Source organism: Gobio gobio (assembly GCF_949357685.1).
Source record: "Gobio gobio genome assembly, chromosome: 21".
Lineage (NCBI taxonomy): Eukaryota > Metazoa > Chordata > Actinopteri > Cypriniformes > Gobionidae > Gobio > Gobio gobio.
The window spans coordinates 45,552,216-45,696,394 of NC_137117.1; the positions used below are offsets into that span (position 1 = coordinate 45,552,216).

Consider the following 144,179-nt stretch of genomic DNA (forward strand, 5'->3'; position numbering starts at 1 on the left):
CTCAGGCCACAGACTGATCTCCTCAGGCCACAGACTGATCTCCTCAGACCACAGACTGATCTCCTCAGGCCACAGACTGATCTCCTCATGCCACAGACTGATCTCCTCAGGCCACAGACTGATCTCCTCATGCCTCAGACTGTTCTCCTCAGGCCACAGACTGATCTCCTCAGGCCACAGACTGATCTCCTCATGCCACAGTCTGATCTCCTCAGGCCACAGACTGATCTCCTCATGCCACAGACTGATCTCCTCAGGCCACAGACTGATCTCCTCATGCCTCAGACTGATCTCCTCAGGCCACAGACTGATCTCCTCAGACCTCAGACTGATCTCCTCAGGCCACAGACTGATCTCCTCAGGCCACAGACTGATCTCCTCAGGCCACAGACTGATCTCCTCAGGCCACAGACTGATCTCCTCATGCCACAGACTGATCTCCTCATGCCACAGTCTGATCTCCTCAGGCCACAGACTGATCTCCTCAGGCCACAGACTGATCTCCTCAGACCACAGACTGATCTCCTCAGGCCACAGACTGATCTCCTCATGCCACAGACTGATCTCCTCAGGCCACAGACTGATCTCCTCATGCCTCAGACTGTTCTCCTCAGGCCACAGACTGATCTCCTCAGGCCACAGACTGATCTCCTCATGCCACAGTCTGATCTCCTCAGGCCACAGACTGATCTCCTCATGCCTCAGACTGATCTCCTCAGGCCACAGACTGATCTCCTCAGACCACAGACTGATCTCCTCATGCCACTGATATTTATCGCCCGATAAGAGTCTCACGTTAACGCAGCACGTCAATGCCGTTAACGGCCCACCACTAATATATATATATATATATATATATATATATATATATATATATATATATATATATATATATATATATATATATAAACTGTCACTGAGCAAGACGAATTCTGTTGGCGCGGTCTCAACTGGGCAAGCTCATGAATAATAATAAATAGCTTTTGTAATCAGCCTAATTTCTCTGCTTATTTCTTTTCAGTGGCTAGAGCTGACAGAGAAGGTAACAGTTCATTTTCACATTCACAACATAACACAAACACATATGGACCTAACCTATTTAAAAAAAAACAAAATACAAGTAAAAACGGTTTTGTGTGGCAGAGCACCGTTAAACATGAGATATAATTTGCCTGGTGTATATCTAATTTGCGATCTTTGGTCTCATTTTATTTATTTATTTATTTTTAAAGAGGGACAGTGCACATTAATTAACATGAGTATACAAGTCCATCATGTAAATGTGCCAGATTTAGCCATATAGGCTATATGAATCTATTATTTGTTCCCTGGCAAATCGTTTTGGCTGAGGGCAAAGTGAAGTTTCATAACTTTATATTTTTAGGCTATTTAACTTTATTTTAATTGCATTTTGTGTCTGTTAAGAGGCACAAAGACGCTCTTTATGTATATGCTCCCATAACTACTTGAGTGGGAGCTCTGGGCATTAACTGTAACAGCTCCGTGTTGCAAGCACCAATCCGTTTTTTTTTCATATTTTTTTTGTATATATATATATAGACAGTACTCACAAAGGTATAACGATCAAGATTAACTTAAAAATTCCCCGGAGTTCTCCTTTAAGGGTACCACCCCAGTGACAGCCACTTGTACCTTAAAAAGGTACAACTTTGTACTCTTTTTTTTTTTTTTTTTGAGAGCAAGTGTACAACAATTGCTCAAAGCATTGGTGTCCCCTACTGGCACTCATCAGTACACACTTCAAAATGAATTACTGGGTTCACAAATGGCATATTAACAAGGATAAGTAAAGTGTTTTAATATGACTTTTAATATTATTAAAATAAAACAAATTTGTTTGCTATTATCCAATGACAAAAAAAAAAAATTCTGGTGGAATAATTCTCTCAAATGTGGATATTCAGATGAAACCTCAGGATTAATTCCATTAATAAGGTCAAATGAATCCAGAATCTAGTCAGTGTTAGCTGACATTTGAATTCAATAAATATCCCAGCCGTATGGGTTAAACTACATAACCCAACATGCAGTGCTCTTCCCAGTTTACCAAGTGCTAGGCTGTCAGCTGAGATACATTTTACCCAGTCATTTTTAGAAAGCATGTTTGAGTGACTGTGATGAACAGAAAAGGAAACAGAGCTGAGAATAGAACCGTGCAGGTCAACATGTGCTTTACACCAGTGCTTTTCAATCCAGAGAGAAAGTGCTGTGGGTCCAAAGTGTTAGTATTTCATCATCTTCATGTCTTTGTTTAGTTTAAAAATCATCTTAATCCGAAGAGCTGCTCAAACCTGTTCTACACGTTTGTCTCATCGTTCTTTTCACTTTTTATTCCAAAGGCTTGTGCTTTTCTAAAGCCTAATAGTGAAACTGAATTGAGCATCTGGAAAGACGAGTCTAGAGGCGGTTCAATCTAATAACACATCTCGTCTTTTCATTTGGCCATCGTGTCCAGATGAGTGAAACGCTGTGTGTATACAAACCAGCTGCAATGATGGGAATCATTCCATAAATCCTGCATTAAATTTGCTTGTGAAAAAAGGGCTTTGGAGGAAATCATTCCATTCTGCCCATAGACATCAACCACTATTATTTAATGGTTGTTTTGGTAATAACTTGTTTATAATAACTTTCCTTAATAAAGCATTAACAAACATTATAGAATGTTTAACATATTAGTTTATATATATATATAATAATATATATAATATATATATATATATATATATATATATATATATATATATATATATATATATATATATATATATATATATATATATATATTCAAATAGCTAGAAATATGAGATTATGTGCTTGTTAATGTTTACTAATGAACTTACTAAACATTGCTTAATGATACAGATCATTATTTAATGTAAATTTTAATATATCCGTTAAAGTTAAACTACAACACGTTTTGACCTAAAGATATCAAACCAAATGTAAATTACTCCAAATATTATTCCCTATTAGTTGGGTACCTTTAGGTCAAACCGTGTTGTAGTTTAATGGATGGATAATTGATTTTATAGGGATAATTAATATTTTATTTCTTGAAATTAAGCCTTGTGCTATGCAAAGGGCATTTATTTATGTAAATCTGAGTTGGAATGTCAAACAAATGTCAAACTATATAAAAAATATAATATAATATAAAAAATTGCAGATGTATTATTTTGCACTCCTGATATAAATATAATATATAAATATTATATATATATAAATATAAAATATTTAAGAAATTAATGTCACTGCAACCTAGTTTTATTATAAACAGCGGTCAAATATCGAAGCTGGAGTCTTTAATTTTTCTAATGATACTCAGTTTGTCCAGATCAAGCATGCAGTGAATGTTGAATAACAATAATCTGGGGCCGTCTTTGTACATAAAGGGGTTAAACAAACTTTACCGCTGTGCTCCAAGCCTGTACTGCTGAATCCACAGCAGACACCCTGATTGTTGTAACTAAAGAGGCTGTAGTGTTAAAATGATACAATACAAGATGTAATAATATTAATAACATTGAACATTGCCAGACACTGGCCTCCATGGTTTTCATGGTCAGACCATGAGACTTCTAACAGGCAATCCATGGAAGCTTCCCCCAGGAAGGACCTCCTCTCTTAGCTGGAGGCCAGTGTCTGGCACCCAGATCCAGCTCATCTGCAGCTTTGGGTCTGGCCATTGGGTTAAATTCTTCTCTGGAGCATTGTGACCCTGTGGTTATTCACACCTTCTCTAATAAGGACTTCTGCGTGGTGTGAGGAGCAGGGGCTTGACCCTGCAACATGTGACATTCTGAGAGTCTTAAGGTTTCTTCAACATTTACTGGAGGAGGGCAAGGTGGCTTCGATGTTGAAAGTGTACAACGCTGCAATTTCTGCATATCATCAGGGCCGGATTAACAATTTCCTGTGCCCTGGGCAACAAGACTCAAGGGCCCCCCTGCCCCTGCCCCAAAGCAACAATCGCAAAGTCGCTATCACCAAGAGCATAGAGCCTATACTTCTATACTAACAAATCAGGCTTCTGCAATGCTCAGTGAAGATGTAATAGCCTCAGCATAAAGTGCATTCAAGAGACAGAACACTAATGATGCACTAATGTTTAACATAACTTTTTACAATGAATCTTTCACAGAACTTAGTGGCTGCTACAGAGTAATTATTAAATGTTTCAATATAGCCAATCAACCTATATTTTGACTGCAACAGTGAAATAAAGCAGACAGCTAGGGAAGCCTTAACCTAAATCCAGAGATTTTTTATTCCTAAAATGCTACAATGTGAAATTGTGGCTATTTTTGGAATATGTTTCATAATGTCGACTAATTTCAATTCCTTTTCTCTTTTACATTTTCTTTTAGTGCTCCTGCTTAAATTTCAGACAGTGTTGACTGATTGGGTCGACGATTCCAAGCCCAAAAGCTCACTAAAACCCACCCAATTCAAGAAAAAAACACCCAAAATTTGAACTGCCAAAATAATTTGATATAATTTTATTGCCATGTCAAATCAAGGCTGATTAGCACCATTTTATCTCCTTAAAACAAAATAATGATGTAAAAATAAAAAAAAATTCCCAGGAAAATGGATCAAAACAGGGCATTCAAAAACAGTCATGCATGACATGGAAAAACACATGCATCATTTTCAAATGTCAACAGTAAGAATAAACTAATTTAAGTGCAAAAAGTGCCCAATATAATCAGAATAAACAATGTAATTAGCAGGCATTACGCACACATTACTGCACACACCACAGCCAAAATGTGTCATTCACTGATGCTGTACAATAGTTTAGTATTAACAACAAGAATGCGTTTACTTTTGTGCTGTGCTTTAACTTCAGATAGAACTAGTAACGTTATGTCTTTCGTGAAGTACATATTTATAGAACATAACGCAGAACTTAACACAGTCAAAATTGATTAATCGTTGATTCAACCCTCTTTCAGCAGCTGTTGGGACGAGTAGAGCGCAGTCTAGACGCTTTAAAAGGTGCAGATGTCCTGATCAGGCCAGTGTGCACACGATGATGCTCAGGAGTCATATAAGTTACTAGCCTATTCGATTTCAATTCAAGTCATTCAACCTCTTGGAGTTAGTTATATGTATAAAGAGTCTTTGCAATTTCACAGGTGTAATCCACGTTTTGAGAGTTGGATCCCTCTCCCACTCATTACTGTAGATAACTTACTGTATATTTATGCCACTTTGGCATAGCGATCATTTGATATCCAGCTACAATTTCGCGTTGAAAACCTTTCATGAATGAGCGCGAGTCGCGACTCCCTGCTGATCGCTGATTGGCTGAAAGTGCGTGCTCGTCAGCGACGTCAACACCAACGCCAGCTGACTCTACGCTGAACGCTGGGCCGGTGTGTGTCATGATGCACACTTGAGTTTGTTATTAACCAATTAGACTATACAATTTAGATGTTTGAAAACCACCAAACTGACCCCAAACCAACCCAAATTTTGTCCACCTGCCCAAACCCGTTTTTAACCGCACAATCAAATTCAAAACCGCCCAATCTGGCAACACTGATTTCAGAGCGTCAAGTCACGTGATTCGACTTGACAGCTCGTCCTCGCTCGCTGCACAGCAGCGCAAGAAGCTACAGACACTGTTTTTTACGTGATTTAACATATGTTGATCGAACGGGTTGCAAAAATATAATTAGGAAAGTAAGGATTGCGTTTATAACGTGATCTAACATAATATTTGACAGTGCCCAGGGCCCCTTAGATGTCCTGTGCCCCGGGGCAAGTGACCAGTTGCCCTAATGGTTAATCCGGCCCTGCATATCATGTTCCAGTTGGTGGATCTTCTCTTGGATCTCACAGCCTTGTCTGCAGTTTTCTGAAGGGTGCACGCCAGGTAAACCTGTACTCTGTGTATCCTTAAATTCTTTTTTTACAACACCGGCAAAGATCGTTTACACTCATCTTTTTCTTCTAACGTTACTTATACCAGCGTGCGTGCAGACAGAGTTGCCAAGTTTTTACAACAAAACCCGCCCAATTGCTAACGTTCCTCAAAACTAGCCAAAAACAAGCCCAATAGCTTTCCAGGGGGGGTTCTCCGGGAAAAAAGGCATTTGGGGGGTAAAATATGTGTTATTTTGGCATGGCTGGCAGCTAAAATTCATATTCCTGGGTCTGTATATCACGTAATTGGGGTCGCTTCAACCCGCAGACATGGCAACACAGTGCAGTTGAGTTCGGTTGACATTTGACAACTAACGCTATGCGTCGCTCCGTTGCTCTGATTGGTTGTAGGTCTATCCAATTGAGGTCTTTCCTGGTCCGGTTGAAACACGCCCCATAATCACAGCCCAACGGAGCAGTATCAGACTCATATTCTGACTAGAATTAAGTATGACGATATCAGACTATGAACTGCTAAGACTACTCTTAGAAGTTGGTCATTAATTTTTTTGTTAAGACTTTATAACTATTTCAAGTCAGTTACATGCACGCGTAGACTGGTCTAAAAAGTAAGACTGAATGCCCCTTTACTCCTTGCTAGATGTTCGTACTAGTACTTAAGACAAAGTCTTAACATAAGGGCTATGTTTATGCAACTGGACCCTGTACTATTCAAACAAGGCTGAAGATCTTGATTAGCTGGATCAGGTAGGCTACGTTTAATTAGAGTTGAAGCTAAACTGCAGGGGTGTAGATCTGCATCCCTGATTTCTGTATTCCATCATTCATTTAATATGTACATTTTAAAACAATACATTGCGGTAAAGATATTGGTAATACTTTACAATAAGGTTGTATTAGTTAACATTAGTTAATGCATTAGTTAACATGAACTAACCATTAACACAACAACTCTGTTCAGCATTAGTTAACGTTAGTTCATAAAAATCCAGCTGTTCATGGTTTGTGTGTTACCAAAATGTTACCAAGATATTTATAAAAATAAATAAAAACCTTCCTGGAGTATCCATCAATGGCACCGAATATCACAAGGCCATATTTGGAAAAATATTGTATATAGATATGTTAAGGATATTGCAAAGCAACAAAGTAGCAAAATTCGTCTCATCTGAGATGCCTCATTGGTCACCACTCTTCAATGTCAAAATATTTCAGATGACCAATCAAAGTAAGCAGGCTTTATATTCACAGAAACTGCTGAGTGCGAATTCCCCGGCAACTCGACGCTTCAGTTGTTAACAGTCATAAAGTGTGAGGTAAATTGTTGATAGCTTAACTAAACATTTCATATTTAACAGCTGTTCACAACTGAAAAAATAATCAGGCAAACTAATAAACATTTCTCTCATTTCGAGATTTTAAATTGAAAATAGAACTATAGCCTACAATTTTTGTGACATGTAATGTAACGTTAAAAGTTGCAACCGACTTTTCTCCAGTGCTGTGACGTATTTCCAAGTGAAATGTAATATTGAATAGAGGGCAGGGTTACTTCAGCGCTCCTCTCCATCTCTCACTCATAGCAGACTAACGGGTTAAGCATTTTCAACCCAAGCCGTGAACGCCATTCCAGACCGGAAATAACTTTTCCGATTTTGAAAGTTAGTTTTTCAGACAAGACTAATAATATCCGCTAACAAAGTAAATATGGTACGTTTTGATTTCATGACCACTTCAATAATTAACTGTCAATGTGAGGCGATAAGAAACATTAACAAAGCCGTTTTCATAATATTAGGATTAAGATTAATAATTTTGCTCCCGAACACACACACTCACATATACATATATACAGTGGGGTGAGTGACGGAATCTAAAATAAAACAAAAATCTAGAAAATCACATTTTATGATTTTTAAGTTATTAATTTGCATTTTATTGCATGACATAAGTATTTGATACATCAGAAAAGCAGAACTTAATATTTGGTACAGAAACCTTTGTTTGCAGTTACAGAGATCATACGTTTCCTGTAGTTTTTGAGCAGGTTTGCACACACTGCAGCAGGGATTTTGGCCCACTCCTTCTGACAGACCTTCTCCAGATCCTTCAGGTTTCGGGGCTGTTGCTGGGCAATACGGACTTTCAGTTCCCTCCAAAGATTTTCTATTGGGTTCAGGTCTGGAGACTGGCTAGGCCACTCCAGGACCTTGAGATGCTTCTTACGAAGCCACTCCTTTGTTGCCCTGGCTGTGTGTTTCGGGTCACTGTCATGCTGAAAGACCCAGCCACGACCCATCTTCAATGCTCTAACTGAGGGAAGGAGGTTGTAGTGTGTACTAATGGTTTTCTTTGAGACTGTGGTCCCAGCTCTCTTCAGGTCATTGACCAGGTCCTGCCATGTAGTTCTGGGCTGATCCCTCACCTTCCTCATGATCATTGATGCCCCACGAGGTGAGATCTTGCATTGTGCCCCAGACCGAGGAAGATTGACCGTCATCTTGAACTTCTTCCATTTTCTAATAATTGCGCCAACAGTTGCTGCCTTCTCTCCAAGCTGCTTGCCTATTGTCCTGTAGCCCATCCCAGCCTTGTGCAGGTCTACAATTTTATCCCTGATGTCCTTACACAGCTCTCTGGTCTTGGCCATTGTGGAGAGGTTGGAGTGTGTTTGATTGAGTGTGTGGACAGGTGTCTTTTATACAGGTAACGAGTTCAAACAGGTGCAGTTAATACAGGTAATGAGTGGAGAACAGGAGGGCTTCTTAAAGAAAAACTAACAGGTCTGTGAGAGCCGGAATTCTTTCCGGTTGGTAGGTGATAGAAATACTTATGTCATGCAATAAAATGCAAATTAATTATTTAAAAATCATACAATGTGATTTTCTGGATTTTGTTTTAGATTCCATCTCTCACAGTTGAAGTGTACCTATGATTAAAATAAAATACAGAATTCTACATGCTTTGTAAGTAGGAAAACCTGCAAAATCGGCAGTGTATCAAATACTTGTTCTCCCCACTGTATATGTAAGCAATTGTATTAATGGCTATATGGTGTCACGGCCTACAGTGTTTTTCCACCAGGTGGCGTTGTTCCATGTTCTAGAGTGAGCGTCAGGTACAGGTGTGCTGCATTACCGGTGATTGCGCTTGAGTCAAGAGACCGCGAGTACAAAAGGAATGGCGGAGTTGGACTGGGGCGTTCATCTTTTCCTCTTCAGTTCCAGATTGTTTTTCTTTTCTTTATTTTTACTGAGTTATTGTACTATTACTTTGACTTATTTTCTATTAAATGTTTATTTCTTAAATTGAGTTCCATGTGTGGCCTCCCCTTGTCTTATGTTGCTTCACTTTGAGCCAGGTGGACGTAACAATGGAATATAGAATCTGACCTTATGAGCTTGTGATTCGTGTCTGAACGGAATAAGTCCTTCGGCAATGTTGGGAAGGATACTTTCAAAATGTATTTCATTACAGAATATATGCCCAAAAATGTAATTTATAATGTATTCCGTTACGGTGCTCAATCTGAGTAAACTATTCTGAATACTTGGATTACTTCTACTAGGGTGGAACATCACGATGGAACATGGAACGACGACGTGGACACACACACTTGCGCAGACGCGGAGACACACACACTCGCGCATGGCCCATAATGTTACAAGTCCGATCACGAGTGAACCATTTCAATAACACTTCTCCACCCTGTGACAGCTGCTAAGGTATATAATCAATAGATTTCAAACGATCTGTAAGGTTATGCAAAACTAACACATAAAAAAAACATGTATTAGCCTACACACACAAGTGTGTGTTCAGAAGGAAGCTTATGCAGGGACGATCCTTAGCTGACGAGTCGGTGGGCGGGGCTACAGAAGCATATTTATCTGTAGAGGCGGCCTATTAAGTTCAGGCCTATCTAAGTCCTATTACGTAAGAGATCCGCAAATTCTGAGAGCTCTCGTTTTCTGGGGCTGGTATCATAAAAGCTTTTCTTTGACTAACAAGGAAGCTTTCAGCTCTGAAATTTACAGGATATTCTTATATTACCATGACCTTTTATATATCAAAAGCTCAAAGGAAAGTTGATTTCTTAGTTCATTACCCCTTTAAATATTGTAGTTTACATTAAAATACTGTGTCAGGCAGGCTACACAAATATTGATCTTGACATTGTTAGCCTCTTGTCTTACACTGAGTTTAACTTAAAATATGTCATATTTAATTTTGTTCAAGAACACAGTCCTTATTAATGAATTATTAGTAGGCCTATACAAGCCTGTTGTAGTGTCTCACACAACTCTTGCTCCTGCGCTAAAGCGGCAGTTTAAGATAAACCCAGACTTCAGCGAACATCAAATAACTCTTGTCTGGTTATTACTTTTAAAAGACATTTTGCCTTAGCCATAATGTCAAATCAAATGAAAGAATGAAGGTGATTCTGATAACACACATTTATTAAAACACAGAAGAACAAGAAAACGGGAACAACACTCAGACCGAAACTCAGGACTTACCAGCACAATTAACTTTTTGTTGTGCAAAGCATAGCATAGGCTACAAAATAAATTATGTTATTGAAATAGTGTACGGTGGTCATATGAACTACACAAAAGAACGTTTAAAGAAACAATATGCAAAATCAAAATTGATCAGCTCCGTAATGGATTGTGAAAAGTGCGTGTAACCTATTGGAAAGCCAGTAGTTGGGTGTGTAAAATAAGGAAATCATAGTTTTAAATAGAAAATAATATTTATGTAAAGAGATATAGTAAAATATAGAAACTCTTTTTAGTTCTTCAAGCCTTCTCGGGTATTTTCATAATAATAAAGTGTTGATTGACGTAGACTTTATCACTATAGAATACGTAAGGAATAATTGACGACGATTATTTTTCTAATAATTCAACGGCCCGGAGTCAATTATTCCGCTTATACTACGGTTACCACACCTCAAGACATCGATCCGATGATATATTTAAAGGGATTCGTCCGGTTTTTGTACTTAAATCGCTATTGTGAGTAGGACTATTTCTTCCGCGTCTCATCCAACGGCTCTTTTGCTAGTTCCGTAACGTAATTTTAAAGCTGTTAACGCAGGCTTGAGCCATTGATAGCAGACAGAATAATGTAGTTATTAATGAAGTTATTAGAAAGAGAGAGAGAGAGAGAGAGAGAGTGACAGAGATACAGAGAGAGAGAGAGAGAGAGAGAGAACTTGTGTGAATTAGGCTACCTCTGTGCTGTGTCTCTAAACAGCGCTGCTATTACCTCGCTAGTGAAAAAATGTCATGTGTAGCTGTGGCGGCTGGTGATAATTATTTCTGGGGGGGGGGGCGTTTTTTTCGCGGGGGGTTAGTATCAAGATGCATGTTGACTAAATTCAAGCATTAAAGAGAAAACAGTGTCTTCACTTTTATCTTTTAACACATTCATTTCCCACATATAATTGAATGAGGAAAGGAAAAAACAAAAGAATAAAAAAGCATGTTGACTACTTGAACACATTTTGCTCTCCTTTCTTTCTGGCCAGCAACTTTCTCAATGACTCTCTGATTAAAGTCAGTCATCTCAGCAGTGTCATGACGTTTGCATTTTTCAGTCAGATATTTGAGGTCTCTTACCCCACGTTGTTGTCCACAAAACTTCAGTACCGACACTTAGAAATAAAAGACAGGGAAAGCAATAAAAGGCATTGCTCGAATGCCTTGTGAAAGAATTTGGTTTAACTGCTGGCATCTCTACGAAAGTGATCATCCTAATAAGGTTTTGGCGGAGTCGGAGTGACTGTGTCGCCCGCGCACTTTCGCTTTAGTGGCCAAGAGCGGAGAGTTGAATGACAGGTGACGAGAACCAATCAGATTGGATAAAATAACACGCATCCAATTCTGATTCGCCAGGGACGCAACGACCTGCGTCCGGAGGAGGATCTTTAAGAACCAATTAGAGACCAGCTTCAGGTCACATGCTGCCCGTAGATTTTTAGACTCAGATAGACGTCCATTTGTCCGGCGTCCCTCACGCATGAAACCGCGTGAAACATATTGAAGAACATATAAAATAGTTAACCAATCAAAGCCGGTTTTAATGGGGGGGGGGGGTGGTTTTGGTCTTGGGTGACGGGATGGGGGGCTTATTAGACTGCGTAGCCTATAATAAAAGATAATGAATTTCAAACCTGAACCAAACATATTTTTATTCAAAGATCAACAGTCTGTCATTAGTCTTTAGCCCTTTTTCTGTCTTTTTTTAGTCTTTTTCTGCCACAAAAAAACACCATTAAAATCGTGAACTCAAATGTCATTGTGAAAAGAAAAAAAAACAATGACTGTTGTAAGTAACTCAGACCTTTCTGTATATCCTAACACTAATAAACATAAACGAAAATAAAGAAATAATTGTGTAGTCAAGTATTTTTTTGTACACAGTGCCGCGAACAATCAATCACTTCTTTACGCGTACATCACTGTCCTCTCGCGGCTGCAGCAACTTGTGCTCTCTTCATCAAGGCTTATTACAAAAATGGGGACAAAAAGGTTGTATTGTCTTTACTTTCATCGCTTAAGGCTGTGGCAATCCATGGATACTTCCCCACCCACTCCTCCCGGAACCTGCAGAGGCGTTTTTGCTTTTTAGCAGCGCGTTGGGGTTCCGGTAAGCTACACCAGCAAGAATTTTTTTTTTTACTTAGAATTTTTTTTTGCTTTAGTATAATTTTCGGGACAATTAGGGCCAGATTCGGGATTTGGGACAACAGTTTAGATTTCGGGACTGTCCCGAGTTTTTCGGGACGTCTGGTCACCTTATGTGTAGCCTTTAAAGGGTTAGTTCACCCAAAAATTCAAATTCTGTCATTAATTCCTCACCCTCATGTGGTTGGACACCCGTCAGACCTCCGTTCATCTTCAGACACAAATGAAGATATTTTAGTGTAAATCTGATGCTCTGAAAGGCCTCCATTGGCTCAATGCACGGTTCACTCTCAAGACCCTTAAAAGACACTAAAGACGCCGTTACAAAGTCCATCTCACTACAGTGACTGTACAATAACTTTATGAATCGGCGAGAATAGTTTTTTTGCGCAAAAAAAACCCTAAATAACGACTTATATAGTGATGACGATTTTAAAACACGGCCTCATGAAGCTTTACAAGCGGTAAACAGGCCTGAGTAAATAAAAGTTATTTATATAGAATGTTTGATCAGTTGCTACATTTTAATTTAATTCAAAGCGCAAACTCGGTCAACTGTTATCTCTTCATGATTTTTTCTCAAAAGCAGCATCGATGTGGTGTTGAAGTGTGAATAATTTTATAGAGTCATAGAGTTTGAAACATTATACTTTGTGTGCACATGCGTTCTGTACTCGACTATTGATTAAATGCTTAATAATTTAGTTTCACTTTATTTTTAAAATTACATCTGAGTATGTGATTACCTGACACAATTTATGTGTTAAAATGACTTACACATTTATTGTGTTAAATTTGACACGTGTTGTCCCTGAGCACACTCACTACATGTGTTAAAACTAACACAACGTGTCATTTTTAACACATCTCTTTTTAGAGAGTACACACATCACTATACAACACATGCCCTTATTAGGAGAAAATATATGACATAAGATCTCGTTATTACGACATAATTGAGTGAAAAAAATTATATGTAGCGTATGTGGCAGCAATGCGTCACCATAATAATAACAAAAGACGTTGTGAATTATACGTTTTAACGCAGTTTGTGGAATTGGCAGACGTTCCCTCAGACATCATCCGCTGTAGTAACAGCCTAATGTTTCTCATATATAAATATGCAGCTTTACACGTAGGTGATTTTGAATTCATGTTTCATGTTGATATAAAATGGTTACATACTGTTAAAACGTGTCGTGGTATTGATATTTTTGTAAGACTCTATAGAACTGTGGTAAAGTGCAACAAATGCCCGGCGAATATCGAACCTAAAACTAACTTTACGGCGCAGCATACGCGATGAGTTCTCCTTAAACTCTTCCCAGAGCTGAGGTTGTGGCTTTGCTTTCTATATGAATCTTCTGTTGCACTTCTCCGTGTGTGTGTGTGACAGTTTGTCTTGCCTCGTCTCACGTGAACGTGGTTTGTTATCAGGGCAATTTCACTGCACGGGAAACCGAAAGTGTTTCACTTCATGCTTTTACTTTCACTTTGAAAGCGCACTCACATGTCTGAATACATGCAATTATTCCACTGTGAGTTCATCGAAAATTTCATTTTTTTTAATGACCTTAGCACAAGTTTATAGAAATATTGGTGTGTTACAGCAGAACTGCTGTTTGGAAATGTGGCTGAAGTTGTACAGATGATTTGATGGTGTTATTGTTTTAGATTGATGGAAGACAGGTCGAGGCACATGCGACTGAGAGAATGGCTCATTGCGCAGATAGACAGCGGAAAATACCCGGGACTGAGCTGGGAAAACGAGGAGAAGAGCATGTTCAGGATCCCCTGGAAACACGCCGCCAAACAGGACTACCGACAGAACCAGGACGCGGCGCTCTTCAAGGTAAACACACCACAACGAGATTACGTCATTTCATTCATTATTTCATTTATATCAGCATGTAGCTTTTCATTTGTGTCATTCTTTCATTTAATACATTTTCCCTTGAAAAAAAGTACACAATTTGCAAAAATAAACAATACAGATTAAACACTGTACGTCTCAGGCATGGGCCATGTACAAGGGTAAATTTCAAGAGGGCAGGGACAAAGCTGACCCCTCTACGTGGAAGACACGCCTGCGCTGCGCCCTCAACAAGAGCACAGACTTCCAGGAGGACCAGGAGCGCAGTCAGCTGGATATCTCTGAGCCCTACAAGGTCTACCGGATCCTGGAAGACACGGGACGACTGACAGGTATTATAAAGATCTGCACTTGTGTTCCTCAAACCTCAGTCGCCCAACCCCCAAATCTCACTTCCTCTTCCTTCCATGTTTGATTTTGTGAAATGTGAGGACATTCCATAGGCGTAATGGTTTTTATACCGTACAAACCGTATTTTCTATCCCCTTACACTGCCCCTAAACCTACCCATCACACACACACACACACACACACGCACACAAACCCTACCCCTAAACCTACCCATCACTCACACACACACACACACACACACACACACACACACACACACACACACACACACACACACACACACACACACACACACACACACACACACACACACACACACACATGTTTGTTTTTGTGAAATGTGAGGACATTCCATAGGCGTAATGGTTTTTATACCGTACAAACCGTATTTTCTATCCCCTTACACTGCCCCTGTCCCTAAACCTAACCCTCACAGGAGACTGTGCAGTTCACTTTCTGTGAAAAAAAACTCATCCTGTATGATTTATAAGCATTTTGAAAAGTGAGGACATGGGGAACGTCCTCATATTTCACCCTCTTTTTGTAATACCCATGTCATTATACACATTTGTGTCCTGATATTTCACAAAAACATGCCCCCACACACACACACACACACACACACACACACACACACACACACACACACACACACACACACACACACACACACACACACACACACACACTCAATCATATTCAAAAGAAGTGTAAGCCACTCCTTCTGTCCTCCAGAATCTGCTGAGAATCCAGAGATGTCACATGACAGCGACTGCAGCGAAGCCTTGAGAGAGACACATGTGCCCATGCAGGTACTGCTCAATGAGAACGCCTGTGGAAATCCCCACACTGGCTGTAAACCTGGATTAAACGTCTCTGCCTCCTGCTGGACAGATTCCAGAGTTACATGAAAATAACAGTCTATTTTCACATCCAGGTGGACGGTCCAGTCGGCGACTCAAACAAATGTGCTGGATGGAGTGGTCAGTGTTTAAGTTTCAGGAAAAAATCACTTAACGATAAACTGTTTCATTTTCACTTACATTGTTTGTGTGTGTGTGCAGTGAATGGCAGGTCGTATGCGTGTCCCAGTACAGGCACTAATGCCTGTGTTAACCCCAATCTTCAACCTGTCCCCATATATCCATCTCACACCCCCATATCTGGTGAGAGAATTTATCCGCAAGCTCAAAGTTTCTTTAGTTTATTAATGCCGAGTTCAGACTACACAATATCAGCCTGATTTTGTTGCGGTCCGTTTGACGTAGGGTGTTGTGGTGATTCGTAAACATCAATGGCCGTCGGGAATCGATGGTTTCATCTCGTATAGCGTGTCATAGTGTACGATAACCGACGATGGTATTGCTCGTGGAATTATGTTTCTTTATTTAGAAGCCAAAACAGACAAAAAATATTGTGTAGTCTGAACGCAGCATAAGAACTAACTTGAAATCTGGTGTCACTAGCCAAGTTTCCATCCACTTTTTCCTCTGTTATGTTATTGACAAAGTAAATATGCGCTAAAAAAAGTTTTTTTTGCATCCAATTTACCGATAAAATAATGAGTGCATGATGAGTTTTGTTGTCGCAAAAAAAATCTGCCCTTGAGTCGTTTCCACACATAATTTCATGTATATCACAAATTATATCGTATCTTTCACATCCCAGATATTTGAAACGTGCCGAGAGTAACGAGACCATTGAAATTTGCCAGTTTACTGTTTTCATGAATAATAGACCTATTACTAAATGATGAAATATTAATCAGAAGATGACGGTGAAGTGGGCTTGTCTGACAGGACTGATGAACGGCCTTTATGCGACAAAGCCCATGGACACAGGGCAGGGAGCGTATTACAGAAACTTTCTATCTTAGGTCTTAACTCAAGATAATTTAGGATTTTTCACAATTTCGTATTACAGAAGCAAATCTTAACTTGATTTAGGATTCTTATCCTATCTTACAAAATCTCATCTTATCTGTAGTTTGGAAATCTTAAACCGCTCCATCGAGTTCGGTAATCAACTGTCAGGTCTGTTACCAAGCAACCAACAACCGCAAACTGCTTCTGAGGTAAAGCTAAAATCAAAATGGCGTGCTTTTAATTTCAGTTCGGCAGAGATTGAAATTTGAACATTTGCGGCAGAGATTGATGGCTCAGTTGAAAAGTTAAAGCCTGTATTATAAATCACCTTTTTCAACAAAAAAAAGAGAGAAAAACTGTAAGGCGTTAGTCACTTGAAGAACGACCGGTAATGCTCCGTGACGGCTCATTGGCCTCTGCAATGTTGGTCGCAATTCGTCAACTAACTGCAGAATCATGTGTCGTGGAAGTCTGTAATTATTTACAAGTATTTTATCATCAAAGCACGGCTCATCCTCTGGGTCCTCCAAAAGTCTCTCCAACATCAAACGTTGCTGCTCTCCGTATAATTAATAAATGTAACGCTCTCTCGAAAAAGGCTTTTGTATTGTGATTTTTACCATTGGATTTCAAAAAGGTTTGAAGTGAGGACACCAGTGGGGTTACTGTAATACGCCCCCAGGACCACAAAACCAGTCATAAGGGTAAATTTTTTTAAATTTACATTTATACATCATCTGATGTGTGGTTCGTTAGGATAGGGCAATATTTGAAAATCTGGAATCTGAGGGTGCAAAAAAATCTTAATATTGAGAAAATCTCCTTTAAAGTTGTCTTAATGAAGACTACTAATAATACATTTCTGATATATTTACGGTATGAAATTAAAAAAACATCTTCATGGAACATGATATTAATATCCTAATGATTTTTGGCATAAAAGAAAAATGGATCATTTTGACCCATTCAATGTATTGTTGGCCACAAATATACCCGTCAGACGCATGACTGGTTTTGTGCTCTATTACAGAATTTGTATTCTATTCTATTCTAAGCTCTATTCTATTACAGAAACTTTCCATCTTAGGTCTTAACTTAAGATATGATAAGTTCATTTAGGATTTTTCACAATTTCGTATTACAGAAGCAAATCTTAACTTGATTTAGGATTCTTAGCTATCTTACAAAATCTCATCTTATCTGTAGTTTGGAAATCTTAAACCGCTCCATCGAGTTCGGTAATCAACTGTCAGGTCTGTTACCAAGCAACCAACAACCGCAAACTGCTTCTGAGGTAAAGCTAAAATTAAAATGGAGAAACAGCGGCGTGCTTTTAATTCCAGTGCGGCAGAAATTGAAGCTCCGTTGAAAAGTTAAATCCTGTTTTATAAATCGCCTTTTGCAAAAAAAAGAGTATAAGGCGTTATTCACTTGAAGAATGAACAGGCATAAAGTTGGTTTTGATGTTATTAGACATTTGATATGCGCAAATTTAGGGAGCGTCTCTAAAGTTACATACGACATTGGTACACATTTCTAACTTCAATCGCATTTGAACAGAATGACTTACTTTATCAAAACCATGGGCGTCGGAAGCAAAAAAAATGTTGGTGGGTCCTCAGAATTTTTTACTGGAGTAGATGCCAATTACATTAAGTACAAATATACCGCTTTGCTTGCTAAACGTATAGTTCGGAAAGACAAAATTACAGAAATCGCCTTATCATTGAGAGCGACAGTAGTGTAGGGGTGAGATGCACGGCATCTAGTTTTGACACAAATCGACCCGCGGTTCGAGACCGCCTTTCGCCGAACTCAATCTTCTCCGTTTTCCCATCACATATCAAATCGGAAAGGCATTTATTTTCAATAAAAATTAAGAAAATATTAGAAAAGTGGAAATAAAGCGTCTAACGTTTTTAATAATAAGTGTTTATCGATTAGGGATAGGTAAACAGACATGTGCTGAATGTTAGAGATGATAAAAGTGAGTGGGTCCAATATCATTGATCGTAAAAAGTGGGTACTTTTTCACACACATACAATGGTTCCGACGCCCATGATCAAAACCAACTGTAAAGTCTTCATCTAGGTGTTTGATGCACACATTTTACATTCATTTACATTTTATTATTCCGTTCAAAGTTTATTGTAGTTAGAAATGTGTAGGTACCAATGTCGTATGTGCTTTAGAGACGGTCCTTACATTTGCAAATATTGAACGTCCAGCGTCAAACCAACTTTACGCCAGTGAATGACCGGTAATGCTCCGTGACGGCTCATTGGCCTCTGTAATGTTGCTCGCAATTCGTCAACTAACTGCAGAATCATGTGTCGTGGGAGTCTGTAATTATTTACAAGCATTTTATCATCAAAGCACAGCACATCCTCTGGGTCCTCCAAAAGTAATAAATGTAACGCTCTCTCGAAAAAGGCTTTTGTACTGTGATTTTTACCATTGGATTTCAAAAAGGTTTGAAGTGAGGACACCAGTGGGGTTTTCCTAAAGTTAAGACAGCTTTTAGGATTTTTTGTCGAGTTAGGATGCTTCTGTAATACCCGACCATTTCCTATCCATAGTTAAGATACGATTAAGCACTTAAGAAATGTCGTTCTGTAATAGCCTTTGTCCTGAATGCGGTCCTAACTGAAATTGCCATGGTTACCAAACAGATAAGATAGGAATCAAAAGTTAAGATGTTTCTGTAATACGCCCCCAGGGTCACATTTGTCAAAGATTAGTACAGTAAAATGTTCGGTCATATAGCAACAATCTTTACCGTAAGCCTTGAACATGCAGCCAGTCGCGGTTTGATATGCATGTCAGATCATTCAAACCAAAGACAGTTATTTGTTCTGGTTTCAGAGTTCAATAACACCCAATCGCTGCTCTTTCTTTTCCCTCCGAGTCAGATGCAGCTGTAACCAGGGGCGGACTTACCAATAGGCAAAGGTAGGCGACCGCCTGGGGCCCTCCTGAAGCCAAGGGCCCCCTAAAATGCTTTTAATATACGATACGCGTTCAGCGTAGATGCACAAGCGGTTGCTGTGGTGTTCATTATCATGACAACCGGCTTTGCGTCCGCGTTGAACGTGCATCTTGTGGAAAGTGTAGGGCCTTATGATTTCCGCGATTCCGAAAAGTACAGGAAAAAAAAGCGTTATGAATCAGTGAGTTGATTCAGCAGTTTGAATCGCCAAATTTCAGCAGTTTGACACGCGATCCGAATCTTGATTCGACTCACTGATTCATAACGCTTCGAAGCTTCATGAGGCCGTGTTTTGAAATCGTCATCACTATATAAGTCGTTATTTAGGGTTTTTTTGCGCACAAAAACTATTCTCGCCGATTCATAAAGTTATTGTAGAGCCACTGTAGTGAGATGGACTTTGTAACTTTAGTCTTTAGTGTCTTTTAAGGGTCTTGAGAGTGAACCGTGCATTGAGCCAATGGAGGCCTTTCAGAGCATCAGATTTACACTAAAATATCTTCATTTGTGTCTGAAGATGAACGGAGGTCTGACGGGTGTCCAACCACATGAGGGTGAGGAATTAATGACAGAATTTACATTTTTGGGTGAACTAACCCTTTAACAAGTGTCATGTTTTTTTTTAACTTCATTATAAAGACTATTTAGATCGATACTTGATTAAGCAATATTCAGAAACGGGTGCATTTAGCTATTATTTTTCTGATTAACTTTTATTAGATTGTAAAAAAAAAAACAGACAAAATCACATCATCAAGTTTGCTGATGATACCAGTTTTGGGCCTCATCAGCACAATGAGTCAGCGTATAGGGAGGAGGGGTACCAGCTCGCAGTATGAGACAACAATCTATCTCTTAATGTTGATAAGACTAAAGACATTATGGATGACTTCAGGAGAACTCAAGCGGACCACTCACCACTACACATCAATGGAACACATGTGCAAAGAGTCAAAAGCTCCAAGTTTCTTGGTGTGCATATGACAGAGGACCTCTGCTGGTCTCTTAAAGGGTTAGTTCACCCAAAAATGTAAATTCTGTCATTAATTCCTCACCCTCATGTGGTTGGACACCCGTCAGACCTCCGTTCATCTTCAGACACAAATGAAGATATTTTAGTGTAAATCTGATGCTCTGAAAGGCCTCCATTGGCTCAATGCACGGTTCACTCTCAAGACCCTTAAAAGACACTAAAGACGTCGTTACAAAGTCCATCTCACTACAGTGACTCTACAATAACTTTATGAATCATGTAAAATAATTAATAAAATAATTTAATATACAATGAATATGAAATGATTTAATGTGCCTTTGAACTTCAGAGAAACGGTGCTTTAAAGCTACACTGTGTAACTTTTTTAGTTTATTCTTAGCTAAAAACACTTAGTTCTTTCAAAAATATATGTGCTCATTAATGCATATTTACTTCTTTCAAGTAATAAAGTATTCTGGTAAGTTTATAATATGCCATTGTAAACACATACGGGTGAGGGTTTGAATGCGGGTCGCCATGTTGCTCCTCCATCTTGAAAGTACATTAGCCAAAGAGGGACATTCCCGTAAATTCAAGCTTCGCCTTTGGCGTTTTAACACTCGATGGCACCGTGTCCAATGTGGACGAGGTCGAGCTGGAATTCATGTTAATCTTGGACTAAATCGGCCACCGTAAGAGTTAAAACGAAATCGGAATTGAGAGGAGCAGAAACTAATATTCACTGGATGGTCATATACAAGTTCACCACTAGATGGGGGAAAATAACACAGTGTAGCTTTAACGGGAGCAACGCCACGGACGCCGTATAGGCTAATTCTGTCATGTGATGCCACATTTACTTGCATTAAAGTTCTTTTTCTCAACAAAAACTAGTTTTTCGTGACATTTGAAGTATCGACCAAAAATGTATACGCTAAAGGTAAACGGAAAAAGATTGTGTCGACATTTGCAAACAAATATCAATAATTGGCATTTCCATCAGATATATCGGTAGACATTTTGATGCGCTAAATGCGCTAAAGTCCTTGGATGGAAACCTGGCTATTGTGATTGTGAATATTTAATCACTCATTGAGAGACAAACCATAGACTATGCTGAAAGTTATATACCATTTCAGTCAATGTTGATGTACAGTGAAGTATTTGGACACATGTCAGATGTAATCATAAGTCGCGTGTGTGTGTGTGTGTGTTTGTAGACTGCCGTCTGGAGGTGCGTTTGTTCTATCATGGTAACCAGGTGCAGAAACTGGTAACTGCGTCTCCAGACGGCTGCTTCATTCTGCAAGGCTGTGCTCCGGTAGGAAACGAGCGCATCTATGGGCCTTGTGAAGCCGAGAAGGTCTTCTTCCCCCGTCCGGACATCATCCACCTGCCCCCGGGCATCACTGACGCCATGAGCCGTCTCCTGCCCCACCTGGAGAAAGGTGTGCTGGTGTGGGTGGCTCCAGACGGCGTGTTCATCAAACGCTTCTGCCAGGGCCGCGTGTACTGGGACGGCCCATTGGCAGAGCACAGACACAAACCAAACAAACTAGAGAGAGAGAGGACCCGCAAACTCCTGGATGTGACCATCTTCATACAAGGTGAAGAAGAGGGAGGACTTAAACCAGTCCTTTTGATAGGCTTTCTTCATCATGTCCTCACACTGATTCCTGTTTTCTTGGCAGAGCTACAAAACCACCAGCAGGGCACTGGTCCCGAGCCCCGATACACAGTAGACCTGTGCTTCGGAGAGGAGTTCCCTGACCCCAGCCAACCAAAGACTAAGAAGCTCATCACTGCACAAGTGAGTATTCAGCGGCATTATTCCTGAAGTGTCGACTTTTGTGTTTTTGCACTCAGCAGTTAGAGATAGAGACAGAGCGACACGCGTCATAATCTGAAGACCACGCCCACCGGGGGGGAAAACAATCAAACCGTCTCCATTGACTTTGCATTGCGTGAAGCGGCCTTTTTGTCATTTCGGACTTATAACAAAAAACTAAACAATGTATAAAAGCTGATATGTGACAAGGTGTACAGCAAACAAGCTAAACAAAACCTAGAAGCAAAAACCCAGACGTTTTTATAAGCTGTTGACCCAAATAACAAGCGTTTAAGGACAAAAAAGTGGATTCAGGGCATTGAGACAGAGCGTGACGGCTCATATTACACTGAGAACTACGGCGACTAGAGGATAACGTAATCAGCGACAGGAAATATCATATATAAAACGGACATTTGGATATTTGACTTAACAGTGACCGAATGTTTACTGCACACATAGACATATTGAGGCATACTGAGTGTCAGGATCCCAAAATTGACCCATTCTTCAGCTGAAGCTTCACTTCGTATTGCCTGTATCCACTTTTATCTTCTTAAACGCTCGGTTTTTTGGGGGTCGACAGCTTATAAAAACTTATTTCTGTGTTTTTTAGCTTGTTTATTTCTGTGTAAACCTTGTCACATATCAGATTTTAGACATTGTTCTGTTTTTTGTTATAAGTCCGAAATGACAATGAGGCAGCCTCACACAATGCAAAGTCAATGGAGAGCGTTGGATTGTTCCCCCCCCCCCCGGTGTGGGCGTGGCCTAAATACGAGCACAAACCAACACAAACACACTATTGGGTGAAATGGTCACTAAGGACTTTGTTGTAGCGCAACACAATTTAACCCTCATCCCTCACTTCCTTCCCAAATCCTTCCCTCGTGGGTCAAAATGACCCGAAGCCCCACAATTATACTTAATTTTTTTTGTCAAGAAAGATCATTTCATTTTGTTATGATAATATTTTTAATGCATTTTTTTTATATAGATTTTTTTATCACTCATTTTTATCCATGTTAATTATACTAAATGTTATCAATAAATAATAAATAAATAATTATTTAAGCACATTCTTCACATTCTTTCAACTTAAATTCAAAATAACTCCTGATTTCATGCATAACTCTTTTAATTCAGCTCAGAATATCTCACATTGGGTGTCTTTGCCGACCTCTTGTGGAGAAATAATAATATAAGATGATATTTCATGACTCTTGATACCTTATAGCTCTATATAGAGCGGATGAGCTGTTCCGCTGGGTCCTAAAGTCATTTATTTTCAGGATGCCTTCAGACACACATGTAGACATTACAAAATCTTTGCGTACTAATGAATTCCTCATATTTCATTCATTCCTAACAGAGTCAAATTGACCGACGAGGGAAGGATTTGTTACTTTTTAAAATTTCAACCAATTTCAATCCAGTCATTTATTTGCATGTGTGTGTGCATTCTAGGGATGAAACGGTATGGAAATTTCACATCACGATTATTGTGACCCAAATGATCACGGTTATCAATATTATCACGGTTTTCTTCAAATGAGATGAAAGTGTTCAAAAAGAACAGATGCACACACTTAAAACATTTCAACAAGTTTTATATTTGAAAATCAACAAACAACAAATAAATCAAGCAGCTCTATGCACTTTTTTAAGCTAGATTCTATTCTGTGGGATTTCCTTCCTTATAATGGCCGTCATCAATAGCAACGCATAAATAATAATAATTTGGTGTAAATATAATTCTTAATATTGTCTCTGATGAGAATATTGCTTGACAATATATTTACAGTGTTCTATCAGCTATGACACATTTAAATCTAGCATATTTTGTCTAAGAGCCCAAACAGTATCCTAGTGAAGTAATACATATCCATATTTTCAAATTATTTGACAGTTTATTTTATTAAATATCAAAAATCCAAAAGGTGTGCATCATACCTGACACCTAGATGAACACTTTACAGTCAGATTGATGACTAAGTAATTCTCTTCAAACGCTACTGAAGTTAGAAACGTGTATACCAGTGTATGTAACTTTAGAGACGGTCCCTAAATTCGTGAATCTCGAACGTCAAGCCAACTTTATGGCAGTCATATCAGATGCGCTGTGGTTCTGCTGTGTTTGTTTGAAACTATTTTCGCTGCTGAAATAGAACAAAAACAGTCAATCACTGTATGATGAATGCGTACATCGCACGTTCATCTCCGCTTTGAGCGCAGATTTCAGTGAGAGCGCGCTCTGAACAAACCTCCGGCTAATCTGAACGCCTCTGATTATTAGACATCGCATTCATTAACTCAATAGAAACACGTGTGATGTGTTATAATGCGCAAACCGTATAACAGGTGGCTTTTGAGAAGACTATAATAAGTTCAACTGCCAAAGTGCGTTAGTATGAGTGACTATGTAACACGCCACAGCCGAAATAACGCAAGTTACACCCGCAAATGGCGAGCCCTGATTATTATCCCTTAAATGTCACCCTTGTCTTGTCTGAACTTGCTCGTTCGTCTTTGGCTCAAGCTTCTCGTTATTATTTCCTAGACGTAGTTTTGGTATTGAGGTCAAAGTCCACTTGCCTTGCGTTCGCAGATTTGAGGTGTTTCCCTCGATTTACAGAGACTTTCTTCTGGCATGTTCTGCAGACAGGGTGACCATCTTCGATTAAGTTTCCCTCAGGACTTTTGTAAAAGCCTAAATATTTCCAAAATATCTCCCGGCACTGTCACTGCCTTCTGCCATTTATTCTCATTCAAAAAACAGCGTCAGACGGATGCTGGTTGGACAGGATTTACCGCGAGTTTTCAAAATCGGTTTTAATGATAATTAAATTTAAACGATATTACTAACCGTCGGTACATTTTATCGCGGTTTATCGTGAAACTGGTAATCGTTTCATCCCTAGTGAATTCGTTGTTCAAGTTCGACAAAAGTCCTAGGGTATTGGATTACTCATTTGAACACTCAATACATTTTTTTTCTTGGGTCAAATTTACCCAACGGAAGAAATACTTCAAGATGACATTGAGGTACCTTACAGAGCTAGTTCACCCAAGAATGAAAATAGTGTCATCATTTACTCACCCTTATATCTGTTTGCTAGTTATTTTCTATGGTTTCTGATTGGATTTCGTTCACCTGTTGTCCATTTAATCATCTTGTTATCTCTGTGTATTTATACCCTTGGTTTCCTCTCTTCATTTTTCCGTGTCGTCTTTGTGTTATGTGGTTGTGTTACACTTTATTCCTGGTTCATGTGCCCGCCGTCTCCTAACTCGGACCTGAAATAGATAAATATTAAGCCTACTCTTTAAATCAAAGAAAAGAAACAATATAGGAGAATGGTTAGTGTGCGCAAACAGCAGGAAACTATATTCGTGCAGTGAGTGCATGTCAGAAAATCAATTCCGTTTTAAAGCTTATAACATTCTAACGTGGTTCATTGTTATGGGAAGAAGGAGGAACACTCAACAAACTTTAACACAAATACAAATTAACTTAAAGTAAAAGTGTGCACACACAAACCAAAACGTAAACAAAACACAATGTAAAATCCAGGCATGGTCCTCTCTCCTCCTTCACTGTTGTCGCTCCTCATTTTATGCGTCCGAGCTCCTCCGTGAGACACGAGGCCAGTAAACGCATATAAACATAACATATAACGCGCACATCAACCCGATCCCTTTATATAGCGATCATGAATTCATTCAGATTGAAACAAAAGGTGTCGAAGGCAAAAGTCTGAATCGGATTGGCTGACTTCTACAGGTTTCCAGGAGCCTACATAGTGTGCATCATTCAAACAGTGGTCCCTAATGTTAACTTAGGTGCATTATCAGATTCAGTGGTATAGCACTCGTCCTGCCCCCTGTCTCCTCCACTTGGTCACACGATGTGCAAGGGTTCAAGTGATAAAAGCAGTTAACTAGCGGATGAAAACATCCCATCAAACTGTTCAAAGCAGAGTTTTTCTCTGTTCACAAGCAGTCCCTTGAGGGAAAAAAGAAACCATAGAAAGGTAACAGCTCACCAGCGGCTCCCCGTATCCACACACACTCAACCACGAGAAAAAGCCATTGCCTGACTAACCAGTGTGAGATGGGCTGGTGAGGTATCTAAACCAGTGTGAGATGGGCTGGTGAGGTCTCTAAACCAGTGTGAGATGGGCTGGTGAGGTATCTAAACCAGTGTGAGATGGGCTGGTGAGGTATCTAAACCAGTGTGAGATGGGCTGGTGAGGTATCTAAACCAGTGTGAGATGGGCTGGTGAGGTCTCTAAACCAGTGTGAGATGGGCTGGTGAGGTATCTAAACCAGTGTGAGATGGGCTGGTGAGGTATCTAAACCAGTGTGAGATGGGCTGGTGAGGTATCTAAACCAGTGTGAGATGGGCTGGTGAGGTATCTAAACCAGTGTGAGATGGGCTGGTGAGGTATCTAAACCAGTGTGAGATGGGCTGGTGAGGGATGGGCTGGTGAGGTCTCTAAACCAGTGTGAGATGGGCTGGTGAGGTATCTAAACCAGTGTGAGATGGGCTGGTGAGGTATCTAAACCAGTGTGAGATGGGCTGGTGAGGTATCTAAACCAGTGTGAGATGGGCTGGTGAGGTATCTAAACCAGTGTGAGATGGGCTGGTGAGGTATCTAAACCAGTGTGAGATGGGCTGGTGAGGTATCTAAACCAGTGTGAGATGGGCTGGTGAGGTATCTAAACCAGTGTGAGATGGGATGGTGAGGTATCTAAACCAGTGTGAGATGGGCTGGTGAGGTATCTAAACCAGTGTGAGATGGGCTGGTGAGGTATCTAAACCAGTGTGAGATGGGCTGGTGAGGTATCTAAACCAGTGTGAGATGGGCTGGTGAGGTATCTAAACCAGTGTGAGATGGGCTGGTGAGGTATCTAAACCAGTGTGAGATGGGCTGGTGAGGTATCTAAACCAGTGTGAGATGGGCTGGTGAGGTATCTAAGGCCCTGTTCACACCTGCTATTAAGATCGATTGGATCACAAGTAGACGAAGGAGACACATTCCACTTTCAACCACTTCTGTCCTGATTTCTTTGAGGGGAGGGTCTATGGGCGGGTAAATGTATGGGTTTTTTCCGATCTTTCGGTCTAATGAACAAAATAAGCTTCAGCAATTTCCATATGAACGTGATCGGAGACGATGGAAAAACACCCGGAGATCTTCAGCTTTAGTTTCTGCTCTGACACACACAAGACCAGCCAAACGCTGTGAGTGTGTGTTAGAAATCAGGAATATAGACAGAACATTGAGCTTGGTTCATTTTTGATCTTTAAACCCAATTTGTGTCTCCAGCCAATTCCAGTCTTGCTAGTGCGCTTCCCATAATGTTTACGTGTTAGGTCAGTAGGCGGAGAGGAGCGGGTCACATTCGATCACAATCCGGCCCAATGTGTTTCCCATTACCTCTGGAAGTGTTCAAAAGTGGACAAGCTCAGAGCGTTTTAGACCCCGTTTACACCTGTATTTAGCATCGTCCACTTGTGATACAATCGACCAAAACGCATCTTAATACCAGGTGTAAACAAGGCATTCACGTTCCCATTGTGCATTGCCTCAAGAAACTGCAAATCGCCAAACTTCCAATTCTTTATTCTGTTAAAATATGAAGCCGCCACCTTTGACAACTATATAATATAAAACTGTATTTGAATGTATTTTTGCAGATTTCAAAAGTCATCTCCATAGTAACATATGCAGAGACTTGTGGGTACTGTAGTACTAAGTGCCATTAGACAGATCCCCCCCGAAAATGTTTGTATTACCTTAGAATGAGGCATTTCTATCTCCATGTACCGCGGCTCCCCTTACAGTGAAGTCGCCATTTTGCGCCGCCATGTTTCTACAGTAGCCCTAAAGCAGGGTTCCTCAAACTCGGTCCTGGAGGGCCACTGTCCTGCAGAGTTTAGCTCCAACCCTGATCAAACACACCAGAGCAAGTTAATCAAGGTACTCAGGATCACTAGGAAATCACAGGAAGGTGTGTTTGATCAGGGTTGGAGCTAAACTCTGCAGGACAGCGGCCCTCCAGGATCGAGTTTGAGGAACCCTGCCCTAAAGGGACAAACTGCTCTACAGAGGGCTAGCTACTCTCTGCTGTCTCAGACGACCACATCTTTGTCCTGTGTGGGCCACCGTAGCTTCTCTGTGTGTTTCGAAAGGGAGGGGTGTGCGGTGGGTGATTGCAATTCACGACCTCACCACTAGATGCAGTTCAAATTCACACACTGCACCTTTAAATATTTGGAAGTGAGGGGAAAAGATATGGACACCATTTTTCCATCACTTGATTTACATAATTTCAAAACAATTGCACAATTTTCTTACAGATATGACTTTCTACAGTCTTATAGTGACTGAACATAATCATAAGTGCTTATTATCAAAACTTAAAACGGTAACACTTTATTTTAAGGGTCCAGAATAATGCATTAGTTAAGCATTAATTAAGGGTTAACTTGTTCACAACTAAGCATTAGTTAAGCACGAACACACTAGTAATTAATGATTAACTTCACATTTTAAGGGTCCGTAATTATGCATTAGTTAAACTAGTAATTAATGATTTGCTTGTTCACAATTATGCATTAGTTAAGCATGGACACAATAGTTATTAATGATTAACTTAACATTACAGTAAGGGCATATTAGACATTATTTACAACTTAATAAGCCATATATTATTTTTATATTATATGTCTGTATTTTCTGTTAAGTTAACTGAACAATAAGCTAGTAATTATGTTTAATTACTGCTGATTTTGCCGTTATAAATAGCTAAAATAGTGTAATAAAGACAATTTGACCCCCTATTCTGAAGTGAAAGTTTTATTCTCATTAATTATTGCACTTATTGAATGATATTTAAGTTTATTAACCAGAATAAGCCAATAATTAAGCCTAACTACCATTAATACAGTGCTAATAAAGGCAATTTGACCCCTTATTCTAAAGTGAAAGTTTAATCCTCGTTAATTATGGCACTTATTCAGTGATATTTAAGTTTATTGACCAGAATAAGCAGCTTTTACGGACACAAAACATACTTTTGTTGTATATTTGGATAAATGGTTTAAGGTAAGGTTAACATTGAAACAAACGTATTATGTATTACAGAAAAAAACCCCGAAAAATATATTTTATATCATGAAAAAAGATGTACAATTCCCCTTTTACCATTTTATAGATACATGTTATATCCCTAAACCCAAACATAACAAACAGAGAATAAAAAGTGACAATACAACTTAATGAGCAGAAATGTTTTGGAAAGTTTAAAATTTAGTAACAATATAGCATTACAATTATATGTTGAGCCACTAATCTCACTCAAACCTCTAAACCTACATATAAACATTTCTTAAAAGTATGTAACTTAACGTTATGGTGAACTTATGAAGAAAAAACATAACAAAAGTGTAATCACAATAATTTATTTATTGTGAAAATGTCAAAAGCGGTACCAATAGTAGTCCAAATAAACGATGTGTTGCAGTCGGAGTCCTCTCTGGCGATATAGATAATTTAAGTTATTTAATTTAAGCTTGACTCCACTATTTGAAGGCTTGTGCGTTTCTCATTCAAACACTAAAACACGGCATGTGGCAATCTGTGACGAAGCAGGCGAGAGCCAATGAGCGTTTGATATCACTGCCGTAAAGCGAGTTTTTTGAATTCATAACGTGCGCAGGATTTGTTTACGGTCGCTGTTGAACATGAAGAAGAAGATCGCTGGATAAAGAAGATCATCATATGTATTCTAAAGATGTGGATTACAGCAAACAAATTAAATTGGTGTATTTTGTGAATTTATGTTGCGTTTTGGTGTACTTTCTAGTCATTGTGTCTACGGCAAACACAATATGTATTACATGATAAACTATGGTTAAATGATTACAGAAATGTTATTCATTTTAGAGTTTTAAAGTGAAGTTTTGTTTAACGTAATCCTTTGAACCAAGTTTGCAGCAGAAGTCACAAACAGCGAAATGTTTAGTGATGATAACTCAATAAGTGCCATAATTAATGAGGATTAAACTTTCACTTTAGAATAGGGGGTCAAATTGCCTTTATTAGTACTGTATTAATGGTAGTTAGGCTTAATTATTGGCTTATTCTGGTTAATAAACTTAAATATCATTCAATAAGTGCAATAATTAATGAGAATAAAACTTTCACTTCAGAATAGGGGCTCAAATTGTCTTTATTACACTATTTTAGCTATTTATAACGGCAAAATCAGCAGTAATTAAACATAATTACTAGCTTATTGTTCAGTTAACTTAACAGAAAATACAGACATATAATTACACAGAAAAATAATACATGGCTTATTAAGTTGTAAATAATGTCTAATATGCCCTTACTGTAATGTTAAGTTAATCATTAATAACTATTATGTCCATGCTTAACTAATGCATAATTGTGAACAAGCAAATCATTAATTACTAGTTTAACTAATGCATAATTACGGACCCTTAAAATGTAAAGTTAATCATTAATTACTAGTGTGTTCGTGCTTAACTAATGCTTAGTTGTGAACAAGTTAACCCTTAATTAATGCTTAACTAATGCATTATTCTGGACCCTTAAAATAAAGTGTTACCCTTAAAAAACTTAATTACAGGAAATGTTCTCATTATTATGAAGTCAGTATTATGAGATACAAAGGTAAACTGTAATTATATGTATGTTCTTATTCTTCGTTTTTAAAAACACAATATAAAGTGTCCTGATATTGAAGTTTATCCCCTCCTTAAATCTAGATTATTTTTGCTGTTGTTGTTGTTTCAGTGTAAATCACACACTCATGTGCTTTCTGTAAACGCAGCAGTTCTTTGACTACCAGTAGAGGGCATTGTGGAATAATAATCATTGAGGTCATGAATATTCTGTCTCTTTCTCTGTGTGTAGGTGATTCCTCTGTTTGCTGTAGAGTGTCTCCGCAGGCATAATGCACCTAATAATGTGGAGATGAAGCCATCACCCCCGCACAGGAAAACCAATGATTAGACACAGCTCAACCAGAGCAGCACACGCTTCAACATCCCTCTGCTGGATTTCTACAAATAATAACATTATTATTAATAATAATGATAATAATAATTATAACATTCATATTTCTGTAACTAACTGCAGTAGAATTAAATATATGTTCAATTTTTTCCCCTTTCATTATGATGCTTTATATCTTTATAATCTTTATTTTTTTAATAATTATGATGGACTGATGGAATTAGATTATGATTTCTTTATTTTTTTGTAAAATTATGTTCATAAAAAATTTAAATAAAGAGTTTTGTCTTCTGTATCATTTCACGTTTTTCTTCTGAAATAACCACTCACATATAAGCAATATTTACTGTGCAGTCTGACCCTTCAAACCCGTCAGAGAAAGAAAAAATTAAAAGTTTCGGACCCACTTTATATTAGGTGGCCTTAACTACTATGTACTAACATTTTAATTAATCATTTGATACAATGCACTTATTGTGTACATACATGTTTTTACATTGTACTTACATTTAAAAAAATATCTGTAATGTCATGTCTGTAATTAATTTCTGTAGTTACATTTATAATTACACTGTTGACACTTCCCTTACACCTAACCCTACCCTTAAACTGACCCATACCACCACACCTGTCCCTAACCCTACCCTTAAACTGACCCACACCACCACACCTGTCCCTAACCCTACCCTTAAACTGACCCACACCACCACACCTGTCCCTAACCCTACCCTTAAACTGACCCACACCACCACACCTGTCCCTAACTCTACCCTTAAACTGAACCACACCACCACACCTGTCCCTAACTCTACCCTTAAACTGACCCACACCACCACACCTGTCCCTAACTCTACCCTTAAACTGACCCATACCACCACACCTGTCCCTAACCCTACCCTTAAACTGACCCATACCACCACACCTGTCCCTAACCCTACCCTTAAACTGACCCACACCACCACACCTGTCCCTAACCCTACCCTTAAACTGACCCACACCACCACACCTGTCCCTAACCCTACCCTTAAACTGACCCACACCACCACACCTGTCCCTAACCCTACCCTTAAACTGACCCACACCACCACACCTGTCCCTAACCCTACCCTTAAACTGACCCACACCACCACACCTGTCCCTAACCCTACCCTTAAACTGACCCACACCACCACACCTGTCCCTAACCCTACCCTTAAACTTACCCATACCACCACACCTGTCCCTAACTCTACCCTTAAACTTACCCATACCACCACACCTGTCCCTAACTCTACCCTTAAACTTACCCATACCACCACACCTGTTCCTAACCCTACCCTTAAACTTACCCTCACCACCACACCTGTCCCTAACCCTACCCTTAAACTGACCCACACCACCACACCTGTCCCTAACTCTACCCTTAAACTGACCCACACCACCACACCTGTCCCTAACCCTACCCTTAAACTTACCCTCACCACCACACCTGTCCCTAACCCTACCCTTAAACTGACCCACACCACCACACCTGTCCCTAACTCTACCCTTAAACTGACCCACACCACCACACCTGTCCCTAACCCTACCCTTAAACTGACCCATACCACCACACCTGTCCCTAACCCTACCCTTAAACTGACCCACACCACCACACCTGTCCCTAACCCTACCCTTAAACTGACCCACACCACCACACCTGTCCCTAACCCTACCCTTAAACTGACCCATACCACCACACCTGTTCCTAACCCTACCCTTAAACTTACCCTCACCACCACACCTGTCCCTAACCCTACCCTTAAACTTACCCATACCACCACACCTGTCCCTAACTCTACCCTTAAACTTACCCACACCACCACACCTGTCCCTAACCCTACCCTTAAACTGACCCACACCACCACACCTGTCCCTAACCCTACCCTTAAACTGACCCACACCACCACACCTGTCCCTAACCCTACCCTTAAACTGACCCACACCACCACACCTGTCCCTAACCCTACCCTTAAACTTACCCATACCACCACACCTGTCCCTAACCCTACCCTTAAACTGACCCATACCACCACACCTGTCCCTAACCCTACCCTTAAACTGACCCACACCACCACACCTGTCCCTAACCCTACCCTTAAACTTACCCATACCACCACACCTGTCCCTAACTCTACCCTTAAACTTACCCACACCACCACACCTGTCCCTAACCCTACCCTTAAACTTACCCATACCACCACACCTGTCCCTAACTCTACCCTTAAACTTACCCACACCACCACACCTGTTCCTAACCCTACCCTTAAACTTACCCTCACCACCACACCTGTTCCTAACCCTACCCTTAAACTGACCCACACCACCACACCTGTCCCTAACCCTAGCCTTAAACTTACCCATACCACCACACCTGTCCCTAACTCTACCCATAAACTGACCCACACCACCACACCTGTCCCTAACTCTACCCTTAAACTTACCCATACCACCACACCTGTTCCTAACCCTACCCTTAAACTTACCCTCACCACCACACCTGTCCCTAACCCTACCCTTAAACTAACCCACACCACCACACCTGTCCCTAACCCTACCCTTAAACTGACCCATACCACCACACCTGTCCCTAACCCTACCCTTAAACTGACCCATACCACCACACCTGTCCCTAACCCTACCCTTAAACTGACCCACACCACCACACCTGTCCCTAACCCTACCCTTAAACTGACCCACACCACCACACCTGTCCCTAACCCTACCCTTAAACTTACCCATACCACCACACCTGTCCCTAACCCTACCCTTAAACTGACCCACACCACCACACCTGTCCCTAACCCTACCCTTAAACTGACCCACACCACCACACCTGTTCCTAACCCTACCCTTAAACTTACCCTCACCACCACACCTGTCCCTAACCCTACCCTTAAACTTACCCATACCACCACACCTGTCCCTAACTCTACCCTTAAACTTACCCATACCACCACACCTGTTCCTAACCCTACCCTTAAACTTACCCTCACCACCACACCTGTCCCTAACCCTACCCTTAAACTGACCCACACCACCACACCTGTCCCTAACCCTAGCCTTAAACTTACCCATACCACCACACCTGTCCCTAACTCTACCCATAAACTGACCCACACCACCACACCTGTCCCTAACTCTACCCTTAAACTTACCCATACCACCACACCTGTCCCTAACCCTACCCTTAAACTGACCCATACCACGACACCTGTCCCTAACCCTACCCTTAAACTTACCCATACCACCACACCTGTCCCTAACCCTACCCTTAAACTGACCCATACCATGACACCTGTCCCTAACCCTACCCTTAAACTTACCCATACCACGACACCTGTCCCTAACCCTACCCTTAAACTTACCCATACCACCACACCTGTCCCTAACCCTACCCTTAAACTGACCCACACCACCACACCTGTCCCTAACCCTACCCTTAAACTGACCCACACCACCACACCTGTCCCTAACTCTACCCTTAAACTGACCCACACCACCACACCTGTCCCTAACTCTACCCTTAAACTGACCCACACCACCAAACCTGTCCCTAACCCTACCCTTAAACTGACCCACACCACCACACCTGTCCCTAACCCTACCCTTAAACTTACCCATACCACCACACATGTCCCTAACTCTACCCATAAACTGACCCACACCACCACACCTGTCCCTAACTCTACCCTTAAACTTACCCATACCACCACACCTGTCCCTAACCCTACCCTTAAACTAACCCACACCACCACACCTGTCACTAACCCTACCCTTAAACTGACCCATACCACGACACCTGTCCCTAACCCTACCCTTAAACTTACCCATACCACCACACCTGTCCCTAACCCTACCCTTAAACTGACCCATACCATGACACCTGTCCCTAACCCTACCCTTAAACTTACCCATACCACCACACCTGTCCCTAACCCTACCCTTAAACTTACCCATACCACCACACCTGTCCCTAACCCTACCCTTAAACTGACCCATACCACCACACCTGTCCCTAACCCTACCCTTAAACTGACCCACACCACCACACCTGTCCCTAACCCTACCCTTAAACTTACCCATACCACCACACCTGTCCCTAACTCTACCCTTAAACTGACCCACACCACCACACCTGTCCCTAACCCTACCCTTAAACTGACCCACACCACCACACCTGTCCCTAACTCTACCCTTAAACTGACCCACACCACCACACCTGTCCCTAACCCTACCCTTAAACTTACCCACACCACCACACCTGTCCCTAACCCTACCCTTAAACTGACCCACACCACCACACCTGTCCCTAACCCTACCCTTAAACTTACCCATACCACCACACCTGTCCCTAACTCTACCCTTAAACTGACCCACACCACCACACCTGTCCCTAACCCTACCCTTAAACTTACCCACACCACCACACCTGTCCCTAACCCTACCCTTAAACTTACCCATACCACCACACCTGTCCCTAACCCTACCCTTAAACTGACCCACACCACCACACCTGTCCCTAACCCTACCCTTAAACTTACCCACACCACCACACCTGTCCCTAACCCTACCCTTAAACTTACCCATACCACCACACCTGTCCCTAACCCTACCCTTAAACTTACCCACACCACCACACCTGTCCCTAACCCTACCCTTAAACTGACCCACACCACCACACCTGTCCCTAACTCTACCCTTAAACTGACCCACACCACCACACCTGTCCCTAACCCTACCCTTAAACTTACCCACACCACCACACCTGTCCCTAACCCTACCCTTAAACTTACCCATACCACCACACCTGTCCCTAACCCTACCCTTAAACTGACCCACACCACCACACCTGTCCCTAACCCTACCCTTAAACTTACCCACACCACCACACCTGTCCCTAACCCTACCCTTAAACTTACCCATACCACCACACCTGTCCCTAACCCTACCCTTAAACTTACCCACACCACCACACCTGTCCCTAACTCTACCCTTAAACTGACCCACACCACCACACCTGTCCCTAACCCTACCCTTAAACTGACCCATATCACCACACCTGTCCCTAACTCTACCCTTAAACTGACCCACACCACCACACCTGTCACTAACTCTACCCTTAAACTGACCTACACCACCACACCTGTCCCTAACCCTACCCTTAAACTGACCCACACCACCACACCTGTCCCTACCCCTACCCTTAAACTGACCCACACCACCACACCTGTCACTAACCCTACCCTTAAACTGACCCACACCACACCTGTCCCTAACCCTACCCTTAAACTTACCCATACCACCACACCTGTCCCTAACCCTACCCTTAAACTGACCCATACCACCACACCTGTCCCTAACCCTACCCTTAAACTGACCCACACCACCACACCTGTCCCTAACCCTACCCTTAAACTTACCCATACCACCACACCTGTCCCTAACCCTACCCTTAAACTGACCCATACCACCACACCTGTCCCTAACCCTACCCTTAAACTGACCCACACCACCACACCTGTCCCTAACCCTACCCTTAAACTTACCCATACCACCAGACCTGTCCCTAACTCTACCCTTAAACTGACCCACACCACCACACCTGTCCCTAACCCTACCCTTAAACTGACCCACACCACCACACCTGTCCCTAACTCTACCCTTAAACTGACCCACACCACCACACCTGTCCCTAACCCTACCCTTAAACTTACCCACACCACCACACCTGTCCCTAACCCTACCCTTAAACTGACCCACACCACCACACCTGTCCCTAACCCTACCCTTAAACTTACCCATACCACCACACCTGTCCCTAACTCTACCCTTAAACTGACCCACACCACCACACCTGTCCCTAACCCTACCCTTAAACTTACCCACACCACCACACCTGTCCCTAACCCTACCCTTAAACTGACCCACACCACCACACCTGTCCCTAACCCTACCCTTAAACTTACCCATACCACCACACCTGTCCCTAACCCTACCCTTAAACTGACCCATACCACCACACCTGTCCCTAACCCTACCCTTAAACTGACCCACACCACCACACCTGTCCCTAACCCTACCCTTAAACTTACCCATACCACCACACCTGTCCCTAACTCTACCCTTAAACTGACCCACACCACCACACCTGTCCTTAACCCTACCCTTAAACTGACCCACACCACCACACCTGTCCCTAACTCTACCCTTAAACTGACCCACACCACCACACCTGTCCCTAACCCTACCCTTAAACTTACCCACACCACCACACCTGTCCCTAACCCTACCCTTAAACTGACCCACACCACCACACCTGTCCCTAACCCTACCCTTAAACTTACCCATACCACCACACCTGTCCCTAACTCTACCCTTAAACTGACCCACACCACCACACCTGTCCCTAACCCTACCCTTAAACTGACCCACACCACCACACCTGTCCCTAACTCTACCCTTAAACTGACCCACACCACCACACCTGTCCCTAACCCTACCCTTAAACTTACCCACACCACCACACCTGTCCCTAACCCTACCCTTAAACTTACCCATACCACCACACCTGTCCCTAACCCTACCCTTAAACTTACCCACACCACCACACCTGTCCCTAACCCTACCCTTAAACTTACCCATACCACCACACCTGTCCCTAACCCTACCCTTAAACTTACCCACACCACCACACCTGTCCCTAACCCTACCCTTAAACTTACCCACACCACCACACCTGTCCCTAACCCTACCCTTAAACTGACCCACACCACCACACCTGTCCCTAACTCTACCCTTAAACTTACCCATACCACCACACCTGTCCCTAACCCTACCCTTAAACTGACCCACACCACCACACCTGTCCCTAACTCTACCCTTAAACTTACCCATACCACCACACTTGTCCCTAACCCTACCCTTAAACTGACCCACACCACCACACCTGTCCCTAACTCTACTCTTATACTGACCCACACCACCACACCTGTCCCTAACCCTACCCTTAAACTTACCCACACCACCACACCTGTCCCTAACCCTACCCTTAAACTTACCCATACCACCACACCTGTCCCTAACTCTACCCTTAAACTTACCCATACCACCACACCTGTCCCTAACCCTACCCTTAAACTTACCCACACGACCACACCTGTCCCCAACCCTACCCTTAAACTTACCCATACCACCACACCTGTCCCTAACCCTACCCTTAAACTGACCCACACCACCACACCTGTCCCTAACTCTACCCTTAAACTTACCCATACCACCACACCTGTCCCTAACCCTACCCTTAAACTGACCCATACCACCACACCTGTCCCTAACTCTACCCTTAAACTGACCCACACCACCACACCTGTCCCTAACTCTACCCTTATCCCACCTCAATATCAGCAAAGGTGTTTTGCAATACAATTTGAACACCGTAAGTACATTGTACTTATTTTTTTATGTAAGGCCACCTAATATAAAGTGGGGCCAAAGTGTCAATCCCTTTCAATCTAATTTAAAGTACCTCTATTATACTTTTTCCAATATTCTCTTTCATGCAGTGTGTAATATAGCTATCTGTGAATGTAAAATGTGTGCAAAAGTTTTAAAGCTCAAAGTGCACAACAAATAAAGTTGTAATGTAATCTGGACGTACTACATCCGCCATGTAGTCATCATCATGTGACCTACCATCATTTGCGTCGCTTCACTGTCATTCACAAATCCTCTCCCGTGGCCTCATGGGATAGTAAAGTGCCCATCATATGCACACTTCAGAAGTAGTAGGTCATCTGGGGACTTCTTCCCTACTCTTTTGTGAGTGCTGTGAATTCAGACACTTCTTTTGTCACGTATTGTTTTCCGCCTACTCTATAGTAGGGAAGTGTGTGGTTTCAGATGCAGCTTGAATCTTCAAAAGAATTGTTTTCAGACTCTTTGAGAAATGAGGTAATATGCAATGTATATGATTTAACGTGGTTTTTTTTTTTATCCTTGGATGCATATAAACCTACTGTAGGAGACTACAAAATTAAATTAGGAACCTTTAAATAAGATAATGGAGGAACTTTAAACATTTAATAAAGTTCTATTAATAACGCTTCCAATCAGCTTATCATTGCAATACAGTCCGTTGAGTTTGAAGCCCAAAAAAGTACATCCATCCATTATAAACGTGCTCCGCATGGCTCTGGGGGTTAATAAAGGCCTTCTGAGGTGAATCGATTGGGTTTTGAAAGAAAAATAGCCATATTTAAAACTTTATAAAGTAAAATATCCACCTTCTGCATTCAACTTACAGATAAAGCGTAACTGGCGTGACATATCACTAGAGCGTAGCGTAAGTGTTTTGAACTGCGAGAGGCGTAAATACGTTGTATTTAATAATTATTAAGTTTTATATGTGAATATTTGTCTGACACAAACCCATGGATTCACCTCAGAAGGCCTTTATTAACCCCCATAACCGTGTGGAGTACGTTTATAATGGATGGATGTGCTTTTTTGAGCTTCAAACTCAATAGACCCATTCTATCCCATTATAAAACTTGGAAGAGCCAGGATATTTATTAATATAACTGATTGTGTTTGTCTGAAAGAAGAAAGTCATATACACCTAGGATGACTTGAGGGGAGTAAATCATGGGGTCATTTTAAACTTACCCACACCACCACACCTGTCCCTAACCCTACCCTTAAACTGACCCACACCACCACACCTGTCCCTAACTCTACCCTTAAACTGACCCACACCACCACACCTGTCCCTAACTCTACCCTTAAACTGACCCACACCACCACACCTGTCCCTAACCCTACCCTTAAACTGACCCACACCACCACACCTGTCCCTAACCCTACCCTTAAACTGACCCACACCACCACACCTGTCCCTAACCCTACCCTTAAACTGACCCGCACCACCACACCTGTCCCTAACTCTACCCTTAAACTGACCCACACCACCACACCTGTCCCTAACCCTACCCTTAAACTGACCCACACCACACCTGTCCCTAACCCTACCCTTAAACTGACCCACACCACCACACCTGTCCCTAACCCTACCCTTAAACTGACCCATACCACCACACCTGTCCCTAACCCTACCCTTAAACTGACCCACACCACCACACCTGTCCCTAACCCTACCCTTAAACTGACCCACACCACCACACCTGTCCCTAACTCTACCCTTAAACTGACCCACACCACCACACCTGTCCCTAACCCTAGCCTTAAACTTACCCACACCACCACACCTGTCCCTAACCCTACCCTTAAACTGACCCACACCACCACACCTGTCCCTAACCCTAGCCTTAAACTTACCCACACCACCACACCTGTCCCTAACCCTACCCTTAAACTGACCCACACCACCACACCTGTCCCTAACCCTACCCGCATCCCACCTCAATATCAGCAAGTGTTTTGCAATACAATAGGAACACAATAAGTACATTGTACTTATTTTTGATGTAAATACATAATAGTTAAGGCCACCTAATCAAACCAAAAATTATCCAGATATGTTTCTCTAGTGTGTGCAGGACACACACAGTTCATTTCTGTAAGTGAGGAGAGCAAAATAAAGTCAACTGTGACATATTATACCCAATAATTCCTCATACAGTGACTGCCAGTAAAACCGATAAACCAAAATGATTCAGACACTTTGACCTGAGCATGTTTTGCTTCAGTGTTTTCTCTTTAATTGCTAATGTGACCTTTGACCCCGCAGACTGAACAGAATGAAGCATTGCTTGAGCTGAACTGGTCTTATCTAATTGTGTTCTTAAATCTCACAGCTGATTGTAATCATTACATCCCTTTCTATCAAAGTTATCTGACATTATCAAGATGAATTATGACACGGTTTAACTCTGAGTTCTTGTCATATTTTATTACCCTTTTCTAAACTATAGTGAATAAACTGATCATGTGAGAAATGTTGAAGGTGTCTGAATACATTTAGGTTTGACTGTATGTATGTACGATGCTTCTGAAGGTTTTGACTCTTTGACCTCATTCGGTTGTGTCGTTTCATTCCGATGCTAAAAATGGAATTAGATCATTTCGATATAAATCTAGAAAGCCGTTCTTTTATTTCTAGCGAACATGGTATTACAGTTTCACAACTTTAAAAATATACATTTTTAGAGCATTTAGAACATTTATAAAGAAAACATTTCTAACAGCAAATATTATTTCAGAAACCACAACAACAAAAAATAAATCAGAGAAAAATAAAGTGATAGAGTGTGCTTAATCAAGAGTAGATATACCCGTATCTGAGTTCAAAACACTGGATTTCTGTCATTTTGCCCTGCTCTCGGTCACAAGGAAACCCACGAATCACCAGAGGACACTTCTGATGTGTCATTAGCACCATCGCTCTTTAAAAACACCAGGCCCAGGGTCGTGTGTGAGTTTGGTTTCAGTCCATCAGTAGTGTCTCTTCCCTGGGTAAGAACAGGCTGGAGTGTATAATGCTAAAGTGAACTAGCATGTTGACCCCACACTGAAAGCTTGGCTGAAGGCTGCTTATACATTCAGCTTGCCTGCTAGACTGAAGGTACAAACGCTGTTCATAAGCATGAAACAAGACTGCATTACGAAAATAACAGTAGACTATTTCGTTTAGCATATTCACAGATCACTTGTAATGATATATTCGTGTGTAATTGTGTACTTCCCCCCCCATCCAGTAGGATTGGTTTGTTATAATACTGATTTAAAAGACATACCCTGCAGAAAGAGGCTTGAGAATAGCATAACTAAAAGGTGCGTGGCATCACATGGAAGTGATTTTTGATTGTCTCATTGTGCATTTTGGGATTTGCTAGCATGTGTTGCTCTACATTCTGAAATCATGTTTAAAGGGTTAGTTCACCCAAAAATGAAAATTCTGTCATTAATTCCTCACCCTCATGTGGTTGGACACCCGTCAGACCTCCGTTCATCTTCAGACACAAATGAAGATATTTTAGTGTAAAGCTGATGCTGAGAAAGGCTTCAGATAGGCCTCCATTGGCATTCAGTACATTTACACTCTCAAGACCCATAAAAGGCACTTAAAATGTTGTTACAAAGTCCATCTCACCACAGTGACTCTACAATAATTTTACGATGCGACGACAATAGTTTTTGTGCGAAAAAAAAAAAAACAAAAAAAACACCTTTATCCAACCTCTTCTTGTCTTCCGTGTGTGTCTCCACGACGCATGCGTGAGAATATGACGCAGATCTGGGGTTCGGGAATCCATGAAATGCACACTTTAGTCTCATTTTGAGAACTACACCGAGACCTAAAGCACGATCAGTGTAGAATTCAACAGCTTAGATACGCGCGTCTTCCTCTGCTTGTAAACAAATCTCTTCTGGGTCATGTGTCCGAACGCCGGATCTGCGTCATATTCTCGCGCATGCGTCGTGGAGACACACACGGAAGACAAGAACAAGCTGGATAAAGGTGTTATTTTGATTTTTTTTTGCGCACAAAAACTATTGTCGTCGCATCGTAAAATGATTGTAGAGTCACTGTGGTGAGATGGACTTTGTAACGACGTTTTAAGAGCCTTTTATGGGTCTTGGGAGTGTAAGTGTACTGAATGCCAATGGAGGCCTATCTGAAGCCTTTCTCAGCATCAGCTTTACACTAAAATATCTCATTTGTGTTCTGAAGATGAACGGAGGTCTGACGGGTGTCGAACCACATGAGGGTGAGGAATTAATGACAGAATTGTCATTTTTGGGTGAACTAACCCTTTAATAGGACAGGCCCGATTTACTAGCTGTTCTGCTGTATCTATGAGGTTACCGATAATCAGTTGCTAAATCTTCCTGTGGTGTGAAGTCCATCACTGCCGTCTCTCGAGCTTAGAGCCTTGAGGTAAATGGGTGCTAGTCTTGCTTCCTGGCACCAGCTCGGGGGCGGACCAGCGTCTCTTGCGGGTGCGGGGTCGCTCAGAAGGCTGGGGCGCTGGGGCAGGTGCGGGGGGCGGAGGCATCTCTCCTGCCCGCGTGTGTGAGCGCTGCACCTGAGCGCTCGGAGCAGGTGTGGGAGTCAGGGCCAGACACACGTCCCCGGTGCTGAGCTGACGGCACTGCAGGCCGTACAGCTGCTCGCTCCGCTGGGGACTGCAGGAAGACCAGCCGCGGTCCCGCACGAAAAACGGATACTCTGCTAAGACTGTGAGTAGCTCCTGCCAAAACAAGAATGCACATTTGGGTAAGATTACGACTCTTCACAGACACTTCAGAATTCCTGCACTAAAGCCACCATTTTGCAGAGAGAATACAAATCATTACTCTTTGTTAGAAAACATCATTTGTTCTTGCGGAGTTATTATTGATAAAAGCTCTGCACCATAAAGGGAGCCCAGCAATAGCAACATTAACCCTTAAAGGGTTAGTTCACCCAAAAATGAAAATTCTGTCGTTAATTCCTTACCCTCATGTGGTTGGACACCCGTCAGACCTCCGTTCATCTTCAGACACAAGTGAAGATATTTTAGTGTAAATCTGATGGCTCTGAAAGGCCTCCATTGGCTCAATGCACGGTTCACTCTCAAGACCCTTAAAAGACACTAAAGACGTCGTTACAAAGTCCATCTCACTACAGTGGCTCTACAATAACTTTATGAATCGGCGAGAATAGTTTTTGTGCGCAAAAAACCCTAAATAACGACTTATATAGTGATGACGATTTCAAAACACGGCCTCATGAAGCTTCGAAGCGTTATGAATCAGTGAGTCGATTCATGATTCGGATCGCGTGTCAAACCGCCAAACTGCTGAAATTACGTGACTTTGGCGATTCAAACTGCTGATTCGACTCGCTGATTCATAACGCTTCGAAGCTTCATGATGCCTTGTTTTGAAATCGTCATCACTATACAAGTTGTTATTTAGGGTTTTTTTGCGCACAAAACCTATTGTCGCCGATTCATAAAGTTATTGTAGAGCCGCTGTAGTGAGATGGACTTTGTAACGACGTCTTTAGTGTCTTTTAAGGGTCTTGAGAGTGAACCGTGCATTGAGCCAATGGAGGCCTTTCAGAGCATCAGATTTACACTAAAATATCTTCATTTGTGTCTGAAGATGAACGGAGGTCTGACGGGTGTCCAACCACATGAGGGTGAGGAATTAATGACAGAATTTACATTTTTGGGTGAACTAACCCTTTAAACGCATACCTCGGGTCTTTAGCATCCCAGGACGTCATTCACTACCCTCCTCCTCCTCCTCATTCATGTTTTTAAAGTTAGACATCAACCTTCTTAGTCAATAATCAATCAATCAATCAATCAATCAATCAATCAATCAATCAATCAATCAATCAATCAATCAATCAATCAATCAATCAATCCATTATAAACAATATAACAAGAAAAAATTATAAAAGAATGCCTGAGTGCCTTTCCATTAAAGCTACACTGTGTAACTTTTTTAGTTTATTCTTAGCTAAAAACACTTAGTTCTTTCAAAAATATATGTGCTCATTAATGTATATTTACTTCTTTCAAGTAATAAAGTATTCTGGTAAGTTTATAATATGCCATTATAAACACATACGGGTGAGGGGTTCGAATGCGGGTCGCCATGTTGCCCCTCCATCTTGAAAGTACATTAGCCAAAGAGGGACATACCCGTGAATTCAAGCTTCGCCTTTGGCGTTTTAACACTCGATGGCACCGTGTCGAATGTGGACGAGGTCGAACTGGAAGCCATATTAATCTTGGACTAAATCGGCCACCGTAGGAGTTAAAACGAAATCGGAATTGAGAGGAAGAGAAACTAATATTCACTGGATGGTCATATACAAGTTCACCACTAGATGGGGGAAAATATCACACAGTGTAGCTTTAATAAAATTTTAAAAAAATTGTATAGGGTCGCTAACGACCCGAAGTGTGTAAGAGAGTTCGTATATTCTTTTCCTGCACAACAATAATTGAATCTTTAATGACGGAATAAGTGCAATTTACTTTTTTTCCACAAGATGGCAATGTCTGATACACACTGATGAAGTTACGTTTTACTCATCTTTATCGCAGGCAGAAAACAAAAGAATAGGCAGAATCATCAGCAACACTTGAAATGTCTCAGTGATTTACTGTGATATGATGGACTGAACAAATTCAAATATCACTGTCACTTGATGGTGGATCTGGTGAAGAAGCTGTCAGCGGTCTAAATATTGATTTTGAAGCTGTTGAAAATGATAGTTTTGAGAATATGTTTGAGATGGTGAATATGAGGCAGATGCTGAATGTACTGGAAAATGAGCTCTGACGAGGACAGTGATGATGGCATAAAACATCTGCTCAAACTGAACCCTTCCAAGCTCCAAAAGATAACAAAATATGCTTTATCTGATTCTTCTGTAATTGTTACTCTAATATCAGGAGAGTTTTATATCATCGCGGCAGGTAGAGACCGGAAGACAGGGGACTTCCTCACACGTCCTGGTTCCTTGTTTAAAATAGCATGTCACGATTTACAAATAGTTGGAAACATTTGGGATATTGTAAGAACTCAACTGAACAAAATATATAACACTGGCCTAGTGGTTTTTTGATATTTTACTGACATTTTTTTTTACATAGTGCACCTTTAATGATTTTCATCATTAATGTTTTGTTCAAGGTAATTAAAGCAACAGTCTTTCAATAACAGAAGAACATGTAAAAGTGTGGTATTTGAGGTAAAATGAGCCACTGCTGTCGGGGCAAAAGATACAATAATAATAATAGTCATCAGCTGATAATAAACAGCTGATGACTTTAACATTTGATGACATGACATGGTTAGATTCAGATGGGAAATATCATATATTAGATTGGGTGTCCACCTCAGAGATAATACCCATATTTATAATAAAGCCATCATATTTAAAAAATATTAATCATATCATATAACAAAACATGTACTTTAAAGCTTTATTAAATTATTATTATGGGATCTCATTCAATGCTTTCAGAAACTTTTAATGTTCTGAACAAGTATTAACTTAGACATTATTAAAAACATATTATTTTAGCTACAGTATTTGTATAAATAATTAGTGCTTTTTGCCCCGTGTGTGTGTGTGTCTGTGGGGTAAAAGCCTTGTCACCTCATACTTTTATACGATTTTTAAACAATCAAACCACATTTATGATTTTTTTCACACAAAATGCTTTGCTCCATAGATGTTCAATAAAAACATGTGCCTTTTTTCTGCAATCATACACTCATTTTTGTGCCCCGTTGGACCCTATAACCTGGATTTGAAATTAACTTTTTCACTACTTACTACTACATTTTGGCAATGTTACCCGTCATTCAGAACTTCAACTAGCCAAAACAAACAAACATCATAAATAAATATCTTTATTGTGAAATATAATTCTCAATGACTGAATCGCTTTTTACGACAGTTGATCATTGTTTGCGGATGGCAGAAAAAAGGAAAAAGTGGAGCCACAAACAGACTCTTGCCTGTTGCAAAACAACATTCTTGTGACTTCTCTAATAAAACAATATATATTTTGTTGTAATCTCCAAATATAGCTTGCTCCATAATGAATGTTTAACGTTGAAGATTTGCAGACAGGCTGTCGGGTCATACAGTGAGCTTACTGAACCCTCTCCTCTATTGACATCCATTTAAACAGGCTGTTCTCACTCCCAAGGTGGCTGATGATGATAATGGACATTTATGACTATTTCTTTTGAGCTTACTAAACTGATACATTTTATGTAACCAGAATTGTGAACTAAACTCACTACTGTCACCTGGTTTTGAGTTTGAGTTCCTTGCCACTGTCGTCTTTGGCTTGCTTAGCTGGGGTTTAAAATACACGTAATATTCAGTAATATTATTGATTTGACTGCACTGACACTATTGGATGAGCTGGATGATAGCATCACTGATTTCTGAAGAATTGCTTTACAGATGAATCAAATTTGAAATTTGTTTCGTTATGAACTCGACACTGTTATCGTATTGAATCACCACTGAACTGACTCAATCCCGATAGCGACACTATTGTCTTCTTTAGAGCTGCTTTACAGCTGAAATTGCTTTCAAACATTGCATCATTAATGCTGCTAGTTTTTGTTTATTCCTATACATATCTGACTGGGGAGATTTTAGCATCCATATTTGCTGTCCTTCTGAACCTCTCATGAAATACTTTTTTTTTGAGCCCTGGATAAATGTGACCACACGTATATATGTGTTGTGCTAGACTCACCTGAGTGTTGCGGTCTGTGAGTAAGACCTGCAAGTGGTTGAAGCCATAAGTGGGTCCTGGTGAGATTAACAGAATAGTGCAGGTGCTCAGGTGAAACTCAGGCAAGGTGTCAGCACTGCGTAAGAAATCCTCCGTCTTCAGCTCCTCCACCCTCTTCAGATGGCCACCGGCAAGCTCGATCAGGGAACCTTTGGCAAAATGAGGTAGGACTGCAGAAGGGGGTGGGTCAGGGCCAGTGAGCACAGCGACAGGAGGGCGGTAGGACCCTGCAGAGGGATCCCATTCTGTCTGAACCCCATGGCTGTTATGTTGGCTTTGCGGGGAGTACTGGGAATTCCTCTGGGAACAGGACACAGAAGGACTCATTTGAGGATATGCTTGAGGGTTCTGCTGAGCAGAAGGGCAAAGGGACCCCAGAGCATAGTAGATCTGAGCTCCAGCCTGAGAGGCACTAACACCAAAATGGTCCTGAGAAGTGATTGCCTTTCCTGCCTTTGTGTCTGACGAGAGGGGCATTGGAGCTTTGGGTGTTCCCCGGCGGTCCCTGTCCCACGATGAGGAATGTGAACTTGTGTTCTCTCGTGGCAGAAGGCCTCTCCCGAGGGTCTGTCTCGTATTCTCCTGTCTTCTTCTGCCATTGGCATGTGGACCATCCAACCTGGTCACACTGTCGTTCCCACAGTCATCGCAAGAGGGCATCCTTCTGCTAGGCCCAGACCTGCTGACCTCCGGGCTATCAACACCATTGGGCCGTCTGCCTTGGTACCTGAGTCTGCTGTCAGGGAGGGTGTCGTGGGGATAAACTGTAGGCTGTTGAAAGAGATGGGGGGAGAAGAGAGACGAGCTGTAGTCTCGCCGACTAGGGCCGTAGGACCACATTTCCCTGGGCTCGGCTGTGTAGACACTCTTGAACGTGGGCACAGAGATGAGCGGTTGCACACTAATCGGGGGGATGTCACTGCTCATCCAGCGGTGGGGAATGTTATGCTCCAGTCCTCCATCCATACCCCGTCCACACAATGTTTCTCTCCAGGGTGCCGAAGATGACCCTCGCCGCTCTCCCACCTGGACCGGCAAGTACGAGTGATGCATGGAGGGGGTGTAGGACACCTGCCAAGGCAACGACAGAGGAAGAGGTGGCAGCATGGGTGGAGGTGGTGGTAGAAGATCCCCACTCTCTCTGTGACCCTCGGTGGAGTGATGCTGCCTTCGGCTTCGGAAAGGGGCAGGGGGTTTGAAGTCATCCTCTGGGGCTGGTTGATCTGACGAGCCCTGACGGGACTCCCGCTTTTTTGGGGGGAGACACTCCTTGCTGCGGTCTGGGCTTGGATTCATGGGACAATCCCCCGGGCCTTCTGGGCCACACTAGGTTACATGGGCTGGGGAAAACAAGGGGCTAGGAGCGAGACATTTTCTTCTGCTGATCAGCATCACGCACACAACGTGTCACACACGGCCACGTTCAGAACTCCCACTCACCTGAGAAGAAAAAGGGCAAAAAAAAAACATTACTGACCTCTTGCTTGGCCCTAAACAGTATTTGCACACAACAAAAATGTCAGTGAAATACCTAAATACAGTATTTTGAATGTATGAAATCACATATTTAGTTAATCACATTTAAAGGGTTAGTTCACCCAAAAATGAAAATTCTGTCATTAATTACTTACCCTCATGTGGTTGGACACCCGTCAGACCTCCGTTCATCTTCAGACACAAATGAAGATATTTTAGTGTAAATCTGATGGCTCAGAAAGGCCTCCATTGGCTCAATGCACGGTTCACTCTCAAGACCTTTAAAAGACACTAAAGACGTCGCTACAAAGTCCATCTCACTACAGTGACTCTACAATAACTTTATGAATCGGCGAGAATAGTTTTTATGCGCAAAAAAACCCCTAAATAACGACTTATATAGTGATGACGATTTCAAAACACGGCATCATGAAGCTTCGAAGCGTTATGAATCAGTGAGTCGATTCAGCAGTTTGAATCGCCAAATTTCAGCAGTTTGGTGGTTTGACACGCGATCCGAATCATGATTCGACTCACTGATTCATAACAATTCGAAGCTTCATGAGGCCTTGTTTTGAAATCGTCATCACTATGTAAGTCGTTATTTAGGGTTTTTTTGCGCACAAAAACTATTGTCGCCGATTCATAAAGTTATTGTAGAGCCAATGTAGTGAGATGGACTTTGTAACGACGTCTTTAGTGTCTTTTAAGGGTCTTGAGAGTGAACCGTGCATTGAGCCAATGGAGGCCTTTCAGAGCCATCAGATTTCAACTATTTAAACGATTTAAAATATCTTCATTTGTGTCTGAAGATGAACGGAGGTCTGACGGGTGTCGAACGACATGAGGGTGAGTAATTAATGACAGAATTTTCATTTTTGGGTGAACTAACCCTTTAAGATTGAATGAGACACTTAATGGGGCCATTATATATGATTATTTTCTAGTCTTTGGGACTTTGTAGGCTTTCTAGTGGGAGCAATAAATTGGCCAACTGAGACTGCTCTGTCCTAAACATAACTTCCATATGCTTATCACCATGTTGCTGTTGTGGTACCAACAAACGCTTAAAACATATACTGATACACAAACACTCAAGAAACGTTTTCTCACCCCACACACATACAAATATGGCAAGAGACTACATGCCAGTTCCTAAATAGGTTGCCGCTATTTGTTAAACTATGATGGGAATCTCCAGACTTATTCCAGAACTTATCAATAACTACTACTGTAGTCTCATGATTAAAGTTCACTTTGGGATATACTGAGGCATTGATTGAAAAAACAACACACGCACACACACAAAAGAAGGCTCATTAAAGCAGTAAACATGCTTGTTTCTTTCACACCTTCCTGTGGGGCCGTGTCCCTAATGTCAGTCCAACACTCCTTAGACACTTACATTTTACTGCGATGCGCTGCCAGCACATCTGGTCCCTTTCTCAACGCCTCTGTCTACCACACTGTCTGCATGCACTGAACCCAATACCCTGCTGTTGTTTCCATGGAAACTGAGTCCATACATCTACAGTGACCAAAGAAGGCTAAGAGGACTATATAGGGATGCTGTATGAAAATGTAGGCCGGCAAACTGTTCCGAACTCGTTGCATAGGAGCAATCTGCTAAAACAAGTTTAAGAAAAGTTGATTTGCGCAGTCTGAGCTTTCACATTGGATGGGGACCATTTCTATTAATTCTCACAAGGTCCTTTTTATATGAACTCAAGTTCTAGTGCAGTTTGTGGAGAAAATATTGACTTGCATAATAAATACAGAGCTGAGCGTAAGTTTCTCAAAAGACAAAATGATGAGCTGCTTACAAATGCTTTGTTTGTTTTTATAGCGTTTACACATTGTTTTGTGCATCACCAGTCATATACTGTATGTAAAATCTCTGAATGCTGCATATATGAACATAGAGAAATCCTGGATTAAACATAAACATGTTAGTCCGGCAGACATTTAAATATTAACAGATAAGAAAAAAAGATAAGCGTTTTTATGGTAATTAAAAAAAAAAAAATTCTGAACAGAACTGGGAAGGTTGGAAAATAGAAGAGAACACAGCATTAATTTTGTGAACTGACATTTCTGGGAGCTTGTCCTTGGTTATTATCTCTAGATGTTGAAAAATAAAATTAAAATGTTGCCTAAATATGGAAAAAACTGTAACATGCCTGAAACATCATGATTATTAGCCTATACATTCAGTTTTTGAAAGTCGGGTACAAATACATTCTACACCTTATATCCCTGCAAGTCGTTTTACAGCCCTTCGTGTTGTGTTAGATTAAATCTCTCTAACATGAGGCTTTTGAATAATGCACAATGCTCTGCAAATTTAGAAAGGATTTTAGAAAATCACAGAGTAAAACTGACAGAATCAAATTGACAAACACAAATAGTCTTTAAGAGGAGCATTCCGATAGCATTTCATTACTTAACTGCCACCGTTATGCTGTATCCAAACAGACAGCACAGCAAAGCAATTTTTGTCATTTAACAGACTGGATTTCATGGTGGCTGACATTTATTACATTTCACTGTCAGAAATAACATTGAGGCTTAACACTGTGTTTATTTTTGAAGCGTCACAGTCTATTAATTCTCACTAGTTTCTTCTTATCCCGTGTTCTACTGTTCTAGTGCAAGTCATTTGTGCAGTACAAACTAGTGGAAAAACTGTGAACCGATGACTAACCAACCAAGGAAACCCAGAGAAACCAAGGAATACGAAATAATTACAAAGTAAACTATGCACTTTCAGTAAAAGAAGAAAAAAAAATTGCAGAATGAAAAGCACAGATTACAGAAAGAAAATAACATAGCATAACTTCTAAGCATGTCACGAGCATGCCTAAAGGGTGTTAATGACTTAGATCGAGATCAAAAGGAAAAGCACGGCTGACCTGATGCGACTGACCTTGATGGGGTGTGCTGAGCAGATATCCGTGTGACGCCACTTACTCCTGCCGTCCATCACACCTACATCTCTTCCACACACACACACACACACAGAGACACACCACTAAGGCAACGGTGTGTGCAAATCTAGAGGCAAATTGTGGTGTCACACCATGTCGAAAGGGCTGCGAGGCTGACTGTGAAAAAGTGTGAGAGTTTGTGCGTGTGTGTGTGTGTGTGCATGTACACAAGGCTGAGGAAATGAGTAATATCGTGCAGTGTGAGGCATGTCTGCTGTGCAACAACACACAGGCAGACCAGTTGCTGCTGTCGCCCACTCGCCTTACTCACTGTGAAAGGGATAAACACACACACATGCAGTAACAGACGGGTAATTACACACACTCCTACTCATCCTATCGCTCTCAAACACACACTCTCAGCTCTAAGCATATGCATTTACATACGTGACAAGTATGTAGATAGATAGTGATATATGCTCTGGTTTCAAGCACATTATTACACTGTAAACAATTATCAGGATTTTAGAAGACTTTCTGACCATAAATAAACTATATTATTCTGTGAAATCTCTAGGCCTTTTTCTGGCATATACACATTTTCTAATTTATTACATTGCATTGTGGAATAATCACGAGCATAGCTGTTTCATTGAAAGTCATCATTGTGGAGATTAGAGTTCCTTTGGGCTGAGAATGTGGACATATTTACTGCTAATTTCTTTATAGGTGTGTTATGACCATAGAACACATCTGGTTGCATTGTGTTACATAACTAAAGTTTAATAACCAAGTGTGAATAATAACCAGGTTACTTACGTTTTCTAACCAGGTGTGCCACATAAACATACTATTTCTTGTATGTTAATCTGAGTTTCTGTCAAACAGTGAGAGACATTCTGTGTGTGGCATTATGCTGGGTAGCTTCACACACCGAAAACCTACTGAATCTAAATTCTGTTTTGAATTGTACTGGATTGTGGAAGCTGAGAAATGTCTAGGTGACTATGCTAACATTAACCCGAGTGTTAATGAGAGACTTGCAGGATGGAAACACATCAGTGGTCACATGGTCTGATTCATGATTAATTAGCTGATGGTGTTAAAGCGATGCCACGAGGTGCTACATAATAGCCTTCTTATAAGTTCAAGCCAAATACAAAAAAGAAATAACCCAATATATTGTATATATACGTATGAATTACTTCTGTCCCACAGAAAGAATCTATGATGCCGGAGTCAAATCCTCACACAAATCTGACAAAAGTATCGGACCAGCCTCAATGACCAGCCCATGCCAATGTCTTCTAAGCAAGCACCTTTAACCAATGCCAATGAAGAAGCCACATTCCTTGTAGAATAAGCTTAAATACCCAAACACCTCATAGGCAAGCCGACGAGACATCCTCTGCTTGAAGACCGCATAACCTCTGTTTTGACCACCAAAGCATACAAAACGCTCCTCTGACTTACGCCCACTGCTCCCTCTAAGCTACATACTTCTGATGCTGTACCTGCATGTGTATATGTGTAATGCTGTGCGGTGAGCATACGCAAAATGTGTGGGGAAAGCTGTCTAATTGTATTGTAGTACATATCAAAAATAATTGCAGTGTCCTGGTCACCAAGCTATAGGGAGATTTAATGGAAAGAGCATGAGGTGAGTCAAATGTGCAGTCCAAAAGAGCTCAATACGAGAGCCACGTAACAAAGTTTATAGAAGAGTGACTTAATCAAGTGGTGGAAATAACGGATGATGAGGCAAAGCTACAGGGCAGGCAAAGCAGGTAAATGCAATGCATTTTGAGTGCTCCCCTTTGGTCACGCTTTCAGCACCACCCCTTAGGTAAGTACACGTCGTAGAAGGTTTAAATTTGATCAAATAAAGAGGACATATCAGTTTGCCAGACACAAGTGCACAAAGAAACAAGAGGAGGAGAAAACAGTACAGTGGTAAATGGTGGGAGATGATGAATTATGTGTTAACAGTTATTAACGTGGGCTAAAATGCAAGAGATGGTACCGGGAATTATGTGCACAACACCGGCGTCACTGCTTGCCAAGTATCAGTACTGCTTTCTCCCACTAATCAGTACTTTTTACTTCAATTAATACTTATAGTGTGAACATGAGCTAACAACGACAATACACCGCAAAATCCCCAGTGTTAAATCAACACTGCTCAGAGTGTATTTGGTCCCACTCCACAGAGAGTTAAAATAACACTGAAGCGGTGTTGAAGTTAATGAGATAATTAAGAGATTAATTAAGTGATGATTGCGCATTAGTGATGAACACCTGATGATAATGAGCAGAATCACTGAAGAAATGAGAAACACAAGAACTGCAACTGACTTCAGCCACAGCCTTAGATGAAATCAACTGAAGATAAAAAATACATTAAATCTCTGAAGATCTCAGCAGAGGAGGATTAAACAACTCCACAAACAGCATTACCAGCTTCACACATTACTAACCAGACTGACTTTACATCTGACAGACATCTACAGAAGCTCTAATTGAGAATTAACAGAGATTTTTTTGTGTTGATTTTGTGTTGAAAATGTTTTGGTTTTTATGTCACCATCATGGTGATCAGTGATTTCTTTAGTTGTGCAGTTTGACAACTTTTTAACGTTAATGTTTCTGTGGCTGCTCTAACTGAGTTTGCTATGGCAAGAAAAACAATAGAAAACACAATCAGATGCTGTCGGCTGCTTGATGATAAGAATATGATCATTGAGTAGTGGCTTATTTCACCGATCTTAAAACTAAGTATGAGCAATATACTAGACTATAATCTAGAAAATATTCAGCACGGTTTTAACCAGAAAAGCTGAATGGGTTTTAAAACAGATTGTACACTAAGCACTTCTAACTCCTACGAGTTTCAATCATACACAGACACCAAGAATCAGCCCATGAATCACAGCAATGGTGACATGCTATATGTCGCAATGCATCCAGGGAGCCACCATAGTATACAATGAATGGCTCCCAGCATGCAGTGCAGCATGAATTATGTCACCATTGTTGAGAATCATAGGCTTATTCTTGATATCTGTTTGTGTCTAAAATATTTTTTCTGTAATGTTTTTAAAATTTCAATACAGAATGTCTGATCTGTGGCATAAACTTTTTTAATTAATATCCTGTTCCGGTTAATGTTGAGGTTACTGAATCATCCAATCTTACAACGAAAACTACATCATCCAATCAGCTTTTTTTCTGACTTCCTTCGTAACAAAGTATGTGTTAAGATAAACACTGTTACAAAGACCAAAAATGAACTTTAAAGAAGCAAAGAGTCAAACTGGTTAATTAAAGGAAACACTATTCACCGTAATGGTGACCATTTTCAATAAAACATCAACATCTAAACGTCTGTTAATTCTCAATAAGAGCGTCTGTAGATGTACAGTATGACAGGAATAATTGTGAAGTTGTTTAATCCTCCTCTACTGAGATCTTCAGAAATGTAATGTCTTATTTTATCTTCGGTTAATTTCATCTAAGGCTGTGGCTGAACTCAGTTGTAGTTGTTGTGTTTCTCTTTTCTTCAGTGATTCTGCTCATTATCATCAGGTGTTCATCACTAATGATCAATCATCACTTAATTACTATCTTAATTATCTCATTAACTTCAACACTGCTTCAGTGTTACTTTAACACTCTGTAGAGTGGGACCAAATACACTCTGAGCAGTGTTGATTTAACACTGGGGATTTTGCTGTGTACCTTTACAGAATTTGTTGATGATCAATAATGTTATTTTCAACAAATACAAATGCATTTATACATTAAAAGTTCACATACCTTAGTTGAGGATGCTGCCTGGTGAACTAAGAACAACCAATAGTATTTTAAGAAATAAATATTAACTAAGATTAATAAATGTTTTAAAGAATTATTGTTCCCAATCTGTCACTACAACATTATGTCGACTGACAAATGGAGTCTCATTTGGGAGCACCAATCACCTCGAGTGGAATTTGCATGCCGAGCCACTCTCCCGTACATTCGGGTATGTAGAAGGGGGCACACATCCACTCATTCAGCTTTTGCTTTGGAGCCGAGTGGTTGCAGAGATCGAGCACTCTTCCAGTCACCTAAGCAACGAAAGAGTATGCAGCTCTCGCTGGTGGAGAGGGCGTATTCAGCGGGTTTCGCCTTCCCCAGGGCACTTCAGCACAAAGAGCAGATTTCCCTAAAAGAGCAAGGACGGTCTGGAAGCGGTTTTTAAAGATGCCTTTCCGTCCATGTGTTTCTGGATGCGTTCATGTCTTCATCTGATGGCCACGAACGCTGTTTCACATGCCCGGGGCATGGATGGTTCATGTTCTCACTTCGAGAACATGACCATATCGACACTGCAGTCACGACTCTCCTTCCTCGCGAAGCCTAGAGTCCCCTGTGATGTTACCCAGCATGCTGCCTCTGGACTAAAACTCTGGGAGACCTAAGGGTTACGGTGGGAGTGTCAATTGGGGAAAGAGCAAGCTCTCCCATGCAGAGCATCTCTTTTCTTGGTATGGAGTTGGACTCGGTCAATATGATGTTGCATCTCACCAGTAACCACACACAGTCAGTGCTAAACTGCCTGAATATGTTCAGGGGCAAAACAGAGGTTCCACAGGATACACAATAGTAAATAGTCCAGGCCTTGTCCTCTCTCGTCCTTCACTGTCATCACTCCTCCTTTTATCTTTTTGTGGCATGCAGGTGACACTCATTTGCAATCACACCACCGGCCTTGCTAAATTCTCACGACTCTCTGTCCCGCTCTGCTTGCCACCTCAACCACCAACAATGTGCAGCATCCACTTGGATGATGCGACGGCAGCCATATTGCCCAGAACACCCACCACACACCAGCTTATTGGTGGAGAGGAGAGAGTGATGAAGCCAATCAGTATATGGGGATTATTAGGAGACCATAATGGAAAGAGGCCAATGGGCAAATTTGGCCAGGATGCAAGGGTTACACCCCTACTCTTTTTCTAAAGATTCCTGGGATTTTTAAGGATCACAGAGAATCAGGACCTCGGTTTAAGCACCTCTGTGCTTATTGACAGTATAGTGTCCCCATCACTATACTGGGGTGTTAGGACCCACACAGAGCACAGGGTGAGCGCCCCCTGCTGGCCTCACTAACACCTCTTCCAGGAGAACCCTATAGTTTTCCCAGGAGGTCTCCCATCCAGGAACTGAACAGGCTAAACCCTGCTTAGCTTCAGTGGGAAACCAGTCTTGGGCTACAGAGTGATATGGCTGCTGGCCAACATGTAAAAAGAAACAGCAGTTACGACTCCATCTCCATGGTAATCCCTGTCCCTTCCACCCCGTTGGCATGGAGGACTATCACTCTGGGCTTAGGTGGGGCGCTGGGTAGGTTACGACTTAAGGACCCCATTTGTCCGTTGACATACCATTGTAGAGACTGACAAATGACTTGGTTACTGATGTAACCAAACCTGATGGAGGGAACGTAGACGTTATGTCCCCCCAGCCACAACCCTGAACTATCTGTTGAAGGGCCGGGACACTGTCTCGAAACACAGATCAGGCATAAAATTGTGACCACCTTCCTAATATTGTGTTAGTCCCACTTTTGCTGCCAAAACAGCCCTGAACCGTCGAGGCATGTACTCTACTAGACCCCTGAAGGTGTGCTGTGGTATCTGGCACCAAGATGTTAGCAGCAGATCCTTTAAGTCCTGTAAGTTGTGAGGTGGGGCCTCCATGGATTGGACTTGTTTGTTCAGCACATTCCACAGATGCTCGATTGGATTGAGATCTGGGGAATTTGGAGGCCAAGTCAACACTTCAAACTTGTGCTCCTCAAACCATTCCTGAACCATTTTTGCTTTGTGGCGGCGCATTATCTGCTGAAAGAGCCACAGCCACCAGGGAACACCGTTTCCATGAAAGGGTGTACATGGTCTGCAATAATTCTTAGGTAGGTGGTACGGTGTCAAAGTAACACCCACATGGATGGCAGGACCCAAGGTTTCCCAGCAGAACATTGCCCAAAGCATCACTGCCTCGGCAGACTTGCCTTCTTCCCATAGTGCACCTGGGGCCATGTGTTCCCCAGGTAAGCCACGCACATGCACCCGGCCATCCACGTGATGTAAAAGAAAATGTAATTCATCAGACCAGGCCACCTTCTTCCATTGCTCCGTGGTCCAGTTCTGATGCTCACATGCCACTGTTGGTGCTTTCGGGGGTGGACAGGGGTCAGCATGGGCACCCTGACTGGTCTGCAGCTATGCAGACCCATACACAACAAACTGTGATATGTATTCTGACACCTTTCAATCTGAACCAGCATTAACTTCTTGAGCAATTTGAGCTCCAGTAGCTCATCTGTTTGATCGGACCACACGGGCCAGCCTTCGCTCCCCACGTGCATCAATGAGCCTTGGCCGCCCATGAGCCTGTGGCCGGTTCTCCACTGGTCCTTCATGACCCTGTGGCCGGTTCTCCACTGGTCCTTCATGACCCTGTGGCCGGTTCTCCACTGGTCCTTCATGACCCTGTGGCCGGTTCTCCACTGGTCCTCCATGACCCTGTGGCCGGTTCTCCACTGGTCCTTCATGACCCTGTGGCCGGTTCTCCACTGGTCCTCCATGACCCTGTGGCCGGTTCTCCACTGGTCCTTCATGACCCTGTGGCCGGTTCTCCACTGGTCTTTCCTTGGAGCACTTTTGATAGAGACTGACCACTGCAGACCAGGAACACCCCACAAGAGCTGCAGTTTTGGAGATGCTCTGACCCAGTCGTCAAGCCGTCACAATTTGGCCCTTGTCAAACTCACTTAAATCCTTACGCTTGGCCATTTTCCTGCTTCTAACGCATCAACTTTAAGGACAAAATGTTCACTTGCTGCCTAATATATCCCACCCACTAACAGGTGCCGTGATGAAGAGATCATCAGTGTTATTCACTTCACCGGCCATTGAAGTGCGTAACATTTTTCATTAAGCATTTGTGAACTAATTAGACTAGCACACTACCACAAAGTTGTTTAGGATTTCATTTCAACATCCGAAGGCCTTTGCCTCGGGCATAGAGGACATAGTGATAAGTAGGGCTATTAAGGTGACAATGTACTGTAAGTTTTGACATTTTGCTGTTTTCGTGTGTCTTGTGAAACACAAAGAATCTGTAAAAAATAAACACTTTGTTCTGTTATGTTGTAACAAGTAATCTGTGTTTATGTCTGTTTTGGGTGGGTTTTAGTTCTGTTTCTTTGTTTTCAGTTTCAGTTTAATTAGTTCGCCTTTTGCATTTAAGCCCCGTGTTTTGTTCAGTTCTTTTTCTGTTCTTGTCAGGTTTAAATGGCTGTTCTGTTCGAGGTTTCGTGGATATTTGTTAATAAAATCTTTCAACTTTAAACTTAGATCCTGCATTTGTCATCATCACTACAACTGATGATGATGTGTTTTGACTACTTTAAATTAGTCAGTATAATTATATCTCTGGGTAACATGAAGATATTTTGACAACAAAAATCTGTCAGAAGGGCCTTATGCATACATTTTGCCTTGTGCCTCTGATGATAGGTGCTGCAAGGTAACAAAATGCCTCGGTTACAACTGTAACCATGGTTCCCTGAAGAGGAAAGGAGTGCTGCGTCGTTTGACTCTGTGGGAACGCTCTTCGTGATTGCGTCGTGAAGCACGTGCGAAATCAGTCCAATGGTGTCACAAACCGATAAACTATAAAGCATGCCCAAACAGTGCAACACTAGCTTCTAATAGGCTGAAGTGAGTCGCTGACAGGCACACAGGAAGTATGGCAGGGTTACACAGCATCTCCTTCCCTCTTCAGGGTATCAGGGTTACAGTTGTAACCAAGGTGTTCCCTTTCAAGAGAACTTGTGCTGCGTCGATTGAAGCTGTGGGAACACTTATACCCACGCCGCTGGTGTAGAGCTCAAGCCCAGGTTGTAAAACCTCATGAATATGTGCAGTGAGGACCAGCCTACCACATCACACACTTCCTGAAGTGATACTCCTGACAGAAGAGCCTTAGAGTAGTGTAAACTAACCTTTTCAATTTCCAGAGTAACCTTCCCAACAATGCTCAGTTTAATACTATATTAATAACATATTGGAGGTTCTTTTTTTCAGTAATATTGCTACTTGCTTTCCCCAGAAACAACCAAAACTTTGTATTGTTTTTTTACCTCTTGCTTTAAAGTCATGAACTGAGAAATCTAATTTCCCTTGAGATTTTGACATATAAGAGGTCATCATACTATAAGAATATCCTGTAAGTTTCAGAACTGAAAACTTCCTTGTTAGTCCAATAAAGGCTTTTATAGACACCAGGCCCAGCAAACGACAGGTTTTTCAAAGTGGGGATCTATGACGTCAAAGGGAGGCAAGCACCGCCTCTGCAGAAGAATATCAACGCCTACTTCATCACTGCCTGTTTAGCCCCGCCCACCGATTCACGCATGACATGCAATAGAATAGGTAGCCTAAGTAACGGATCGAGCTAAACCAGATCGAGCTACCCAGCAATAAACATGCCGTTGAGGATTTAAAAATATTGTACAGTGACTGGGTTCAACAGTAATGCAACATGTTCATTCTAATGCCTGATCTGAAATGTGATGATCCATGTACAGTCAGATGTTCTTTGTCTGTGTGTCAGTAAATCAAACCAGTACCTTAACGTCAACTTGCGTTGTTTCTCTTGGTAGGATGAAAATAATCTGTTCTTTAACGGTGATTCAATTCTATAAAGTAAGCGATCAAAGAAAGCTCCATTTGCAATCTTAGGAGCAGCGCACGCTGGAGCTGTCAATCAAACCGGAGAGTTTATCAGTGACTCCCGTTTTATTCAACGAATCTCTTAACTATATCACGTTTGCACTGTTAGTGAAGATGAAAGCTTTCGTTAGTGTACAGAAACTGAGTTGCAGTGACGAGATCGCTGCTTTCATGCTGTGTGATCGGCTACAATGATCATCACTGCAACCTTTCATGCCACGATCTTAATATAATGCCATAGATCTAAATATAATGCCATATATCTTAATATAATGCCATAGATCTAAATGTAGTGCAACACTTTTCACGATTAGTTAACCATGACAGCTGTAATTGTAAAAACGCGCTAAAAGAGAGAGTAATAGCTATTTCAAATGGAAAGACGTTAGCCAATCACAGCAGTGGGCGTTTACACTGAACTCACAGCAGACACGCCCCTTAAAACAGAGCGTTCAGGCTAAAATCAGGGTAGGAAAAATTTATTTTATTTATAAATTATGACAATTAGGAAACATCATAAAACATTAGATATTTGATACGTTGAAACCCAATACTTGCGTTTAAAAGTGTAATTCAGCAATTTCTCTCGAAATGCTTTTTTTCCCCAAAAAATCGTGTTACCAGTGACGCACAATGAATTCTGGGGTAGGCAAGGCTGCAGAGGATCCATCTGTTGTATCCTTTATTTCACGGGAATCGAAGGACGCATTTGGAGGAGCCTTCAAATTGGGACAGCCTTTGTCGCGCCATTGTGGCACATTCGGCCTTCAAAGGATGCAGCCTCTGAATTGGGACGCAGCATCTGATAGGTCTTGGCACTGATTGGAGTAATCCTGGTGACCTTGATTAGCTGATTCAGGCATGTTTGATTAGGGTTGGAGCTAAATCCTCCAGCAGCTGGGTTGCTCACCCCAGGGGCTGAAAGACTTTAAAAACCAGATACTAGAAAAGCTGAATGTTTAAAAGGATAAAATTAGGATAGTTATTAATGTTGCAATGAATATATATATATATATATTAGGGCTGGGCAAATTAACGCGTTAATGCGGGCGATTAATTTTTTCAGCTTGACGCATTAAAAATATTTAACGCAAATAACGCAGCGTCCGTTTTTATATCCATTTTTGCTTAGTGTTACATGATCATCACGCTCTTATTCATGTAAATGCTTCCAAGCGTGACAAGACACAAGAGAACGCGCTGTATGCCAATGTCCTGTGTGTGTGTGTGTGTGTGTCAGTGTCCTGTCTGTGTGGATGCGTCTCATGTCAGCTAATCAAGGGACACACACACACACACACACACACACACACACACACACACACACACACACACACACACACTCGACGCATAGACTCGCGTCAGTTTCCTGCTCACATCGAGTTCTCTTTTGCTCTTGAACAAACAATAACACAGATGATTTTGAGTACTCATATTAGGAGTCTTAAATTAGTTAAATAACGTCTTAAATGAACTTAAAGAGTTGTGAGGAAATGAGATGCGCGGGACAGCGCGTGAGATCCGCGGCTGTTCTTAAAGTGACAGGAGCACTGATGATGATGTCATTAATGTTCATCAAAGAACAACGGGAACGGAGACAAGTGTAGCTTTAATGATGGTTCATCTATATTTAATTTATTATTTATGCAGTTTAGAAAGATAACCATTACATTTCTGTATATGTATAACAGGGAAGGCCATGGGTAAATATAACATTTATTATTTTGGGTTTATGTAAAGATTGTTTTAAGTTCACTTAAATTAAAAGTTGTTTTTTTTAAAGCCTAATAAATGTTTTCAGTTATACTGTAATGTAACGTCATTAATGTTTCATAGAGACTTTAGTATCAGTGATACTGGCCTTCATTCATAAAAATATGACAATACAACACATATTTAAAATATGCTGTCTTTAAATTGTTTATACATTCATTTGGAGAGAATTTATTGAAATTATTTCAATATCAAAATATTAAAAACGTAAAATATTAAAAACGTGCGATTAATCGCGATTAATTACAGAAAAAAGTGTGATTAATTAGTAAAAATGTTTAATCGGTGCCCAGCACTAATATATATATATATAAATGATTGCATTACTTTACAATGCAATAGTATTATTACAACAGGAACATAGTTCTTATATTATTTAATAATAATTAAAACCATTATTATAATTGTTTATATTTTATAGTATAGATTTTTTTTAAACAAATTGGGCAGTCCTAAAAACAAACACAGCAAATTTGAAATTGCAAATGCAATTTTTATTAAAAATAAATCACAATTCAAATCACCAAATCATGCTAAAAACCCTCAAATAATTTATGTTCATTGTTCAAGTTTAAATGTTTCGGGGTTTCTTTATGTTTATATTACATTATACTATAAACCTAATAAATAATCAAAATATTATTTTAAAAGATTGTTTTCATGTCTTTGTAAAGAAAGACACAGTGAACTTGTGTTTTAGTTACCTGAAAGTCTTAAAGTTACCATTACCTGTAACAAAGCAGTGAAGTGGAAGGCTGGAAAAACAAAAGCTCAGAGGCCTGTTGCATGAAGCTAGCTGAACAAACTCTGAGTTTCAGAGTAGGTTTAGAGTTGACAAATCCAGATAAATCCAACCCGGTTTAGATCAAGTTCAACAGTCTCTCAAAGGTATAAACGCTCTCTGTCAACTCAGGTTTAATCCAGAGTTCGCGATTAACTCTGAAGCGCATGCACCTGAAAGTGTGACACGTGCGGCAAACAGCCAATCACTTCTCGCAAGAGAGACGGCCGCGATTCACGTTTAAAAAATTTTTTTTACAGTCTATGCTTTTTTTCTGAAGATTGAGAGATAACACTGCTCCTGCAGCGAAAGTTTGAGAAGGCAACTGAAAGAATAACTGACTATATCAGTGCATGATGTGAATCAAAGAAATATGCTGATAATTATAGGTTCACAAAGAGCTTAAATGAATACACATTGTTTAAAAGCATGATGAATGCATGTTCATTAATACATTCATATTTGGCTGCTTGTCAATTCATATAATAATTATATAATATATTATATGAGTTAAAAGTAATTATAATTCATATAATATAAATATAATAAGTAATTATCACCAAAAGATGAGCAATTTTGTCTCTAAAGTCTTCCACTATACACTGCTTTAATTTGGAACTAGAGATATAGGGGGTGTGGCTTTATTGCATCTTTACTTGCAGCTGATTGGTCCAGTTTGGGTTTGCGATCTCTAACCCAGAAGAAAACCTGCCCCAGAGCCGGTTAGCCGTGTAGTGTAAGTTCCCATGGTGATGAACACTATTAAAAACCAATGAGCCTGAAAAACCGGAGTTTGCTCAAACTAATCTCAAACTTACTTGGGTAGCAACTGAAACCAGCTTCGTGCAACAGGCCACAGGAGCGCAGGAAACAAAAGCAAAAACCATACTGTCACAGTTCACTATCAACATCAAACTTAAGCCGGGTTCACACTGTTGTTGGCAGGATTTGGCCGTCTGAAACTAATTTTGTCAATCCTAAAAGATTCCTCTGATCTTAGGCCGGAAGTTTTCGATTGCTGGTTTGTGTGCACAGTGCATGGTTTATGTTCAAAATAGGCCAGAGTTAACATGAAATTTCACCTTAAAATCATGTAAGTGAGGTGTTACGTGTTTCACAATCACCATATGATATTCAGCACTGTGGGAAATAAATAAATAAATATACAAAGACACATTGCCCAAACTTTAAAGGCCTGTTTAAATTATATTACAGTGATAGAAACACTGTAAAAAATATAATGTTTATAGAAAAAAAAATGCAATGGTAAAAACATGTTAACTGATTAACTAACTAATGATTTAACATTACATTACATATAAAATACTGTCAAATGTAGAGTTTTTGCAAGTAAAAACTATGAATTACTGTATAATTTCAATGAAAAAGCATTTCCAGAACTCCCTGTGAGACACATTATTATACATAATATACATTATTTACTGAAATAGTTTTGTTTATTCTTATTTTGTTCTCAGTAATGTAGAGAGTTTTCTGCTTTACATTGTGTGATGTTTAGCTCATGTTTATTACATTACTTTAGTGTAATGTTACCCTGAATGATGTCTTGGTGTGTGTGACCCAGTTCACAGTCTATATATGAGTATTGGCCGTGTTTTATGGGCAGTCCACTTATGATGAACTCTGATTCATCATGTGGTTTTCTGTTTTACCATCCGACTTATCATGGTTATCAGTACATTTAAGTCAGTGGTCATTCTACAATTTAAGGTATTTCATATCCATTAAAGCTACACTGTGTAACTTTTTTTGTTTATTCTTAGCTAAAAACACTTAGTTCTTTCAAAAATATATGTGCTCATTAATGCATATTTACTTCTTTCAAGTAATAAAGTATTCTGGTAAGTTTATAAATGCCAATGTAAACACATACGGGTGAGGGTTTGAATGCGGGTCGCCATGTTGCTCCTCCATCTTGAAAGTACATTAGCCAAAGAGGGACATTCCCGTAAATTCAAGCTTCGCCTTTGGCGTTTTAACACTCGATGGCACCGTGTCGAATGTGGATGAGGTCGAGCTGGAATTCATGTTAATCTTGGACTAAATCGGCCACCGTAGGAGTTAAAACAAAATCGGAACTGAGAGGAACAGAAACTAATATTCTCTGGATGGTCATATACAAGTTCACCACTAGATGGGGGAAAATATCACACAGTGTAACTTTAATGATAATTTTATATTTTTTCTTTTTTTTTCACATTATATCTTATCCATTAAGGGAGCACATTATAATCTTACACAAATATATTGTGCACCCTATGATTCAGTTTGCTTAAAATTGCCAGAAAATATTTGACTTCTCTTTTGTCCGCTAAAGTTCCTCCAGCTATATTACAAGCTAAACAACTGAAATAAAAAGGCTTATTCACAACACAGTATATGAGGTTATTTTCTCCTGTGAAAGACATTTTGCACACATTATTGTAAAAGTTTTTCAGTATTTTATCTACAATGACTTGATGTCGAGAGGTAAATTATTAATCGTCAGCAATGTTAGGCATGTTATGGTTTGCAATATTTTTATGATTTCAACCCAAACATATAATGACTCATTTTCCAGCGAAATTCACAGATGACATTGAAATTGTCTGTTCCGTTTCCTCCGTATTATAACTAATGAAGTAGTGTTTATAAGCACAGTGTTTATAAGAGTAACCGCTGTATTTCACTTTTCCATAAGCGCCACCTACTGAGCAGAGAAGGCCGTTTTGTTTAAACTTATTATACGTAATCATTTATTTGGCTGAAATGTGAGGTTTATCTCTTACTTTAACACTTTTTTTGTCAAAACTTGTATCTTAAATCGTTTTTTTTTTATTTTTTATCTTACGTAGGGCTGGGCGATATGGCCAAAAAGTGATCTTGATCAAATCTTTTCATATCAGTCAAATGTCAAATATTTCTTTCTTTCAAATTTAAAGGGGTTTACAATACTCTTTCCACGAGCTAAGAAGTAGAAGTCAAAAAGGCCCAGACAGATCTGCAATGATCTGCAAATATAGAGAAGATTACAGTAGCCTATTGTAATGCAGTCACAGCGAATCATCGTGATTTTCCAACATTACTTTAGTACTGTCGTTTCCTGTCCTTGTTCACTGTAAAATCATCGCATACAGCTGTCATTCCATTGTTAATGAACTACATCTGTTGGGAATTAATGAGTTCAAGAACAACAACTAGTAGCCGAATCACTGTAAATTCACACTCAAGTTAGATAGCACATGAGTGGGAGAAACTGAGATGTGAATCTGTTGAGAGAGAAAAGAAGATAGAAAAAAATATAATGTCATGTCAAAAGGGCAGGGCAAAAAAAGAAAGAGAGCAGTAGGAGAGAAAATGTTACAGAAGACTCGTCCTACACAAACCCTCTATCTCTGAGAGTCTGTGGTGTCATAGAAACCTCTGAGTCAAACCAAAACTGTACACTACATCTCTCTCACACACACACACACACACACACACACACACACACACACAGCTCCTGTCCAGCAGATGCAGCGTCAGCGTTCTCTTTGAAGATATGTTTCTGAAGGAGAATACTGGCACACTCTTTAAATAGACACTTGTTTTGATGGGACTAGATTGAATTGCAAATCATTGAAACAGATCTGCTTGTGTTGCTTCTGATTACATGTATGACATTCATTTGTAAAATTGTAGATGTCACAAAAAGTAGTAGTAAAGAAAAAAGTAGAGGCAAGGGTCAAGTCACGCCCAGAGACGCCTCTGCATATTCATATTCATATTTCAAAGTCTGTAGAGACAGACACACTAAAGCATTGCATATCTGACAACATAGCTATCGAGTAGAAAAGCATTGGCCATCTTCATAACATGGGACACACACTCCTTCAGGGTTAAAAGACTGAAGTTAAAAATACTGGTTCATGTCTGATAGAATACAAGATGATCAGATATTGTCACGCTTGGTTTTGGGTTTGCTATCACGTTTAGGTTTTCATTGGTTTTATTGTTTCCTGTTTGTCATGAGACTCTCTTGCTCATGTGATCTTGCCATGTGCTTTCCTTGTCTATATGTTGTGTTCTGATTGGTTGTTTTAGTCATGCGTTTCTCAGTTCTGTTTTCTCATTGGTTCATTGTGTTCTCATTTGTGTGTATATATAGCCCTTATGTTACCATTGTCTAGCTTATTTTTTTTCTGGAACTCCTGTTGGTGAGGTCAAGTTCAAGTATATTTTCAAGCCAAGCCATATTGAAGTTTAATTCCTTTAAAGGTGCAGTGTGTACATTTTAGCGGCATCTAGTGGTGAGGTTGTGAATTGAAATCACCCACCGCTCACCCCTCCCTTTCGAAACACTCAGAGAAGCTACGGTGGCCCACACAGGACAAAGATGTGGTCGTCTGAGACAGCAGAGAGTAGCTAGCACTCTGTAGAGAAGTTTGTCCCTTTAGGGCCACTGTAGAAACATGGCGGCACAAAATGGTGAAGGGAACCCGCGGTGTAGATATAAATGGCTCATTCTAAGGTAAAAAAAAACATAACGGTTCATTATGTAAGGTATTTATACTCCACTGAAAACATAGTTATGTATATTATATCGCATTTCTGTCAATAGATCATTATAAATACTACACACTGCACCTTTAAGACTACATTTAGGCTTTGTATTAGTTTCATGTCAATAAACTGCACTTTGGTTTGTCAAACTTGCCTTCAGTGAACATTTATTACATCCCTCCACCCCCAATAAAATAATATTTTTTATTTTATTTATCTAGTAAAAGCATCTTGATTTAGGGAATTTTTAGATATATGGACTGGAAACAAGACAAAAATACTACATACGAAAAGCATTTTTGCCATGTACAAATATTATTGAAAGAGTTCAGACACACACATCATAGTGTAGTGTATTCTTCATGTTCAAAGAAATAGATTAAAGACTCGTGAAATGCATTGACGATTGTAGTTTTCTTTCTTCTGTTGACGTATTTCTTTCAGAAACAGCAGATTCTGTGCGTCCTACTCAAACCTGCCCTATATAAGTGTTTCTTTGAAACAAACAGCTGCCAAACATAAGAGCAAGATGACATTTGGTTCATTTTTGACAAATATTTTTTTAGATGTGTTTATTACATTGTTATTAGTTTAAAGCTTCTGTGTGATATTATTTTAAAATGAACATAATAATGGCAAATTGTGAAAGCAGTTTTTGAAGAACTCACACCAAAAATGAATATTCATTGCAAACGTGCACATCAAATGCAGAGAAATAAAATAGCGCATTAAAGCATAGATGTGTTTTATTCATTCAAATGTTTAGCGGTCCAGCTACATTTCTGTGCTGTGAATCATTTTTCCCGTGTGCAGCACTTCTTTGGGCTGATCATGTTTCTGAGCTCTGAAATGTTTCTGACGCAGCAGAACTCTCCGGAAGACCAGAGGAGGTGAAGGTGAGGAGGAGAGAGGGATCTCAGATGAGGCGAGTGTGGACGTGTTTAATCCTTATCAAAGTGAGAGAGAACTGAGAGAAGTTTTTGTTTCAGTCTTGCACTCTCTAACACACCACTGGCAGAATCTGTTGCATCTTCATGACATAACTCAAAGGAATCTGTGTTTTGTTTTAATCACAGCTAATGAGGACAATTAAATAACTAGTTCACTCAAAAAAATAAGTAAATCCGCATTCAAACTAATGCTTAGAAGATAAATACATGCTAGTACTAGCTATGGATTCAAATGAAATGCACACTACAGCTACAGATACTTTGTATTATATACTGTGTGAGTAATAGGGCATGAATTTCAATGAACTTTAAACTGCTGAGGGGTGAGTAATATTACCAAAATCTGAAACCCTGTCAATTATGTGTCATTTAACAGTGGCAGTAACACACATTAACCTGTTAGCCTGCACCCCCGCTTTTGAAAAAATCCTAAGAAATGGCATAATCAGACTAAAACCGTTACAGTTAATGATTCCTTTGCACTAAAATCATAAGTATGGTGTCATTTGAAAGCAGACACTTGGCAGTTTACTTTTTAATTCAAAATTATTTTCATAATCAAAAATAGCTATAATAAGCTTTTGTAAAGTTATTAGAAATATATTTGTATGAAATATCTTTATGAAAATAAAATTGAAGTTGGCATTTTAGCAATCTGGAAGTGCAATACAGCTGAAGCCACATGTCTGACCATGTTATATTTCAAATCTGAAGATGATAAGTCTAAAACGCTGAATTTTATGAGATGTTTTTCAAGATCATGTCATATGATTTTATTTTGAGATTTCTCTAAAATGTTAACTGATGTTTATTGCCTTCTCTTCTGAGCTACCATTCAGTTTATTGTCTCTATTGTTTTGAGGTGCAAACTGCCCATTCAGTTTCAGTCTCCCCAGAACACTTTCACACCCCTCTGGCCTGGTTATGGCTCTTATTAAATTATTCTTTTGTCTCCATTGTAATCACTGACGACTCTCTATTCAAACTGTTCTATTCAAACCTCATTTATGATCAAACTTCTCATTCACCTTCTAAAGTGCCTCAAATGCCGTTGTTGACAATAGAAACATTTCAGTTGGTTTTTCATTTCAGTCTATTCAAAATTATTAATAAAAATAACGTATTTGCCCAGGTGGCAGGTGCATTGGCTAGCTAGCATGTTAGCTTAGCACACAATCAAAATACATTAAAGATTAAAACCATGTTTTTTCTCCAAAATTACTTTATATCACAAGTGGGATGTTTTAAATAACCTTCTGTGGTCTCATTTGGCTTCGGATCAAAAAATCAGACAGAAAATATATAATTTTACAATATTCTGCATATTGATAAAAGCTATGTCGAATAGCATTGCATTATAAATATAATCTATTATGAATACACCCAAAATGGTATAAAGAACACAGACAAACCATACATCGTTGCGATTGTGTGTTTATTATCTTCAAATGTCTCTATTTGCATCTTTCGCGATCTCAGGAAGCTTTTATTATGGACTTTTATTATGGCACATGGCTCTTCTTCGTCTGTGTGCCATATATGGTCTACATGTGCACAGAGCGCCCTCCGGCTGCCAGGATGAATTGAAAACAACACATAAGAGACTCAATCGCTCATGATTAGGCTACACCTGCGCATTTTGAGGAAGTATTGAATAAAAAATACTCCTCTGTTTAGAAATATGACACAGACATATGAGAATCTATCTATATTTCTCCTCATCTGCACACTTTTGAACTAAAAGCCCTGAGGGATGTTGATTTGTCGCGAGTCTTCGTGAGGAGAATAGAGGAGTTTTTTTTATTAATGAGATCAGCTGAGGCTCATATTACAATCAAACGGTACCGACGCGGTTTTCATATTCATAACTCCTGACACATATTAACAAATTACTGTCACTATAAGACTTTGAGAATAAAACAGAGGTAAAAAATGGAAGCTTCACTCTTAGATCTTTTAAATGATGTATAGTTTGTCACGTGTAATTACTTACATCTGACAGTCATTTGAGCTCATTTAAACAAATAAAGCTTAAGGACGAATACGCCCTCAATCCGTTTAAGAGGCAAATACAGTGGATATAACAAGTCTACACACACCTTTAAAAAAAAAACAAAAAAAACACATTTAATACAATAACAGTTCGGTTGGGCTCAGGCGCGGTACGAATGTAGTGTGATCGCTAACCGCACCGGAGCACGGAACAGCTGCATGCTACTGTCATCATTACAATAGCAAACACCAAACTATTACTACTTGAATTCACTTTTTGGTTAAATCAAGTTTATTTAGGTTTATAACGGGCCTGGTTCTCACCTTATTGATGAACATGAATTGTAGCTTGCGAGTAAAGCTGCAAATTCCTCCATCAAAGTCAGCTGCCTCCATAATTATCTTCTGATACGTGCAGAGCAGTCACATGAAAATCACTGCGCAGCATAAATTATACATTTATTAGACAGTCTTTTAGCGAAAGCACTTTTCTTCCTACCCTCTCCATCTTCTTCAAAACAAAAAGTTGCATAGTGAATTTAGGACAGTGGATTCTGCAGGACAGTGGCCCTCCAGGACCGAGTTTGGATACCCCTGCTCTAGACTGTTTGAACGCACTACGCACTTATTATTGATCGCAAACAGTGAGACAATATTAACCCCTTGCCTGTCTCCACCCATTTTGGCAACTGGGGCATTTTGACATACCCAAAATAAAAGGGGCTGCTGCTCATAAGTCTTTCTGAATAGACACATAAGTAACATATATCTAGAAAGCCAACACTTGATAGTTTACAGCTGAAGACATTACTCAGACTGTTATTTATATGAAGATATATAGGCTCAAACATTAAAACAAAATATCAAGATTATATTTTTATATTCTGCTCGTTATCATCAGGTGTTCATCATTAATGCCCAATCATCACTTAATTATCTCATTAACTTGAACACTGCTTCAATGGTACTTTATCTCAGTAGTGTGCACTAGGCTGTGTTAATTTATCATGGCCATTTTGCTGTGTACCATTACATAAAACTTACCCATTTCATTTAGGTATGACTGACAAATATGAATCGCATTAAATTTATTAGTTTGTTTTTGTCAAAACTATGTCATCCAAATGGATGGAAAATTGTAACGTAATTCAAATACATAAAACTTATATTTAGACCGAAATATTTTTTTGAGTGCACCTTTATATTTCTGAGTGTCTATTCACACCAAGTGCAAATAGCATGCCTTATTGGCCAAACAACATTTAAAAAAAACACTTGTAATTCATAGTCTTCAGTGGCGCAATCAGTAAAGCGTATGGCTAATAGATCATTGTTTTGATGCGATCAACACGGGTTCGAATCACAGACTGTAAAAAAATATGGACGTAATGTCCGTGACATCACCCATAGGATTCTGAAGAGCAGTTTTGAAGCGTAGGGTTGAGCTGGCCGTTGCCATCTTGGCAGCGCGTCACTCCCGGATAATAGAAAATGGGCAGAGAGGCGGGACGTGGGCGGAGCTGAGGTGACGTGATGACTAACAGACAGCAGATAAACGGCTATCCACCTGTCACTCAAAGTGGCCACGCCCTTAATTATGCAGAACTTTAAGGCTTTATATAATGTAAACGAATGAGTTCAAAAAAATTGACCCACCTCACAGTTCTCATGAAGGGCAAAATTAGCCGTACAGACCAAAACCACAATTTGTACCAGACTGTATTATGTTCTTCTGCTGTAAAGTTGGGCATTTTAACATGAGCTCAATGAGATTTTGCTCCTTCTGGAGTCTGACTCTAGTGGCCAGTCAATGAATTGCAGTTTAAGTCACTTCCGTATTGGCTTCAAGAGAAACTGCAGGAGGTTGCCGCTTGGTTCGAATCCGCCTTTTGCAGAGCTTGCTCTTCTCTCTTTTCTCATCACAAATCAAATCAAATCAGAAAGGCATTTACTATCAATAAAAATTAAGAAAATGTTCTAAATGTGGAAATAAAGTGCCTAACGAAATGTTTAATAATAATAAAAGCATTTATTGGATAGGGTTAGGGGTCGGTGTAGGGAGGGCTTTTCTTGTCCCTTTAAGGTGGCATCCATTTAATAATTTAAATAAATATAATAATTTACACTCTATATTATTGCATCCTGTTAATGTACAACAATACTGAAATGCAAATAGTATGTATCTGTCAAAATAAAGTATAAATAGAATCTAATTACTATTTACATATATTGCAAAGAACTGCTACTTTTATATGGTGTGTATATAGAATATATCACTATTTCCACTTAGTAAATATCATCTATCGCTAAGAATATATGTTATTTTCACTCAGTGCCTTTATATAAACACATATCGTACTATTTAAATACTTTTGGATAATGATTTGATGTGATTTGAATGCTTAACTCTATTAATGAGAGTGGCATTATTAATGTTTTAATGACAGTAAGATAATTGCTTGCAGTATGATAATTCTAAATAGCAGAACAGAAAATTAATTCACATGAATAATGATTAATGATGCGCAATCGACTGAAATCCCAAATTGAAATCCCAATGAAATCCCAAGTTTCTAGCAATGTATGCAATTTCTAAGACCCGAGGCCTCATGTATAAAGCTTTGTATAGATTTCATCCTTGCAGTGTGCATACACACCCAAAAAAACATGATTTTGTGTACGCACAAACGTTTTAAATTATAAAACTGCATGTATGGCAAAATCTGATAGTTATCTGGCAAATTCTGTCAGTTTTATCCCAGCCCTGGTCCTAAAGTACCCCAAACACTGCACATGTTTAAGGGAATTCACATCCTTTTCAGGTCTTGGAGTCTCTACTGAGATGAGTTGTGTCTGAGATGTGTTAGATTAGATAGACTTACAAAATGTGCATTTTTGGAGATACTCTAGGACAGGAGTTTGTAAACACTGAGCCAGACACATGACAATCTTGTTCCCTATGAAAAGCTACTCTCAATGCTGCGCTGACAGCGCTATGGGAAGACATCTTTGTTTGACCGATTGTGAAGTATGCGGGGCATGAACCTGGCTTTAAATAACCTCTGACGATGACGTCATGGGAATGCACACTCGTGAGAGGCTATAAATAGATGTGAAACAGGTGCGCTTTCAGGTTTTTTTGTCTTCAGAGACCGTTTCCCTGGCTCATCTGTGACCTGGGACCTCATTTATAAAGCTTTGCGTAGGATTTGCGTCAGAAGTGGCGTGCGGATGAAACATAGGACGTGCGTACGCACAGAAATATTCGGATTTATAAAACCGTGCACACGCACATCCTACGCAGTTTTCCCTTTATAAATCACAATCAATTCTAAATGTAGCGCAGCTTTTTCGGCTTCATGTCACGCCCATAGTTGACCATAAATAGTCTGTGAAACGCACACACGTTAATATTCATAATTTGCGAAATTATGGCAAACACAGAGAGGAAATAAAAAAAACGTAACTTCACTCAATGTGAGGTAGAAGTTATCGTTGGCGAGGTGGAAAAGAGGAGGAAAATATTTTTTGGAGGGCACAGTGTGGGCATTACTAATGCCAAAAAGGCACTTGAGTGGCAAAAGGTTTCAGACGCCGTAAATGCTGAAGCCTCACAACCTCGGACAGTCGCCGAAATAAAAAAGAAATGATTGGACATCAAAGTCGAGGCAAAAAAGCATCTAGTGCTCCATCACCAGAGTGTGTCTGCCACGGGTGGAGGAGACGGGACACCGGAGCTGAGCCTCTTGATGAGAGACTGCCGGCAATTATTGGGGAATCCCTATTAATCCCTATCCCTATTATCTACGTGGAAATGGGAAATAGTTCAGTGCAAATGTAATTTCTTGCAGCTTTCTGAATGGCTGAGACATACGTCATATGTAATTTTATTGAAAATAAAACAAACTAAAGGCATTTGCATGAATACCATGATTCCGTAGCTGATGAAGAAATTTTTACTATGAAAACAACTTTCCCCAGTGGACAATTAATACATCTATCTATCTATTTATCTATATATCTCCCTAATTATCTATCTGTCTATCTATTGATCTATATCTGCTCCGCCAGACGGACACATTGACGAGAATATCAGTTTTGTAGGCTACATTATTTCGTTCTGTTTACCATATTATTTATGAGGATGAATTGCATAACATGCCAATATTGTTGCAGAACATATTTCACTTTTTTTTTTTTTTTGCATTTCTGTTGTAATTTTCGTTTGATTTTGTTTGTTTTACACTGCAGATCGATCAAACGGGTGTTCGTGTCGGCTGTTAATTGTAAGACTTGCTTTGTGAAGTCTTCATGTTATTTATGAGAGGCAGTATAGCCATTTCTTTTACACAACAGTCTGCAGTTTCACACACTCTCTCGTGTTTCTTCATCTGCCGACGGTGTCGCCATTTCTCATTTCACCCGTTTCTGTGCGTACGCCTGGGTCAGAGCTTGCGTGAAGGACCGCACATTTTCCCGTCAAGTTTGCTTTTTATAAATATCAATTATTGCGTAGAGAGCGGCGTACGCCTTCTTTTGTGCGTACGCAACGTTTATAAATGAGGCCCCTGGACAGCAAGTATTTGTGGTGTATCAAGAGCCATGGTATCCAAGGGAATGTCGGCAAACCTCCAAGTAGGAAGGATCACATCCAACAGGTGTAACTATCAACACAAGAGGAAGTGTACTGACCCGGATAGTATTCAGAATTAAATGCGCACCTCGACTCTCCTGTTTCCACCAAAACTGCTCATCAGGGGCTCCATTTGGTCAATCTTCACGGCCGGGCCGGTTTCATTGGTACCAAGAGTGCAAATCTTGGGCTGTGGACAATGTGAAACATATTGTTCTCTGATGAGTCCACCTTCACTATCTTTCCCACATCTGTGGGAGTTACGGTGTGGAGAAGGACCAGACAGGCTCATGCCTGTCCTGTTGCTGCCCAGAGTGAAGCACTTTGGTGGATCAGTGATGGTTTGGGCTGCAATATCATGATATTCCCTACTGTTCTGGATGGGCAGCAAGACCTGTGACAGAATGTTTTGATGAACATGAAAGTGAAGTTGAACACATCCAATGGCCTCCACAGTCACCAGATATAAATATTTTTTGATCCACTTTGGGGTGTTTTGGAGGAGCGAGTCAGAAAACATTTTCCTCCACCAGCATCACATAGTGACCTGGAAATATGCTTGTAACAGAGTTTCCCCGTATGTTCAGGGAAGAAGGAGGCGGGAACCGGCGAACGTTCAACAACTTTAATAAAATAAATAAATAAAATGAAGGTAAAAGCGGCAGCCCCTCACGGTCGACTGCGCATACATACACAAACGTAAACAAAACACAACTTAAAATCCAGGCCTGGTCCTCTCTCGTCCTTCACCGGTGTCGCTCGTTCTTATGTCTCCGTGCTCCCTCATCAGGGTTGCCAGATGCCAGCAGGGTTTTCCAGCCCAAAACTTTGCCAAAAACCGGCCAAATTTTTATTTGGCTTGTTTCTCGTTTAAACACATTGAAATCATTCACAAGCTTTAAAATTACCCATTTATTGACTAGCCTATCCGATTTCAGAAACAACATTCAATGAAATGAACGCAGCGGTCCGTGTACTTTTGCGTCCATTCCTTTTCCGTTTTTAACCATGGAAACAAAAACAAAAATGGAATGGTTGTTGTATTTTTGAAATACTATGTTGAATAACAAAATTTTAATCAAAACGTAGGCTGTACATAAATTCCATGCGCACAAAATAAAATAACTATTTAATTACGTTTTGCATTTTTATAAACTAAAAACGAACAGATTCATTTAAAAAATTTCAATTTACAAATGTTCTCTTGTAAAATTATTTCCAGGTAAAGATAGGATCAGTCAAATGAATCACAATAAACTTACAAATAATGATTACAAATTAAAAAATGATCGGAGATGTTGTCCAATTTTCTAATACTATTATCTGATGACAACAATACATTTGGAAAACAAAATACAGCCATTTCTGCTTTTTTTCTTTTAAACAAAAAACCAAGCTGCACCCTTTATTAAATTTCATCTTACATTCCGAAATAGAATAATGAATGAACAAAAAAGTACACGGACCTTCTATGCCTCTGTCCGTAGTCATTCTATTGATTCCAGAAGAGAAGGCACTGCTATGGGCACTTTTAGAATCTGTGTATTGATGTAAAAACCCTAGACAATAAATTGAGCATATTTACACATAAAAAAAAGAAGTCATAAATCATTTATATAATTTTTAATAAAATAATAATAAGGTATTAGGAAAATTACCTTGTATCTGCTAATTCTATTAATCAGTGTTAAAGGGTTAGTTCACCCAAAAATGTAAATTCTGTCATTAATTCCTCACCCTCATGTGGTTGGACACCCGTCAGACCTCCGTTCATCTTCAGACACAAATGAAGATATTTTAGTGTAAATCTGATGCTCTGAAAGGCCTCCATTGGCTCAATGCACGGTTCACTCTCAAGACCCTTAAAAGACACTAAAGACGTCGTTACAAAGTCCATCTCACTACAGCGGCTCTACAATAACTTTATGAAGACGAGAATAGTTTTTGTGCGCAAATAAACCCTAAATAACGACTTATATAGTGATGACGATTTCAAAACACGGCCTCATGAAGCTTCGAAGCGTTATGAATCAGTGAGTCGAATCAGCGGTTTGAATCGCCAAATTCTCACTGATTCATAACGCTTTGAAGCTTCATGAGGCCGTGTTTTGAAATCGTCATCACTATATAAGTCGTTATTTAGGGTTTTTTTGCGCACAAAAACTATTGTCGCCGATTCATAAAGTTATTGTAGAACCACTGTAGTGAGATGGACTTTGTAACGACGTCTTTAGTGTCTTTTAAGGGTCTTGAGAGTGTAAAGTGCATTGAGCCAATGGAGGCCTTTCAGAGCATCAGATTTACACTAAAATATCTTCATTTGTGTCTGAAGATGAACGGAGGTCTGACGGGTGTCCAACCACATGAGGGTAAGTAATTAATGACAGAATTTTCATTTTTGGGTGAACTAACCCTTTAAAATAAAAAAAGAAGAAACTGCGTTTCCATATTTCATTTCTGGTTTAAAAAAGGAAAACGGAAGGGACGCAAAAGCGTCCTCAGTCTGACTATTATACTATTAAACTATAAGCTTATGTTACGGAAAATAATGCGATCAACTTAGGCGATCAATGATCAATGTTTATTGTCAATAAAAGTCGCTTGGAACAAAAGCATTAGCCTAACATGAAAACATTGAGTGGATATATGGACATACAAAATAACCCACTTTAACATTTCAATTATTTCAAAAAGCCACATGAAACATGCATATTCATGAATAACATTACATGAAAATCGCGTTGAACATATTATTTATAGAACATGTGTCAGTGCGCTCTTTGCAGAAGCAGAACGTTCATGCATGGCGGGTCATCTCTACACAAAAAAATATTTTCATACGCTAAATATAATAGCAAACTCGAGTTTAACACCTGTGATTTTGAACAATTAGGCCTAATATCATAAAGCTATAGCCTTTATTCCACGAACTGACATGAGCTGAAGGGAGTGGGAGGGAGTGTCTGTTGTGAGATTACGCCAGGGCACGTCAGCCAGCCCAGAGCTGTAGTGTGTGTGTGTGTGTGTGTGTGTGTGTGTGTGTGAGTGCGTGGGACTGCTGCCTGCTGAACAGAGGGTCGCAGGAAGAAGGATCTGAAGTGCCGGTGTTTCGGCTACAAAAAACCCGCCGAACTGATCCAAAACCAGCCAAATTTTTATCCACCCACCCAAACCCATTTTGCCCGCAAAATAGATTCCGAAACCGCCCCTTTTTCTGTCCCTCATGAGGACTCGAGACCGGTGTGCCTCGCAGGTGACGCTCATTCTCAATCACACACACCGATCTCGCTCGCTCCTCCCATGTCTCTCGCTCGTCCACCTCGCCACAATGCTTTATATATGTGTGTCTGTGTTTCCAATCTGCTCTTAACCTTAGAAATTAAGCATTAAACGCAAAGCTTTAAACACATTCTTGCCTGTGAAACTTTTTTAAACTTAATACATTAAAGGAGGGGGGGGGGTGAAACACTCAGTTTCTGTCAATCTCATGTCAATCTTGAGTACCTATAGAGTAGTATTGCATCCTTCATATCTCCGAAAAGTCTTAAGTTTTATCATATTTATAAAAGAAAGATCGGCTGGAGGCGTATCATGTGGGCGGAGCTAAACAGCCACGAGCGCGCGCAGCTATTGCGTTGAGAGCGTCTGAAAGCTGTGACATCCTTAAACGTGGAAAATAAAACATTATCCTATATAAACCATGATTATCAATCAGATTCAACCACACATATATGATCCAGAATCTGATCCGGAGGCTGAAATTGAACAGGAGAAGCAGCAGCAACGACTACAGCAGGACGTCTCTATGTGGTATGTACTGTAACTGTATATGTTCGCTTAGCGGCTTGTCATGCGCGAGTTTTACAACATTTGTGTATGTTTACTCATGGTTGATGAGGTCATGATTTGGTTTATGGATTATTGTATGCGACTTAAAGTTAGCAGTAGCAAGCGGAACGGTTTTGCATGTCATGTTGAGGTGCAGTTACACGCCAATAGCTAACAAATCAAAGACATTTGAAGCAGTTTTATTCACCGCCTTCTTCCAATGCACGACCGTGAACCTTAGTCGCTGGGACCGCTCCATCTTTCAGCATTAGATGAGCTACAAATCCGGTTGAACCGGGCCGAAATCACATTCAACCGAAATGCAGAGAACAAACAAAAACACTTGCGCAACTCCGTTGCTGCTCCGGAAAAACAAACTCCAACCACTGTCCCATTAACACTGGGTTCTTTGGGAAGCTGTACAGGGTTGTCTTGCCCTGACAACCAAAAACACACTTCTGTGGTGATATTGTTGATTTCGTGAAGTCCTGTGACTGCAGCGCAGCCGAGCAAAGCGCGTTAATTAAAAAAAACTTTCCGAAACTTGTGAGAAACCGGAAGGAGTATTTTTGGCACAGAAATACTCCTTAAAAAGTCCAACTTTCTTTTTTTGAAACTTTGTCCATGTTTAGAATGGGAATCCAAGTCTTTAACAGTGTAAAAAGCTCAGTATGCATGAAACAGCATTTCACCCCCCCCTTTAACTACAATGCTCCCGCCACATCTAGACTTAAAATGAATTGCGAGCGCTTCTTACATGGGGGGAGAGCTCGCACTCGCAGTTTATCTGAGTTGTTTTGCAGATACAAAGTTTAGTTTATTAGCACCACCGATAAAGGCATAAGGTCTGTATATGTTTGTTTACTGTTAGTTGTATGAGTGTTTTTGTGTTAACACGGGGTCCGCTACATTCTGTCTCCAAAAACATTTTGGGATAAGGTTTTCACACCGACAGCTGTCATAGTAAGACAGTTAGCAACTCTGTTTGTTTGTCTGAGTTAGCAACAGTAACTAAGGGGGGCAGGGCTTACCGATAGGTCAATTAGAATGCGATGAGCTTGTAATCACGACTTCAGAAGTGGGAAGTAGGACATTTCCGATAGCACGTGAAGGCAGCATTAGTTGTTCACTTTCGTTTGGAACGCACCTACAAATGGCATCCGCTTCCCGAAGAGCCCTTCAAGTGTGCAAAAATGCTTTGGAATTTGCCCTAAGCCCGACTGAATCTGAATCTTGAATCTCTCTTCCGGTACTTTAATCACTGTGACATTGTTACATCAACTAGCTGGAGTGGAGTGCCCTTAATCTCTACTAGAGGACACTCCTCCCGACTCCTTTGCTTTCCCTTCATGAACTACATTTCCCATAACCCATTGCCTGGACTCATTATTGTTTGATCACTTCCACCTGTGTGTCATCACCCTTGTTAACTGTAGCCCTTATTATTTAGTCATTCTCTGCAAAGTCTTGTTAGTGTCACACTGCATTTCTGAGCACTCGCTCTCAATTCCCTTGTTATGGTTTTGACTTTTGACTACCCTGGATATTGTATTTGTATTGTTTGCCTTGGTTTTGACCCTCTGCCTCTTACTTGGATTACGATTATGGATTACCCAATGAACACTGCATTTGAATCTTCACCCAAGCCTCGGAGCCGTTCAAGTCAGATTTTTTTAAACTTGTAACAAACTCTTACTTCAATGATAGTAAAAAGTGTATACAGCATGTTTCAATGACATGGGGAATGCAAAACATAACCAAAAGACTCACTCACACAATTATATATTTCATCACTGTAAATATATTGATTTCTTTCTTCGCCCACTTTAATAGGAAGTAATCGTGTGAATATGCAATGCTTTTTACATTTGTAAACAGCTCAAATGACAGAAACACCTTTACTATAATAATCACCTTTACTCACTATATTTTTTATAATTTTATTTCCCAGAAAACAAGAATAAAAATCTTATGTCATTGTACTTATCTAGTAAAACCATCTTGATTTAAGATTTTTTTTTTTTATATATTTAGACTGGAAACAAGACGACAATACTAAATAAGAAAAGCATTTTTTGCAGTGTTTGTCATGAAATATTTTGTTACTATAATGATGTAATTGGCCTGAACACCCCAATGAAAAAGTTCCAACATTATTATTTATATAAAATGTTATTTATTGAACAATATCATCTAATGACCAGTAATATCCATTATACAAGCGTAAGAAGGTTGTACAGTATAAAAAAAATAGACAAGCAAACAATTCAGTGCAGTGCTTAAAGTTAAATAAAAACACAAAGTTATGAAACTTTGCTCTGTCAAAACGATTTGCTCTGGAACAAATGATATATTCAGGAGACCTTTGCCCAGTAGATATACCCAAAACAAATTAAATCTCAGATTTAAACACAGAGGCTTTCGGAGATCCGCCGGTTACATGAGCGCTGCCTGTCTGGACCTCACAACTCTGAAAAAGTTGCTATCTTTATTACTCAACCACAGGTTTGAGGTTAGAACAACTACATTCACACCTGGCAATCTGTTAAAACTGCATCCCGTGACAGAACAACAGTAGTGTCTCAAAAACAGGTGTTTTAAATGAGGAGGCAAAGTCCTCACTTTTTTTTATAATACAGTACCAGAGCTGCCAACTCTCACGCATTGGCCGCGAGACACACGCATTTGATTGGTCTCACACGCCACACGCCCGATTTCTCACGCTGAAGTGTCAACCTGGTCGGTCAAATGCCTGAAAGATGAGTTTATAGATCTACCAGTTACCAGCTACTTGTTATCGACTACGGTAGTTCTGCTTTCGGTGAGGGGCTTCAAGATAAATGTGCAAATAAATACGGCGTAGTGCGTAATAAACAACGAATATAAAGAAGTTAAACCCACGGGCACCTCTTCTGTCCGGGCATCCTTCATGCATATTGTGGACAAACGTGAGAAAAAAGTAAGTGCTGTCAAGTGTATTAGCCTACGTGTGACACACTGTTGAAGTTTGATTTGAACTTATAATTAAATAAAAATTTCAAATCAGCAACACAATCTCAGGTGAACTGTCACATAAATGTTTTCTATGACGTTCAAATTGCGTAAAAAAGCTCATATTTCAGGTTGCTCCAGCTAACGCGCATGTGCAGTCTCAAGCGCATGTCATGTTTCTATGGCAACCCGAGCTTCCACTATGATTGACTTTAATAATAATATGAATGAACCGTCTTATTTAATCTTAAAGTTTTGATGAACAGACTCAAATAAATAATGCTGACGTCAGCGGCCACCGAACGAGCAATCGCTATTATAGTTCAAAAAGGCAAACAGTCAAAGTTATTATGCGAGTTAACTAGAGTCGAAATGCAAATCTGCAAAGACGCATTTGTCATTCGTCACCGTGACATAAAGTGGACTTTTAAAGCTGAAATGATGAGCGAAGTAAGCATGCTTGGAATAACAGGAGAGGAATATGGATTTAACTTTTTGGCCATGTCGTAATTGCATCACAATCAAGTAACGTTACAAGGAAGGGAGACGACGGCTAACGTTATAGGTAAGACAAAAAGTTATATTTTTCGCAACTTGTTTATTGACTTGTTAATATCAGTTTATTGTGGAATATGTGACAATCGGGTCCAGTCGGGTCTGTGTCTTCACGCCGGGTTCGGTTCCAGCTTTTAAATAATAGACGGGTCCAGGTCGGTTCCGGGTACTACATTTTTGGCATTTCTCGGATCTGCACGGGTCCGGGTCCAGCTTTTGAAATAATAGACGGGTCCGGGTCGGTTCCGCTTAGCACATTACGGGTCTCTTCGGGTTCGGGTACTAATTTTAGGACCCGTGAAGACCTCTAGTGTGACGCTCAGCTCAATCTCACGGCCCAAGCGAATGCTCCACTCATGAACTCAAATCCAGTTCTGACATGAAATTTGCCTGTACTTGTTGTAGCTATTAAATTAAGCTATTTTGTTTAATATTTATGTTTAAATATTATAGTGCTATTTTAAATGTCATCTAGGCTATTATGAAAAGTGCATAGAAAAAGTCAAAGACATAGGGTCAGAAATGATTTTGAATTTCTTTTTGTATAAATTGTAGCCTTAATTTTAATCAGTGTTTCAATTGCCTGGATTTAATAAATAAGCAAATAGGCAATAGCAGACAATAATCGTGACATGGAGGCGCTGGAGCGATCACATTTTGCACATGAACTGGAGCGCGTCTCAAATAAAGCCAAACTCAGCAGCTACTTGCCTCACAGACATGAGAAATGTGTGTATAGAAAGCTTGAAATGTCCATTTTTAAACTCAACAATTCGAAACGAAAAGAAAAAGTCAAGCAAATCCATGCGAGCATTCTCGAGTAGATTAATACGAACGCATCTGAAAAATAGCGGAGCAGAATGAGCTGATGCAGGGAAAGTGCATGATACAATTTGTCCTAAACATGACACACCAGTTATTTTGAAGCCCTCGATATAAAACATAAGATATAGTTAACATGTATAGTTTAAAGCAGCTTGCCCTTTCAGATGCTCTGAGAGATAGGCTTTACAAATAGCCTACTTGCTGTGTTTAATGCGTTTGAGATGTGGCGCTTTCCTCAGGGCATAACTTACATTTCACAGCTATATTCTCCATCTGTAAAGTCGTGCAAATATGTCCATTTTGCTGTCTGGAGAGGACGAGCTTCTGCAAGTGAATCTCTGCTAAAATTCAGGCTTCCGTGATCGAGCGCCGCAAACAGACGGAGCACAGTAGAATAGGAACGCAATAATTCTGACTGAAATATACATTTCTAAAATATTTGTTGTAGGACAGTAAATGTGCCATATGTGGAATTTTAAACCCACAAGTATATATATTTTATGAAAGTGACCATTATGGGGTAATCAAGTATTCTAATATGCTTTTGTTTTTATTTTAATTTTTAGTTTAGTGAATTTAAAAACAAAAGTATTAATTTTGTTTTTGGCCACCGTATAAACCCCCTTTTTGCACAATGTATTGCATAGCCTACATTACATTCACTGTATTTCAATATCAACATTGCTTTTAGGACATCAGTGGGCAGGATGTGAAATAAAATTATTAAAATAAGTACAGATTTATTTTTTCCAAATAGAAAAACTTAGAAAATACCGGGATGTATACCATTTATCACCATTCAACCAAAAAAGTATTGGGTTTACAAAATCGAATGATTCTGACAGTTTTTGCCATTGAAATGACCCAATAATCATGGATTCACCCCATACTCTTTGAAATTATAATTACATTGCATTATGTTGCCCGAAACCCCAAATATTATAACATTCTTCATTAATAAGAATTTGTTATTTGTAACAATGCCATTGTAAAAATGCTTTTTGAATGTAACTTAACTAGTTTAACTTACAACTAGCTTGTAAGTTAAAGTAGTTCTAATTAGACAAAATCATGCCTCTACATAGTGCTTTAAAATCGTGTCTTATTGATTCCTTTTTATCTTAATAGACAAAGAAATCAACAACAAAAAAACAATACTACCCCATTCAAATGCTGATGCAGAGAGAATGTTTTCTGTGGTTAACCACTGAAGTGTGTGTGTGTGTGTGTGTGTGTGTGTGTGTGTGTGTGTGTGTGTGTGTGTGTGTGTGTGTGTGTGTGTGTGTGTGTGTGTGTGTGTGTGTGGGCATGTTTTCGTGAAATATCAGGACACAAATGTGTATAATGACATGGGTATTACAAAAAGAGGGTGAAATATGAGGACGTTCCCCATGTCCTCACTTTTCAAAATGCTTATAAATCATACAGGATGAGGTTTTTTTCACAGAAAGTGAACTGCACAGTCTCCTGTGAGGGCTAGGTTTAGGGGCAGGGGCAGTGTGTGTGTGTGTGTGTGTGTGTGTGTGTGTGTGTGTGTGTGTGTGTGTGTGTGTGTGTGTGTGTGTGTGTGTGTGTGTGTGTGTGTGTGTGTGTGTGTGTGTGTGTGTGTGTGTGTGTGTGTGTGTGATGGGTAGGTTTAGGGGCAGTGTGTGTGTGTGTGTGTGTGTGTGTGTGTGATGGGTAGGTTTAGGGTCAGTGTAAGGGGATAGAAAATACGGTTTGTACGGTATAAAAACCATTACGCCTATGGAATGTCCTCACATTTCACAAAAACAAACGAGTGTGTGTGTGTGTGTGTGTGTGTGTGTGTGTGTGTGTGTGTGTGTGTGTGTGTGTGTGTGTGAGTGTGTGTGTGTGTTGCGGTTATATTCACCGATCGGGCCAGCCGAGTAATAAAAAAATAACATTCCAATTAATCGCGGGGGGATGAGAGATAAATCATTGTGTTTGTTTGATAAAGACATTTTGCGAGCCCTGTGGGCGAATAATCATTCCAGTTGCCGTTTTCCCACACGCTTTCAAAACAATCCAATCATAGCAGTGCGCGTTAACTTTCAAGTCTTCAGTGCGGCACGCCCATAAAAACAGAGTGTGTCTTGAGAGAGCCTCAAAACCAGGGCAGAAAATAGCCTATTACTTATTCATTATGATGTTTTTGAATGTAAAAAGCACGTAAACTTCATAAGTTGACCTCAGACAACAGTATACACAAATAAAAAGAGCCAGTTCATGACCCCTTTAAGTTTAATGATTTGAAACAAACTCCTGACCCTAAGTAGGAGCAATAATAATTGTAATTCTTGGCTTAACAAGAACTACTGGGAAACATATTGTAAAGGCAGAGCATTTGAATGCATCGCTCGTATGTTTAGACAAGTAAGGTATTAAACAAATTGACTTGAGTGCCAACTGCGCTGAAACAATCAATGATCCATTGAGAAGAAAAGAGATAGAGAGAGAGATAGCATTGCTAATCCTCTGATGGTGGAGGCCAAAGCAGGATTAGTTGAGTTCTGGGTGTAAAGCTCTCTTCAAAGCACTGGGTGAGTCCTGATGGTATAAATAGGGCTGCAGCATCTAAGCCACTTTCACGAGTTGCCTCGTTTCATCTGGACTGCTGCTGATTAAGGTTTGATGTTTCGAGTGACGTTACATTACGTTACGTTAAGACACAAGCCTTTGTGGAATTTGTATGCGTTTATTGATTCGCTGAAAGTGGAGTCTCCAGAATCACTCACTCGTTCACTTATTCACTATTCCCTAGATAGCAAATTACATTTGAGTCTGGGAAATAAGTGAATGAAATAAAGTAAGCAAATTCGCCAGCCTTGTGGTTTCACTAGTACAATAAATATGAATTTGGGTTGTCAGGCTTAATTTGTGTTCATGGTCATTAAAATACTACTAATAAAAAAATGCAATAAAACAAGAAAAAGCATATACACAAGTCTCCACATTGTATGTTTTTAATGTTTTAATATCTTGAAACTCTCCTGTCCAAGCAGTGTTTTGTGCTCAGGTGATATATGATAAGAAAACTGTTATGATTATACGAATACATTAGAGTAACCCTACAGTGAATACTGAATATTTTTGAATCCTCCACCAAACAAATTTTTCTTCCAGTGAATTAATAATGCAATCTCACTGAATTAAAGGAAACACTTTACACATAAATCTGAGTAAAAAAAAAACACACTTCTCGGCACTTCTCTATTTTGAGCTGTAGCGTTCCCTACCTCACTTTTTCTTGCATTACGGCACTTCTCACAGAGGACGAGGTGTGTGTTTATTGATAGATTGTCATGATATCTGCAGTTCTTTGTCATAAATGCCATTCACCTAATGTGATGTGAGAGCGATACGTTTCCTATCCACTGTAATGTTTCCGCTGCGTTCACCCCTCATCACAGTTTTCCTAAAGTGAATACATACTTTAGAAAATATTTTCATTTGAAGATGTCAAATTCAATTAAATTAGACATTATAATGTGGCATTAGATTAACATCGTGCAAAGAAATAATACACTTAAAGTAGCCTAACCTGGTTGCCTAAAAATTTAGTTAATTTAAACAAAAAAATTTAGTTGATACAAAGAGATTAGTTTATTCAATGGAAATTCAAAATATGATGTTATTTGAACAACACTTGTGAACCTAAGCTGATTTGACAAAAGATTTGTGAAAAGAAGAGAATCATCATGTTGTTATTTTGTTCTACTATGCACTGTAAACCCAAATAAGTTGGCAAAACTAAAAAAAAAATAAACAAAATAAAATGGAGGCAATCAGTTAAGAAATGTAAAGTTTAAGTAAGCAGAATATGCAGATTTTTATTTTGTACTCATACATTTTAATTGCTCTGAACTTGAAATATTTGAGTACGCTAATTCTTACATTTAACTTTAAAAATATATTGTAATTTCAAAGTTTTAGTATTGGAAACTTGACCAGCTTTAGCTAATTCAATAATATATATATATATTAGGGCTGTCAACGTTAACGTATAATTAAAATAATTGAACGCAATTAACGCAAATAAATGACAGAAGTATGTCAAGCTGCGTCGTTTAACGTAATTTTCGTCACGCAGTTATTTGATCTTAGAAGCCGGGAGTTTATCACAATCACACTGAGCATCTACAGCACCTGAAACCCTGGGAGGAGGACATTTCCATTCTAATTCTTTAACTCGATTCTGCTTCTCTGTTTTTGATCTGGCCATTTAAAGCCGTTAAACTCTGGGAAGGTTTTCAGTGATCCAGGAATCGAATTCATTCCAACAGTCCAAAACAGCGCTAATGTAAAGAAGGACAGGCGGATCAGGCTACATCAGAGAGAATACAGACTCACATCGTGTTTTTAGTGAATTATTAATTCAGTGTGTGCTTTGCTTTAAAACACGAGCTCTGTCCTATTCTGCTATTTGTTTCAGAAGAGCGCAATGTTGGTGTCGTGCAGTAAGCATGTGAGTGTTATATTGATGCACAAACAAACCGTGTATGTATGTATGTACCAAGCGGCAACCTCCTGCAGTTTCTCTTGAAGCCAATACGGAAGTGAGTTAAACTGCAGTTCATCGACTGGCCACTAGAGTCAGGCTCCAGAAGGAGCAGAATCTCATTGAGCTCATGTTAAAATGCCCAACTTTACAGCAGATTAAAACATGTTTACAGTCTGGTACAAATTGTGCTTTTGGTCTGTACGGCTAATTTTGCCCTTCATGAGAACTGTGAGGTGGGTGAATTTTTTTATAACTCATTCGTTTACATTATATAAAGCCTTAACCCTGTGGTGCTCTTGGTTTAGGGGTTGCATTGGTTGTCTTCCCGGTCATAAGTGACCGGACACCTAAACATTAAACTTCCTCCACCCCAGTAAAACCAATGCAATGTATTTTTCTTGAATAATGTTTTTTCTTTTTAATTTTGTATTTTGAGATGATTTGATGGTATTTTTTAAATATTTATGCAATAATTATGGTCTATTTTTGCCATTGAAATTATACCTTTTTTTTGTAATTGAATTATTCTTTTTTTATTATTATTGCAATATTTGAGGTTAAAATAGAGACTAGGCCTTGAAAATAATTTTTTTAAGGCAGATTAGCCCCTCTTTTGGAATTATTTAAGAAATCATACAACCGTGGGTGTAAGCACTAGAGGTCTCTATGGAGAGGCTTGAGAATTCCCTGAACACATTTAATGATTTTTTTTTTTTGATGGATTTGAATATATATTAAAAAAATCTCAAAGACTATTTCTTATAAAGTTTTAGAATTTTTTTGTTTGTTAGAAATTTAGATTTTTTCTGTGAATTTGTGTTTTTGCAGATTTCCCATTCATTTCTTATGGTGTCATTTTTGACCGAAGAGCACAAGTGGGAGTATTTTTTTTATGACCACTTAGCATGCTTGAATCACGCCCTGCTCAATTTTTTTGTGTGTTAACATGCCTAATGCTAGAAAAGTCACCAAGTTTCATATTTTTCCGATGAAGCTGTGATTTAAAAAAATTCTAAATGTGGTTCATAAGTTCAGTTTTTCATAGGTGTGTGTGTGTATAAGTGTGCGTGTGTGTGAGCAGATGTGTCAATATCACACTCTTGATGTTTTAGAGTGTCACTGCTTTACTGCTGTGTACTTTTTTTCAGCTTTGTGGCCGATTTGTAGATTGTACACACAAATATTCTGTGAATTTGTGTGTTTTTGCTGATTTCCCATTCATTTCCTATGGTCGGTCATTTATGACCGAAGACAATGAACGCTACTTTTTTTTTTTTACAACCAATTAGCATGCAATTTTTTTGTGTGTTCACATACCTAATGCAAGAAAAGTCACCAAGTTTCATATCATTCCGATGAAGCTGTGATTTTAACATTTCAAAACAGAAAATTTTCCGGTCAGAAATGACGAAGAGCAGCAGAGGGTTAAAGTTCTGCATAATTAAGGGCGTGGCCACTTCGAGTGACAGGCGGATAGCCATTTATCTGCTGTCTGTTAGTCATCGCGTCACTTCAGCTCCGCCCACGTCCCGCCTCTTTGCCCATTTTCTGTTATCTGGGAGCGACGCGCTGCCAAGATGGCGACGGCCATCTCGACCCGAATTTACGCTTCAAAACTGCTCTTCAGAATCCTATGGGTGACATCACGGACACTACGTCCATATTTTTTTTACAGTCTATGATATGTACGCAATTTATGCCGCCAAAGTGGTTGATTTATTAGTTTTTTTGGCGTCTCCGTGTGGTTCTGTTCGGTATCGCAGCTTGACTAGTCTACATTTAAAGGGTAACTAAACCCCAGTCAAATCAATGAACCTCGAATCAATGAACAGCATTAATAAAGCCCCAGTCTTGTAGATCATTAACTAAAAAAAGTTGGTTTAAGGTTTAGTTACCCTTTAAATTTACATTTTACATAAAATGTCTAAAATGAAAACAATCTTGTTGTTGTTGCTCTGTACACATACTATACACTGTGAATTCTGTAATGTATTTTTTTAATGGGTGCTTAGGTGTGTATAAATGTATTATATAAAATAATTATATGGACTCCATATATTTGGTTATTTTGTGTCCTTTTGGAGTCTCCAATGATCCTTGAAGCTGTAGGACTGCAGTTTTGTGAGAGTCACATTTCAATCTGATTGTTTACTTTGGATATACCAAATTATGACCACATTAATGTGTTTAATAAGATACATGGCGAATGCTTAATTTCAGGATAAGCGTGCGATTAAGACAACAAAGGTACGATTAATCGCAATTAAAGAAATGTAATCTATTGACAGCCCTAATATACAGTGAGGAAAATAAGGATTTGAACACCCTGCTATTTTGCAAGTTCTCCCACTTAGAAATCATGGAGGGTCTGAAATTGTCATCGTAGGTGCATGTCCACTGTGAGAGACATAATCTAAAAAAAAAAATCCAGAAATTATTTAGCTATTTTTTATACTCTTTATTTGTATGATACAGCTGCAAATAAGTATTTGAACACCTGTCTATCAGCTAGAATTCTGATCCTCAAAGACCTGTTAGTCTGCCTTTAAAATGTCCGCCTCCACTCCATTTATTATCCTAAATTAGATGCACCTGTTTGAGGTGGTTAGCTGCATAAAGACACCTGTCCCCCCAATACAATCAGTAAGAGTCCAACTACTAACATGGCCAAGACCAAAGAGCTGTCCAAACACACTAGAGACAAAATTGTACACCTCCACAAGACAAGGAAAAGGCTACGGGGAAACTGCCAAGCAGCTTGGTGAAAAAAGCTCCACTGTTGGAGCAATCATTAGAAAATGTAAGAAGCTAAACATGACTGTCAATCTCCCTCGGACTGGGGCTCCATGCAAGATCTCACCTCGTGGGGTCTCAATGATCCTAAGAAAGGTGAGAAATCAGCCCAGAACTACACGGAGGAGCTGCTCAATGACCTGAAAAGAGCTGGACCACCGTTTCCAAGGTTACTGTTGGTCATATACTAAGACATGGTCATGGTTTGAAATCATGCATGGCACGGAAGGTTCCCCTGCTTAAACCAGCACATGTCCAGGCCCGTCTTAAGTTTGCCAATGGCCATTTGGATGATCCAGAGGAGTCATGGGAGAAAGTCATGTGGTCAGATGAGACCAAAATAGAACTTTTTGGTCATAATTCCACTAAACGTGTTTGGAGGAAGAAGACTGATGAGCACCATCCCAAGAACACCATCCCTACTGTGAAGCATGGGGGTGGCAGCATCATGCTGTGGGGGTTTTTTCTGCACATGGGACAGGGCGACTGCACTGTATTAAGGGGAGGATGAGATTTTGGGGAACAACCTCCTTCCCTCAGTTAGAGCATTGAAGATGGGTCGAGGCTGGGTCAATGACCCGAAGCACACAGCCAGGATAACCAAGGAGTGGCTCTGTAAGAAGCAGATCAAGGTTCTGGCGTGGCCTAGCCCGTCTCCAGACCTAAACCCAATAGAGAATCTTTGGAGGAGCTCAAACTCAGGCCAGAAACCTGATCTAGAGAAGATCTGTGTGGAGGAGTGGGCCAGAATCCCTCCTGCAGTGCAAACCTGCTGAAAAACTACAGGAAACCTTTGACCTCTGTAATTGCAAACAAAGGCTACTGTACCAAATATTAACATTGATTTTCTCAGGTGTTCAAATACTTATTTGCAGCTGTATCATACAAATAAATAGTTAAAAAATCATACATTGTGATTTCTGGATTTTTTTTTTTAGATTATGTCTCTCACAGTGGACATGCACCTACGATGACAATTTCAGACCCCTCCATGATTTCTAAGTGGGAGAACTTGCAAAATAGCAGGGTGTTCAAATACTTATTTTCCTCACTGTATATAATATATATAACACATTTATCATAAATCTGTTCTCAAATTTAGCTCACGCTCCACTCGTCACATGATGGAAACCCTACAAAACACAACATAACAGAAACTCTTCTAAACTAGCATTAAACACTACTGATCTCCCACTAATGTTAATCTTGCACAGAAAACATAATATAACACTTAATTTAGGCATTTACTGTCCCCTTTGAGTGTCATGGCAAAGCATGCTGGGAAATAGCAAAAAAAACTCAAAACAACGAAACAGTTTAGATTACTTAAAATATGTCAGTTTAGTGAACTTAAAAGAAAAAGAAAGTGCGACATACTCATAAATGTTCATTTGATTCATTTGAGTTGGCTTTACTCAAACCAATTCATTATTTTGAGTGTTAGGGTTTACAGTGTGATTTTGGGGTTTGGGCGTCACTTTGGATTATAGAAGTGGCAAATTGATAATTCATGTTCTGTTTTTTTTATTTTATATATTAAACAACAACAAAAAAAAGGTATGGTTTAATAGTTGGCAGATTAACCATATTACAATAATATAAGGATTGTCAATATTATAAATTAATATTAATGAATATGATCTGGTTAGTTAATGATTTGAAATTCGGACACCACTACAAAATGGCCGACACCCTACATATACACCGCACTATATAAGAGCACAGCATATATATTTCGAACACAGCAATTGCAGGTGGTTATGCACACACATCATTCATAATGACTTTAAAAGAAGGGTATGATACATACAGCAGCCTATATTGAGAATTGATCACACACTTGAGTGGAATCATACACATGGATGGCCAAGCTTTTAAACTCACACTTTCAGCACAACATCACCACTTATTAGAGATTGTAAATAATCAAACAAACTAATAAACAGCAGGGTAACCGTAGTGTGTGGGACTTTATTATTTCTAATGTAAAACTTAATGTTAAAATAAATTGATATGCAAATAGATTGGCTGTACCTCAGCTTCTGATTGGCTGATGAGCGTAAAACAGCATCTGGTGAGACAGCAGAAGATGAGCAACAAGCATCTGATTGGCTGAAGACGAGTAATACAGCCTCTGATTAGCTGATGATAGTAAAACGGCTATGGGTGTCTGAAGATGTGAAACAAGCATCTGACTGGTTGAAGACGAGTACGGCAGCATATGAAAAACTGTCATTTGTTGGGTATAATTTGACATGTTTTGTTGCAAAATAAAAGCTCTAATAATTGTAATTTTACTGAAATTGCACAGTCCAGATAAAGCCCTCTGTAATTAAGACATCACAAATAATAGGTGAGATGATTGAATAGTGTTTTAGTGTGTAAACCTCTGGAAGTTAAGGTCAGACAGGATTACGGGCAGTGCTCTTATGTGCTGTATCAGATCAGTGACGCTCTTACAGAAATCCTGATCTCTGTAGATCTTCATTGAGGCCACCACATGCCTTAAACACACACACACACACACACACACACACACACACACACACACACACACACACACACACACACACACACACACACACACACACACACACACACACACACACACACACACACACACACACACACACACACACACACACACACACACACAACATCCTGTCTTGATGAGCCTAAATTAGTACGTTTGAGAGGAACATGATGCCATTACGGCCTTACTGCTGTCACACTGCTAACATGAGAAACACCACATAATGTGGGAACAAATGATTACAGACAGACTTGTGCATTTGTCCGCTGGATTGGATGGAACTGAATTCATTAATTTGGTTTTTAGATTGAATTTTGTCCTCGTCCACTGGGATTTTTATGACATGGTAGTTCAACACTTTATTTACTGCAACTTTTAGTTGTTGTTTCATACATAAAACAAATGTTTAATACATTCTTTGAGTGTTTGGTAGACTTTTAATGCATGTGTGAGCAATGAATGAATAAATGAACATGGCTGTGTGAAACGAATGGAATAAAATCCGTGGATCAATGAGGATCCGTGATAAATGAGTCACTATTCAGTTTGTAAATCACACTAGTTTGTATAAGAGCATTTGTCCATCTGATGAAATAAGACTACTATCTCAAAATGAGCTACTTACAGTATAAAACTCAATTTTACGTTATATTGTGCACTGCCAGAAATAATTTATTAATCAGTATTGATGTTGGGGGGGAGGGGGGGTTATTTTTTCAACAAATTACACAGTCAAAGGTACAGTCAAACCAAAAATGCTTCAGACCCCAGATATAATGTTTCTCTAGTGTGTGCAGGACACACACAGTTCATTTCTGTAAGTGAGGAGAGCAAAATAAAGTCAACTGTGACATATTATACCCAATAATTCCTCATACAGCGACTGCCAGTAAAACTGATCTACCAAAATGATTCAGACACTTTGACCTGAGCATGTTTTGCTTCAGTGTTTTCTCTTTAATTGCTAATGTGACCTTTGACCCCGCAGACTGAACAGAATGAAGCATTGCTTGAGCTGAACTGGTCTTATCTAATTGTGTTCTTAAATCTCACAGATGATTGGAATCATTACATCCCTTTCTATCAAAGTTATCTGACATTATCAAGATGAATTATGACACGGTTTAACTCTGAGTTCTTGTCATATTTTATTACTTTTTTATAAACTATAGTGAATAAACTGATCATGTGAGAAATGTTGAAGGTGTCTGAATACATGGTTTGACTGTACATTACATTCGAGGATAAGAATGTTTTTAGAGAAAATATGTGTTTTTCTTGTTTTATTTTAAGCATAAACCTCACTACATTTGTGAATTAAATTCAAGTTTAATTAACAACAAATGCAGTCTTGTTTTAAGGATGTTTCTATATTTATTTTTTACAGGTAAACAAGACAAAACACTGATTAAAATAACACTGTGCCCTCTTTTGTGAGTGAGACATGAGTCAAGGAGTTTAAACAGAATGAGCGATGAACTAAACCAGCAGACATTTCTCAGCCTAAGTCTGTCATGGAGAAGCACAGACCAGCAAAATTACTCTATTCACACACCCACAGACTCACTCCTGCTCTCTGCCTCCACCTCACACACACACACACACACGCACGCACACACGTGTGTGAATGCTACTGTAAAAATAGACATCTTAAAGAGGCAGCAGCCATCTGAGAATCACTGACAGTGACAGAGTAATCTTAAACCATAAGCATATAATCATGAATATGAGTTTGCATTTCATATTGCATTTTATATTTTCAAAAGATATAACATATCCTGATATAAATATGCACGTCTGATTAGATTAGGTCTGATGATATAGCCTACTATACAAATGGCTTTCACTATGAAAAATGTGCATTCGTGCAATTAAATAATCTCCGACAAAAGTCTTACAAGTGCATACACTGTAAAAACAAAACAGTTTTGTCAGTGTATTTTTCTGAATGCCTGACAAGGGTTTTATGCCTGAATCCACGTGAAGTTACAACAGAGATCAGATTAGGTAGAAATAGCTTCACAATATAACAACTGCATGTTTCACTTTGACAGTTCAGCATCAGCCATGCCTGTCTGAGAGCAGCTGAGGCCCTATCAGCTTCCTTTATCTGCCTCTTTCCAACAGTTTCAGCGCTATCCTCGAAATGTGGTAAGTTACAAACCCCGTCTCTGCACGTTTCATGTAAAGCTGGTGACTTTGAAGAACACACACACACACACACTTTGAGTCACACATTGTCTTGTCATTGCTCGAATATCCACACAACACCCACACAACATCCCTCACACACTCCCGTATGTCTCGAAGACTCTCAATAACGCTTGTTCTATCACACTTGTCAACACGAGCACACACATGCAGAAGTGTCCTACCTCTTTGGGTGTCTTTTTACGGTGAGGAGTACACTGAGTGATCATGGGAAAGCAGCAGTAGCAGCACAGCAGACGGGAATATCCAGCATGATGCTGTAAACTATGTCTTTTTCCTGATCTTGTCCTCACCTAGTCACTCTTTTGCTGTATCTTCTGTATTTTTCTGTCTCGCCCGCTGTGAGCGCACTCTCTCTCTCTCTCTCTCTCTCTCTCTAAAGCTCGCTCTGCTTTCTTTCGGCTTCACACACACACACACACTCACACACTTCAGCTCGCCCTTTGTGACCCCCTCCTATTTCTCCCTCTCTCTGTGGGTGTATAATTAGACTCAGTCCTGTCGTGATACAGCTTTCACTCATTGTGGGAACTGAGCTCTGAGCTGCTGGACGTGCTGGCAGGAAGCCGAGCAGCTTTGCTCATTAACCTCTTAAGAGCTGGGGAATGTACCAGCACTGCCTGCGCCCCATTGGCCACTTCCTCCTCTCATCCCAGCCAAGGGCTGCTTTAATTGGCTGCAGAACTACATGCTTCCATCCAGAAGCTCACACCATTGGCTACAGTGCCACATGCACTAGCTTGCTGCTTGTCTACAGGCTCTGTTTTACATTTAAAGGTGCTGTATGTAAGTTTTTGGCTGTACTAAAGCATAAAAATACCATATGTCTGCAGATATTTGTTTCTCGAGCAAAGCTTCAGCCAGTTATTGTGCTTTGAAATGTGCGTTCCGTGTCAGAATGTCTGTTTTTGTTTTGGTTTGTTTGACTCCGCCCACAGCCAGTTTACCCAATAGTATTTCAACACCACAGGTTGCCTGTTGGCGGAGTTTTTCAGCCATGGAAGCCAGCAAACAAACTGGGTCAGAGATCACAGATTCTCGGCGTCCGTTTAAAATCTCTATGAACAACACGCGTGAGCGTCGAGTCTTGATGAGGAGGAGGCCGGAAAACCACAATCTCCATATTTTTGAATTTGGACTGCAGTACCTATTTCAACCACTAGCTGTCAATCCTACACACCGCACCTTTAACCACCAACTTTCTATATTCTTATCTGACTACACAAGTTTTGTTGTGATGCACTATTCAAAGTGTTGTCTAGACATTTAGGTAATCCAACAGATGAAGATGCTTGACATATGTAATCATGTTAAAAATCATAATAGTCAAAAAAGTACTTAAAAACAAAAATGATGTGAGTACTGTCACAATGCTAGAGTGTGTTCTGAGTAGTTTCTATGGGACTGCTGTACAGCTGCTTGTTGTTGTGGTTGGTACATCTATAAAACACAGTATATCTTAAATAAGGTTTATTTTTTCAACCCCATCGGCAAATAGTTGCTCAAAAATAATAATACAATTAAATACAATTCTTAACTTTCAATTTTGATTATCAGTAAATGTATCATAGTTTAAGGGTCATAGTCTTTTTATTAGAAAAAGTGCATTCTCTATTATGCCCCTTTTTAGAATATGTAATATAAGTCTCAGGTGTCCCCAGAATCTGTGAAGTTTTGATTATGGTCTCTATCACGCGACATTGCAGTTCTTCATAATGGTTAAATTTAACTATCTGCATGCCTTTTAAAGCTTCTGATATATGGTTTTCTGAGCGCACACACATCCCAAGCACCAGCACAGAAAGCTGGATGTCAGACGGAGCGTCCCGTGAGTATTGAACTAAGTTCTCTTTCACATCTTATTGCACTTAAACTGTCAAATACACCCAAGGTTATGTCAAAAACACACACCGTTCACATTAACACAGTGAGTTATGTCTGTTAAACTAAACAGCAGGGAAAGAAATGTGTATATTAGCTCTGTTTATTAAAGTGACAGCAGTGTAATATACAGGACCTACTGCTATATCTGCTGTTAATACGAATCAAACAACAGAAGAAAAACAAAATCACTCACTGCTCTCGACTGAATGAACTTTAGTAGCTTTAATAAGAACACATTTCTTACTTGAATGCTCTGGGGAGGAGATAAACATGACAGACTGTGTACAGCTCACTGTGGGCGGGGTCTATGCTAATAGGGCGGAGTCAGTCAGCAGTCGTGGGCGGGGTCTATGCTTATAGGGCGGAGTCGAACATTCCTGAATGGCTAATTTTGAGACACTGTTTCAGATGTATGGGGAAAATAAAAGGAGTGGTTGGATTTTTACCACAAAAGGGTGGTTGTGTACACACACTGCAGACACACAATTATGTTCAAATTCAATATAAAAGTGAATTTTGCATAATACACTCCCCTAAAGGATTATTAGGAACACCTGTTCAATTTCTCATTAATACAATTATCTAATCAACCAATCACATGGCAGTTGCTTCAATGCATTTAGGGGTGTGGTCCTGGTCAAGACAATCTCCTGAACTCCACACTGAATGTCGGAATGGGAAAGAAAGGAGATTTAAGCAATTTTGAGCATGGCATGTACGGGCCGGTCTGAGTATTTCACAATCTGCTCAGTTACTGGGATTTTCACGCACAACCATTTCTAGGGTTTACAAAGAATGGTGTGAAAAGGGAAAAGCATCCAGTATGTGGCAGTCCTGTGGGCCAAAATGCCTTGTTGATGCTAGAGGTCAGAGGAGAATGGGCCGACTGATTCAAGCTGATAGAAGAGCAACTTTGACTGAAATAAGCACTCGTTACAACCGAGGTATGCAGCAAAGCATTTGTGAAGCCACAACACACACAACCTTGAGGCGGATGGGCTACAACAGCAGAAGACCCCACCGGGTACCACTCATCTCCACTACAAATAGGAAAAAGAGGCTACAATTTGCACAAGCTTACCAAAATTGGACAGTTGAAGACTGGAAAAATGTTGCCTGGTCTGATGAGTCTGGATTTCTGTTGAGACATTCAGATGGTAGAGTCAGAATTTGGCGTAAACAGAATGAGAACATGGATCCATCATGCCTTGTTACCACTGTGCAGGCTGGTGGTGGTCAGTGTTGCCACAGTTACTTTGAAAAAGTAACTTAGTTACTTTACAGATTACTTGATTTTAAAAGTAACTAAGTTACTTTACAGATTACTTGATTTTAAAAGTAACTAAGTTAGATTACAAGTTACTTTATTAGTTACATTCATCAGTTGCCGACAACACCCCTGCCGCCTCAACATAGAAATGACAACTGTTTTTGCCAACACTAAACATAAAACATGTTACTAAACATAAAACACTAAACATAAAACCCTAAACATGTTAATGAAAAGGTACAAATTACTTTGTGTTCTTATTAAATACATTTATGAAAAACTATTTATATATTTAATTTTTAATTTATATTTATATATGAATGTAAATAATTATATGGGCCTACACAAATAATATAAAATTACAAGATTTATATTTTATTGTAAACGTAATGTGCAGCTCTGTAAAGGGACAACAAATATATGATCGATCCGTGAGAACAATATATTTTTTAATAATCTTTAAGTGCACAAAACTATGAAAATATATGAAACGCTTCAAAACAGAGCGGCAACAAAGCGCTTATGCGCATCCCGGGTGCAGAATGATGCGCTTAAAGCAACATGGAATCAGAGTGTGCAGTGCAGCGCGAGTGCACATTGAAAAGTTCACGGCATAAAGAGAAGATGAGCGTTGAGCCCACAAATCCTAGTCTACTATGTAGCCTATATCGGTCCAAACATTCACTGATTATTTGTTTCTTCACAGTTTTTAATTCTTGTGCGTGTGATGCTAATTAATAGTCCTTGTGTTGTCACCCGAGTAGCGAGCACAACATCTTTCAGAAACCGCTAGATAAACTCCAGGAAGATAAATTATTTTATCAACATATCAAGTATTATAACGGGAATATATCATATTATGGAGTGAGCTTTACCGCTGACTGCTGACTGGAACCGAACGACGCGCAGTTTTGCTGAATGGAGAATGATTGACAGCTACAGCGGAGGAAAGACATTCAGCTATGGAATGGCTTTAGATTACTTTGTAGGCTACTAGCAAATAATAATATACTAATAATGATTGCTGAAGGATAATGTGACAATATATATTTCTGATGATTATTTAATTATCACGACATGCCTAATCTGAAGTGACTGCCTGTCTTGAGTTTTGTCGACAGACGGAGGCGGCAAGAAATTTGACGGAGCGGCCGCTTCGTAATTCTCTATGCAGGAAAACCCCTGCTGAGACTAAACAAGAAAGCAAAAATAAATATTTTTACTAAGGAAAATGACAAAAAAAAGTAACTCACAGTGACTTGGATAAGTTACTTTAATCTGATTACTGGTTTGGAAATAGTAACGCGTTAGATTACTCGTTACTGGAAAAAGTGGTCAAATTAGAGTAACGCGTTACTAAGTAACGCGTTACTGGCATCACTGGTGGTGGTGGTGTAATGGTGTGGGGGATGTTTTCTTGGCACACTTTAGGCCCCTTAGTGCCAATTGGGCATGGTTTAAATGCCACGGCCTACCTGAGCATTGTTTCTGCCCATGTCCATCCCTTTATGAGCACCATGTCCCCATCCTCTGATGGCTACTTCCAGCAGGATAATGCACCGTCACAAAGCTCCAATCATTTCAAACTGGTTTCTTGAACATGACAATGAGTTCACTGGACTAAAATGGCCGCCACAGTCACCAGATCTCAACCCAATAGAGCATCTTTGGGATGTGGTGGAACGGGAGCTTCGTGCCCTGGATGTGCATCCCACAAATCTCCATCAACTGCAAGATGCTCTCCTATCAATATGGGCCGACATTTCTAAAGAATGCTTTCAGCACCTTGTTGAATCAATGCCACGTAGAATTAAGGCAGTTCTGAAGGCGAAAGGGGGTCAAACACAGTATTAGTGTGTGTTCCTAATAATCCTTTAGGTGAGTGTAGATCACCTTTAAATGTGCACTGTGTACATTTTAGCAGCCTCTATAGCGGTGAGGTTGCAAATGCAATCACGCACCGCTCACCCCTCCCTGTCGAAGCACATAGAGAAGCCACGGTGGCCGACACAGGACAAAGATGTGGTCGCCTGAGACAGGAAAGAGTAGCTAGTGCTCTGTAGAGCAGTTTGTCCCTTTAGGGCTACTGTAGAAACATGTCGGCACAAAATGGCGACTTAACTGTAAGGGGACCCGCGGTGTATGGAGATAGAAATGTCTCATTCTAAGGTAATAATAACATAACGGTTCATTATATAAGGTCTTTATACACCACTGAAAACACACACACACACACACACACACACACTATATATATATTGCATTTCTGTCAGCAGATATAATATTATAATATTACACAGTGCACCTCTAAAGGTTCACAAGAGCACATATGTTCATAATTCTTGAAGTTATTCTTGAAGAACAACTTAAAGGGTTAGTTCACCCAAAAATGAAAATTCTGTCATTAATTCCTCTCCCTCATGTGGTTGGACACCCGTCAGACCTCCGTTCATCTTCAGACACAAATGAAGATATTTTAGTGTAAATCTGATGCTCTGAAAGGCCTCCATTGGCTCAATGCACGGTTCACTCTCAAGACCCTTAAAAGACACTAAAGACGTCGTTACAAAGTCCATCTCACTACAGTGGTTCTACAATAACTTTATGAATCGGCGAGAATAGTTTTTGTGCGCAAAAAAACCCTAAATAACGACTTATATAGTGATGACGATTTCAAAACAAGGCATCATGAAGCTTCGAAGCGTTATGAATCAGTGAGTCGAATCATGATTCGGATCGCGTGTCAAACCACCAAACTGCTGAAATTTGGCGATTCAAACTGCTGATTCGACTCACTGATTCATAACACTTTGAAGCTTCATGAGGCCGTGTTTTGAAATCGTCATCACTATATAAGTCGTTATTTAGGGTTTTTTTGCGCACAAAAACTATTGTCGCCGATTCATAAAGTTATTGTAGAACCACTGTAGTGAGATGGACTTTGTATCGACGTCTTTAGTGCCTTTTAAGGGTCTTGAGAGTGTAAAGTGCCATTGTGCCAATGGAGGCCTTTCAGAGCCATCAGATTTCAACTAAAATATCTTCATTTCTGTTCTGAAGATGAACGGAGGTTTTACGGGTGTCCAACGACATGAGGGTGAGGAATTAATGACAGAATTTTCATTTTTGGTTGAACTAACCCTTTAAGACCAAACTTAGCAACTGGGGGAGGTGAGGTGATCAATAGAGATGACCAAGATCCCAATGGCCACACTGGTTGAGCTTCAGAGATCATATGTGGGGAGGATAGAAACTTACAGAAGGACAACCATCACTGCAACACACCATGGATCTGAGCTTTATGGCAGAGTAGCAGATGAAAGCCTCTCCTCAGAGTGAAATGTGCACAAAAAAAAGCACCTAAAGGACTCTCAGATAGTGTGAAGCTAAATTGTCTGGGTCATATCTGGAGGACACCATATTGGTGGCATCATCATGCTGTGATCCAGCCTGCGCTTGAACTCAATATCTCTGGAGAAACCTGAAAAGGGTTGTCCACTGACAGTCCCATTCAACCTGACAGAGAAGAATGGTGAAAAAAAATCCACAAATCCAGGTGTGTAAAGTCTGTCGCATCAAACCCCAAAAAGACTTGAGGCTGTAATCGCTGCCAGAGGAGCTAAGTACTGATTTAAGGGTCTGGATACTTATGCAATGTTATATTTCTTTTTTTGCATTGTCATTATGGGGTCTAGAGTGTAGATTGATATGAAAAAGGTAAAGCCTTTAATCAAAAGGCTGCAACATAATATGTTATAAAGGGGTCTAAATACTTTCACAATGCATATGTGTGTATATCTATTTTCATATAAGTTATATTTTTATCATTTATATAATATCGTATAGAAATTATCTTGTGCGCACACATTCTTTTTCAGGTTTTTTAAGTGACAGTAACACATAGGTTTCAGTAACTAATGCAACGTCACTGCAAGAGAAAATACACATGTTCAGTGTGACCAGCACATGGTCATCCAGTCACATGCTGTGTGTGTGTGTGTGTGTGTGTGTGTGTGTGTGTGTGTGTGTGTGTGTGTGTGTGTGTGTGTGTGTGTGTGTGTGTGTGTGTGTGTGTGTGTGTGTGTGTGTGTGTGTGAGTGTTCCCCTGTGAGCCTTGGAGTAAAGAACAGAAGACTGAGGCCTTATTCTCATTTCCTCTCTGTCTCTAACACTCTCACTTCTGTCACACTGTGACATTATCTGACCGCTATCACAACACACGCACACACTCCTTGTCAGCAGCCAGACAATCGTGAAGGTTTCCAGCTTGTAATTATGCATACACACACTTACTGAGGAAGTGGTCAATGTGAACGGAACAGAGGACACGGTTGCTGTGTCTCTGACACATCAATAGATGTTCCTTAAGGACATTCTCTGGTCAACTCATTGAGAAAGAATAAGACAAGGTCTGTTTCAAACCCTAGTGAAGTGCTCACTGTTCACTATCTACAAAGTCAACTACTGTAAAGCAGTGGTTCATAATAAAGGGTTTTGTGTGGCTCGGTAAACATTTAACCACAGTAAACATTTTACTCTTAGTTTAGATAGCTTATAAATGTCACTTTTGTAATGGTTCTGTGCTTGTTTCGTTATATGGTCTTCTAGTTCCGTTTCTGTTTGCTTATATCATTAAAGTCTGCAATTGGATTCTACCCTCCCGTGTTTCTGAGTTCCTGTCATTCACATTTCATTATTGTGGACAGAAAGATACAGCATCTCCCCAGTTTTGTGATGAGAAATGTATTAAAAAAAAACTGTTGATGACTATGCAGATTTCTGCCCCAAAAATCTTATAAAAGGGAAGGAATTAAGACTGTACAGTTTGTAAAAAATTAATTCTACTGTTTTTACAAAAAAGTTTTGTCCGCTGTGGTTGCCAGAATAAATTACAGTCGCTGTACAAAAATCCTGTAAAATTTACAGGGATTTACTTTAAGAAATAAAAAACCCTGTTGTTTTGAAAAAAATAAAATAATAATTCAGTAAAAAAATACATAAAAAATGTAAACAACTTAACAGTTTTAAACTGTACATTTTAGTAAAAATCTGCATAAAAATCTGCATAAAAACATTTAAAACTATTAATTTAAAACACATTCTTATTGACCCCAAACTTTTGAACGGTAGTGTGTAATGCTACAAAAGCTTTAGATGGTTTGTGTGTAGCAATTGACATTCATTTCTTTGACTTCAACATTATTTTTAGGATTAAATTGTGCATTAAGAGGTTAAGCAAATCAATGTGTTTATATCTGAGAGCCTTTTAACTGCAGACACTGAAATGACATACACTTTGAGTGTCGCTTGTAAAGAACCACGATTGTCCCTTATTTTTGTCAAATTTTTTGTCCTTCATTGTGTATGTTTGGATTATGTTGTGTTGTAAATAAATGCAAACAATTCAAAAAGCCATTCTTTTAAAGACTCCAGCTTCGATATTTGACCACAGTTTATGATAAAACTGGGTTGCAGTGACATTAATTTGTTAATTTATGTCAGGAGTGCAAAATAATCGATCTGTAAATGTACGATATTTTGAATCGAATATCACACGAATATCAAATGAATTCTCTCTCGTCGGCTACGATTCAGTTGTGTCCACACAGCTGCAATGAACAGCGTTTGCTATGGCTATTAGTTCAAAAGTGCACATATTTGGAGAAATATTGATTTTTTATCACGTTTGCAAAATATTTAGTCATATAGAATACAATTTCTATTAATTTCCCTCTGAATTATCCGATCTGAAGAGCTAAAAACGCATTCACAGCGAGCTCTGTCTCTCCTTTATCTGATTTGCATCAGATATGAGTCATCGCAAGTTAATTCGATGTCTTGAGCTGTCAGTCCTCTTATGTGACTCAATACTGCCCTCTGCATGACACTGTCCTCTGTGTTACTTCCTCATTCTGTCTCTGTGTAGAATTAACAAATTCTACATTTCTACACGTGAACTAAGACACTAATTAACACACGATAACCATGTCAAGGTTTTTTTGTGATTTTTCATGTGATTTTGGCTATTTTTATATCAATAATGGATGTTTAAATTATAAATGCAAAGCAGGTGTAGCAATGAGCTCCATATAAAATGCTAAATATTACATGTTTTAACCTCATCATATGAATGAAATCCCCATTAGATCGCGACAGGAAGCTAATACAAACACTCAATGGCGGTCTAAAGTGAACTTTTGAGTGAAAGTGCAATTTTAATCTTTTAAATTGTTTTATGTAGCTTGATGCTAACTGTAGCTCTAATGCACCTGTTGCGCCAGGAGCTTTGTCTATTTCACAATCTATTTTGTTACAATAATTCATATAAGGTCTCAAGAATATGTTTTTTATTATGTTTGTTTTCTAGAAAGACTTCAGATAATATGGATTACTGTATGTGTTTTTAATGGGCAAGCCATCATGCCAGAATAAAGGCTAATGGCTGCATACAAACAAAAGAATAATGATAAAAGAATAATGATGATTAAGTCTCATGCCAACAAAGGTGTAAAATGTTAGTCGCTTGAGAACAATAGAGCATGAATTGAGCCGTTCTCCTCCCCAGAAATTAGACAAAAGACTGCAATGGGTGTTTACAGGGCAATGACATATTGCATTAGCGTTTTTATAAGCCCTCTGTAAAAACTCCTGACAAGGTCTTACAATATTATTCGTAGAAGGCATACTTTTATAGATATCATCCTCAGATTTGAAATTAAGCATGCCCACACAAATGGCTTCACTTTAATTGTGGTTATAAGTTGTTATACTACATCCACATAATAGTTTTATACATTTAAAAATATATTCTTAAAATTTTGTATTTTTGTTTTTATGTTTGAGCCTATATATATATATATATTTTTTTTTTTTATTTATTTTTTATTTTTTTATATTTTTTATATTTTTTTTTTTATATTTTTTTTTAAATCTTATTTCCTATTTTTATCTTTTACTTGATTTATTTATAATTCTACTTATGTTAATACTTTTTATTCTAATTTTATTCTATTTCTATTTTAATTTCTTGTAACTGTTATTTGCACTGTCCATGGAGCGGACCTGTTTACATTTCACTGCCAGTTGTATATTGTGTATATAACTGTGTATGTGACAAATAAAACTCTTGAATCTTGAATCTTGAATATCTCCATTATTAATAACTGTCTTCAGTTGTAAACTCTCAAGTGTTGGCTTTCTAAATATATGTTGTTTATGGTCTATTCAGAATGACTTGTGAGCAACAGCCTTTTTATTTTGGGTATGTATCTGGTAAGGGGATAAACATTAAAAAAAATCAAAATTGTGAATCATCAATCAAGATTTTTTTTTTTTTGCCATATCGCACAGCCCTATCTGATGATTAGATCATTAATTACTCACCCTTCTGTCGTTCCAAACCCGTAAGACTTTTGTTCATCTTTGAAACACAAATGAAGATCGTTTAATGAAATCTGAGCGATTTCTGTGCCTCCATTGTCAGCTATGCAACTACCACTTTGACGCATCAAAAAGTTCATAAACTGTTCTTGCCAGTCTCAGAGCTTCAATAACCGAGAGCAGGGTAGCCTCAGTTGAGTGTCGGCTTCTGAAGCCAGATTGGTTGTTGTCCAGGAAGTTGTTCTGTGCGAGAAACATAGAAAGTTGGTTGAACACAACTCCCTAAAGGGTCTTTGCGATGAATGGAAGAAGTCTGTAGTTTTCTACAAAAAGTGCTGGATTTAGAGAGGGTTTCAAGGACATAGAGGACAAAGAAGAGAAAAGAAGGTTTTGAAAAGTGTACGAGAGTCAGAACAATTGTTCATTTTGTTGTGGTAGAGCAAAGAGTGTCAGTAGTTTGCAGTAGCTTTATGTACTCCCATCATAAAATACAGAGTGGCATCATTTTGAATTAAAATAATGAGAAGTTCTCCAAACTCAATGGCCTCATATGTTTTTGACACAAGGAAATTACCCTTTTTTATATAATGTACCTTTTGTACACTATGTCTGTGGATACACTAGTGATGATTTCTGGAAAGCTAAACTCTCTCACTGCATGTTTAATTGTGTCACTGTAATGGTTAGGGTCTTTGACTTGCAGAAGCTGACTGCATCCTGACCCAGCTGAAAGATATGCCTGAAACATCTGATTTATTTCAGATAAAGTTAGGCAGATGTTTTTAAATACTTGGTGATCTTTAGAAATTCCAGTTCTGAATGGCTTGCCCTGAAAGCTTGGGCACCTCAGAGTTGACAGCCCATGCCTTTGTGGGAGCATCAGTTCCTTTGTACTTGAACTGCTTAATGCGCCGGTTCAAAATTGAATATGTAAGCCATTGGTTCTTAATAAAATACTTCAAGTACAATGCAACATCATAGGACAAGACACCCTCAAATATGTCATGGCCTAAACAAGGTGGAAGACCAGGCTGGCGAACATGAAAAGATTTCAAAGTATTGAAAACTGAGTTTACCTTTATGTCTTTGTTGTCTTCAGCTTGTAGATCACGAACAGCAGAATTATAAAGTCCAGGGGTGCGCTGTGGACCACAAACATTTGGGTCATCATTTTGAAACTCATGTCACGTGCTTTCACAGTACCTGCAAAAATACTGTGAATGACATTTTCAGAAAAAAAACACCAATGTGTGACAATCTGTGTGAACCGGCAATACAATACAAAGATTCTTTGACAGTTTCACCACCTACAGTTATTCAGTTTTCCTCCAAATCTTTTAAATCCACTAACAACTCCGAGAAAACCTTAGCACATCCGTACTTAAGGATGCATGATATATCATATAGCAAGATCGCTGAATAAAAGATAAAGAACTCTCAGTGACTCGTTTATCTCTCTGAATGCTTACCGATGACAAGAATCTGGTCTGAATCAATGCATTATGAAAGAAGGGTTCCTCATTAATCCAGTGTCCAAGTCCATTCACATTTCTCTCCACTTTCAAGACAAGCTTGTAACATTGACTTTCTGAAAATCACTGGATTTTCCAGTCTCTACTCATTCATTTTCAATAAAAACAGGTGTTTGTTTGTCACATGTTGTCTGTGTCCATGCTAAATCCTCTTGATAAAGCAATTTCTGTATTGCTTGCAGTCTGAAAGCAACAATTTGACTCTTTCCATCCACCAGACCTTGTCCTCCCTTGTGTACTGGCAAGTTAAGTACTGCAGTCCAGTGTTCACCACTCCAGGAAAAAGTCCACAATTGTCCTCAGTATATTACATATAAGTTCACTTGGTGGTTCCAGAACAATAACTTTGTGCCACAATGGGTAAGCTGCCAGATTATTTGCCACTAAAACTCTCCCTCTGTAGGATAATTGTGGTAATAGCCATTTCCATTTAGACAATCTAGCTACCAGCTTCTCCAGCACTCTCTCCCAATTCTTCTTTTTAAAACTTTCCTTTCCTAAAAAAACACCTAACACTTTTATACCCTCCCTCCCCCAGAGTTTTGGAGGTCCAGTGTCTCTCCACCGGCCAATGATAAACCCCTCACTTTCTCCCTGTGGAAGCCTTCTCATATTCTCATATTGCCTAATGCTTGTTTCCAAAGCTGTTACATCATCTTGTCCTGAAATACAAACAGTTATATCATCTGCATAAGCAGACATATACACTTTAAAGGGGTGGTAAACCACGATTTCACTATTCTAACTTTAGCTAGCGTGCAATGTTGCTGCTTGAGCATAAACAACATCTGCTAAGTTACAAAATTCAAAGTTTAAAGCAAAGGGAGATATTTACTTTTAAAGAAATCAATTTCTAAGGACTACAGCAAACGGCCGACAGACATTCCTCCAGGGTTGCTGACATCACCAGCCCCAATATTTACATAAACCCCTCCTCCGGGAATATTAAATAAGGGGGGGGGGGGCATTTTGTATCGCTGCATTGTTGTGGTTAGTAGGCTGGAGTGTTGTTGCCGCAATGCCGACGAAACGCTGTTATTTTCATCCGGATTGAAGGTCTGGGGTACTTGCTTTGTTCAGCCTTCCTAGGGACGGGGATGCGTTGCAGTGCGTTTAACATACAGCATGTTATATGCATGTGTGTATGAGACAGAGGGGAACAGGTCGCAGATATATGCTGCCCATCATAAATCAAAGCACGAGACAGACGGGTCGGAGGAGAAGACTGGAAAATGTGACATAATGGACAATATTCGTCTGTATTTGCAATTCATGAGCCGCGGATCAGAATTATTCTTTGATTAGAGCTTTTATGTATTGTTTATCTTCAGGCATGCTAAACATGGTTCTGTGTTTGATTTGGCTAACGTTACTAGTAAAGCCAATGTTTAGAGTTTGTTTTGGGTTAATAGTTCTTGCGACAGATATTTGGCTATAATCGTTCAAAAAATACAAAAGTAACAGTGCCATTCAGTAGCGATCACTATAGATCCGCAGTCTTTACTCTTGAGGACTGAACAGGTTCTGCTCGATCATCTTCACTAAAATGTTCTGGGTCTGATTCGGGCTCAGATTGGTATGGTTTTATTGACGCCATTGTTTCTAATACTGACCAAAGCACAGTCTACCGGTAAAGGTAAGGGGCGTGACGTTTCCGACAAACGTGCACTAGGCGGTTAGCGAATCACAACACACTGGGCCAGCTAACCAATCTGAGCCCATTGCGTATTTTTGAGGGACTGGCTTCATACAACCCGGAAACCATCAGACCGTTTTTACAAGGAGGGACAGAGCAGTGTAGAATAAAGGTCATATATATGAAAAATAATGAACACTTGTTACAGTGCACCCCTCAAACACAATCAAGCCTTCAAAAGAATGTGTTTTAAGAATGTGTAGCCTACCTGAAGCAGCCCAGATCTTTTGAAAAACCTTGTCGTATGTCTGCCTTGACTTAATTTCACTGGACAATCTCAGAATGAGGTCAGCTTGTGATCCAGACGAATCTAACCCATACTCCTTACATAAGTTCCTAACCACTTGAACCTATAAAATAAAACAAATAAAAAAATATGAGGAGACAGGTTTTTGAAAATAATGTCCACTAAAAATAGAAAATCGAATAAATTGTTTTTAACTTTGCTTGTATAGTTCCTCTCAGGCGGTCTTCTGTTACTGTTATTTCAGATACCTCAGTCGGTTTTGGAAGACAAACTTTTTGATATTCCGTATTAAGGACATGGTTTGATCTACATGTTAGTGACCTATCCATGGTGCCCAAAAGTGAAAACTTGGTGGAACTGTAAATGGATTTTTTTGTTGACCTTTGAAAATATAACATCAAATAACAACAAATAATTGTTAAAATAGCTTAAGATTTACATAGTAATAAATGTAAACATGTTATGGATCTATGTCCATGTTACTTTGTTTGTTTGCCACACAATTCTACAGTCATTAAAAAAGGCTAACATATTTATAAATTGTTTGCTTGGCTTGAATTGCTTGCTACAAATCCTCGACCAATCCTCTCCACTGAAAGTGCCTCCCAAAAAATGTGCATATCAACCTTTACGTTGAAGTCTTCAAGAGGCGGTGAAAGGTCACTTACTAAAGAAATAATGTAAAAACATTACACAAAAGTAAAATCTGTATAGAAATTAAAAGCTGGGTGAAAATCAATACTAGATGATAACACTCCCCCTTCTTATGGAGGTCCATGATGACCACTGGTGGATGGTCCCCACAGTTCCCACACGAATACTGAGTCATGTTCCGTAAGAGCTTCAAAGTGAAGATATCCTTGCAGAATCGTATCAGCTGAGGGAAACTGCACCCCTGAATGGACCTAAGAGAGAAACATAATAATGAAAACCCAAATATACTATACATTTTTAGCTGTACATCCACAAATCTCCCATAGTATATTTTAATTTTTAAAATGATAATAATGAATCTACATCACAGAACTACCATGAACAATATGTAAGCTGTTGAGGATACCTTTTGTGTAATAAGGATTGGGTCACTGAGGGGTGTACATTGCCAGGGCAGTGCTGGACCATCATCTCTTCTGGAATTGGATGCCTTGGGTATTCCTTTTCCACTGATGGAAGCCGCAAATGTTCAGAAAGTACAGCAGGTACCTTTTTGTTTTTTTTATAAAATACTGAACCATGAATTTAAACTTTTGGTCATCTTTTGGTGGATACGGTATGTCACCCAGATCAGCCTCATCATGTCTGTTTTCATCCCCTGCTGATGTTAGGACTTGATCTCTTTGTCCTATGACAAGGACAGTGCCATGAATTTTTTTTGGTGTCATACGACACAATGACTCTTCCCAATCGACTGTAATATGAAACTGTAGGCTCATAAATGGAAATGTATTTCACTGACTGAGAGGTTCCAATTTTGCAGTACATAGACAGAGGGACATGGTTGCTGTTGGTAAGGTTTTGTAGATCAAGGCAAACCTTCTTTTTATCCTCACCAAACCACTTGCTGTTCACAATCTCAGTAAGTGTATCTTCACAAAGTACAGGAGAGGAAGCATAAGAAGAACAGTATTTTATTGATTTAAGGTGTATGCACTGATATGCTTTCAACCCACTCCCCCATGCCAACTCCATGTTCACCTGGCACTCGGTGGATTCACAGAAAACCTTTTGATTTTCCCCCCATATTTTATTTAGAACATGCAAAGGTATACTGGTACCATGAAATGATTTGTGGACAGTATAAATTCCATTCTCCAGATCTATACATTCATTCTGAAGGTGGGAGGATGCTGTGATGTCCTTATGTTTGCTTGTGTGCTTCCTTTCTATGTGCTTCTTTAAATTTGTCTTGTGCATGAGAAGGTGGAATATGGGACACTTCTTCTTTAGTATTGCCTTCACACTGACCCTTTGCATCTGTTCACTTGGGGTGATTGGGAGAGTGGTGGTGGTTGCTGTTGTTGGAGATGGGATGGTGGTGATTTCTGTAGTTGGATCTGAGATGGTGGTGGTTGCTGTAGTTGGAGATGGGATGGTGGTGGTTTTTGTAGTTGGATCTGAGATGGTGGTGGTTTCTGTAGTTGGATCCGGGATGGTGGTGGTTGTTGTAGTTGGAGATGGGATGGTGGTGGTTTTTGTAGTTGGATCTGAGATGGTGGTGGTTTCTGTAGTTGGATCTGGGATGGTGGTGGTTGCTGCTGTATTTGGAGATGGGATGGTGGTGGTTTTTGTAGTTGGATCTGGGATGGTGGTGGTTGCTGCTGTTGTTGGAGATGGGATGGTGGTGGTTTTTGTAGTTGGATCTGGGATGGTGGTGGTTGCTGTAGTTGGAGATGGGATGGTGGTGGTTGCTGTAGTTGGATCTGGAATGGTGGTGGTTGCTGTAGCTGGATCTGGGATGGTGGTGGTTTCTGTAGTTGGATCTGGGATGGTGGTGGTTGCTGTAGTTGGAGATGGGATGGTGGTGGTTTTTGTAGTTGGATCTGGGATGGTGGTGGTTACTGTAGTTGGATCTGGGATGGTGATGGTTGCTGCTGTTATTGGAGATGGGATGGTGGTGGTTTTTGTAGTTGGATCTGGGATGGCGGTGGTTGCTGTAGTTGGATCTGGGATGGTGGTGGTTTTTGTAGTTGGATCTGGGATGGTGGTGGTTACTGTAGTTGGATCTGGGATGGTGGTGGTTGCTGTAGTTGGAGATGGGATGGTGGTGGTTTTTGTAGTTGGATCTGGGATGGTGGTGGTTGCTGTAGTTGAATCTGGGATGGTGGTGGTTGCTGCTGTTGTTGGAGATGGGATGGTGGTGGTTTTTGTAGTTGGATCTGGGATGGTGGTGGTTGCTGCTGTTGTTGGAGATGGGATGGTGGTGGTTTCTGTAGTTGGATCTGAGATGGTGGTGGTTGCTGTAGTTGGAGATGGGATGGTGGTGGTTTTTGTAGTTGGATCCGGGATGGTGGTGGTTGTTGTAGTTGGAGATGGGATGGTGGTGGTTTTTGTAGTTGGATCTGAGATGGTGGTGGTTTCTGTAGTTGGATCTGGGATGGTGGTGGTTGCTGCTGTTGTTGGAGATGGGATGGTGGTGGTTTTTGTAGTTGGATCTGGGATGGTGGTGGTTGCTGCTGTTGTTGTTGGAGATGGGATGGTGGTGGTTTTTGTCGTTGGATCTGGGATGGTGGTGGTTGCTGTAGTTGGAGATGGGATGGTGGTGGTTGCTGTAGTTGGATCTGGAATGGTGGTGGTTGCTGTAGCTGGATCTGGGATGGTGGTGGTTGCTGTAGTTGGATCTGGGATGGTGGTGGTTGCTGTAGTTGGAGATGGGATGGTGGTGGTTTTTGTAGTTGGATCTGGGATGGTGGTGGTTACTGTAGTTGGATCTGGGATGGTGATGGTTGCTGTTGTTATTGGAGATGGGATGGTGGTGGTTTTTATAGTTGGATCTGGGATGGCGGTGGTTGCTGTAGTTGGATCTGGGATGGTGGTGGTTTTTGTAGTTGGATCTGGGATGGTGGTGGTTACTGTAGTTGGATCTGGGATGGTGGTGGTTGCTGTAGTTGGAGATGGGATGGTGGTGGTTTTTGTAGTTGGATCTGGGATGGTGGTGGTTGCTGTAGTTGGATCTGGATTGGTGGTGGTTGCTTCTGTTGTTGGAGATGGGATGGTGGTGGTTTTTGTAGTTGGATCTGGGATGGTGGTGGTTGCTGTAGTTGGAGATGGGATGGTGGTGGTTGCTGTAGTTGGATCTGGAATGGTGGTGGTTGCTGTAGCTGGATCTGGGATGGTGGTGGTAGGTGTAGTTGGATCTGGGATGGTGGTGGTTGCTGTAGCTGGATCTGGGATGGTGGTGGTTTCTGTAGTTGGATCTGGGATGGTGGTGGCTGCTGTAGTTGGAGATGGGATGGTGGTGGTTTTTGTAGTTGGATCTGGGATGGTGGTGGTTACTGTAGTTGGATCTGGGATGGTGATGGTTGCTGCTGTTATTGGAGATGGGATGGTAGTGGTTTTTGTAGTTGGATCTGGGATGGTGGTGGTTGCTGTAGTTGGATCTGGGATGGTGGTGGTTTTTGTAGTTGGATCTGGGATGGTGGTGGTTACTGTAGTTGGATCTGGGATGGTGGTGGTTGCTGTAGTTGGAGATGGGATGGTAGTGGTTTTTGTAGTTGGATCTGGGATGGCGGTGGTTGCTGTAGTTGGATCTGGGATGGTGGTGGTTTTTGTAGTTGGATCTGGGATGGCGGTGGTTGCTGTAGTTGGATCTGGGATGGTGGTGATTTTTGTAGTTGGATCTGGGATGGTGGTGGTTAGTGTAGTTGGATCTGGGATGGTGGTGGTTGCTGTAGTTGGAGATGGGATGGTGGTGGTTGCTGTAGTTGGATCTGGAATGGTGGTGGTTGCTGTAGCTGGATCTGGGATGGTGGTGGTTGCTGTAGTTGGATCTGGGATGGTGGTGGTTGCTGTAGTTGGAGATGGGATGGTGGTGGTTTTTGTAGTTTGATCTGGGATGGTGGTGGTTACTGTAGTTGGATCTGGGATGGTGGTGGTTGCTGCTGTTGTTGGAGATGGGATGGTGGTGGTTTTTGTAGTTGGATCTGGGATGGCGGTGGTTGCTGTAGTTGGATCTGGGATGGTGGTGGTTTTTGTAGTTGGATCTGGGATGGTGGTGGTTGCTGTAGTTGGAGATGGGATGGTGGTGGTTTTTGTAGTTGGATCTGGGATGGTGGTGGTTGCTGTAGTTGGATCTGGATTGGTGGTGGTTGCTTCTGTTGTTGGAGATGGGATGGTGGTGGTTTTTGTAGTTGGATCTGGGATGGTGGTGGTTGCTGTAGTTGGAGATGGGATGGTGGTGGTTGCTGTAGTTGGATCTGGAATGGTGGTGGTTGCTGTAGCTGGATCTGGGATGGTGGTGGTTGCTGTAGTTGGATCTGGGATGGTGGTGGTTGCTGTAGCTGGATCTGGGATGGTGGTGGTTTCTGTAGTTGGATCTGGGATGGTGGTGGTTGCTGTAGTTGGAGATGGGATGGTGGTGGTTTTTGTAGTTGGATCTGGGATGGTGGTGGTTACTGTAGTTGGATCTGGGATGGTGATGGTTGCTGCTGTTATTGGAGATGGGATGGTAGTGGTTTTTGTAGTTGGATCTGGGATGGCGGTGGTTGCTGTAGTTGGATCTGGGATGGTGGTGGTTTTTGTAGTTGGATCTGGGATGGTGGTGGTTACTGTAGTTGGATCTGGGATGGTGGTGGTTGCTGTAGTTGGAGATGGGATGGTGGTGGATTTTGTAGTTGGATATGGGATGGTGGTGGTTGCTGTAGTTGGATCTGGGATGGTGGTGGTTGCTGCTGTTGTTGGAGATGGGATGGTGGTGGTTTTTGTAGTTGGATCTGGGATGGTGGTGGTTGCTGCTGTTGTTGGAGATGGGATGGTGGTGGTTTTTGTAGTTGGATCTGGGATGGTGGTGGTTGCTGTAGTTGGAGATGGGAAGGTGGTTGTTTTTGTAGTTGGATCTGAGATGGTGGCGGTTTCTGTAGTTGGATCCGGGATGGTGGTGGTTGTTGTAGTTGGAGATGGGATGGTGGTGTTTTTGTAGTTGGATCTGAGATGGTGGTGGTTTCTGTAGTTGGATCTGGGATGGTGGTGGTTGCTGCTGTTGTTGGAGATGGGATGGTGGTGGTTTTTGTAGTTGGATCTGGGATGGAGATGGGATGGTGGTGGTTTTTGTAGTTGGATCTGGGATGGTGGTGGTTGCTGTAGTTGGATCTGGAATGGTGGTGGTTGCTGTTGCTGGATCTGGGATGGTGGTGGTTGCTGTAGTTGGATCTGGGATGGTGGTTGCTGTAGCTAGATCTGGGATGGTGGTGGTTGCTGTTATTGGAGATGGGATGGTGGTGGTTTTGTAGTTGGATCTGGGATGGTGGTGGTTACCGTAGTTGGATCTGGGATGGTGGTGGTTGCTGTAGTTGGAGATAGGATGGTGGTGGTTTTTGTAGTTGGATCTGGGATGGTGGTGGTTACCGTAGTTGGATCTGGGATGGTGGTGGTTGCTGCTGTTATTGGAGATGGGATGGTGGTGGTTTTTGTAGTTGGATCTGGGATGGCGGTGGTTGCTGTAGTTGGATCTGGGATGGTGGTGGTTTCTGTAGTTGGATCTGGAATGGTGGTGGTTGCTGTAGCTGGATCTGGGATGATGGTGGTTGCTGTAGTTGGATCTGGAATGGTGGTGGTTGCTGTAGCTGGATCTGGGATGGTGGTGGTTTCTGTAGTTGGATCTGGGATGGTGGTGGTTTTTGTAGTTGGATCTGGGATGGTGGTGGTTGCTGTAGTTGGAGATGGGATGGTGGTGGTTTTTGTAGTTGGATCTGGGATGGTGGTGGTTACCGTAGTTGGATCTGGGATGGTGGTGGTTGCTGTAGTTGGAGATGGGATGGTGGTGGTTTTTGTAGTTGGATCTGGGATGGTGGTGGTTACCGTAGTTGGATCTGGGATGGTGTTGGTTGCTGCTGTTATTGGAGATGGGATGGTGGTGGTTTTTGTAGTTGGATCTGGGATGGTGGTGGTTGCTGTAGTTGGATCTGGGATGGTGGTGGTTTTTGTAGTTGGATCTGGGATGGTGGTGGTTACTGTAGTTGGATCTGGGATGGTGGTGGTTGCTGTAGTTGGAGATGGGATGGTGGTGGTTTTTGTAGTTGGATCTGAGATGGTGGTGGTTACTGTAGTTGGAGATGGGATGGTGGTGGTTTTTGTAGTTGGATCTGGGATGGTGGTGGTTTCTGTAGTTGGATCTGGGATGGTGGTGGTTGCTGTAGTTGGAGATGGGATGGTGGTGGTTGCTGTAGTTGGATCTGGGATGGTGGTGGTTGATGTAACTGGATCTGGGATGGTGGTGGTTGATGTAACTGGATCTGGGATGGTGGTGGTTGCTGTAGTTGGATCTGGAATGGTGGTGGTTGCTGGATCTGGGATGGTGGTGGCTGCTGTAGTTGGATCTGGGATGGTGGTGGTTTTTGTAGTTGGATCTGGGATGGTGGTGGTTTCTGTAGTTGGATCTGGGATGGTGGTGGTTGCTGTAGTTGGAGATGGGATGGTGGTGGTTGCTGTAGTTGGATCTGGGATGGTGGTGGTTGATGTAACTGGATCTGGGATGGTGGTGGTTGATGTAACTGGATCTGGGATGGTGGTGGTTGCTGTAGTTGGATCTGGAATGGTGGTGGTTGCTGGATCTGGGATGGTGGTGGTTGCTGTAGTTGGATCTGGGATGGCGGTGGTTGCTGTAGTTGGATCTGGGATGGTGGCGGTTGCTGTAGCTGGATCTGGGATGGTGGTGGTTTCTGTAGTTGGATCTGGGATGGTGGCGGTTTCTGTAGTTGGATCTGGGATGGTGGCGGTTTCTGTAGCTGGATCTGGGATGGTGGTGGTTGCTGTTGTTGGAACTGCTAACATGGTCTTTGTTGGAGATGGGATGGTTGTAAATGTCAGAGCTGGGATTGTGCTGGCGAAGGCAGGGTGCTTCTCCTTGCAAAAAGACAGGTGTTTAATGAAGTCCGATTTGCGTAACAGCATTGACTGGCAGTGGATGCAGTGTTAATGCAACTGTGGTTTGCAATGTAACCCACGTCTGTTAATGGTGTACCCTAAAAAAGAACATAGAACTATAGATCACTTATTTAAATTTGTAAATTGTGCACACCAAAAATCTGAATTAGGTGTATGTTTTCTCAAAACAAATCAGAGTTGTTTTAAATAATTGCTCAACTGGAACTGATCATAAAATTGCTGTTGCTTTTAATGCACATTTTAAATCCAATTACATTTCCTGAGGGAATGTATGAAAACTTTACTTTCATGGAGAACTGCATGCCTGCAATGGCTCTCTAAATGGGGTTTGACCTTGCTCAACTTTAATGAGTGGAACAGAATTGAACTACAGAATGGACAGTTTTCCACCCTGAGCTGCAGGGCGAAATCAAATCGCCGGCAGATCAGGCTGGGTTTACCCAGTGTAGTGTTTCTCCCCTCTGCTGTTGGTTTCTTCCTGTTTTCCCGCTCTCTGCTATATGTCAATTTGTAGGCTCTGCTATTGGTCGATCAGAGTGCTCATCATGAAGAATGTCCAAGGAGGAGGGGGCTTGGCCACTTTGTAGTTCAGTGCAGGTGACTTACTGGTGGTTCGATTGTTTTTTTGTTTTTTTGTTTTTTTTGTTTTTTGTGTGTGTGTGTGTTTTCAGAGGACGTTTTACCTGGGGCCTATACCATGAAGCCAGTTTAGCAGGCTAGCCAGATATGTTTAAGCTTAGTTTGTGCTAATCCTGGGTTTTGGAATATTAATGAATATTTTCTTTAAATTGTCCTCTTTCATAGACAGCTCTTTTCTTCTTGCTGTGTAAATTTGTTTAAATTCTTAATATTTTTCAATCATGTAATATTCTGCAGAAGAGAGAAATGAATCTCGCTGCTTCTCTCGGGAGAAGTGACTGGATTGGTGAAGATGACTGAAGATTGAAGGTTTGAAGATCTTGCAGTTAAGTATATATCAGGTCAGTGGTCTGGTAAGCATTTCAGGTATCAATGACGGGACCAGACAATGACTACATTTACATGTGCATCAATAATGCGATTATTTCTAATAATCAGAGTAAAGTCTTAAATCACTGTAAGATGTTTACATGACATGCAGAAATTTTCACTCCAGTACATGCAATTTTCATTATTCTGATTATTTGCTGATTATTGATTATTATAATGGTTATACCACACTCAGAAAGGCATACAGTATGCATTTTACCACCATTGTCACCATTATTTTAATTTACTCACATCAGATTCAAAATACATTCTTATGGATTTACTGGATATTATTCGGTGCCGCAATGAACATTGCCAATGCAGGGTTTGCCTAAGCTGTCATCACGTTCTTTGCGGTGTCTGGATGGAGATACGGAGCAGAGACTGCTCAGCGAGTTGTGTGGACAGAGTTCAGCGGGAAGAGCGTTTAGGAGAAGATCTGAGTGACTTCAGAATAATGCCATGGAGTTATTGTGTGAACAATATCTGGCATCCATGTACATATGCGCACTTTGGACAGAGCAGCAATAATGCGATTAAGGCGAATATAAGACGACACCATTTTTCTCAAATGTTTTTCCAAGAAAAGAAAAACTTATATTCAGAAACAATATGATATTTAAACATTTCTAGAAAGTTCCCTTAATTAAGGATGCCACTTTCTCTTTGCCCTCTGAGTGTTTTGAACACATCATTACTATATCTAGCACAACATTTAAATGTTCTTTGATTCTTATTACAAACGTATCCCCATGCAATTGAGTCCCTCGACTGTTTGGCAAGTGGCTTTCTCTGTATGCATCTAATTAAGAAAAACCACAATTGTGTGGGTTTTTCCACTGTCATAACGGAGACAGACTTGACGAAAGTGTTTCCAGTCATGAAATCCATGTTGCGCAAAACAGTACTCAGTTTGGCTTCCAGGAATGTGTCTGCACTCCTTGCAAAATATTCCTAGACCGGCTGTATTATACCCACTTAAATTCATTGTACCATCTGTTTGAGAAGCACCGTACCTTGCCAGATATCACTCTGTCTGGGAATTTTTTGAGATTTGGTTGGGTTTCGTGTATTTCAGACAGATCTGAAGGCAGGCCTGCCTCATGCAGATCCTACATCCACTGGGTCATAATCCTGTGGTGGGATGGGCTGCTGAGTTGATTGGTGGCACTCCAGTAAAGGACCAACAACTGAAGATTGCGTACTGGTTAATGGGTCAGAATCTAAGAGTAGGATCAGTTGTGGCTCTTGCGAAAGCCTTGTCTGAACTAGCTCCCGAGATAATTAGCATCATCTGTTGTCGTTAACTGTTGGCTAAACGAGGAGTTCTCTCCCGGGTCAATGCAAGTTTTTTTAAAAATATATTTTAATAGTTGTGTCTGTTAACATTAGGTAATGCACTGTGAATGGACTGTTAAACACAAACATTTTATTACTAACATTAACAAAGGTTACTGCTCTCTGTGTGTTTGTTATTTGTGTTAGTTAATGCATTAATTAATGAGACCTTTTTTGTAAAATGTTACCAAAAATTATATTGCCTAACAAAAACATAGGGGAAAAAATGCTTAAATAATGCAAAAAAGTAATTGGACAGCCTTACTTAGGCTGCATATAAAGAATCAAAATGCATGTGCCATGCATGAAATAGCCTCCGCCCGGACAATAAGGAAATGATTTTAATCAAACCTTTTTATTAATGAAAATAATACAAGAACAATAAAAGTGCTAGTTATAAAACATATGTTTAATATTACAGTAATAGTAAATCTTTAATATTAGTCTTTCAAATAACATTGCTGTTTGAGCTGCGCACGCTGAAGCTGAAGAGAATGAACAACCGTAAACTGAAGCGCTTAGCAGGTTAATTAACTCAACTAACCACATCATATATGAGAACAATCAGATATTTATACAAAATAAATGTAATATTACAACTTATATTTGCACAAAATCACGCACAGGTGAACTCAGTTACGTAGTCAGAAGGCCTATAACTAGACAGTTAGACAGTATTCTAGGTTACTACTTGGGGAGCTTTTTTGTCCAATAATTAAACATTCAGTTTTTTCTGAATTGAGTTGTAGGAAATTACTAGTCATCCAATTTTTTATATCAGCTATGCATTCCGCTAATCTTGTGAATTGATAAGTTTCGTCAGGGTGTGAAGAAATATAGAGCTGAGTATCATCAGCATAACAATGAAAACTAACGCCATGCTTCCTAATGATATCTCCCAGTGGTAGCATGTACAGAGTGAAAAGCAACGGTCCTAGCACTGAACCTTGAGGTACTCCATACTGAACTTGTGACCGGTATATCTCTTAATTTACTGCTACAAATTGGTAACTATCAGATAAGTATGATTTAAACAATGACAGTAATGCCAATGTAATTTTCAAGTCTATGCAAAATAATGTTGTGGTTGAAAGTTTCAAATAGAGAGACACAACCACGATCGGATGATAAGAGCAAATCATTTGTAACTCTGAGAGCAGTCTCAGTACTATGATACGGTCTAAATCCTGGCCGGAAATCCTTGGCGATAACATTTCTTTCTAAAAAGGAGCATAATTGTGAAGACACTGCCTTTTCTAGTAGTTCTGATAGAAACAGTAGATTCGAGATCAGCCTCTAGGATCAAGTTGGGTGTTTTTTTTTTGTTTGTTTTTTTTAAATAAGAGTTTTAATAACAGCCAGTTTAAAAGATTTTGGTATGTATCATAATGATGAATTAATAATATACAAATATAATATTAATAATATGAGAAATAATATTAATAAAATGAAAATGATTAATTACTCATATGAAGAAGAGGATCTATGACTTTTGGAAGCATTTATTTCAGTAGCGTAGCCGTGTCTAACATACATGTTGTTGATTTTGATTATTTAACAAGTTTATTATTTAACAAGCCTGATGCGATACTGTAGTTGCACAGTAATAATTTTCTCTCTAATAGTAACAATCTTGCAAGTAAAGAAGAAGTTCATAAAGTTATTACGTGATGTTTGCAAACGTCAGAAGTTGAAGCTTTATTTCTCATTCATTTAGCAACTGAATTACCAAATAAATACCTATGGATGTGTTTGTGTCGAAATGTAAGAAGATCTAGTCATTCTTAAAGTCTTTCTGTACGCAATAACACTTTCCTTGGGGGGTGGAAATGACTCAAGAAATGACTCAAGTGTTACCAAATCCGTCAGAAACAATTACTATCCAAAACCTTACAAAAAACCTCAAAAGGTTACAATGACTTCAGTAATTACTAGTTCCTTTAGAAGAATAAAGTAACACTTAAGTCATATACAAATATCTTAATGATATACAAGATATGTAAATATTTTGTTTCTTGATACATACGTATATGTAGAATATAATATATATTTTATGTTAATATACATAAACAATGTGCCGCACTGCTGGACGTCAAAATAAATGGTACAAAAAGAGACAAAAATAAATAAATCCATCAGCATCAAAATTTTAAGTTCAGTTTTTTTTCCCTAACCCATAATGACAAAGCAAAACCCAGATTTGTGACAACTTTGCACATTTATTAAAAATGTTAGCCTCAGGCCATTGTAAGGTCTCTACAGAGATGTTCATTTAAGTTCAAGTCTTCCCTAAGCTACTTTTGCAGGTAGCACTTTAGAATAATGGTCCATCATTAATAGGTACACTCACCTAAAGGATTATTAGGAACATCTGTTCAATTTCTCATTAATGCAATTATCTAATCAACCAATCACATGGCAGTTGCTTCAATGCATTTAGGGGTGTGGTCCTGGTCAAGACAATCTCCTGAACTCCACACTGAATGTCAGAATGGGAAAGAAAGGTGATTTAAGCAATTTTGAGCGTGGCATGGTTGTTGGTGCCAGACGGGCTGGTCTGAGTATTTCACAATCTGCTCAGTTACTGGGATTTTCACGCACAACCATTTCTAGGGTTTACAAAGAATGGTTTGAAAAGGGAAAAGCATCCAGTATGCAGCAGTCCTGTGGGAGAAAATGCCTTGTTGATGCTAGAGGTCAGAGGAGAATGGGCCGACTGATTCAAGCTGATAGAAGAGCAACTTTGACTGAAATAACCACTCGTTACAACCGAGGTTTGCAGCAAAGCATTTGTGAAGCCACAACACACACAACCTTGAGGCGGATGGGCTACAACAGCAGAAGACCCCACCGGGTGCCACTCATCTCCACTACAAATAGGAAAAAGAGGCGACAATTTGCACAAGCTCACCAAAATTGGACAGTTGAAGACTGGAAAAATGTTGCCTGGTCTGATGAGTCTGGATTTCTGTTGAGACATTCAGATGGTAGAGTCAGAATTTGGCGTAAACAGAATGAGAACATGGATCCATCATGCCTTGTTACCACTGTGCAGGCTGGTGGTGGTGGTGTAATGGTGTGGGGGATGTTTTCTTGGCACACTTTAGGCCCCTTAGTGCCAATTGGGCATGGTTTAAATGCCACGGCCTACCTGAGCATTGTTTCTGCCCATGTCCATCCCTTTATGAGCACCATGTCCCCATCCTCTGATGGCTACTTCCAGCAGGATAATGCACCGTCACAAAGCTCCAATCATTTCAAATTGGTTTCTTGAACATGACAATGAGTTCACTGGACTAAAATGGCCCCACAGTCACCAGATCTCAACCCAATAGAGCATCTTTGGGATGTGGTGGAACGGGAGCTTCGTGCCCTGGATGTGCATCCCACAAATCTCCATCAACTGCAAGATGCTCTCCTATCAATATGGGCCAACATTTCTAAAGAATGCTTTCAGCACCTTGTAGAATCAATGGCAGGTAGAATTAAGGCAGTCCTGAAGGCGAAAGGGGGTCAAACACAGTGTATGGTGTTCCTAATAATCCTTTAGGTGAGTGTATATCCAGGACTAAAGAGTAGTTCTACATTAACACTTCAGCTACTACTATTAACTAATCAGTAAGTAATATCGAATTTAGGACTAAGATAGTTCCTTATAAGATGATCAATAGTTACTGACTGAGATTAGCCTCATTAATAACTAATAGGTAACTATGACAAATTATAAAGAATTACTAATTAATTACTAATCACAACATTAACGTGTCTGAGATGTAAGTCAAGTACCTAGTCACTCTTCAAGGACTACTAGTGAACTGGACCATTATTTTAAAGTGGAAAAGATGTTTGACTAGGTAACACTTGAGTAATTAGAGATAAGCATTTTATGATTTTATTCAGAGTAAAAAAAGATGACTGATTACGTCTCAGATACACAATAATGTTCTTTATAATTTGTCAGTTAGTTAATAGTTATTAATGAGGCTAATCTCATTCAGTAATTTTTGATTACCTAATAAGGATCTATGTCCTAAATTCAATATTACTTATGCCGAGTTCACACTGCCCGATTTTAGCCCCGATTTTGACTTGCCGATAGAGCTGTCGGTGATTCTTCCTCTTGTACAGTCATGCAGCGTGAAACCCCGTCGCCGATCCATCGGTCAGTGTGATCACAGCAGACACTTAATGCTACCCCAGAAAAGCAGTGTGAAATGAGCAGTGATCCAACGAGTTTAGTCTGAACTCGGCATTACTGATTAGTTCAGCATGTTTCTATATTAGTTAATAGTAGTAGCCGAAGTACACATTAGTCCTGCATTACTTCCAGCATAGTTACTTATTAATGACGGACCATTATTCTAAAGTGTGTTACCCTTTTGCATTGTCTTTTCTACAGCGCATAGTGTTATTAGATGCAAAATTTAAAAAAAATACAAAAATCTCCTCAGTGATATTGCAGGTGAGTGTGTGCTACAGCATACAGTAGTATAAACACCGCAGCATTTCCTCCATTCGTCGTGAATGTCACACTAAGCCTCACATGCACACACACAAACACTGAATCAAACATGAAAGAACATGAATGAATCATACGAGCAGAAGAAAAGTTTGTGGTAAGGCAGGAAATCTCTTGTGTCTGACTGAGCGGGGATTTCACAAGTGCACTGACACAAACAAACACAGAAATGGTGTGTTGTTGCATGTGTGAAAATGCAAGCTTCAGAAGCATCCCAGTAGCCTTTATTATTAATGAATTTATCTTTTTTTTATTATTATAAATTGATAAATTTGAGATGGTGACAATAACAACCATTTGAATGCTTAGCAATTATGCTTAGCAATTAAATGTATCTCAATATAACAGTATTGGTTACGTGGCAAAATATATATCATGATGAACCATATACTCATATTTTTCAGATAAACATTCTCTGTTTTTAAGATGTACATTTATGTAACATTAAGCCCACATATCTGTTTTATTTTTACAGTGCATGAGCTTTACAGCCGTGTAAAACCACGTGTGTGGGTGAATTTACGTATGTTTCATTTTTGAAATGTGCAGCTCATGGGACTGTCCCCTAATCTTTTACATTCACTGACCTTTTTATTGCTTTCATAACAGCTTGTGACTGTCTGTCTGTCTATCTGTCTGCTTATACACCTATCTATGTTGACTGCAGTGGTCCATCAACTGGTGTGTGTGTGTGTGTGTGTGTGTGTGTGTGTGTGTGTGTGTGTGTGTGTGTGTGTGTGTGTGTGTGTGTGTGTGTGTGTGTGTGTGTGTGTGTGTGTGTGTGTGTGTAGATTCAGCAGGTGCAAGTATCATTGTGAGGTATGTTTTCAGCTTCTTGTGACAGAGAAATGATGACTGTATTCACACACATAAACTCACGTTAAATGTCAGATATTAGCTGTTTCTGGAAGCCACTGGGGCTAAAATATTTGCAGCGTGTGCAAATGTGTGGGCAGTGCGTCTGAGTGTGTGTGAGTCAGAAGCAAAGCTCAGAGCGGCTCTCACATGTGTGTGGGCAGCTTCCAGATGGCTCCTCCAGCAAGCACACAAATGTCACTCTGATAACAAGCTGAAAGAGAGCGAGAAAAACAAGTTGTTGGAAGCATACAGACATTCCAACACATACACAACACTGAATATGAAATTTGAGCTCACAAATGTATAGGTACAGATATAGGTGACACATAAATTATACACATCCTGAAGTTCAAACACAACTGCTCACTTTGTTATTTCAAATGCTTGTCCAAGCGAGCAATGGCATTAAATAAAGAGCAATTGAAGTTTTTTTAAAGTCGTCTGCTTCTCAGATGAAAAAAAAAAATACAAATCAGAGTTTGAGAGGATATTTCATCAATGTTTGTGTGCTCAGACTCACCAAGGTAACAAAGAGTAAGAAAATCTCAATAGGCTCAAACATACAAACACTGTAAAGAGAACCAAACAAACAGAAACACTCATGCATGCAAATATTTAAAGAGTTAAATGATTTGGAAGTGACTTAATATGAATATATGTGCATAATTTGTCTTCCTATGGTAATATGTAATCAAGGGATAATTAGCTATCCGTGTGTTCAGTGTTATATTCGGCGATGCTGAGTTCAAGAAAGGCAAACAGTGTTGAATGTGAAATGCACCTGTGTTAGTGCTGACACAGTCACATGGCTCCTAGTGTTACAGAGTGTGTTCAGCATGATCTGTGTGTTAGCAGAAAAAAAACACTTCTTCCTGGGGAAACGGGGAGAGAAAGAGATTCAGCAATAATTTACTAGAATCGACTGGCTTTGAAACGTACATTAAATGCTGTTGGTTTTGAACAGTTACACTATAATATAAATAGTATCTCAATATAATAGACATCTTATTTCTTCTTTCTGACACAAATTCATTACACCAAGAAAACCCACTAACCAAAACCTCAAGTCAAGTCAAGAGTACCAGTCATATACAAATTTAGAGGGGGGTAAAACCCTAAAGTATACTCTGATCTGCTGTTCATGTGACATCCTTTTTGACATCAGGAGGGTCTGCGCACACTGTCTATATGCAGCCCAATTTTTGTGTCTGCACAGACTGTATGCGTACAACAAAGCATGAGCGAGTGACTTTAATGCTTGAAAACAAAGTCCACTAGATAGTGGGTAAGCACAGATCGCGTCTTTCCACACTTTCCACTCTTGGCCAAAGGAGTATACTTTGAATGGCTCAAAATTCTACAAACAATACCCCATAATGGCAACGTGAAAGAAGTTTGTCTGAAATATTTGCATATTTATTAAAAAACGTTTTTCGTTTTTTTTAAATCACATGTACTTAAGTATTCACACCCTTTGCTCAATACTTGGTTAAAGCATCTTTGGCACCAATTAAAGTCTTTTTGAGTCTTTTTGAGAATTTTGTTTCTCATGGTCTGAGAGTCCTTCAGGTGCCTTTTGGCAAACTCCAGGTGGGCTGTCATGTGCCGTCTGGCCACTCTTCCACACAGGCCTGATTGGAGGAGAGCTGCAGAGATGGTTGTTCTTCTGGAAGGTTCTCCTCTCTCCACAGAGAAACACAGGAGCTCTGTCATAGTGACCATCGGGTTCTTGGTCGCCTCCCTGACTAAGGCCCTTCTCCCCCGGTCACTCAGTTTGAGGCGGCCAGCTCTAGGAAGAGTCCTGCTGGTTCCAAACTTCTTCCATCTATGGATGATGGAGGCCACTGTGCTCATTGGGACATCCAATGCTGAAGACATTTTTCTGTACCTTTCCCCAGATCTGTGCCTCAACACAATCCTGTCTCTGAGATCTGCAGACAATTCCTTGACCTTCATGGCCTGGTTTGTGCTCTGACATGCACTGGTAACTGAGGGACCTTAAATAGACAGGTGTGTGCCTTTCCAAATCATGTCCAATCAGCTGAATAGTCATTATAGGGTATTGTTTGTAGAGTTTTGAGGAAAATAAGGAATTTTAAATAAAAATGAGGAAAAAGTGAAGCGCTGTGAATACCTTCCGGATGCACTGTATGGTATACCCGGGCCTTAAGACAACTTGGTGCTATGCTCAAATTAACATTAAAAAGTGTGACGTTTAAGGCAACAAATGCCACAAGATGTAAACAATTTGTATGCAACAATATGCATAAGTGAAAAGAAAAAGACAGAGTTGTGCTGACTGCAGGGCATGTAAGGTGTGACGTTTGGAGGATGCCGTGTTTGTTGAAGAACTCTCTGTGAGGACAAAGGGAAACGAGAGAAAATATCTTCTTCGTTGTCTATCCATTGTAGGGGCTTACAGTAAGAGACTCTGGAGCTCCTAAACCAGACAGCGATGCAGCTGCAGAGAATGCTCTCTCTCGGGTGGTGAGGAAGGGAGAAGGGAGACAGGCTGTGAGTGAACTCTCTCCTGTTTATGTTCAAGGGAGTGTGGGTTACACAGGTTCTCCCGAAGTCAACCCTGTCTTTAGTTTTGTCAACATTTAGAGACATGAACTGAACCAGTCCACTAGCCGACTGACCTCTGCTCTGTATGCGGTCTCATCTTTGTTGCTGATAAGACCAACCACTGTTGTATCATCCACAAATTTGATCTGATTTGAGCTGGGGGGTATTCTAGAAAGCAAGGTTAACCTACCACCATATACACCTTGAACTCTCGGTTGATTAACCCAAACCTTGCTTACTCGAGGTATGCTGGTTCCAAAAACACATCCGTGAGTAAGTTTAGGCAACTCAGAGTATGTTAACCGTGAACAGACAAGACACCCTCAACAGAGCGACGAATCGATGATTCCCCATGGAAACAGAGGCTAAGACAAAGCGGGCCATTCTACTTCCTCTTCTTCTTTTGTTTAATGGCGATTTACATAACCTACTTAGTGCACATCGCCACATTACCTTGTTATAATAGTGATTTAGAATTAATATATAATATTGTATATTATATAACTATATAACAAATTTGGTTATATTAACAACTACATTAATTAAATAAAACACATCTGAATACCTCTTAAGCAAACTAACCCTGGATCATGAGCTGCTCTGGAGCAGGTTATGTTCAGAGAGTGAGTTGCTATGGTTACTTACATACCCTGAAAGTTACCTCCGTTTCTGGAGCTGAAAGTTGAGGTTATCCGCTTACTTACCCTTTAACATACCCGGGTATGTCACATAACCTGCTTTCTGGAATACCCCCCAGTGCATGGCAGGACAATAATAGGTGAGATGGGTGAACAACAGAGGACTGAGCACATTAACACTAATGGATGAGAACACTAATTAATCTGTGTTAAGAGGTTAGTTCTTCAGGGAAGAAGGAGGCGGGAACCAGCGAACGTTCAAACACAAAACGAAAGTAAAGAGGCAGCTCCTCGCGGATGATGTGCACAAACATAAACAAAACACAACGTAAAATCCAGGCATGGTTCTCTCTGACTGACTAGGACCGTTGTAAGACTTTAGAAAATTGGTCTGTTAATAGGTAACTATGCAGGAAGTAATGCAGGACAAATGACTAGTACTACATTAACTCTTCAGTTACTACTATTAACTGCTTTTTGTGCGATTTCAGCAAGGTTACCTCCTTACACTGTACGAGTAGATGGCATTCGATGCAAAGACAAAGCTCAGGATTCATGTGCTCACACTGTACGGTCCGATTGTCGAGCTGCGTCTTGACTGCTCACGCTATACGTGTGAAATATGCATGATAAAACCTTGTGCCAGGTTGGGCCGATAGACCATGATATGGTGTATAGAGAGACAGCCTATGGTCAAACGCATCAACTATTGATACCGAGATCAATTTATGTATTACATTCATATTTTTAATATTATTCCTATTAGGTGACACTTTATAACACTTTCCAATTGCGTACAGTGTAATTTGAATTATGCTCGTTTATCACACCTCTTGTGGTCTGATTGGTTGAAGGACTATCCAATTGCATACAGTGTCATTTGAATTATGCTCGTTGATCACGCCTCTTGTGGTCTGATTGGTTGAAGGACTATCCAATAGCGTACAGAGTCATGTATTTTATGCTCGTTTATCACGCCTCTTGTGGTCTGATTGGTTGAAGGACTGTCCAATAGCGTACAGAGTCATGTATTTTATGCTCGTTTATCACGCCTCTTGTGGTCTGATTGGTTGAAGGACTGTCCAATAGCGTACAGAGTCATGTATTTTATGCTCGTTTATCATGCCTCTTGTGCAGTTGAAAATACAGAGCAGACTCTCCAGATCAATGTTCAATCTTAAATTGAGCTTGGTCTGGTGATAGCCAGACAAGGCCACAAGAGAAATATTAAGAAAATAAATGAAGACAGTTATATACCGTTATCAGATGTTGAAGTAGTTTATCTCTCGCTGTCTCTGAGAGAATATGCGGTGAAAGCTCGTCAGATTTTACTTTCACTTTCTGTAGTAAATAATTGACTGGGGTTTGAGACTTCTTCACCGGCATACCTCTCAAAGTTTGCACATTGCTTGTTTGATATCCACTGACTCGCCTTTATGGTTTAAAAGGAAAAAAATTCCAATATTGGGATGTGACATTTTTCTTTATCACCAATTGTCAAATTAAGTATTCGGCTCAAAATCGGACGAAAATTGTACAGTGTATGCCCAGCCTCATACAAATATTAATATTGTGTATTTAATTGATAATTCCTAATACTATTTCATAGTTAGTCAATAGTTATTACTGAGGTGGATCTCATTCAGTAATTATTGATTACCTAATAAGAATATCTCAGTCCTAAATTTACTGTTACTTACAGATTAATTTTGTTTCAAAATAGTAGTATCTTACGTGTGAAGTCCTGCATTACTTTCTGCATAGTTACCTATTACTGACCTAATGATTATTGCAAAGTGTGTTACTAGGTCTGTTAGTCAGGAAGTCCAGGATCCAATTACAAGCCAATGCCCAGCAGGCTCAATTTCCTTCCAGCCTCACCAAGATAACAGCACTGGATGCTGAAGTGAAGTCTATGAACAGCATTCTGGCTTAATTGTCATTTCGGTCCAGGTGTGTGAATGTGAGAGTGCAGTAGAGATGGTTTCACGACAATAAAGTGTTTGTTGTTAGAAATGATACCACTTATTCAGTTTTAATTTTGAAATGACTAACTGTGTGGTAGGGTTATTCTCATGATCCCAATCTCAAGGTCAGGATGCTGAATGCACAGCCTTGATATATTCAAACAGCCCATACAAATTGACTAGATACCTCATTTATACATGGACTTGTCTTTAGAATCTCCCTCTCTCTAATACCGAGATCCACTGGAGAGCCACTGTCCTGCAGAGTTTAGCTCGTCCTCTAATTAAACATGTCAAAAAACTAAATGTAACCAAAATCTTTAGGATTGCTTGGAAATTACAAGCAGGTGTGTTTGATTAAATATGTAGCTAAACATTAGTTTTTTTTAAACTGATTAAACAATAAATCAATTAATTCAAGATATAAAAGTATGAATGCACAGCTAGTGTATGTGTGACCACCTGGGCTCTCTCTGGGCACATGGCTGGACTACCTTAGTATCATAGTACTATAAATACCACACCACTGTCAGAGTAATTGATCACTCCTGTAAACCTGACTGAAGAACTGGAGGGATAAGTAGGGTGCGTTTGCCAAGGAGGCAACAGGGAACAGACTGTCCTGTAAATCATTCATTTGCTTAAAAGCAGACAGCATCTTTTTGCTTTCTTGTGCTTTTTCTCATTGCTCCGTGAATGCAAAACAAGTGAAGGATCGAAAGATTCTCAATAGCAACTTTTATAGTGTGTGCAGCTTTAAGAGAGCAAACGTCTGTGTTGTGCTTCATTTATGTTGTTTCTCTATCTTCCATTTACTTTATATGTATTACTTTAATTTTTATATGATTTGTCTATTACTCTTTCATCTTATTTAGTTAGTTAGAGATAAGAGAATGTCTCCATGTTAAATTTTGATGCCGATATTGTGATGGTTTTGGAATGATGATGAAGGCAGACTGAGCATTATGAAAAAATCAACTAGGATTAATCCTGCGTCCTGTTTCTCTACTGCCTCTGTCTGCTACTTGGACTGATAGTAGTCTGACCCTTGCCTGCCCTGACATCAGTACCAACTTTTTTGTTTTAACCAAAGGATTTTGCAGTCTTGCACTCACCTGCCCTTACGACAACAAGACCCTGAAGTCACTTTTATGGATCGGGGCAAACTACTATCATCCAGTCGACCTCTCAAACACCAAATGACTTAACTCGAGGGAGGCAGTCATTAGGTGTTTGGAGAGTGTTGCGTCCCGATCCAGAGAACAGCCAGAACAAACTTCGACACCATGGAGAAGTCATGTGATTCCCCCGCAGATCAAGTGGCACCACTCTGCTTCGAGGAGTGAGCCAAAGCCTGTGGAAAAGAGGACAGAGCTTAATATCGCCCCGGAAGTGGAGCCCCAGTGTGGATCTGACCAGGGTTGTGAGGCTGTGACACCAGCGGCCGAAGGAATGGAAGCGGAGAACTGGCTGATAGACTTCGATGGTGACTTGTCAACTTGCACTCTATCCCACCCAGTATCTAAATCATCTTTGAGCTCTGTCTTGACTTCTCCCACCTTTGGCTCCACCAGAGACCCTCAGCCTAGTGACTCCACCGGGTTCCCTCGTCCCAATGGCTCTTCCTTGGTCAGTCTTCACACTTCCACCACGGACTTACAGGCCATCCGCTGCGCTACGTCCCTCCACCCCTTCGGCTGCAGCAGGTTCCTCTTTCTGCAGTTATATCTTCTTCATCTTTGTCTTCCTTGAACCTTAAGCGTTACACATTCTTATATTTTGTGCTGAATAATATTGTAAAAGTTATACACTATAAAATACACTAAGTATATTTCTACTTCAGTAGTACTACAGTGCATTAAAAATATACTTAAATTGATTTGTAGTGCATTGAAAAAGTATACTACCACAAAAAAACACAGTTTTATTAGTGTATTTCTTAAAAGTGTGCTTTGAATGCTTTAAAATTAGTTTAATCTTAGTAGACTTTTATATAGTAATCCTACATTTTAATTAAATTACAATTACAAATATATTTCTAGTTATAAGTGCATTTTCCCAACTGTGGCACTTAATATAAATGCACTAATTAGCACTAACACTTAAATTTATTTTAATTACATGGCACTAGAGAAACATGGACAAAAATATGGATTATCATATGTTTATGTTTTCATATTTTTACCCCAAATAGAGTCATATGAGCATTATTGAGCACTATAAAAACACATAATGTGTCTAACATGTAATTGTAATTTTGACTATATTTCAAATCACTGATTCATGAGGATTCGAACCGTTATGAATCAGCGAGTCGAATCATGATTCGGATCGCAGGTCAAACTGCTGAAATCCTGTGACTGACGTGACCACTGAATCGACTCACTGATTCGATACACTCCGAAGCTTCATGCAGCAGTGTTCTGAAATCGGTTATCACTATATAAGTCGTTATTTCGTTTTTTTTGGCACACCAAAAATATTATCGTCGCTTTATAATATTAATATTGAACCACTGTACTCACATGAACTGATTTAAATATGTTTTTAGCACATTAATGGATCTTGAGAGAGGAAATTGCTTTGCTCCCTATGGAGGCCTCACTGAGCCTTCAGATTTCAACAAAAATATCTTCATTTGTGTTTTGAAGATGAACGGAGGTCTTACAGGTGTGGAACGGCATGAGGGTGAATAATAAATTACATAATTTTCATTTTTGGGTGAACTAACCCTTTAATGAGCGCTGAGCGCCCAGTGATCGACTGGATCTCACAACTCTGAAAACGGCAGATCAAAATTTTATTTCTTTATAAATAAACCACAGATTTGAGCTTTAAACAACTACATTATCGCCTGAAAAGTCTTAAAACTACATTTCGTGACACATTAACAGTCGTATTTTTAAATTACGCAGGCTTTCTTGTCCGCTATTGAAGCTTGCTGGTTGGTGCGCGATGCATTCTGGGATACCTGTCTGTCTGAAGTCTCAAGGAAACATCCGGGGATTTGAACTGTACTTGGCTAGATATGAATTGGAACAGTACTTGGGCATCGACTGATGACGATTCCCAAGAACGGTACAGACAAGACAAGAACGCATATATAAATGGCCCTAGTCTCTTAAAGGGTCACTTCAGTGGTTTAGCATTAGGCTTTGTATCAGTAGAAACCCGGTAGTATATTCAAATTATGGTACTTTCTCCCCTCATATCCCCCTGAGACGAGAGAATTATGCATTTTATTTCTGGAAAAATTCGGAGGATTTTTTGGCCAGAGGCAAAGACTACAGCCACTAGATGGAGCTGTTATCAACCCGCCCATAGGGGAGAGATCTCACACACAGAATGTAAGACACAGACGGTCGCACGGACAATCATAATAACGGAGTGGTGCAGAGTAAAGTGAGTGTTTCAACTTTTCAATGAATTCCTGTGATAGTTTAGCTTCCATATGCGATCTGATAATGTGCCAGACTGGCGCTTAACGTTACCTCAGCTCTGCTAAGCTCGAAGGAAATTTGACACTGCTGCGTCTGTACCGTGACTTTCGTTTGGCTCACTCACACTTTATTGAAAAGACACGTTCAGTTTTTTATTGTAGTGTTTATTCTCTAACTGAACGAAATGATTGTATTACTATGAAGATCAAAACGACGGTGCACGGAGTGGCCTCGTAAGGCAGCGAAGCAAGTGCATTCTGGGAGTTGTTGTCTTTCATCCACATGAGACAAAAATACATTTTCTGTCTTTTCTCAGTCTAGAAGGCACCAAATTCAAAAATAATTTCATATTTCTACTGCATAAATGACCCAGTTTAAATACAAAGCTTAATGCTAAATCACTGAAGTTACCCTTTAATGAGTCATGGGTGTGTTTTGGGCGTAACGTGCAATAAACAAAAAAGAGTCTCATCTCCCATTCCCTTTAAAAGCCAGTTACGCTCGCACCATGGCAGATTCACTATTTACATGGACTGAACGCTTCTCCAGAGAGGAATTCTTTTATTTTTCATATTTAAAAATATTTGTGTGCTGCTGTGTGTGTGTAATCAGAGTGTACGCGAATTGTGCAGCCGTCTATAGGCTAATGTTACTAGCACACCCTTTAAATAACAAAATAATACTGCTTTTTGGTCAAGGGCGCAGCTGTTTTCAGTTCCTCAAAATAGCAACGCACCAACAATGCGCCTGAACATGGCTTTATTTTGTAATATCCACAAACTGAAGTTTACTTGACCCATTTGTGTTGGGACTACCTGAATTTGTGTTGAATTGCTCTGAAACTGGGCAGTGGATTTTTAGTTTCCAACATGCTTTGCATAGATCAGGAGAGTAAATGTTGGAATTGAGTGCTATTTTATGTGTTTTTGATGAAGGGGAATGACATGCCAGTGTTTAATGTTCAGTTCAATTGACTGTTATGTTAGTTATGTTACATTTCTGTTATGTTAGTTTTTGTGGTTAGCATTGTGCAGAAGCGTGGAGGTGCTAGTGCTCAGGCTGTGGGAGATTACGTGACAACCATGATGTTGGTTGCTTTGCACTCAATTAGAAATAACTGTGCTCAGGCCAGTACTGAAACTAGTCTCTTCTTACTTGCCCATCTCATTTACTACACATTATTCATCCCCTTTTGGTCACATTGATATCTTCATAATGCATGCTCCAATATTTCATATTTTGAGACTGTCAAACCACAATTCTTGATTTCTATCAACTTTTCTTGTTATTACGCGTTATTCATGCTGCTTTATGAGTCAAAGTGACTTTAAAATCCTTTCTGCTTTCACTTTTTGTCATGATTTTCCTGCAGAGATCACACTTAATGTCATTATAAAAATTAGTCATTCTGACAGATACCATTGAATAAAACATTAAATGCATTATCGTTCCTTCATTTTTATCCATTTATTAATCTATTCAGTTTCTGTAAACATACATTTTTGTTCACATACTGTACATGGCATATACATTCAAATTAATTTGTTAAAAAACCCTTTTTCAAACATTAAGTTGTCGACTAAAAATGTTCAACAGTGGACCTACATACAGTTGATTATTCATAAAATGTGGTCTGTGGTCTTTATTTAAATGACAATTACAGGCAAACACCCTGGATAAACTAATAACAAAGAAATGAAGGCATGAAAAAAGTGATTACATTTTATTGTGACTTTTTCATAACAAAAATAAACTGAAACTGGTTAGTTTGTATACCTTGTGGGGGTTGAAAAATCAACACCCAGAATTAATGAGAAATAAAAAAGGGTCCAAATAATGATGTAGGGTTATACAATTTATGTGTTGGCCATTTCTAGTAGATAAATAAACTGTAAAAGGCTCTTTTCATAATCTCTCTAATAAATGTTTTTATATATATATATATACATATACAGGCTGGAGAATCCTTTATTTGAGGTGTTGTTGGTTCATTGTCCTGCGATTCAGGATCAGACTAGAACATGTAGTACGGGCCAAAGTCGCTAAATCGCTAGTCCGATGTCCTGGGGTTATGTGTTTTTTTTTCTATGGGCTGCCTGACGGGCTTAAATAGTGACATAACATTACTTTTTTGATGTGCGTTGTTCACTCTCTTGACTTGATATTTGAAGGAAAAATTACAATCGCGGAAGTTTTGAACATGCAGATTTGTCTGCAGTGAAGTTTAGCTGATGCACGTACTTGGCATGTAGTATGTGTATGTGTGTGTTACTGATGCAGTTTGCGGTTATATCCACCGATCAGGCGGGCCAAGAAATAAAAAAAAGAGAGAGAGACAGGAGAGACAGGCAAAAGGGTAATCCAAGGAACAGGCGAGTAATCCAAAACCAAGAGACAGGAAACCAGGGAAAATGCTCAGAAATGCAGTTATACAACAAACAAGACTTCGCAAAGAATGACTATTACGAATATTACGCAGATCCGGCGTTCAGACACATGACCCAGAAGCGATTTGTTTACAAGCAGAGGAAGACGCGCGTATCTAAGCTGTTGAATTCTACATTGATCGTGCTTTAGGTCTCGGCGTAGTTCTCATTTCATGGATTCCCGAACGCCGGATCTGCGTCATATTATCGCGCATGCGTCGTGGTGATTTGTGAGTTCACGGCAGAGGCCAAAACGGAAGACAAGAACTTGTGGAATAAAGTCGTTATTTTGATTTTTTTTTTTGCGCACAAAAACTATTGTCGTCGCATCGTAAGATTATTGTAGAGTCACTGTGGTGAGATGGACTTTGTAACGACGTTTTTAGTGCCTTTTATGGGTCTTGTGAGTGTAAATGTACTGAATGCCAATGGAGGCCTATCTGAAGCCTTTCTCAGCATCAGCTTTACACTAAAATATCTTCATTTGTGTCTGAAGATGAACGGAGGTCTGACAATTTTCATTTGTGGGTGAACTAACCCTTTAACCTTGCTTTCTGGAATACCAAAGCCGAAGCTCATTATAATTGGCAAAACATTATCCAATCATAGCAGTGGGCGTTTACTTCCAAGTCTTCAATGCGACACAACCATAAAAACCGAGCGTTTCAAGAGCTAGGCTCAAAACCAAAGTAGAAAATAGCCTATTATTTATTATTATGATGTTTTTGAATGTAAAAACCACACAAACGTCATAAGTTGACCTCAGTATAATTTTTAAAAAAAAAAACAGTTCATGACCCCTTTAACAGAGTGATTGTTCTGTTTAGCCATCCTTCAACATATAAATGTAAGACTGAACATCAAATGGACAGAAAAAAGAATATACAGCACACAGCAATGGACGAAATGGAAGAAGTAGAAGCAATGGAAGAAATAGAATAAAAAGTCTATTGATGAAGGAGATTCAAAAGAAGAGAGGGTGTCTGTGTGTACTCTTCCCCATTAGAATATCAAGGTCAGTATCTTAGTCAAAGTGATACTTAGATCAGCCTATCTTGGTACTTTCTGTCTGAGTCACAGCCTACGTTGTCAAAACAAGTACTTACTGAGTACACACACACACACACACACACACACACACACACACACACACACACACACACACACACACACACACACACACACACACACACACACACACACACACACACACACACACACACACACACGGATGCATGATTGTTTCACTTTCTTAGTAAGTTATTAGTAGTAGTTACATATCATATCTTGTTTTTCTATCAGGTTAATTATATTTTCTATGTCCAAACCCGACCCCTACCCCTAAAGACAATCCTGTGTAAAATGTTACATTTAAAAGAAAGAAAGAAAGAATTGGATTTATTAAGGCAATTTAGAAATTAAGAGAGATTCGTTTTCTCTGAAATTCTAATGAGGAATTCTAAAAAAATAAATAAAATAAAAAATGTAAATCTAAACAAGGTAATGTTTCTAAGAAAACAAGTTACTGTTAGAAAGGCCCCAACCAGCCAGAGCTGTGTTTCCCAAAAGCATCGTAAACCTAAGTAGATCGTAGAACCATTGCTTTGAGAAACGCAGCCCTGGGCACTAACCACCGTAGACTTTGGTCCCACATTCAGTGTTACCCTCTGCCGCTCCTGAGGAACTTTACTATATGTAGACAACTTTATATAATACAAATCACACTGCATGAACTAAACCCTCCAGTGGCTCTCCAGGAGCAGAGTTGCATTCATCAGCCATTCATCAAGTCCTGTATTTATGTGCCCAATATGCTGAAAGAGTGGTATTGTCTAATGATGATTCTGTGTAAATGATGTCTGCTCAGTAGTGAGAATTGTATTTCTGATCAATTCTGAGTCAAGGTTGTACTGCCTCCTAGTGGTGTACTACATAACTTTAGCTTGATAAGAAGAGTCTAATCAGTTAAACTGAAGACCGTAACCTAAATGAGTTCTGCTGATACACCGCCTGCAGAGAGTTTCATTCAAAACACAAAGTTGACAGAGACGTAGCAGCTAGAGCAAATACTTTATAAATTAGCAATCTTGCATATGATATTGTAGTGTTGACTTTACACCGATTTTTAATAATCTGAAGAGATGAAAAATAAATTCTTATGGAATTTGAAAGCAAATAATATGTATTTTTACCCTGGAGGGTAACACTTTAGAATAACGGTCCATCATTAATAGGTATATGAAGTAGGCCTAATGCAGGACTAATGAGTAGTACTACATTAACACTTCAGCTACTTGTAACAGGGTTAAAAATAATTTTTTGATTTATCAATTGTTGTGTGAATTTCATAAAATAAGGCCTTTGGCTGTATTCATTGGTGTTCGAAGGCTCCCCTCCAGTGGCTATTAATGGTACTGCAGTACTTGTATTTTGTCACTCTTCTCTTGCCATACCATAGCAGATTCGAGTGTCAATGCTGTGGGTATGTACGATTTTTCACCATATAATTCTAAATTTGATCTATATATAATTGTGAAGAGTTCATTCAAACAGTTCATCAAAATATCCCTATTATTGATAAAGACTTTCTGTGAATCTGATATAACAACTTCTGAGATTAAAGATGCCCTTCTTGGAATGAAAAAGGGAAAGCACCAGGTGTAGATGGGTTGACAGTAGAATTTTATTTACATTTTTGGGAACTGATTGAAGCTCCTCTTTGTAATACGTATAATGAATGTATTAGTAGTGGCGAAATGTCTACTACTATAAAACAAGGTATCATCTAGATCAGGGGTTCCCAACCTTTTTTGTGCCAGGGACCAGCATATTCATTTAAAAAAATTCCAGGGACCAGTTGTCAATTTTAATGCCTCAATTTTAATTTGCATCCTTTTGATACATAGCACAGTGTAAAACAGTAACAGCCTTTTTAAACTTTCAGACTCAACAAAATGTTTCACTTTTCTCCCATACATTTAGGCCTACTTCAAAAGCAACTCTCACAGCAGTCAATAACTCAATAAAAGTAAATGGTATCAAACAGATAGAAAATAAACAATGTACATGTTTTGTTTGCAAGCATCAACAAATCTTGCAGCAGGATTTTATTCTGACTTTGAAGTGTGTGTGTGTGTGTGTGTGTGTGTGTGTGTGTGTGTGTGTGTGTGTGTGTGTGTGTGTGTGTGTGTGTGTGTGTGTGTGTGTGTGTGTGTTTTGCAGTGGCTGATTGGCACATTTTTTTAAAAATTGCCCAGTTATTGGCTCTTTTAATTCCTTTGTTTGTGTTTGAATGAGTGACCGGTCGCATTACCGGATAATGAAGTGGCTCGCGGGTGACTGATGTCACTCTTTCAAACAGATTACATAAACACAGAATATTTGTTTTCGATTTGGTTTACAATGTTTAAAACCTGACATTTCAGCGTTTCTTTAGACATATATCTCATGTTTGAGACTAGTATTCACTAAGCTTGAGTTTCTTTTCTGAAGACTATCTGAATGAACGTCTTTGAGTGAGAGAGTGCAGATCACGCATCGTGTTTGATTTCTTTATTTTGCAAAAAGAAAAACATTTTGTTTTATTCAGACTGTACACAAAAAAATAGAAACTTAACAGATTATAATGATGTATAACACTTGCCTGAATGATAATTTTGAGTTATTTGAGTCTCTTTGGCACTGATAAGAAAAAGCAAGTCGATCTCGACGGCCGACTCGAGAGGGTTAACCTTAGAATGACTTTTCATTGTTTGCAGATAGTTGTGAGGAGATTTGACGTGAACTGCCTTCCACAGTCAAACACCAGGTAAGTGGGTGTTCCCCAACGAGTGAAAATTTCTTCAATGAGAATTTGAGAAATATGAGCTTTTGCGGCTCCAAACATTTGGAGAAATAGTCCACAACTACTAACAGGTTGCTATGAACTTCTTGGAAAAGGACCCATAATGTCGATCCCCATCATGTATCCAGGCTCTATTACTATTATTGCAGTCTTAGTTGTGAATGGTTTGTATTGTTGACATACAGTACATACTTTGCAATACTGCCAGACTTCAGTTCTTATGTTGGGCCAATACACAAAATCAAGCAGTCGCATTAGGGTCTTGAAACTTCCTAAATGGCCACTCAGTGGATTGTCAAGAGCATACGATAAAACGTATTTCTGAAAACAGCTGGAATCACTATTTGCAGTTTTTGTCCTTTCTTTCCTTCAGGGACACTCCTAAAAACTACTCCATTTTTACAAACAGTGAACTCGCATTGCATCGTCACTTTTTCTCTGCAGATTTTGGCATATCAAATTCTGGATTTCCTTGATTATCTTTCTGAGCTTTGCTGATTTGCTCAAGATCAACAGGTAGAGTGTAGTCAGGTGAATTCTTTTTTAGCGCTGTATTTAAAAAAAGAGACTCAGTTTCTGTGTGGTACTGTCTCGACAGGGCATCAGGAACCACATTGCACTGTCCCTTACGGTAACTTACAATGAAATGAAACCCCTGGAGCCGAACCTGGAGGATGGATTTGGATTTTGGAATGCCCAGACCAATGCAGCATGATCGATTACCACCTCAAAAGGTTTGCCCTCCAGGTAATGTCGCCATTTTTCTACAGCCCATACAACTGCTAGACACTCTTTTTCTGATGTAGAGCAGCGGTTCCCCAACTTTTTTTCCTGCGCACCCCCTTCTATGTCCCAACCGGGTTGGCACACCCCTAATCCCCACTTAAAAAAAAAGCTTTGTTTTATCGCCATATAAAGACTCATGTTTAATCATGCGCAAATAACCAGAACACGCATGACAATAACAACATTAACAAAGTTTCAATATAATGCAACAAAGCTACGCACAAGCTTCTACTTTTTAGAGGACGAGTGACAGACACAGGCTCAGTAACAGAAAGCACGGTTATTTTCAGCCGCGTTATGCTGCGTTCACACCAAACGCGAATAGAGCGCCTGGCGCGAGTGATTTCAATGTTAAGTCAATGGTAAGGCGCGTTGACGGGCGTCTGGAGGTCCCGCGGCGCGGAAGGCGCGTTTTGCGCGGCGCGAAGGACGTGAATCCGCCCAGTTAGCACGGATGACGTGAATTGAGGGTCTTGCGCGATACGCACGTTACACGCGAGTGGTGCTTTTGTGCATTCACGCGTTGGAAGCGAATTCGCATTGACGCCCGAGTTAAAAAAATTGAACTTTGGCGTCAATTCGCGCCGCGTTAACCAATCAGGAGCCTGCTCACTGCGGTCACGCGGTAAAGTGACGTGATGTGAAACCCTGCATAATTTAAAAATACTACTATTGTGTCACAAAACGTAGTTTTAAGACTTTTTTAGGTGAGAATGTAGTTGTTCAAAGCTCAAATCTGTGGTTTATTAATAAAGAAATTATTTATTAAAAAAATCATCTTGTGTTTGTGGAGTTGTGAGATCCAGGCGATCAGCGGCGCTCAGCGCTCATTAACCCCAGCGAGAGCAGCCTTTCCTCGGCCAGTCCTTCTGCCGTCTGCCGCTGGCTCTGTCCTGTAGTGGCTCGTCTTGTGTGGATCTAACGGCCGATCTTTGCTCTCATGAATCTATAATTTGTTGTCTGCCAAATTGTTTTGACTGAGGGCAAAGAGAAGTTTCATAACTTTATTTTTTAAGGATATTTAAATATACATGCAGTGAAGATAATGTAGGAGTCACCTGGACCACATGTGTGTGGCTATTGATGTTTAATATATATTTTTAATGAAAATGAAAAGAGGCAGAGTGTTGTTTTATGACATATTTCTCTTGGAGCGCCTTGAACGCGCATCTATTTCGCTTTAAACGCTCGATTTCCACGTGCGTCCAATTCGCAGCGGACGCGCGAATGGATTCAAAATGTTTATGCGTCAAACTAAGACGCGGTAGACGCGATTTGATGCTCTATTCGCGTTTGGTGTGAACGCAGCATAAAAGAAACATTGCAGCAATAGGATGTCTTCAGACATGGCATCAATGCGGCGCGACACAGTATTATTGGACACAGGCAATCATGTCCAACTTTTTTTAGCCCCTTTCTCCCTACTCTACAACTGAGCAGATATGAAGCCTGTAATGCGTCGTTCGTAGACCCAACGCATGAATGAAACTGCATTTTTTTTGGCTTTTCTGCACCTCCTCCAACTTTGCTTAAAAAAATGTAAAGGGCTTTTGACTTAAATTCGGGCAATCTGTATCGCCGATCCAAGTGAAGCCCAGACCCAGATAATTGTCATCATATTTCCTTCTTTTTTCCCCCGTCTGGTGTTCACCCTCATCACCTCTTTTTTGCCATCTCTTTCCCTCCTATTCAGTTTCCTCCGGCGCATCTTCTGACTCCCATTCATTTCCTTTCTCTATTCTCTCCGTCTCTGTTGCCTCCAAATCCTCACTCTCTCTTGGTCCCTCTCCTCCTTCGTGACTAACAACTTTATCATAAGACGTCCCACTTGACAGTTTCCCTGATTTCAGCCAGTTAAGCATATTTATAAGATATATATGGAATGAATGAAACGAGTTGGCACGCATATAGCCTAGCCTGCAGTGCATAAAAGAAGAGAAGTGCGTAGAAGACAGCAGCTGTTTCTATCAAAAACTAATAAATGATAGTTTTTTTTTAATTGTAAATAAAAGCGATTACAAAGGAAATGTTTACTGTTCATTTTTTTTATATATTGTATGGAAAATCCCATTAAAAAAACAGACCGCCATTACATTTTTCTTTGGGAATCCCTGATGTAGAGTATGATTCCCTCAAAAGCCGAGATGCATATGCCACCACTCGTTCTTGTTCTTCTTCTTCTTCTTGAAACCATTCTCATTGACGTCTGTCTGGACTTTAAAAGCACGGTTAACATCAGGTGAGATTAAACCCGGAGCACTGATGAGATCTTGTTTGATAGTCTCAAAGGTTCATTGGCCATCTTCAGACCAGATACATTTTGCCCCTTTTTTTCTTTAGAGCATGAAGTGGAGCAGCTTTCTCAGTAAAATTCTCAATAAATCTATGGTACCAACCTGACAGACCCAGAAATCTTTGGACCTCTTTGACTGATGCAGGTACTGGGAATGATTGGACAGACGATAGTTTCTCCAGATCTGTCTTAACTCCATCTGCAGATGTTGTGGCAATTTTCTAATCAACTCTGAATAAGAGACTCTTTTAATTTAATAAAATGGTTTATTCTTTTGCAAAATAAGAGTCAACACTCGTACAGCCATTCTGAATGTCTGCAGAGCATTTCCTGCCAGTAATAAGAAAAGTGCAGCTCTAATAGTCATTTTCAAACAAGGTCACCTCAGCCCTCCTCCTGTAAATTTCCACTCATGGCAAAAGTTCGAAGCACACACTCAAATATCCCCATGTGTCCAGTCCATCTTAACCTGGGTCCCCAGAATTAGTTCCACTGACCTCTGATGTCACACGCTAGCTACGTGTGCGATGTGGAAGAATGTGAGCTCCTAAAAATGAACTGTAGATGACCTTAAACATAATGATCCTTTTGGATGAATATATGTAAATCAATAAACATTTCATGCATAATGTTTTCATCTTCATGCATAATGAAATGTTCCCTTACAGCATAGATGTGATGACCTAGAAATGTCAGTGATGGCTTGATGAAATTGCATTTCTTCAAGTTAAGAGACAAACCAGCCTTTTGAAGACAAGTAAACACTTTCTGGAGATGTTGAATGTGGGTTGAAATAGAAGGAGAGTAAACCACAATCTCATCAATGTAGACCAGGCATCATTTGTTTTTGATCTGAAGGGATACAAGGGATATGAATCATCTTATGATTATGTTAGATAATTGTAGAAATAGTTTAACTTACAAACAATTTA

At 39.9% G+C, this 144,179-nt stretch overlaps 3 protein-coding genes across 8 annotated transcripts in view; 2 read left to right on the forward strand and 1 right to left on the reverse strand.

Moving 5' to 3' along the window:
- Window positions 1-14,104: 14,104 nt before the first annotated feature.
- irf10 (interferon regulatory factor 10) lies at window positions 14,105-31,840 on the forward strand. The gene is made up of 9 exons (XM_079801796.1): window positions 14,105-14,152; window positions 14,289-14,466; window positions 14,630-14,819; window positions 15,574-15,650; window positions 15,776-15,821; window positions 15,903-16,004; window positions 21,887-22,273; window positions 22,358-22,476; window positions 31,446-31,840. Exons 2-9 carry the CDS (start codon window positions 14,293-14,295, stop codon window positions 31,542-31,544), a joined length of 1,194 nt encoding a protein of 397 aa, XP_079657922.1. The 5' UTR covers window positions 14,105-14,152; window positions 14,289-14,292; the 3' UTR covers window positions 31,545-31,840.
- An 11,444-nt stretch (window positions 31,841-43,284) lies between these two features.
- On the reverse strand, window positions 43,285-96,298 carry LOC307117907 (uncharacterized protein). 5 transcript variants are annotated; one of them, XM_079803145.1, is made up of 4 exons: window positions 96,119-96,298; window positions 52,243-52,324; window positions 47,816-49,294; window positions 43,285-43,777 (listed from the first exon to the last, which is right to left on the reverse strand). In XM_079803145.1, exons 3-4 carry the CDS (start codon window positions 49,148-49,150, stop codon window positions 43,433-43,435), a joined length of 1,680 nt encoding a protein of 559 aa, XP_079659271.1. In that variant the 5' UTR covers window positions 49,151-49,294; window positions 52,243-52,324; window positions 96,119-96,298; the 3' UTR covers window positions 43,285-43,432. The 5 variants fall into 5 exon arrangements, with proteins under 5 accessions (XP_079659271.1, XP_079659273.1, XP_079659274.1 ...); XM_079803147.1 differs by having other exon boundaries at window positions 52,257-52,326; XM_079803148.1 differs by lacking the exon at window positions 52,243-52,324.
- Window positions 96,299-138,778: 42,480 nt separating this feature from the next.
- The window catches only part of LOC307117498 (uncharacterized protein), a 17,349-nt gene continuing 11,948 nt past the window's right edge, over window positions 138,779-144,179 (forward strand). Inside the window, exons 1-4 of one of the 2 annotated variants that reach the window (XM_079802354.1) lie at window positions 138,779-138,806; window positions 140,083-140,132; window positions 140,613-140,684; window positions 140,767-140,915. In XM_079802354.1, the coding sequence (XP_079658480.1) occupies window positions 140,843-140,915 (73 nt within the window). In that variant the 5' untranslated portion in view covers window positions 138,779-138,806; window positions 140,083-140,132; window positions 140,613-140,684; window positions 140,767-140,842. The remainder of the gene's footprint in view (window positions 138,807-140,082; window positions 140,133-140,612; window positions 140,685-140,766; window positions 140,916-144,179) is intronic. The other variant, XM_079802355.1, reaches the window with a different exon arrangement.

Coding starts and splice junctions, on each gene's coding strand:
- irf10 (XM_079801796.1), top strand. CDS start 14,293: ATGGAAGACAGGTCGAGGCACATGCGACTGAGAGAATGGCTCATTGCG. Junction 15,651..15,775: donor AGACACATGTGCCCATGCAG/GTACTGCTCAAT, acceptor TTTCACATCCAG/GTGGACGGTCCAGTCGGCGA. Junction 22,477..31,445: donor AGAAGCTCATCACTGCACAA/GTGAGTATTCAG, acceptor CTCTGTGTGTAG/GTGATTCCTCTGTTTGCTGT.
- LOC307117907 (XM_079803148.1), bottom strand. CDS start 49,150: ATGAATCCAAGCCCAGACCGCAGCAAGGAGTGTCTCCCCCCAAAAAAG. Junction 43,778..47,815: donor TCACAGACCGCAACACTCAG/GTGAGTCTAGCA, acceptor TTGTTTTGGCAG/GAGCTACTCACAGTCTTAGC.